This window comes from Pogoniulus pusillus, chromosome Z (genome assembly GCF_015220805.1).
Source record: "Pogoniulus pusillus isolate bPogPus1 chromosome Z, bPogPus1.pri, whole genome shotgun sequence".
Taxonomy (NCBI): domain Eukaryota; kingdom Metazoa; phylum Chordata; class Aves; order Piciformes; family Lybiidae; genus Pogoniulus; species Pogoniulus pusillus.
Genome location: NC_087309.1, coordinates 95,316,408 through 95,460,586, shown reverse-complemented (window position 1 = coordinate 95,460,586; position 144,179 = coordinate 95,316,408). Strand labels below are relative to the sequence as shown.

The following is a 144,179-nucleotide window of genomic DNA, read 5'->3' as shown; positions in this document are numbered from 1 at the left end:
ATGCATATACTCAGATTGATTCCATGTTCCAGAAACATTTCTAAACACAGTGATATTACTGACAGAATTCAGGAAATAGGCATAGACTCGGGCAGGCAAATGCTTAGAATATTCCCAGAGCATATCAATGACAATCCAGAAGACATGGTAACTTATAAACTTTAACAGCCAGCCCCACAACAGCCATGCAAAAGCGTTAATGATTAAGACTTTCAGAATATCCATTTTTTAACTTCCAAATCTTCTCTGAAAGAATTCTTTCTACCTAGCCCCACGTTGAGACGCCAAATAAATTGTTTTGGGTTCAAATGCAGGTTCCCAGAGACTCTTATAAATTTGGTAGACCCAATGACAATTTATAGAATTTATAGAGTTTATAGAGTGCCCTCCCCTCCTCCCCCTCCTTTCCCCGAAAGACAGGGAGAGAGATAAGAGGTAGGGACACCCCCAATAAATCAATCTCACTCGATTTGGAAGTTAAAAAGGAAAAGTTTAACAATAACTTAGAAAAAAGGGATTGGAGGTAGGGGAGTTTACAAAGGATAAGGAAGGGAAAACAGCAAAATACAAAACAGGGATGGATACAACCCGAGTAGTGTGATGGTGTCTCTGCCTCGTGGCTGGTATGCAGTATCAGTGTGTGTGTGTATTCGTGAACGCAGGTAGGGAGAAAAGAGGGCGAAAAGAGGAAGAGACAGGAGAACTCCTGTCTTTTATACCACAGGAAGTGGGGGGAGTGGGCTAACCATCACCTGGAGTGTGGCCCACCCCTGAGGAGGGGCCAAGACCCCTAGGGTCAGGTTCAGGGTCACTCCCCCAGGAGTGTTAACCCTATACAACTGTATCTTCAGTGTATTCACAAGTTTGTACACAGGCTAGGTAACTTCTTACTTTGTAGGTGTGTCTCAGTGCTATTTTCTTTACATGGCAGTTAATTTCTAACTTCTTGGCATTTTGTTGATCTCCTAGCTAATGCAAGAAAATTAAGTGATTACAAAAGTTAGTGAATACAACTTGCTCCTTTTGCCTTTCCTTCAGTATCTGCTAGATTAGTAAAAAAAAAAAAAAAAAAAAAAAAAAAAAAAATTAAAACAAAAAAGACAACTTGCCTGAACTATTTGAGACAAACCATGAGCAAGAGCAAACACATACAGTAAAGCAGGCTTGGATTTTTTTCAGAGCCTTTCCTTTAGCATTTAGTTTCAGTGTGTCAGATGTTAAAGAAGATTATTTAGGCAATATATACACAAGGCACACTTAAATTTTTCTCTGAATTGTTAGCTGGCTGCAAGTCCAAAAGGACTACACACACACACACACACACACACACAAAAGCCCTTTCATTCTTACTACAATCATTATTTTTCTGTTAGCTGAGTGTATGGAAAAGTCTCTTGACATGCATGCATACATGCAGTACTGATTTCCATGCAAGTAAGTGCATTATTACATTGCAGAAAGGTCTGCTGTGAAGACAACTGGTCACTGAAAGTTGTTGGGAAGATGAAGCTCACATGCTTTAAAAAACAAACAAACAAACAACAACAAAAAACCCCACACTAAACAGCACAAAAAAACCCACCAACCAAAACAAATTACTTAAAACAACCATGTAAACTTTTTTGACCGTTCAAGCCCAGTATACACTATGTTGTTCTAATCTTCAATGAAGGATCTCATAGAAATGGTGTTGCGATAACAATAAAACCTAGATTGTTTTACATGATGCTTAATCTGCATATTTCCACTGAAAGAAATTGTCGTATCACCTTGTTCTTCACTGCTCACGTTCCTTTTTGTTGGTGAGTATGTTTCAGTACAAGTGTGAAAGAATGGTGCTTTAGTTAAAGATACTGCACTATGTTAAGCAGACAGTGTTGTCATTATTTAGTAGCTATAGTGGGCTGTGGATGCAGTCCTGTTGATTTTATTAAAGAGGCTGTCAAGAGCTATAATTCACACATCATTAACCACTTCATTAAGACTACAGCAGCTCTGTGAGCCCTAACCTTGTAGCAGTTTCAGGACAATACAAGTAAATGCTCACTGGCCGAGACATACAGTCATCTCCAGTGACTTGTTCAGTGGATAGTTAAAAAATAGTATGTTTTTTTTAGGAAACGCTTTTTACAAACTATATGCATGAATGCATAAAACATGTGCACTTAGAACTGATTTAAGTTAAAAGCATTACTTTGCAATGAGGTGTGTACTCTCACATTGTCAACCAAAACCAAAAAAAAAGGCAGTAATGTATCAAAGTGTAGTCATTTAAGTATTTTCATATGGCTTAGGTTCTCTTTATTGGAATAGGAAGTAGCCTGTGTACTGAAAAGCAGGAAATAGAATTCTGACAGATATGACCAGGATCAATCAGATTTATTTAAGAATTCAGAATTAATGAAGCCTTAAATATAGAGACAACATTTTAATTTTCTTATTGTTCTTTCCAAGTCCTTCTATATTTTCATTCTGCTATACACAGGTCCTTGCTCATGCTTTCCCTTTCTCACTTTCAGAAGACAGCTCCTTTCTTCCCTCCCTCCCTACCTCTCTGGTTAGAGTTACCAACTCACAAACACACACATTGCAGGGATTTTGAGATGCACTTTGGAGAGTGATATACTTGAGTGGATTTAAAAACAAACATAAAGAGTTGCATTTCCACCAATTATACAGAACCAACTGTGGAAGCCTTCTGGGCGGGATGCATGCAGAGCCTTCACAGTACCACCCAGCTCTTCCCCTCTCCTTTCCATGACCTTTTTGTCTTCTTCCATGGCACCCCACCATGCCATGGTTACCACCATTTGTTCACCCTCCTAGCATGTAGAAACAGGAAACAGATCCAGGGGCCAGACACTGTTTTCTTTGGCTCAACCATCTCCCTCATGCTTTCTTCCTCAGCAGAACTCTTCGATATCAGGTCACTGGCCTGAATCCAGAAGACCAAGGGTTACTATCATCTATGCTCCAAGCCCAAGGGTCTGTAGCAACATTTGTGGGGCTTAGTATCTTAGAATCATAGAACCAACCAGGTTAGAAGAGACCTCCACGATCATACAGTCCAACAGAAAGGGCAGCCTAGCAACTTGAAAACAGTGCTCATTCCACCCTATAACGGACCAAAATATACTTTGCAAAATACAAGCAAAAGTTATGCTGATGGCTGTTAAAAGATGACAGTCCTTGTGTGGGGCTCAGTGCAATACTAGTACTATGATTAGGGTCAAGAAAAAAAAGCAAACCCAAAGCTACAGTTACTGTGCAATTGCAAATGGGCAGTCAAAAGAAACCAAGGGCTGCTTCAGTAGTCAAACCTTCCACAGGTTTTTCTCATGCAGTTTTTGAAGGCTGCTAAATAAAATAAATAACTTGATACAGTATTTGTTATCAGCCAAGGAGCACTATCCAAAACATAGATGATTGATGTTACCCTGAAAGTCCATTTGAATTTAGAAAACTGAAATTATTGCAGCCTCATTGACAATTTAAATAGCATTGCCATAAAGTAAATCTCTAAGTAAATGTACTGTCAGCAAACATATTGTACCTTTTTGGAGGCAGTATGTGAATATCTGTATTGGCATTTTTGTACAAAAATAAGTCAAATTTTTATTTTCAGATTATTTTTTCCTCCACTTTATTTACTTAGCAAGATGCACATAGACTTCTTCTCAGTCACAGGAGATACTTCCAAGGTTAAATCCCAGGTCTCCAGGGGCATGCATTATTCTCTGTGAGATGTTAATGTTTCTAAGAATGGTATAATTAAGAAAAAAAAAAATTTATCCACAAAGTTGTGAGCACAGTGCTGACAACTGGTTTTGGTGGGTTAGTGTGCATAATGGCCACCACTTACAACATGCTTACAATTTATTAAGATGTCTGTGCTGTAAAATTCTAGTTAGAGTTGAGATTTTTCTCTATATATTTTCAATGCTTCTTTTCTTCTTTGAGATTATTCTATTTGCTATGTCTATTTTGTGATTACTGAGAAATAACATCAGCTATAGTTTATGAGCTTTTTTTTTTTTTTTTGTGTCATCAAAATCTGTCAAATACTGCAGGGCAAAGGTGGCTTTTGTAAAAGGAGACTTAATTAGTAGATCCATATTTATTTTTCTGTAATTATCATTGCTTGGTATTTGTGCTCTCAACAGCAAAAGTACTGGTTACATGAGAAGCTGGTGGATTTTTTACAAACCGAAAGGGCAGTCACTGTGTAAACAATTAGAGGCCAAGATTTTTCACTGTGACCCTGCAATGACCTCAGCCTTGAGGTATAAACTTCTTTGAAAGAAGTAAAACATGAATGTCTTCCTGTCTGTCCAGGACAGATGGCGTAAGACATAGTAGTAAATTCAATGTGCCCAAAGCTATTCTCTGGTAATAAGACCAGCCTACACAGAACACTACATATCTGTTTCATCAAATTATCCTGCAGCTTAAAGTAAGGCAGATAAATCCAAACCTACAACTTGGGTACAGTTGTGTCTCACACTCAACAAATTAGCCAAAATTAGGCTGAGCGTTGCCCAGGCATTGTGTCAGGATGGAAGAGTGCCCAGTACCATTTCCCAGCTCTCTTTAATTTCACAACATAGAAACAGCAGTGGGTCTTCTTTTGGTGCTCCTCATTCATGTCATGTTTATTTTACATAGAATACTTACAGAAAACACAATCATCTACTTCTTAAAGGAAGATAAACATCCACCATCTGAATAAGTCAAACTATAGTCATACATTTTTCCAGTTCTACTAGCATATTCCTTTCACAGATTTATCCTTCTCCTGCAGCTTGTATTCATTGTCAAGTCTGTAAAGGATGAAAAAACAAACAAACAAAACAAAAAAAAACCCCACTCAGCTCACATAATCCTAGATGACTTGACCATGTGGAAGACTGTTTGTGTCTAGAGGCAGGATGATGAGAGGGTTGCATTATGATAAATCAATGAGCACTAAATGCTACAGAAACTTAGCAAGGATTAATTAATTAGTCCTGCAAAATTACCGTTGGACAAGTCAACAGTAAAATATTTTTCCTAAGACATCATCCAGCTTTGCAAGAACTGAAAAACTCAGCAATCTGTGATTATGCGCCACAAACAATACCCTAAAGAACTCAGCATGGGAAAATCTTTGTGGTAGACAATTGCTACTAAAAAAAAAAAAGTTGAAAATAACCAGATAAAAAAGAACAGAAATGTTCTTACAGTAGATGCACAAAAAACTAAAATGAAAATATCTCATCCATCCCATGCAGCTCCAAAAATACACTGAAAGAAGTGAAATAACATTCTCATGAACACTCTTCCTGGTGACAGAGGATCGTCATCATGTACTGCAGAAAAGCAACCATTGTCTGTGCTTAAGCCACAAAAAAATTTCCTAGGAATATTAAGATACATGGTCTAGCTTTGAGCTCTGTGGTAAAGGGTTGGATTTGATGATCTGTGAGGTCTCTTCCAACCCTGATGATACTGTGATATTGTGATACGACTACAGCTTTTTTTTTTTGAAAAACAAAAAAAAGGAGAACGAATAGAGACAGGTAAAGATATATACATAGATAGATAGCATACAGAGTAAGAAAGTAGACTCTGGATGGTGGCTAATTCTCAGATAAAATGTTAGTCTCCAGAGTTCACATCTTACCAATGTTTCAAAAATCATCTGTAGATGATAGTCTAGATGGACAGTATTTTGGGCTACAAGAATGTTTGGTTGGATTTCATAGGACAGCCCTTAATAACCTGTCTTTCTGATGAGTAATGTAAGCCTCCTTTGCCTGAACTTCATGCATCTGCTTCTCAACCTATCCACACTAGCCAGGAAGTTGGTGATTTGTTCTTTTTCTTTTAAGCTGTTGATTTTCACCTATCTTTATATTGTTTTCAAAACTTAAATCCCTCATTTTTTACCACTCTCATTCTCCTTCAGAATCTCTGTACTCAGTTCATATCTTGAAGTGTAATGGCTAAAAAACGGACAGGGTATGGGGCTGACTCCTTTGCTCCACTCAGCAGAGAGAGACCATTAGTTCATGTCTTGCAGACTATGCTGTTTCATATCTCAGCATGATGTGTTGATGCTTTCACAATAGCATGACGTTGTTGACACTGTTCACTTTGATCCTTGAAAAACCCCTACAGAGTCACTACCTAACCACAACTTGTACAGTTTATTTTCTTAGAATCACATAATGTAAGGGGTTGGAAAGGAGCTCTGGGGATCATCTAGTCATCTCTCCTGCTATAGCAGGTTTGCCTAGATCAGATTGCACAGAAACACATCCAGGAGTATTTTGAGTATCTCCAGAGAAGGACACTTCACAACTGTTCTGGGCAGCCTGTTTCAGCATTCCATTACAATTATCTTTAGGTGGAATTTATTTTTCTACAGTTTGTGCCTGTTGTCACTTGTCCTGTTGCTGGACACTACTGACAAGGGACTGGCTCCATCCTCTTAACACCTGCCCTTTAAATATTCACTAGCACTGATGAGATTCCTAAAGGTAAGAATTGTTACCTGTGCATCATGATTTGCATACTTTTTGCACTGCACCTTTCCAATTTGTGAAGCTTATTTAGCACTCCAGTGTCACTTTTTAAAGCAGTTCCAGGTCATCCCAGTTTGGTAGTAACCGTATATGTTTAAAGAATAGTATTTCTATTTTAAAAGGATAAAATCTCTACTTCATACATAAATTATTGATTAATGTGCTGAAGACTGCCTTCAATACAGCTGAACGGGAAACTCCTCTCAGTACACATTCAAAGTTTGACCAAGAAGTGTTGATAGGTATTTTTCATTTTAGCAGACACATTTGTTTTTACTTCACAAGAGTAAAGTAAACCTCTCTCATTTGCATTTGGGAGCATTGAGTAACATACAGACAAAGTCAAGATAGGCAAAATCTGCTCTTTTAATATCCTATCAGAGGAGGAAAATTGGTTGCTTTATCTTTATTTGGTCTTGCTTAGTTCACAGTTACTCAGCATCTTGTTCCAAGAAATTAAAAGAGTTTATCACTGTTTGTAGTACTGTTCTGTGAATTTGAAGATAATAACCTCTTAGCCTCAGCTAGCAGGCTGATGTAACCTTGTATTACCATTTTCTCCTCCTTGTAAAGCTGGTAAAATTACTTCCTCATTCACACACACAAAAAAAAAAAAAAAAAAAAAAAAAAAAAAAAAAAAGAAGAAGTCCATCTGCTTGTGGTGGTTAGCTATTTCAAGTCAATCATTTAAACTATAAGCAGTTTATATGCAGCAAAACTGCTCTTACAGTGTCTTTTGCATGTTTTCTGAAACATCTTCAACTTCGAGTACAAGGCTTGGGAAGAAAAACAAAATCAGCAACTGATGATAAAAGAAATAGATAAAACCTTACTTGGTACTATATAGAAGTCTCCTGGCATAAACACTTTCTTGTACAAGGTCCTTGGCCTTCTCACATTAAATCTAACATCTGACTGACAGTTCAAAGAGCTCGCCAGCAAAAAGTTAAAACACTTACCAAATTTCAAGGAGTTTCATTACGGCTTCAATTTCATTACTCATTCAAATAGTGTTATGACACTTGGCAGATGCCAATTTAAGTTAAACTATTAGCTAAGCAAGTATGAAAACCTCTCATCAAGGCCTTAGAACAATTCTACAAGTTAAACATTTCAATTGCTTACAGGGTCTTTTTGGCTGTGTGGAAACCTGAGTCCTGAAGCAGACTTGTTCCATAGAATCATAGAACACACTGGACTAGAAGACACCTCTAAAGATGATCTAGTCAAACCCACCACTGCCCCCAACATTCTCCAAACCTCCACATCTACCTCTGCTGGAAGTAAGCAGAGACATTACTAACTAGATCAGATTGCGGCAACTTCATTGAGTCTGACCTTGAACGTCTCCAAGGATGGGGCCTTCACAATTCCATATTTATCATGTATTCTAAGCTCATAACATATAGGTATGTATCAGGTATGTCATATTTGTGGCAGATAAGAGTGTTTAATCTTAGTAAAACACTACTTGAGCTCTAGATCTAAGGTAACTTGACAAAAACGACCTCACAAAATATGCAGTAATCTCTGCCACAGCTGCTTTACAAAATACCTGTCCCAAACATCAGTGTGTTAATAGGAGTCCAAATGACTGATCAACAGATTTGTTGTCACTTCTCCAAAAAACAGACATCTTCTCACTCAAACTGTGTATTAACCATTAATAGTTATGACCAACACTTGTAATCATGCAGACAGAGGTAATTCATCAGAGTGCTTGCAAAGGCTGGCATTAAAGACAGCTGCTATAGATGCATTTATACATCCCCAGCATCAAGCATTATGCACTGATGGTTTTCTAGGATCTGAGCCAAATTTCTGTCCTATTTCTGGGGCTCTACAGCATACTCCAAATTTGTGTACATAACCAGGAAGTGTGTAATACATGGAACATGCACACCAAGCAAAGCATTTCTCAGCATGGCACTGTGAAAATATGAGCCCTTATAAGCATGCAAGCCTGAACAGTGTAGTGTTCTTTTCTTGTGGGTTGATGGCCTTTATATTTAGAACCCTTGCAGTGCTTTTTCAGACTAATATTAATGAAACAGAGCAAAACATTTATACAGATAAACAGCCTATAAAGAAATTACAAAGGCAAAGGCTTTAGAAGTGTCTTTTCTACCACAGAAGTAGTGTGAGGACCACTAACTCAAAATGATAACAGTAATGGCAGTTGATAAAGTGTCTGAGTAGACAGGTGTGTATGGATTTACCAAATGAAGCGTGCATCTTAAATGTATTAGTAAATTATCATCTCACACTGATTAAGGATGTAACATTTTCTGCTAGTTTGAGGCAAATTGGAATATTTTAATGAGAAAAATTAGATTATCAGTTGCGAAAAGGAAACAATGGTGATGTCTATTTCACTCGTAGGCTTGCTGAGATGTACAAAAACAAGAACACAAAACATTGATAAGACAGAGTGAGAGAGTCAGTGTGGGTGTGTTTCTGTCGCAGGGGGTGCCCTGGGCTTCTTCTCTGTAACTAATCCTTCTGCTTTCTAACCTCCCTTGCCCATCCTTCAAACTCACTTTGAACATAAGATATACTATGGGATAAGCTAGAAAGGGTGGAAAGAAGGTGGAAGGTGGTTGGGAGCCCCTCCTGGGGACTGTGGTTTCTGGGAGGGGTGTCGTGTTTCTGTATTACTTTTAACTTGCATATTTCTGTATATAGCTGTATGTAATTGTGATATATTGTAAGTATCTGATTGTATATTGTGCCAAGCTGTAAATATAAAGCTTCATTCCTTGACTTCCAGCTGACTGAGTCTAGTCTGGGTGATTTCATAAGAGTGAGGGGCAGGTAAGTTCCAAACCATCACACATTTCTTTCCTTTAAGATGTGCATTACATCTTGCAATAGCTTCAGTATTTCACATGCAAAGTATATGTTTCTCAGTTCAACATGTTCTGTCTCTAAGTGAAAGGAAATTCTAGAAAACCCATCTCTAAAGAAAACATTCACTGGTTTTCCATCCAAAACAGCCCCTTAATTACAGACTAATCATTTTTCAAGGGCTTGCATCCATTTTGAGATGTTTCTGTTGTATTCCCTTAGCAAGCTAGAATACACTCAGCAAGTTAGACAGGCATGAGGAAACTTCAGCCCTTTGAACACTTGCCCATGAGAGACATGTAATCCCTGGCAGTAGTGCTTTATCACATTCCTCAGTCAGCTGTCAAATAGAGCAAAGGCGCAAACACACAAGCAAGTTGCGTTTAGAGTTTCTCAAAAAAACAGCCAAGTGGCAAATCTGGACATCTGTGCTAGACCACGGCTGTCCCGTTTTTTTCAGGCTAATCTGTCAAGATAACCGTTTCCCCATTCTCTTAAACAAACACAGACTTCCTTGTTTAAACACTGCAACAGTTCTAACAGAGCACAGGTTTTAATCATTCTCTACTAAGTACACTAACAGAAGACTCAGAAAAAAGCAAAACATCTTAAACATAAGCTGCTGATTTTCCTCTGGGCAAAAGGCATGTGACCCTCGGGTTTCAGATGGACTGTAAACAGTGGCCTTGTAAGAAAATTATATGGCTCAAAACCAGATGAACTATTTAATCTTATCTTAATTAAAAGAGGCTGAATTAAATTCAATTCTACTTCAAAAGAATTATTAGAATAATTGTCAAGGGTGGAGGGGGTGGTGTCAGTTTTCTTTTCCTATAGGTTGTCCTTTCCTACACACCCCCTCTCCTGCTGAGATTATGTTAATGTAGCACTAGTAAAAGCTTTTCCAAGAGCAATACAATTGTAAAATATGATCTATTTTAAACATTAGCCTATAGGTAGTCACTGCTTTTAATACCAAAGTCTGTGAAGATATGCCTCTCACAGAAAGATTACTAAATATAGACCCTAAGAAGAATCCAATGATTTTTTTTTTGCATATTGATTCATGTCTTTTTTCTCTTCAGACGTTTCCCTCTCCTTTTATTTTCTATTTGTTGTGATTTATTCCATTTGCTCTTGCAATGTTTATCTTAAAGATGTTACTGTTCTGCATGTTTTCCTCTTGTCTTTCTTTTCTATAGCTGTTTCTTCTCTTTCTGAAAGGAATATTTCTTTTCTATTCATTCTTCACTGATTTTTCACCCAGCACCCTTTACTGACTCACACATATTCTCTTTCCTTATCATATGATGATTCTCTTTCATCTGTTTCTTTTCATTGCATTCTAGTGTTTCTTTTTTGCTCTTCCCTAACACATTCATCCTTCTTTATCCTTTATCCCCAAAGTCTCTTTTTCTTGCCATTGAATCCTGCCCTTTTCCCCATTTTAGGGTTTCCCCACATACTCCTCTTCCACCTTCTCCCATCTAACATATACTGTCTACCACCCTTATTCCTCACAGGGTCCTTTTCCTGTCCTGCTCTAGAGGATACTTTTCCATTGACAGAAATGTTTCTCTCTCATCTTGCTCTTTCACCTCTTGCTTTATTTACGCTACAGAAGCAGCTGAGTCTTACCACATGTTTTGGAATCAGTCTACGCAGTGTTTGGATCTTGTCATTTTCCACACAAACAAACTTTCTAACTGCAAGCCACCTGGGTGTATTGTGGGCGTGTATTTTTTGTTAGACACCTCCTTCTCCCTTGGGATGAGGATCTTGACCAGGACAGTGAAGAAGCTTCCAATTACAAAGTTGTCTTAGTAGTTCATACAAACTGAGCACTCTGATCAACTGTGTTCATTTGCACAAACTATCATTAAAGAGAGGAAAGAGCACACAAGGTCCACAAAAGAATTTTTAGCACACTTTCTTTTTGAAGTGATACAGGAACCAAAAAGATTCATGAGCAAACAAGTACACTGATGTATTTTTCTCAACTAAACATTATCCTCCCCTCCTCGGTGACTCCATAGCTTAAGTTTATTACTGAGGCAGCTATACCCTTTTCCTCTTTTTTCCTACCCTTCTGCTTTTTGTAAGGCCATTTCATAAGTGAAGTAGAGAGAGTGAGCAGATAGGTCCAAAGAAGATATCCACCTCTGGTAAATCGTTGCTCTCCCCTGCCAGTTTACTCACCACTTTGATACTCAGGTCAAATGGCTCATACCCAACTCTCAAAGACAATGATAACTACTTTGCATTAGCTTAGTCTAGCTGCTCTCAGCAAAGGCAGTTAACAAAATATTTCCTTTCACTCCTTACATCCAGGATAGAAAGAATTAGGCATCTGGTTTTATAGCACAAATGGGATGAAACAATCCAGATGGATAGTACCATGGACAATGTGTCTGAAACACAGTGTGTTTTAACAAAATGAGATGCAGATAAACCATTGTGTTCTCTCACGCAGTCATGTATAGACACTGCTTCATCAGTAATGTATAGACAGTGGAAACACCATGTCACATACCCAGAAAATGTTTCTGTTACCAAAAAGGTGCAGTGGTATAGCTACTCTTTTTGCTCATTGCTCAGCAGTGACAATACCTGAAGCAGCATTCAGAAAGAAGTAGCCAAGGATCAGAACTGGAAAGAATCAGAAGATAAGCAAAAAAATCTTAGCAGGCATAAAGTCTCAAAGGCTTAGAAACTCAAAACAAAAGTTTGCAAAATCACCTAGAGAGTACCTCAAGGCCAGGGAAATACTCATCATAGCCACATGAGGCAGAAGTGAAAAATCAGCTATGAAACAACCGATTGGAAAGGGGAAAAAAATTACAGACTTGCAAAGATTTCTAGGAGTACTTATACTGAAGTCTTTTCTGTTACATTCTTAGAAAATCCTTGAATCTAGAACTTATTTTAAGACAGCTTTTAGAAATTTCTAAAATTGTACATGTCTGTGCTTACAAAGGTAAGTCCACCTTTAAATCTGCTATACATAGTATCATCTCAGTATTGTGAAAAATAGGTTACATCCTTCAAAATTATGAGATTTCCTTTGAATGATTTCTTTCATCTACTTAGCTGAAGTCATCCATCAAATAACACGTAATTGTTTTGTGGAGTCTTCCACTTAGTGTCAGAAACTTCCACTGAAAGCTTCTGTGTTTATGCAACATTATGGTGCCTCCCACCCGTTCTGATAAGAGGACAAACAAATTCATGGAAGGAAGATGAATTAGAGAGAACATTCTGATTTCTTTCCATATGTTCCTTTCCATTCCACCCTGCAAGGAAGGCAGCTAAGCAATTTCATAAACTATCAAACACTTGAACATCTTGCAATCACCTGGAGAAATTTACAGCTTCAGAAAAAATGGCATAGTTCCAACATGAATCCAAATACTAGTGAAGGCTGAAGTTACAGAGTTAAAGGATTTTCTTAAAAGGGGAATATTTCCCTGAAGAATTAAATGTCAGGAGTTTTTTGTGGGGGAATATCATCTCAGTCAGTGGTGAAAAATTAGGTTTTAATAGGAAAAAAGTATGATATAAGTAGTCCAGAGAAAGAAAGCATGGACTCAGCAAGAGTCCAGAATTTGAACAGAAGTATCAGAGGCACCAGAATGGAACAAAATACTAGAAAGGAGAAAATTGAGAATTAATAAATAGAGAGCTGTCAGATATAGTATATGAGTCCAGCTATACAGATTTCAGCTTTCTGTCAGGTCTGATGTAGCCTAGGACTGGCCCGCCTTGCTGTCAAGGCACACCATTAGCTCATGCTTACTTTAGTGCTCACCAGGACCCCCAGAGCCCTTCCAGTCAGACCACAGTCTGTCCTATTACTTTGAATTTGTGTTTAGTTTTGTTAAACCTCACACAGTTCTTTCTTTACAACACATTTTTTCAGCCTGTTAATGTCTTTTATAGAGTAGTCATTCCTCCCTGTATGCCACAGAATCATAGAATGCATCAGATTGGAAGTGACCCTGTGAGGTCATCTTGACCAACTTGTCTACAGTAAGCAGGGATACCTTTAACTAGATCTGGTTGCTCAAGGCCCCATCAAGTTTGACCTTGAACGTCTCCAGGGATGGGGCCTCCACCACCTTTCTGGGCAACTTGTTCTAGTATTTCATTACACTCATCATACAGAACTGTGTATGCACAGCTTCTCCCACTTTGATACCATACATGAACCTGGAGTAGATGCATTCAGTCTTATCATCTGGGTCAGGAATCAGGATACTGAGTACAAGTGGCCCCAGTGTTACCTCTGAGGATCTCTGCCTGCAAGCAGCAGATAATTTGACATTGAGTCATTGACTCAATCAGTCTTCCATACAGGCAAGAAGAGTCTCCACTCCTTACTGGACCAGGAGTGGAACACTATAACTGACAATGACAAAAAGGCTGAGGTCCTGAATGCCTTCTTCATCTCAATTTTCAACAGTAAGGAGGGAGGAGTTCAGGGCAAGTGGCCTCTTGAACTGGGGCATGGGGTCAGGGAGCGGTCTGTTGCCCTGGAAATTCATGAGGAATTAGTTCAGGACCTGCTGAGCCACCTGGACACCCACAAGTCCATGGGACTAGATGGGATCCATCCTAGGGTGCTGCAAGAGCTGGCAGATGAGCTGGCCAAGCCGCTCTCCATCATTTTCCAGCAGTCCTGGCTCACCAGAGAGGTCCCAGGAGACTGGAAAATGGCCAACGTTATCCCCATCCACAAGAAGGGTCAGATGGAGGAACCTGGGAACTACAGACCTGTCAGCCTGACCTCAGTGCCAGGGAAACTGATGGAGCAGGTTATCTTGGGGGTGATAACAGCACACCTGAGGGATGGCCAAGGGCTCGGGTCCAGCCAGCATGAGTTTAGGAAGGGCAGATCCTGCCTCTCCAACCTGATCTCCTTCTATGATCAGGTGACCTGCTTGGTGGATGTGGGGAGGCCTGTGGATGTGGTCTATCTGGACTTCAGCAAGGCCTTTGACACTGTCCCCCACAGCAAACTGCTGACTAAGCTGTCAGCCCATGGCTTGGATGGCAACACTCTGTGCTGGGTTAGGAACTGGCTGGAGGGCCGAGCCCAGGGAGTGGTGGTGAATAGTGCCACATCCAGCTGGCGGCCGGTCACTAGTGGTGTCCCTCAGGGATCAGTGCTGGGCCCCATCCTCTTTAACATCTTCATAGATGATCTGGATGAGGGCATGGAGTCAGTCATCAGCAAGATGACACTAAGCTGGGAGCAGATGTGACTGGGTTGGAGGGCAGAAGAGCTCTGCAGTGGGACCTTGACGTTCAATAGCTCCAAGTGCTGGGTGCTTTGGCCACAACAACCACATGCAGAGATACAGGCTGGTGACACAGTGGCTGGAGAGCAGCCAAACAGAAAGGGATCTGGGGGTGCTGATTGATACCTGCCTGAACATGAGCCAGCAGTGTGCCCAGGTGACCAAGAGAGCCAGTGGCATCCTGGTCTGCATCAGGAATGGTGTGGTCAGCAGGAGCAGGGAGGTCATTCTGCCCCTGTAGACCACACCTTGAGTACTGTGTTCAGTTCTGGGCCCCTCAGTTTAGGAAAGACATTGAGATGCTTGAGCATGTCCAGAGAAGGGCGACGAGGCTGGTGAGAGGCCTTGAGCACAAGCCCTACGAGGAGAGGCTGAGGGAGATGGGATTGTTTAGCCTGGAGAAGAGGAGGCTCAGGGGTGACCTTATTGCTGTCTACAACTACCTGAGGGGTGGTTGTGGCCAGGAGGAGGTTGCTCTCTTCTCTCAGGTGGCCAGCACCAGAACGAGAGGACACAGCCTCAAGCTACGCCAGGGGAAATTTAGGCTCGAGGTGAGGATAAAGTTCTTCACTGAGAGAGTCATTGGACACTGGAATGGGCTGCCCAGGGAGATGGTGGAGTCGCCGTCCCTGGAGCTGTTCAAAGCAGGATTGGATGTGGCACTTGGTGCCATGGTCTAGCCTTGAGCTCTGTGGTAAGAGGTTGGACTTGATGATCTGTGATGTCTCTTCCAACCTTGATGATACTGTGATACTGTGATCTTGTGGTTCATGTGTCTAGTCCATATCTTAATGGTTGTCCGCAGGTACACTATGGGAGTCCATGTCAAACAGCCTACTAAAATCAAGGGAAGTGATCCCCTAAGCTCTTTGTTCACCACTAAGCAAGCTGTTTCACCACAGAAGGTGACCAGATTGGTCGTGCACCATTTACATTTGTTAAATCTGTCTTGGCTTTTCCTAGTACTGTTCTTGTTCTTCACATGTTTGAATATAACAGCTTACCAGAGGACCTGTACCACAATTTTCTCAGCAGCAGTAGTAAAGCTTGTAACATTATAGATCTCTACTTGACTTGATCTGATTGTGATTTCCTGGAATTGTTTTCAGTTTAATGCCAAATATATTTCAAGGACACAAAGAACGTGCTTTCAAAGTTTGTGTATTATCACTTGAGAACATGTCATGCAAAAGGGCACAGCACAGGTAGGAACTCCTATATTTTCTAAGGTGCTCTTGAGGGGTTAGTTTGGATCTCAGACCATCTTACAGAGTAGCTCATGGAACAAATGGACAGCTACAGATAAAAAGAAGAAGAACCTTACTTAAAATATTTGTTAAGAGAAGAAATAGGGTTTGTAGGATAATACAATAATGAAGAAATAGAGATGTCACTACTATACTTCTGCCATAATATACCCCTGCCTTTACTTTTCAGTAAGGTATGCCATCTTTTACACCATACAGACAGTGCATATAGTCTCAGAAAGGCTGCATGCTTTTTCAGAAGAATATGAAAAAAACTATTCAACAGTGACATATATTCAAGACTTATGTTGGCACAATCAATATAGCTTTAGAATTAATTCTATCCAACTAAACTCCTTTAAAAAGCAATTCTCTGAGCTGTCCAACAAGACAGCAACAAAATACCAGGAATACACTTTGCTATGAAGCATACTTTTTAAAAAGGATTAGTTATTAGACGTGAAATGTGATACATGTATTTCCTCTGATCCTTTGGTTCAGTTACAGTATCACAGTATCACAGTTTCACCAAGGTTGGAAGAGACCTCACAGATCATCAAGTCCAACCCTTTACCACAGTGCCCAAGGCTAGACCATGGCACCAAGTGCCACATCCAACCTTGCCTTGAACTGCCCCAGGGACGACGACTCCACCACCTCCCCAGGAAGCCCATTCCAGTGCCCAATGACTCTCTCAGTGAAGAACTTTCTCCTCACCTCCAGCCTAAATTTCCCCTGGCGCAGCCTGAGGCTGTGTCCTCTTGTTCTGGTGCTGGCCACCTGAGAGAAGAGAGCAACCCCCCCCTGGCCACAACCACCCCTCAGGTAGTTGTAGACAGCAAAAAGGTCACCCCTGAGCCTCCTCTTCTCCAGGCTAAACAATCCCAGCTCCCTCAGCCTCTCCTCATAGGGCTTGTGCTCGAGGCCTCTCACCAGCCTCGTCGCCCTTCTCTGGACACGCTCGAGCATCTCAATGTCCTTCCTAAACTGGGGGGCCCAGAACTGAACGCAGTTCTCGAGGTGTGGTCTGACCAGTGCAGAGTACAGGGGCAGAATGACCTCCCTGCTCCTGCTGACCACACCATTCCTGATGCAGGCCAGGATGCCACTGGCTCTCTTGGCCACCTGGGCACACTGCTGGCTCATGTTCAGGCAGTTGCAGCATTGTATTTAAAAAAATATATCAAAATGGCAGAAGGACAAACAAAAAGATGTTATTTTAAATACTAGAAATTTATAAAATGCAACACACTATAACAGATATTTTCCATCTAAACAAGGTGGTAAATGAATGTATTACTTCAGCATGATTTAAATAATATTCAATAATTAATGTGCTGCTGTGCTAACGTGGCATTATAAAGACGAACTAATTCAAAGGCAATTAGTAGTATTAGATGAAAGTTTTGCTTTGGGGATTTTTATTATTTAGAAGCTATTTTTTATCATTAATTTAAAACCATTAACTTACACTTCAGTTTAGGCAGCTGTGGTTGCCTGCTACATACCAAGTCTATGTGACATATATATTCTCAAGCCAGTCAGTCCTTGCAGCTGAGAGACAGCAATGCCATGCATTCAAGCTGTCCAATGGGTGTGCAAACATTTTTAACCCTGCTACCTCCTCATTATTGTAGCTAAGATATAAAGGAAGAATGCAGCGTCCAGCTTTGTCCTGCACTTCAGTCCCACGGAGGGGCAAAGGTTAAGAATGAGGAAAATTAGGCAGACAGCCCTGTGTGGCCCAAAGAAAGACATGCTGGTATGTGGGGGCCAACTCCCCTTACACAAATGGGAGAAAGCCCTATGAATGAGATCATTTTGACTTCCTTTGCTCACATGCTAATTTGAGTTTTCTTTCTTTTAGTGAAACCAGGTCAGCCATGCAGCAAGGTTCAGCACCACACTGTGAGCCGTTTCCGAACCCCCGGTGCCGGGGCTGCGTCTGAAGGACGTGACTGGAGCAAACTTTTCCCGCACTGCAGCCGGCCTGCTCAGGGCCCTGGGGCTCGAGCACCCGCAGGCCACCCCCCTGCTCCTGGCAGGACCCCCGCAGCAGAGCCCTCGTCAGTCTGCAAGCCCAGATGAGCCAGGGGAAGTGGGCTGGATTTGAGACCACCTTTCAGGAGTTTATTAAAACTCGATTTGTGTATGCCTAGCCCTTATTGATAGCATATTAAATTTTAACAGGGTTCACCTCTCTGGCGTGTAGGAGTGGTCGTGGTCACATACTAGTCACAGTGATATCAGACAGACATTATTTCTGCTGCTGTTTGTTCAGTAGATTTTTTTAATCCTGGGATTACTTTGCCTTCAAATTCTTTTATAGTTTGCTCACTGAATTATGTTCACTCCATAGAAGTGAATCCTGTTTTTTCTTTCCCACAGTAATCATCAATTCAAGCTGAAGTGAAAGGGTCAAATTTAGAGGCAAGTAAATGGTGGTGTAAATTTCTCATTAGCAAATCATTGCTAATCTGTGAAATTCAGTGTCATTGAACTACAGTCAGCCCTGCTTTAAGTGAAAATAAATTCCATTAATTTCTGGGGGAATAGCATGTTTTCTATTCTGTATTTGATCCACTGGGCCAGATTACCACTGTGGCCTTGACATCACAGTGAATTTGGATTAATTAGAGAGGTCAGCATCTCTGACATGGCGAATGTAAGTCTGTACAATTTACCTGATGAGAGGGTAACGGAGGTGAAGTAGCAAGAAAAAAACAAAAAGGAATCCGAACTTGGCTACCGTAATGTTTCTATCAATTCCTTGAATCGTTTGTGGTGGCATCTTTTACCTTCTCAAAATGTGCACTGCATTAACAGATTTTTACACTCATGAGTGTAAAAATGACTTCATGAGCAGATGGCTGGGAGATACAGAAAAAGTGACCAAAAAGAAGCTGCCATACATATGCGAAGAAAATCCCATCGCTGCTGTCTCAAAACTTGTCCTTACCTGGCACTGCCTCAGACTGAGTGATGCAGTTGGGAGAAGGAAAGCAGCAGAAACTTTGGAGCAAAATGTTGGCTAAATATGTGGTGGAAGGCAGTAGGCTTTTGTACACATATTAAAACATTTTAAACTAAATTAGAAATAGTGGTTAATGAGAAGAATCAAACACACACTCCAAAACCTGTAAGAAGACCTTCAAGCAATTAAAGAGTCTCCCCACAGCTTTCCACCAGCACGTACTGTCTACTCTCTTTCCCAGGGGCTTTTAGTGCCTTGCATGCCAGGGAGAGTGGTTCATCTCATTTCACTGATAAAAATGGTGAAATGTAATGCTTGTGGTGTGAGAAAGGAAACCTAGCAGCAAAGGTATTTCACAAATAGCCCTTATTCAGGTGTCTACACTTCTGGAGTAGTTAATTAATTATTTTACCTATGCCTTTGAAAATACAGTATAAATCTAATTGTTTGAAAATCACTAATGTAGTTTTACACACATATATAAACATGTATACATACTTAGGCACATGTATTAAAAAAATATGTCACACATTAGAAATCAGAAAGTCAGGGAAACAAATACAATTTACTGTGAAATTAAGTTTAATTATAAGCTTTTTTAATGAGCCTTCATTAAAAGCTGGCATCAGAACCAACTTTTTCCTCTTTCCCAAAAGACAGCTTAGTGATATTCTATCATATTACAAATCCGCTGTAGGAGACTTAAATTGCTATGAAGACGATGCCTTATTTATGTTCTGCAGTAATGTTGTCAAGGACAGTCTCAGCTGATTTTAATTTTTTTAAATATTGTCCATATTTTATATTGATTTGCATTTTTAGCTCTGTTACAGCTGAAAGCCAATATGAAATATTATATGAGGCTCTTATTTTTGTCTCTGAAATACATATGAAAAAAGGTTTATGTGAAGTGTAAGCACTGTGGAAAAAAATATTGTATTTAACATTGGAAATCTTCAATGGATCAGATTTTAGTTGTTTCCTTCAGATGAAACTCTTTCCTCCTCACACATGCATGTAATTAATAGTAACAGACTTTTAAAGGAGATTTATAGGTACTTAGTGATGTGTTCTTGGCACAGGAGTATTTAAGACCTACAGCAGATAAAATGAATTTGTAAACAAGTCAAAACAGAATGATAGCACCTACCAGTGTAAAGGCCACTGAAGCGTAAGACAAACACGTGAGGAGCTGGAAGCCTTGGTACAAGAGGAAAACTACAATGTCACCACCACAGAAATGTGGGATGACTCACATGATTGGAGTGTTATAATTAATGGCTACAGATTCTTCAGGAGAGACAGGCAAGGGAGAAGGGGTGGAGGTTCCTGTATATTAGGGATGCTCTGGATGTCATGGAGGTAGAAATTAAGGATGATCAAGTCCTTATGGGTGAGAATTAAGCGGAAGGCCAAAAGAGTTGACATCCTGGTTGTAGTCTGTTATAAACCACTCAACCAGGAAGAAGAGAATGATGTATTACTCTTTACTGGAGGCTGCCTCAAGTTCACTTGCCCTTGCTCTTGTGGGTGACTTTAACCTGCCAGACATCTTCTGGGACTTTAACAATGCAGAGAAGAGTCAGTCTAGAAGGTTCCTAGAGTGTGTAGAGTACAGCTTCTTATCTCAGCTGTTACAAGAGCCTAGCAGGGATGCAACCCTGCTTCACCTGCTGCTCACAAACAGAGAGGGGCTGGTAGGGGATGTGGTGGTCGGAGGCTGCCTGAGGTCCAGTGACCATGAGATTATAGAGTGCTCAATATATGGTGAAATCAGGAGGGACAACAACAGAACCTCCACACTGGATTCCCAAAGAGCAGAATTCAGCCTAAGGAACTAACTCAGAAAGTTCCTTGGGAAACAGCCCTTAAAAACAAAGAGGTCCAGGAAGGCTGGACCTATTTCAGGAAAGAACTCCTGAAGGCACAGGAGCAGGCTGTGCTGCTGTAACAGAAGAAGAGCTGACGAGGGAGGCAGCCAGACTGGATGGGCAAGGAACTGCTGAAGGAATTAAAGATAAAAGAGTGTATCACCTTTGGAAAAAAGGGGAGGTTTCCCAAGAAGAGTTCAAGGATGTTGCTAGGTCTTGTAGGAAAAAGAGGCAAAAGCCTCTTTAGAACTTAGGCTGCTGCTGCTGTTAAGAAAATTGAAAAATGTTTCTATAAATATATTAATGTCAAAAGAAGGGGCAAAGACAACCTCTAGTCCTTATTAGACAGAGAGAGGAATATAGAGACAAAGGATGAGAAAAAGGCAGAGGTGCTTAAAACCTTCTTTGCCTCAATCTTCAATAGTGGGACAGGTTGTCTCCAGGACAACTGGCCTCCTGAGCTGGCAGATGGAGTCAAGGACCAGTATAATCCCCCTGTAATCCACGAGGAATAAGTAAGAGACCTGCTGACCCACTTGCTTACTCACAAGTTCATGAGACCTGATGAGATCCATCCTATGGTGCTGAGAGAGCTGGCAGATGAGCTGGCCAAGACACTCTCCATCTTTAATCAACAGTCCTGGCTCACTGGAGAGGTCCCTGAAGACTGGAAGCTGGACAATGTGATACCCATCCACAAGAAGGGCCATAGGGATGACTCGGGAAATTACAGACCTGTCAGCCTGACCTCACTGCCAGGCAAGGCCATGGAACAGCTCATCTTGGGTGCCATCACAAAGCACCTACAGGATGGCCAAGGGATCAGGCCTAGCCAGCATGGGTTTAGAAAGGGCAGGTCCTGCCTCACCAACCTGATCTCTTTTATGATCAGGTTACCTGCCGGGTGAATGCAGGGAAGGCTGTGGATGTAGTCTGTACCTGGACTTCAGCAAAGCCTTTCATACCATCTGCCACAACAAGCTCCTGGCCAAGCTGGCAGCTCATGGCTTAGACAGATTCACTCTGATAAGGGTCAAGAACTGGCAGAAGGGCTGGGCCCAGAGAGTGGTGGTGAATGGTGCCACATGCAGTTGGCAGCCAGTCACTCATGGTGTGCCCCAAGGGCCAGTGCTGGGCCCAGTCCTGTTCAATATCTTTATTGATGATCTGGATGAGGGGATTGAGTCCAGCGTCAGTAAGTTTTCAGATGACACCAAGCTAGGAGCAGGTGTTGATCTGTCAGAGGGCAGGAGAGCCCTGCAGAGGGACCTAAACAGGCTGGATGGGTGGGCAGAGGCTAATGAGATGAGATTGAACAGCCTCAAGCAATGCTATAGGCTGGGGACAGAGTGGCTGGGGAGCAGCCAGGAAGAAAGGGACCTGGAGGTACTGGTAGATAGTAGGATGAACATGAGCCAGCAGTGTGCTCAGGTGTCCAGCAGAGTCACATGCATCTTGGCCTGTATCGGGAACATTGTGGCCAGTAGGACAAGGGAGGTTATTCTTCCCCTGTACTCAATACTGGTCAGGCCACACCTTGAGTACTGTGTCCAGTTCTGGGCTCCTCAATTCAAGAGAGACGTTGAGCTGCTGGAACATGTTCAGAGAAGGGTGACAATGCTGGTGAAAGGCCTGGAACCCAAACCTTATGAGAAGAAGCTGAGGGAGCTAGGATTGTTTAGCCTGGAGAAGAGGAGGCTCAGGGGTGACCTAATTGCTGCCTACAACTAGACCACATTGCTGGCTAAAATCTTTAGGGAGGTTGTTGCCAGGTGGGGGTTGGTCTCTTCTCCCAGGCAACCAGCAATAGAACAAGGGGACACAGTCTCAAGTTGTGCCAGGGGAAGTACAGGCTGGATGTTAGGAGGAAGTTCTTGACAGAGAGAGTGATTGGCATTGGAACAGGGAGGTGGTAGATTTGGCGTTCCTGGAAGTGTTGAAGAAAAGCCTGGATGAGGCACTCATTGCCATGGTCTGGTTGATTGGACAGGGCTGGGTGTTAAGTTGAACTGGATGATCCTGGAGGTCTCTTCCAATCTGATTGATTCTATGATTCTAAGAATTAATTAAGAAGGCAAAATGTAGCTGAAGCTACATTCTCATCCTCCTAAGTTTTCTCCTGAAAAGTTTCCCAAGGACTGTGTCTCATCCACCTTATTCCAAGGCTGTATAAAGTTTTGAGACAATTCACAGCACTGGATTCAATTTTCAAATTGCCCACAAAATGTCTTTCACAAGATAGTTGCCAGATGCCTAACTCCCCTTGATTACAGTGTGATAGCACTTTTGAAAATACATAAGACACATATCTACATCTTTAGGTACTTAAGTATCTCTAGCATGCTGACCCTATGCCCTACAGAACTTAAAAATAACTTTGTCTAATTGAACTCCTACTTGACCCTGTGTGGTTTGTGGCCTGTTCCATCTGCGCAGGTTGACAGGGCAAATGAAAATATAGTTATCTGAAGTGAAAAATACTTACTGCAGATGGAGGAGATACCCTTGAGATACATTTCTGATCCCAAAGTTATGGGCAGGTGCAGAAATTTTAATATTAATACTGTGTTTTAAATAATAGAGAAACTGTGAGAGTATCAATTTATGGCTTAACAAAATATGAATTTTTCTGTTATATGCCACATAAAAGACCTGCAGTCTATAACTTTTCATGGTTCTCTACTGCAACAACATTATATTGGTAAATACTATTCAACAGGAAATTGATGTTTAGATTTTTTTTCCTCAACACAACAAAAGAGAAAGAAAGGAAGAAGGAAAATGACTGCATCATTGAGCTGAGCAAGCTGGAAACTTTGATGGGCAGGCAAAAGTAATTGTACATTCTGAACAAAATTGCTCTGAAAGGCAAATGACAGAGCAGGAGGCAAACTGTCATACAATAGTATTATACTTACTGCTAGCACACATGTGTCTAAGCTGTATCTGATCAGCAGATGATCTCACGTGTATATGTTACTTAAGCAATCTATTACGGGGGTTTTTTGGTTTTTTTTGGTGGGTTTTTTTTTTTTTGTTTGTTTGTTTGTTTTTTGTTTTTTTTTTTTGGCTGGTTGGTTTTGCTTTGGGTTCGGTTTTGTTTGTTTGGTTGGTTGGTTGGTTGGTTATGTTTGGTTTCCCCCCCCTCAGACAGCAGTTTTGTTACCAGAAACAAGCATTCCTATGTTTGGTATATTCAGAATTCATGTCATAGAATCATAGAAGTGTCAGGGCTGGTAGGGACTTCAAGGTTCATCTAGCTTCGATCCCCTGCCATGGGCAGGAACACCTCACACTAGGTCAGGTTGCTCACAGCCACATCCAGCCTGACCTTAACTTCCAGGGATGTGACTTCCACTACCTGCCTGGGCAACCTGTTCCAGTGTCTCACCACCCTCACGGTCTCACAGTATCATCAAGGTTGGAAGAGACATCACAGATCATCAAGTCCAACCCCTTACCACAGAGCTCAAGGCTAGACCATGGCACCAAGTGCCATGTCCAATCCTGCCTTGAACAGCTCCAGGGACGGCGACTCCACCACCTCCCCGGGCAGCCCATTCCAGTGTCCAATGACTCTCTCAGTGAAGAACTTTCTCCTCACCTCCAGCCTAAATTTCCCCTGGCGTAGCCTGAGGCTGTGTCCTCTCGTTCTGGAGCTGGCCACCTGAGAGAAGAGAGCAACCTCCCCCTGGCCACAACCACCCCTCAGGTAGTGGTAGACAGCAATAAGGTCACCCCTGAGCCTCCTCTTCTCCAGGCTAAACAATCCCAGCTCCCTCAGCCTCTCCTCGTAGGGCTTGTGCTCAAGGCCTCTCACCAGCCTTGTCGCCCTTCTCTGGACATGCTCAAGCATCTCAATGTCTTTCCTAAACTGGGGGGCCCAGAACTGAACACAGTACTCAAGGTGTGATCTTACCAGTGCAGAGTGCAGGGGTAGAATGATCTCCCTGCTCCTGTTGACCACATCATTCCTGATGCAGGCCAGGATGCCACTGGCTCTCTTAGTCACCTGGGCACACTGCTGGCTCATGTTCAGGTGGGTATCAACCAGCACCCCCAGATCCCTCTCTGTTTGGCTGCTCTCCAGCCACTCTGACCCCAGCCTGTATCTCTGCATGGGGTTGTTGTGGCCAAAGCACCCGGCACTTTGAGCTATTGAACACCATCCCATTGGACTCTGCCCATCTTCTTCCTAACATCCAACCTGAATCTACCCACTTCTAGTTTTGCTCCATTCCCCTTAGTCCTATTGCTAGCTGACATCTTATAAAGTCCCTCATCAGCTTTCCTGTAGGTGCCTTTAAGATACTGGAAGCCCACAATAAGGTCTTCTCAGAGCCTTCTCCTCTCCAGACTGAACAACTCCAACTCTCTCAGTCTGTCACCATAGGAGAGGTGCTCCAGTCCTCTGATCATCTTTATGGTCCTTCTCTGGACATGTTCCAGCATGTCCATATTGTTCTTGTAATAGAGGCTCCAGAAGTGGATGCAATACTCCAGGTGGAGTCTCACCAAAGTGGATTATACAGGAAGAATCACCACAACGTGCTGGCCACGCTTCTCTTGATGCAGTCCAGGATTTGGTTTGCATTCTGAGATGCAAATGCACACTGGCAGATCATACTGAGCTTCTCATCCACTGCAAGGTTGGCTTTGGTCCACCTCTCCAGCCTGTCAAGGGATGGATTCCTTCCCTCCAGCATGTCAGCCACACCACATGGCTTGGTGTTGTTGGTGAACTTGCTGAGGGTGCACTCGATGCCTCTGTTCATGTCACTATGTGCTCGTTTGAAGCTAGCTAGAATGTTTTGGTGAGAGGGATTAGATCACAGGCTGGGAAAGATAAACAATGGTGATATCTACTTCATTCATAGGCTTACGGAGATGTGTAAGAACAAGAGTATAAACATAGATAAGGCAGTCAGCATTTGGGCACTGCCTGGGCTCTGGGCATTTTCTCTCTAACCTCACCTTCTGTCTTTCTGATTAATCCCCTTGCTTCCTAACCCCCCTGGCTGACCCTCCATTCTTCCTTGGGGCACAAGGCAATGTCTGGGATAAGGTTGAGGGGTGGGAGAAGGTGGAAGGGCAGTTGGGAGCCCCTCCTGGGGACTCAGGTTTCTGGGAGGGCTGTTGTGTTTCTGTGTTACCTTTTAACTTGTGTATTTCTGTATGTAACTGTATATACTGTCAATATCTGCTTGTATATTGTGCTAAACTGTAAATTATAAGCTTCATTCAATTTCCAGAGCCGTCTGAGCCTAGTCTGAATGATTTCCAAAGTTGGGGGGAGGCAGGTAACACCCTAACCATCACACACCGACAAAGATGTTGAACAAGACTGGTCCCAGGACTGAACCCTGAGGGACTCCAATTGTCACTGGCCTCCACTGGGACACAGACCCACTGACAGCCACTCTTTGGGTGGGGCCATCAAGCCAGTTCTTTTTCCATCTAGTGGTCCACCCATCCAACCCACGTTTCACCATCTTGGAGATCAGGATATCATGTGGGACAGTGTTGAAGGCTTTGGTCAGGTCCAGGTAAATTATGTCAGTTTATTGACTCTTGCCTATTAATGTCATGATCGTTTCACAGAAGATTACCTGGTTTGTCAGGCACAATTTGCTCCTGGTGAAGCTATGTTGGTTGTATCAAATCACCACTTTATTATTCTTCTGCTTCAGCAGTGCCTCACCAGTGCCTCCAGGAGTTCCCTGGCTCTTTCTTCTTTCCATTTTTCAAAATGGGGGTTATGTTTCCCCTCTTCCAGTCAGTGGGGACTTCACTGGACTGCCATGACTTTTGGAATGTAATAGAGAGTGGTTTAGCAACTTCATCCACCACTGCCCTCAGTACCTGTAGGTATATCTAGTCAGGCCCCATGGACTTGGACACTTTGATGTTCATTAGACAGTCATGAACCTGATCTTCACTCACAAGTGGCAGCTCTTTCTTCCAGCCCCTGCCATTATCTTCTGTGGCTCTGGGTGTGTGGCTGAAGCCCTTGCCAGTGAGGACTGAATTGAAGAAGTCATTGAGAACCTCATCCTTATCCATGTCACTTGTCACCATTCCATCCATTTCTTTCCTGAGGGGGCCTACACCTTCCATAGTCTTTACCATTGATATACCTATAGAAATATTTGCTACTCCCCTTGATCTCCCTGACTAGATTCAATTCAAACTGAGCTTTAGCTTTTCTAGCCTGATCTCTTGCTGCTCATTTGGCTTCCTTACATACCCTCATTCTAGCTCTCCTTTCTCCCACTCCTTGTAGAGTTATCTTTGCTGGTTTTTTTCCTTTTTTTTTTCTCCTTTTTTTTCCATTGCATGTCTAAGGCACTATAAGCCTTAGGCACTGATTAGGTAGAGAGATCTTGTCCAACTGAAGGATGCATTTGTTCACATTTTCAAAGCAGATGATCAGGGGTCCCAGGCTTTGCCAAGACAGTGGGAGATGCATAGATAAATCCTTGTGCAGGTCTTTGAAATTATTCTTTCTTGATACATAATTATTCTTTCATAACTGACCTTCCCAGTTTCACATCCATCCACAGTTTCTGGGCAACAACGTAATGCACCAGCTGCTATGCTATTTATCCAGTGGCCATTAATTATCAGACTACATATGGGGGGGAGAAAAAAAAAAATTTTAAACTCAAAAGTGGGTAACTGCGTAATGTTGTGATCCTGGATCTTATCCTGCTCATTTGACCTTGGTGGTACCTCAGAGCTTCAGGATCTTGCCACTCCCCAACTGCCCTTCTTTTTTAAGAAAACAAGTCACACCCACATGAGAACTGGCCATCCAGGTGGTGTGGCTGTGCCTCCAGTCTGTCTTGCTGGAGTCGGTGGAGGCTAGGGCAGTTGGACAATTCTATGTCATGCCACAGTGCCTGTCTCCAGTACTATGGGTACATTCAGCTAGAGGACGAGTAAGGCACATGTGGCACCAGCAGCCTAAATCCCCAAAGTTAAAATTGCCAGAGTTTGTTCCCCTACCTCCTGTGGGTACAGCTCAGGATGAACAGGAGATACAGAGAAAACTCTCCTTTTGCTCTCCCAGCCATGGCAGAAACAGTCTGCAGTGCACCTGAATGGTTTCTTTGGGGTACAGTAATTATTAGCTGAGTGTTTACTGGATCACTTCAAATGCAAACAGCATGTCTTCAGCAACACTACAAGGGGCATTTGATTAGCAGCAGAAATGAGTCTGAACCAAAATCTCAGATTCAGAAAGTTTGTGTTCAGCCTTTGTGGCTCAAACTCTGCTCAAGTCAGGAGATACTCTTCCCCCAGCTATTTATTTAGTTGAAACACATAAAACTCTTGTTAGTGCAGCTAGGGTTGGATATTTCCTTTTTCGCTGTTCCAAGAGAAGCATTGTTCCACAAGAAGAAACAGCTTGTGTCTAAAAGCAAATAGCCTAGCAAAATAGCTGGTGTCAATGGGCAACAGGAGCATGCTCCCCAAAGAGAATAGCTCATTCATTTGGGTGGTTAAGTAAGAAAATACAGGTCTAACTTTAGATGCCCAAGTTTGAAAGTACTGGCCTGTGTTGCTGAACTGAGTCCTCTTATTCAATTCATATTGACCTTTCGGTACAGCAGACTGATTCAGTCTAAAACTGGATGCTTGTTTTAAACAAACAAGCAAAAAAACTCATGGTTGCAACTTTGACGGCAGTTATCTGAGCCCAGCACTGTGGTACTTTGCTTGATATTTCCTAACACTAAACGTACATGTCCATGAAAGGCAGAAAAGATCCCCAGCAGACATGCCAACCTCATTTGAACACAAGATTATTCACTTTTCCAACTAATCAATAATTGTTTTAATTAAAATTGATAGCTGCAAATAACATGACAGAGTGCTGCTGCCAGAATACTGATTGTGTATTTGGCTTGGAAAGATAGGCAGTAGTGTGGAACACTTATTTTCCAATTTGCTTTTAGCTGTGTGCAAATTGCTTTAGCTGTATCCAGCTGATTTAGACCTTGCCTGAAGGTACACTAGATTAATTGGGAGCCACACATTCATTGCTTACAGAATGGACTCTGTAATTGGTGAAATTTGTTAGTGCCAGTTATAAAATAACTATATAGTTCTGCTTTTTAGTGTCCTTTCATTACTCTTTCAGGAAAGGGGTAACCAATTAGAATCTTTCATACAATCAAGATTGCTTTTAAGTCTTTATGTAAAACCGCCAGTGTGGCTACAGTCAATATTTTATGCAAGCAAACATTAGTGTGTGTATGGTATTGATTTTTTTAAAAAGGTGAAAAGCTCTTCAGCATACACAAAGGATTTTTTTTTTGTCCTTGTCGTGCCTGAACTTTAGATAATGAAACCATTATTTTGTTACTACACAGAGCATTAAAAAATAACTCTTTATTCTTTTTTTTTATCTTAGTGAGCTTATTATTAAACAGAGAAAAAAATCACTGTTGTTTATTGGTGCCCAAAAGCATTTTAAAAAGAGTATGATGACAGCTTTTCTTAAATCTAGGGTCCTTTTTTTTTCTCCTGTGTGTATATAATAGGGTCTCGTAAAGCCTTCAGCTAAATACATATAATGATTACTTCCAAGTTACACATTCCTGTAATTATTGACAGGTGTATGAGTCAAGAGCTATAGCTTAGGCTTATTTCAGTTTCCCTTGTTCATAGCTTTATCCTAAAAATAAACAAATTATAAACTTTTCTTTACAATGAATATGATACCAGAGATGCTCTGCATAATACTTGTGGTGGAAAGAATGGAGCGAAAGATTGGAGTGATAATCACAGAGAGGGTCTATATTTGATCCGAAACACACCCCATCTTTGTGAGAGGAAAAGATGCTGTTATTCTTACTGCCATCTATAAGTTGTTGACTGCTCAGGACACACACAACAAGCCCACTCAGAGAAGATTCTTGCATAGCTCTCCTTTACAGTTCTTATGATCACACCTTGTGTATAACCTCTCCTTTCCACATTACATTTGAGCCTATTGACCAATTGCAATTAAAGTAGATAGTCTGAAGACACTCTACCATTTCACAAACATTGATAAGCAGGCAAAGAAAAGACAGGCTGTGAGTGAAAACACTCTTTTTCTAAACCAGAACAAAGCTAGTTCATTAAGTAATGGCAGTATGTCTCCAGTTTCCTCCAATACAAGTAAATACAGCTTCAGATTTTGTATGTGGGCTTGGTATCATTCCCAACTTTTGAGACATTAGATGATTCAAAATAGCTCTTAAAACTGTAAGAGATTTTTTCAGTTAAATCTTAAGTTCCTTTTTTAATAATGGCCTGCTTTAGCTAGTCATGGCATCTTATATTATCATCTGTGAGATGCTAACAGCTACTGTTCAGAGTGAAATGCAAATATGAATTATGTTGCATGAATTTGAAGTGAGATGTTCTCTGTCCCAAACTTTTTAGGCTGAAAGGATACATCAACGTGGCATATGATATAAAAAACAGAAACCCAAGGAAGGAATGTGATAAAAGAGAGAACTAACCAAGAGTTAAGACCACAGATGTATACAGAAGGTTTTTGCTGTCCAAATACAGTGGATGATATCAAACATATCTAAGAGGGTTTATTAAGTGGGCAAGTGGAGTAAAGAGGGAAAAGAAAGGAGAGCATGGTAGCAAATAGTACAGTGAGATTCTGAGGCAGAAAGATGAAGACTGCAGCTGTCAGTTACAATAAAAATTGTGACAAGACTGTTATGCCAGAAGCAAATATGAACTGGATTCCCTGCTTGACTTCTTCACTGATTCTCTGAGAATAGTTAGGGTGGACAGCTGCAGAAGAACACTGTGGTGTGCTTTGCCTATGCCATTTTTTGTGTTATCAACAATATTCTCTTGCAGGCGATGGCACTTGTCCTGCCAGCACTCGTCACTGAGAAATCGGACTAATGACTCAATGCTGATGCCCAAGCAATGAACCTTTCAGAGGCAAGGGAAGGGTGGAATGGCACAGCATCAGCTCTCCAAGTTGTCTTATGTTCCCTAAGGCCACAAGGGAATCTAAAATTACAACACTCGTGTAATGTTACTCTGAGCCCACACTTTCACCAGCTCTAGTATAATACTTGTAGCCAGTCAGTTCAGTCAGTTAGGTCCTCGTCTTATTTCAGCCTTCTGAACTAGACAAGTTATCAAAAGAACCAAAACTCTCTCTCTCTCTTCATATTCATTTTTCCCAGTGCAAGCATCACAGAGAGTAGCTCCCTGGTTTTTATGTGGGGTTTTTTTGTGTCCTGTGTGATGTGCTCCCACTGACAGACCTTTCATGTCTCTAGCTGCATTTCATGATCAGGCTAGAAATTCAGTGCAATGCATGAGCCCTGCTTCACCTTTGCAAGATGTGCAGCATAATGTTCAACATCATTGCTTTCTACAACTATACCAAAGGATCCTGTAGATAGGTGGGGGTCAGTCTGTTCAACCAAGTAGCAAGTGACAGGACAAGAGGAAATGGCACTGGGGTGGTTTGGAAGGATTTCTTCACTGAAAGGGTTATCAGGCATTGGAATGGCTTGCCAAGAGTGATAACGAAGTCCCCATCCCTGGAGGTACTTAAGAGTTTTGTAGACATAGTGCTTAGGAATATGGTTTAGTCAAGTGCTTGTCATTGTTAGGCTGCTGACTAGAGTTGATGATCTTAAAGGTCTTTTCCAGTCTAGGCAATTCTACGATTCTGTAAGTCTATGGTTCTGTGATCTGAACAAAAGATAAGAGCAAAGTCATTGATTGTCACCTCTGCTAGAAAAGCAGAGTGGTAGAGATGTCTGCTGGAGCTAACCATAAGTATAAGACCTTCCAGTGGAAAACAGAGTGCAAATATATCTGCATCATGCTGCTTCAGTCACCCCAATCTCAGTGACCATGCTCTGCAGCACTAAGGTTTTCATGTTTGTAATTTGTCTTCTGATTGTTCATCCTCTGGATGTTCACACAGCAGTGATGTGACCACAGCAGCTGCAAGTCAGTGTTCAGATACATAGGTGGATGAATACCTTTTGGTTTTGTGGAGTGGTGAACCAGAGAGTCATGCTCCCCATTGCACTGCCTTTATGGAGGTCAGCATGGCAAATGGAAGGAAAACTATAAATCTAGAAGGAAGACAATAACCTTAAATGGAGGAAGACAATAAATGGCAATGGATGGTAGCCCCTTTTACAGACTTGAAGAATATAATAAAGCTGTTACATTAATTGTAATTTTAACTGATCCTTACCCTGTATCAATCAGAGTAACTCTTTCCCACTACTTAGGACTCTCTCTCTGAAACCATAGTAAATCAAAATCACCCATTATGTGCATTTATAAGTTCTGTTTTGCTGCAGAAACATTAACGGTCAAGGCTGAAAAAAAACGACAGTATATTTCAATACAAAAGCCAACTGAGCCTTTACTATAGAAGTAATAAGGCATTTATTATTTCAGGAGCCCTGCATCCACAATATCCCCTTTTGACAGAAAACACCCCTTCCTTCCCATTTTTTATGAGGCTAATTTGTAGTATGTCACCACTGTGAGACTTCTGAATGTGTTCAAAACAAGACAATAAGAGTAAGCCACAGATGAATGATGTGTAGTAAAATCAATAAACCTTATAACTAGTCACTAAGGGAACTGATTTTATGCCTATAAAAATAAAACAATTACAGCAATATTAATGGCAGATTCATCACAGTAATATAAAAAGTCCAAGTGTGCTTGTCTGTTGGGAATCTTTAATTCATCCTTCTGTATTAAGTATTCACAAGGTAGGAGGAATGGAACTGACTTCAAGAACAAGCTTTAACTTGTAGCAACTCACCCTGTCAAAAAAAAAAAAAAAAAAAAAAAAAAAAAAAAAAAAAGGGGAAAAAAAAAAAAAAAACCACGAGTAAAACTTTAAAAACATCTTTGACAATCCATATAATTGGGATATGTAGGGAAAGACTAAAGTTAAAGCCTCAAAAACCTAACCAGTAAATTTGAATTATTTTTCGTATCATGATTAGTGAATTCCATATTACTGTGTACTGCATTACCTGTTCTGTAACAAAACAGGTAGTATAGCCACATAAAATACTTATTTGTGGTGATGCAGGTTAAGCACAGCAAAGGACTCTTTTTTTTTTTCTTCTTTCTTTTCCTGATTGACAGGTCCTCTGGTTTTAGGCATCTACTAATTTTTGAAGTGGGGAAGGGTACAATACAGATACAACAGAAAAAATCTGCCTATAATTTATAGCACACAGAGCTGCTCTGAAACAGATATTAGAGATTTAATTCCCATTAATACCATCCAAGGTGTTACTATGGGCCTTTTTCTAGTGCCTATGGAGGTCAACTGAAAGAGGTCCACTGCCATCTGGCTTGGGCTGCGCATCACCCACTGGGAAAGGACAGCACCACAAGCCCAGTGGGGAGGCATGGAATAGCTGCAGGAGCACACCAGTAACTGATCCCCAAGGAGAACCTCTGGGGACACAGACTAGTAGCTGTGTGGTAGCTGCAGCCTGTTACCTTTGCCTATGAAACTGGCCTATGTCTTTGAAAGTGGCCCATAGACACCAAGGAAGTACAAAATCAACTTGTTTTCTTTATTCTGATTGCCAAATTATTTAAGGCAGGTATAAAAATGAAAGCATTCGATATACATTTTGCATAAAATAAACTAGATTACAGCATAAAACAAGTAACCAGGCAATGGCATTAGAGTCTCTCTTCTAAAACTGGGCAATTGTAAACATTAAAAAAAAGACTGCAGGACTATTCAAGTAATAGAACAATCACAGATGTCTTCTGGTATGCAGGCTATTAGGTTATCTGCCATTCAAGATTATCAAAAAAGACATTTCATTATTCACAGATGCTCATTATCTCCATGTATATACACTATATACAACACAGTTTTTGTGGTACTAGAATCCCCATGCCTTTCAAAGGTATATTTTGCACAATACACAATTACAATGAAACAGTGAATACAGTAACATTTTACACTGATGCATCTTAATAGGAGCTACCAAATAGACGTCTACATTGTACCAAAGTGTCATCACAGTTAGCCTCTCTGAGAGCTTGTGGGAAATACCAGAAGGGTATGCAAGGTTCAGGCACACTGATACATAACATTATTTACAATTGGAGCAGAAAAAAAACAAGGGGGGGAGGGGGGGAAGAAAGAAAAAAAGGAAAAAAAAAGAAGTAAAGAAGTAGAAGAGAAAAGAAACAAAAATATTTTTGCAGTTAACGCTTTCTAAACATGAGAAATACATATCTCCTTTTACTGTGTGGTTCGCAACTTAGCAGCAGACCCTGTGTGCGAGCCTTGGTACTAATACAAAAAAAGTAAAGAATATATATATTTTTATATATATATGTATATATATATATATACGCATATATATATATAAAAACAGAAGTCTAATTACAGCAACATTTGTTACTCTGATAAAATCTGCAATTTACAAAAATGAAATGACTGGTTTTTGCCTGCCATTAAGGCATTTCAAATTAACACCATGGAACTGATGTCTGTAATAAAGCGCTTCCTCATGTGATCCAGTCACATGATAATGTAGATCCCCAAAATCATCATTCTCTGAAAAAAGAAAGAGGAATATTTTAGTATGCAGTATCCTTCCCTTTTGTGCACCTTAGACACACCATAAAATGAAATCTGGACAAGAACGGAAAATAGAAAACCATCTCCTTGTGGCTCCCCTTAGGATCAACATACCAACAATTAACCTGAGCTGGGATTTATCTTCTGGTATCCTACCATCCACCAGCCCTTTCATGACTGGTTGTTTTTTCTCACTCAAATGCTTCCAGTTAAGAGTCTTACAAGGTCACACTTTTTCAGAGTCAGCTTTCAGAATGACACTCATAGCCATGGAATACTACAGTACCGTTTAATACACTAAACTCTGAAGCTTGATGTGGCCATGATGAATGAAACCCTCATGTTAAGGACGCTTTGGGTTTTTCAGATGAGATGCAATATAATACTGAAGAGTGTCTTTCCTCTTGAAGAATAAGGATGATGGTTTTAATGGTAAATTCTACTGAAAATCTAGTACATAACTAAGAGGTAAAAGCATGGAACAGATATGTAACTTAAATGCAGTGTCACCTTTAATGGACTCCCAAGCAAACCTCTCTGAAAGCAAAGTCAGCAAACCAGGCAGACTTGCAGAACAGATAAAATTTTAAGTTTTCCTAGCAGTACATGGACTGAACATGAACTTTAAACTCTTTTGAAAAAATCTTTAATCTTAAATTGCATTTCATAATCACTTGTTTTATCTTAGTATCAAGCTTTAAAACACAGTATATATAAGACTCAGAAGACAGGCAGGTTTCATCTTAATGATTAAGTTAAAGGCCACAACTAAGAACAAAAATGTTGCCTTCAAGAGAGTTAACTACAATTTAGCTCAAGTCTCAAGTTCATCACTTTTAAAATCTGTCATATAAGGAACTGAAGACCATAAGGCTATTAAAACTATGACTTTCATTCTCTTCTTTATGTTAAGAGATACAATTTACTATTTACTGGATATTTACCTTCTTTGTGCAGGAAACATACCAGATGCAGATGCCTGTGCAGCCACCTGCTGAGTGGCAACAAGGGCAGCTGAGGTCAATCCTGAAGTAAGGAAGAAACAAAGAAATGTAGATGTACTTCTTGGTTTAAAGCAGTTTTGTGTTCAGAGAAACATTAGGAAGCATCTCTAAGGCAAAAAGACAAAAAACCTCCACCACCAGGAAATGGCAGGGTTTTAAACAGCATGTATTTCAGGTAACAGTGTTAAAACAGATTGCCCAGTACAAGAGTTAGGGCTCTTCGGCCTGAAGAAGCAAAGGCTTTGAGGAGAGGAAACCTTGTAGTAGCCTTCCAGTATCTGAAGGGGGCCTACAGGAAGACTGGAGAGGGACTATTCACAAGGTCTTGTAATGACAGGATGAGGAGTTTAAATTGGCAGAGGGGAGATTTAAACTAGATGTTACAAAAAAGTTCTTTACAGTGAGGGTGGTGAAACACTGGAACAGGCTGGAGGTGTTCAAGGCTAGGCTGGATGAGGCCTTGAGTGATCTGTTCTAGTGGGAGGTGTCCCTGCCTATGTCAGGGAGTTGGAACTAGATGATCTTTGAGGTCCCTTCCAACCTAAACCATTCCATGATTCTATGATCAATATGCCTTCATATAGTAAACTGAATTGTCCTTGCTATTTTACAAGAAAACACAGTGATCCAACTTACTATAATCCTTTCCAAGGACTGCACTGCAAGATGCAAAGTGGTTTGTATGAGTTCCTTAATAGCTCAGGAAACAACCAGAATCTAAAGTCACAGTGAATAACAGAAACTACATACTAGCTGCTCAGAATACAATGCTTTCATAAAAACAAAAGTTTTGCAGTTATTCTGAACAAGCATAACGCATCCTAAAAGGTGTATGGAATCACCGAATCAGATTAAGCAATGTTCAAACACAACAGAAATAACTGCTGAGGGACCAAGTGAACGTTATACATTAATGTCATTTAGCCACCACCTCTGACAGCATGTACTTTGGTGCGTGGAAGCAAATCTCCTTTTAATCCAGCTAGTGTCCAGGGATAGAGAAAATCAGTCAAAAATTGCTATAAATAAAACCTAAGGTGAATGAATTGTATCTTACTGTGCTGATTTTTTCCCTGAGTGCAACTATGTGCACATCATTTGCCAAAATACAGAGTCCTCTTTCAGATAGTCAAATTATAACAAGCTCAAGCCCTTGTGACTCACAATGCCTTGTTCATAAAACATGTTCAGTATAAAAAGCTTTTGTCTTTGCTACACTTCTTTCATTGCTTACACAACCCTAATTATACAAAAAGGAGGTTGTTTGGTTTGGGGGTTTATCTGCCTTTCAGCCAGTTAACGTCAACTTACAGTAGGAATCAAAACATTCTTGTGAATGGCAGCCTAACTGATACATCCTTAGTAATGATCTAACACTCAGTTTTAGGAACAAAACTTGGTCTTTCTCAGGCATGAAACTATTCATGTGCTGTTATTCCATGCTGTGAATTTTCAAATCTAAATCACTTCTGGTCTAACAAGGGGATCTCTACTGAAAATAGGTATGATTTCCACTGTCAAGGTAATGACTACATGAGGCACCCACTGCTGGAAACCTGCTCACCTTGAAATGGGTCATATTGTCCAGGTATAAGGGGATAACCCATTCCAACATGCGTGTGATGGTGCGTATGGAGATGCCGCTGGCTAAAAGGGGAATGACGGTCTCGTTCCCTTTCTGCTTCCCGTTCACACTCAGATGCTGTTTTTTCCACAGGCTGATAACACAAAGTGAAAGAAAACTGATGTAAGAATTTTTAAAGGGATGAAATCAGAACAAAACCACACTTGCCTTTATCTGGCAACAACCTCTCAAACTTGAAACTGACTTTTTATTAAGAAATCTTTCTGCTATATTATTTGTGATTCTAATCTAAAGCTGGTGTATCTGGCTAATTGAAGGGTTTTCAAGGTATACAGACTTTGAGGAAACACTTGAAGCCACTATGATAACTTCCAGTTTTAGGCTTTTTTAAGCTTGTCTGACTGGCCAATGCCAGGACAACCTAGCTGAGCTGCTGAAAGTTGATGTAAATTAATCCTCAGCCATCTTCAGTGCATTCTGTGGATCAAGTTTGCCTGATTAAAGACCTTTCTTTCTAATGATCAGTGACTTGTTCACAGGTGGAAATCTTTGGAAATGAGGGCTGGTAAACTGTTATTTGAAAGATGTTGCTTCTTGGCAAAATGTAGGGAGAAGGTACTACCAAATCCCACTGTCCAATTTTTCATTTCATTATCTGTTTCCAAACAGGAGCTTCCTGCTCAACTGCAATAAACTGTACACCAGCATGCATCTCTGAATCTACATTTCCATGTGAGTCCATTCATTTAAATTAGGAAGACTGAGCAAAGAACTGTGCCACTTCCGGTTTATGCCATGCAAACATCCTGACTATAAATTGCTTTTATTTAAAGCAGTACCATAAAGAAGAACCATGAGTTCAGAACCTGCTGCCAGATCATGTGCTTTTTAAAATTATGTTCTCTACCACTTCCTGTATGCACCACTCTTCAGTAACAACAGATGAGGCCTTACAACAGGTGACTTGCTGCGATATTGGCTGGCATGCTGCTGGAGCAAATCCAGTGCTTTGGACTCAGTGGCTGATTTCGCATTGATGCTTGGGCTGGTACTGACTTTCTCTGCCTCTTCTCTCCCTGACATCTTCCCATAAACTGGATAATGAAATCCCGGAGACAGGTAGGCCCCTGCAGGTAAACAATAAATACTACATCAAGTGACCGTTTTTACATTTTGGTTATATCAAGGTGGGAGGAGGGAATGCCAGGGGAGAGGGTAACATCAAAAATGGATCAGGTGACTATCAAACAGCATTTTGCTCTTCAATATCTTCACCTAATTTACCCTGATGAATGGAGGTTATAAAAAGGGGTTGAGCTGATCACCATTTTAGACATTTATGGGTCCCCTTTAAGTGAAAAGAATAGTAACTATAATGGTTCTGACAGTAAGTGCTTAGAATATTTTTATAGGCAATAAACTATCTGTCAGTCTAACAGCAATAGCAGACTGTCAGGGGTTGGGAAAACTGTAGCTGGGAACTGTGACAGATCATAAAAGGCACATCTTGTATTAAATCAGTTTCATCTACAGAACTTTCCCTAGTGGAAGCACAAGCCAAACAAATGTCACCCATGAAGCTACTAATATACCCTAGCTACTAATAGGAATATTAAGATGCAGGCTCAACACTTCAAAAGTGTAAATCTTAACTAGCATGCAAGGCAAAATTCAGAATACATACCAGGATAGCTGTGCATTAGGACAGGAGAGACTGCACGATAGGCTGGATGGTTGGGATCATACATCTGTGGATAAGGATAAGCATGCAAGTACTGGATATATGACTGATGCTGACTCATTGGTGAGGAAACTGCTACCCTAGCACCTCGAGAGTCCTTCCAATTTACAGGTGTCTTTTGATCATCATTTTTAATCTTGCTCTCATCCACTGATTGAGAATCAGAACGCTTGACCTCTTTAGGCTCTTCTTTAATGCTTGCTAATGAAACAGGGAGGTTAGGGAGAGAACTTTCCTTGTTAGGGGTTTTTCTAGGGTTGTCTTCTTTTAACTTTTTCTCTCGATCAAGTTCTTCTGATTTTTGTTGATCAAGGTATTTGGGCTGATAGACATAATGATGCCATGTTCGTGAATCTGGATCCTAAGATGAAGGAGAAAAAAAAATTCTGTTCTGAACTTACATGTTGAAATAAGATCATTATTGATATTTCCCATACTTCGATTAATGTATTTTTAATAGCTGTTTTAATAACATATTCCTATTACATAGAGGAGACGTTTGCTTGCTACAGAGTGCCTTGAGCTCAAAGTCAAACTAATATTCCCATGAAAGAGCAAGAGACTATTATCAAAATTTAATTCAATTGCTTCATTTTATATCCTTCTTCATGACTTTAACTAGTTTAATCATGAAATATACTTGCATCGTATCAAAGTTCTGAGACCACACTATTCATAAAACATTTTAATTAAAGCCCACAGAGATATTTACCCACTAGAGAGCAAAAAGTATCTGTGAACTACAAAATTAAAGCTGGCTAATGATATGCCAGAGCACTTAAGATTACCTGGAACAATCAACTGGAAAAACTGATCTAACTGGAAAGGTGCTAATGCTGCCTCTAATACTATACACATTCAGGAATCAGTGGAAGTCAGACATTAAGACAGACTTCTCCAGTAGAAAGTCTTATATAAGCTGGTGGGGGGATGGGAACACAATCCCTGTGAGGAGAGGCTGAGGGAGATGGGGTTGTTTAACCTGGAGAAGAGAAGGCTCAGGGCTAACCTCATTGCTGTCTACAACTACCTGAAGAGAGGCTGTAGCCAGGTGGGGGTCGGTCTCTTCTGCCAGGCAACCATCAACAGAAGAAGAGGACATAGTATCAAGTTGTGCCAGGGGAGGTATAGGCTGGATGTTAGGAGGAAGATCTTCACAGAGAGAGTGATTTGCCATTGGAATGGGCTGCCCAGGGAGGTGGTGAAGTTGCCATCCCTAGGGGTGTTCAAGAAAAGACTGGATAAGGCACTTAGTGCCATGGTCTAGTATACTGGATAGGGCTGGGTGATAGACTGGATAGAATGATCTTGGATGTCTCTTCCAACCTGGTTGATTCTATGATTCTATGATTTCAAATTTGTAAAATCACACATCAGTAAGTATTTACAAGATTAGGACAACACAGTTTAGAGAACATGTACAAAATATCATAAATACATTTTTACATACGATATTACATAGATGAGTTTATAAACATACAATAGATGAGTTTATAAACACACTATGGAATAAGGTAGGTGAGTTCTTCACAGGAGTACACCAAATCAGTACTGAACAGTAACAGGAAGACTTTTTTTTCTAATACTGCATAAGCAAGAGCTAATTGTAAACATTGTCTTCAACTCTAACACATGTATGGCACATGCAGCAGAAACGTAGGCTCACAACTACAGATGTTGGGACAGTCTGGTTCAAATACTCATTTCAACCAGCAGAAATTTTGTACTCTGGACTGTATCATCCCACTTCCTTTACAGCTGCCTGACTCCCACTCACCTGACCCCATTGTATTTTGAAAGACAGCCCATAAAGTTGAATTCTGGGGTGTTCTGTACACTACATGAAAACGTTGAGCATTGAGGGCTCCGGTTCAGAGCATAGAGGCAGTTGTACTGCAGTGAATGACATCAACGTGATATCTATGAAGGTCAATATAAAGCAACAGATGAAATCCTAGTTCCAGTGAAGTCAACAGGAAAACTAGCAGTGACTTCAATGGAAAGAAAATTTCATCCGTTGTGCAAGTCTTAGGAGCTTAAGGTTGGCTGAGAAGGGGAACCTAACTGCTTCAGAAAGGTCACCCTGGGTTAAGATAAAGAGCTGAGCTTCAAGCCAACTCTTCAAAGAAATAGGTCACCGATCTTCAGTAAAGGCCAACTTTCATTTAACCAAAAAAAAAAAAAAAAAAACAAAAAAAAAAAACAAACCACTTCAAACCATCTTTCGATTTTACCTTAAATCTTCTCACAATGAAAGCTGCTTACTTCTGTTTGAATTTTCTGATTTCTAAACTAACCAATCTGCTTAGAATTTACATCTAAAGAGCAATCTAGTTCTGTTTTATTCAGGCATGTAATTTAAAAGTCTTAAGCCTGTGTTCTATCACCATCTTGCTAGATTTTTTTTTTCCCATTTCAACAGCTAAAAGTGAATGGTCTGTTGGCTTATTCACAGACTACAGTACTATTCAGCAAGAAAAAGAGGACAGTGGACCATGTTTGGCTGCAGACGTACAAGGACATAAAAAATCTCACATGACTGAAAGTGAGACAACTTGCATTCAGAGAATAAAGACACTGTTATTCTACTTCTTGTAATCTCACCTGTTTAAATCTTGTGGTTGGATCTACTCCTGTTTGCTTCATGGAGTCCATAACAGATTTCATCTCTACAGCCTCTTTTATAAGCTGGTGGTTTTCCATTTGTTTGGCTTTGAAACTGTCAGATTGCAGCTGCTGCTGGTGATTGGAAAGGATCTGTGATTTGCTTGTCTCCTCACCTTTGTTAGAAACTGATGACCCTGTTTTAGTGTTATTTTTGCTGGTCTCTGGAGTTGAAGGGGGCTTTGAAATAGTGGCGGATGGAACAGTCTTCTGCTTGTTGTCATCTTTCCCAACCTCCTTCAAGGGAGGGTCATTCTTCCTGTCACAATCCCTCCCAGTTTGTGTCATCTTCTGTTCTGTTATTCTCTGGTCTTCATAGTATTTTTCATACTGCTGCCTGTAAGCAGGGTTAGAGGCCATTAAGGACTTTTGGTCCATATAGAGCCCATAGGCATATTGTCCATAATAAAGTGACTGAGCAAGTGCAGGGTGTCTTTGCGTTATTACTGACTGATGTTGTGGCTGCAAATTCGAGGAAGTGCTCTCACTTTTCTTGGCATCTGATGGTTCTGCCTTCTCTTTCTTCTCAGCCTCTTCCTCAGTCTCTTTTTTGATCTTCAGCCCCTGTGAGGTGCTGCTGTTCCCAGCTGCTGGAGTACTGACCTGTCCAGAGTGCAAGTAACTTGGGGAATAATAAGGATCATAGCCATGGTAATAGGGAGAATGAGACTCTTTTGCTTGAGTCGGTTGTGCTGTGGTTGAAGAATGTCCTTTTACAACACCATCCTTATTAGAAATAATATCCGATGGAGAGCTGGCCTTTGACCTCATGCCTTCTGACCTGCTGTCCGAGCCACCGTCATCAGCTGCATCAGAAATATCTGAGTAAGCAGGGCTGTTGGTTTTAGCGGCCACGTTATCTGCACCATTTTGTGTCAACACGTGCAGTGGCGCCATGGCAGATTGTCCGTTCACCAAAGTGCTGCATTCCATCCTGGAGGCACTCCCTATGGAAGGGCTGGGTGCATTGTCTGTGAATGTGTAAACCTTATCTGCTTCAGCCTTAATACTTGCCATTCTGCTCTCTTGTGACTCTGACAGTCCATTAGCTAGCACTTCATTCTTGTTGAGATGGTCCTTTAAAAAATGCCCAGATAAGTCTTTCCCAGACCCTTTTGAATCCTCCAGCTTTCCCAGTTTAGAGTCCATCTTGGGGCTTCCAGTCTCTTTGCTTTCTTTGTCCTTGAGCTTTCGCTTCTCCTTTTTCTTTTTGTCTTTGAGTGAAGTGAGAGCTGGGTTTACAGTGCTTGGCTCTCCCATAATTGTAGGCTTTGGTTGAATAGGTTTTAGTGGAGGGCTCTTTGGTGTAGCCTGAACAATAGTAGTTGTTAGAGAGGGCAGTCCCGGTATTGTCCCTGTAGTGGTGGTTGTAAAGGCTGTAGTAGGTATAGCTATTAATTGTGGAGGAGTTGGTGCTGGTGCTGGGGCAATGGGCCTCGCAGTTTTCAGTTTGGAAATGTTTTTATCTACTTTGCAATTGTTGGCTTTCTTACCTTTATCACCCAAACTCTTTTTGTCAATTAACCCTTCAGCCTCCAGTTTTGGCATTTCAGTTTGCAAACTGCCATCTGCTACTGAACAATTATCCAGTGTGGCTGCCATATTAGAAATTACTGGAAGGCTGTTTAGCTCACTGTTAAGACTCTTCTTTTTGCCAGAATTCTTGCCAGTTTTGGAACTGACAACTGCACCAGGGCCATTGCTGGTCAATTCCCTTTTTCCCTTGGGGGTCCCTGGGGTAGTGACAGAGGAAGGAGATGTTGGTGCTTTTAGTGGATCAAAGCCTGGCAAATTTGTGCTTGGATCACCGCATTCAAGTGCCACATTACTCAAGGCTTCCTCACAGTCTGAAATTTTGTCTTCACTGTCAGGCTCAAATTCCAGTTTGTTTTCTGGGTCCAAATGTGCATGAGCCTGATGGTATCGCAATCCATTAATGTGCTTGTACTTTTTGTTGCAGTTGGGGTGAGGACAATCAATCAGCACTGGAGAAGAGCAGCCTTGGTCCAAAAAAGTAGTCTCAGGTTTCCCATGTGGGGTGGTGGGAGTGCTTCTAGAATTAGTACGAACACGCTTTCCAGATTTATTGTCCTCTGAACTGGAGTTCAAATCTAGCTCTACTGCAGGCTTAGTCTTCCTCTTGTTTGTGGAGGAGGGGCTGGCTTTGACTTCGTCCATCGCACAGTTTGGAGGTGTCCTGCGCCCGCTTGAGTTAAGGCTGCCCCTCCTCCCCTTCCCATTGGCACCACCTCGATTCTTATTCTGAAGTCCTCTGGACTCTGCAAAACTCGCATCATTCCCAGGTACAGCTGCAGCTGCAGCGGACCTTGCCCGCTTGCCCCTGCCCCGTCCTCCACGCATTTCCAGGTCACTTGTTGGCGATTCACAAAATCTGTATAAACAAGAGCAGATTTCATAAGCAGGAGCTGTGAAGAGAATAAATGCCAGAACAACACCACTTCCTGTAACAGAACCTTGATACAGGTGAAAGAAAAGATACCCTTCTGCCAAAAGAGAATGTTACAGTCTCAAAGGGAAAATAATTTTTTAAATGGACAAAAATAGTAAAAACAAGAACACCTGACTGAAGCAATGGAGAGAATTTTTTTCTGAACTTACAGAAATTTATTTTTAAAGCAATTGTCCTTTAGCTGAATCCCATCTATTTCCCCTGCCCTCTCAAAAACACAAGTGAAAAACAAATCCAAAAACCACACAAACCCCCACCACTCCAAAAAAACCAAAAACAACCAACCAAACAAAAAAACACTACAGAACTTCACCTCCACATTTCAGTGTGGAACAGAGAATTACTTGTTCCACTGCTGCATGGTTTCAATTACAGACAGTTGTTTTTTATTAATCTGTACAGTCTCCTGATAGAGACTCAGGGTGAAAACACAGCAGACAAAAAGCAGACTCAGAATAATCACCTACCTAGGAGGGGCCCAGTCATGCTTTGTGCAGTCCAGCAGTGTTCCCACATAAGTCTTGTTCCTCCATGTAACATTTACTACTAGGACACCTGCCAGTGAGAAAAACAAGGTATTATCACTGTCAGAAAAATAATTAGGGTAGGTTCTTTGTTTTATTCCTTTTTTTTCCCTTCCCCACAAAGGGACAGCTCTATTCTTACTTACTTTCAAACACTGTGGTACTCTTCCTCTCTTCTGGTTTCAGTGACTCTAAGTTAAAACCCACAGAAAGATAGCAAATGACAAAGTGTGTCTCCTCACATGTGTATGTGTGCAAGAGAGTGTATGCCTCTGTGACTGTGTGTGTAATCAAGATATAGCTGACAGAAGGAAATGGGTTTTGCCATGTCCTGCTGTAAAACAGCAACACTCACCTCTTAATTTTGCTATTATTGCACATAATTGCTTTTGCTTGGCAGCCAGCCAGCATAAACTAAGCAACAGTTACAGTGTTTAAATCAGTAGGTGACTGAGAAGAATCTGCTTTGCTTTGAATAACATGATAATGACACTTCTATTTATTTGAAATTGCATAGACTAAACATGCACACACATATGTATACACATTGCAAGTTTTGTTCAGCAGATATAGATGGAAGCATGTATTATTTGCCTTACTTGTTCTTCTGCAGACAGCAAGAGACCAAACATGAAATTCCAACCATACAGTAAAGCTAAGAGGAACTGCCAGGTACATAGAAAGAATTATCTTTAAAATGAAAGTACCGTAATTTAATTGGTTTACCACTCACAACTTTTATTAAATGTAAACTCATATGTCCACCTAAAGCAGACTTCTAATTTTGTTTTTTTGTTTTTTTTTTTTTTCAAATTATCTCTGTAAAACGCATGTAGTAAGGACACCCTAAGTAGCAATAAAATATGGGAAGTGTCGATCAAATGTTTGGGTTTTTTTATCAGTTTGCCTCCAAACACTTCTTCACATAATTTATCATCATGTTTATGGACTAGCCAGCATAATGACCCCTCTAATTCATTACCTTTCGCAGGTAAACACATGGTAGTGTTCTTAAACCAGCCATCTCTTCTCACTAGAAAATACACTGAAACAAAAAATATGTTTTACCTAGCAAAGAAAGGCAGGATGCAAAATGTTTCCAATTTATGAGGCGTGAAGACACTGACTCGCAGCTGCCAGCCTTGTGACTTGTTTTTCTTCCACACTTTTCTTGTTCTAGCTGTCATGCTTCTATAATGAATATAATGATGGCATTGTGCCAGAATCTTTCCAGCCAGTCTTTTTGCTTTGTCTTACCAGTGTGATTTCTAATTTTGCACTGAAATGATCCCTCTCTGCTGCACCAAAGTAAACATGCAACCAGTCACTTATTTCCTCGGGGGCCTTTTAGCAGTAGGGAAGTATTTGAAGTGTCGTTACCAGAGGTACCAGGGAAGATGGGATTTCCTTGAAAATTCTCTGTAGCACATTTTAAAATTATTCCATGCATGGCTTAAAGTTGCCATTATGATAAAGCAACTAGAATTTTGTACACTGGGGCAAAGATGACAAAGGATGAATGACAAAAGGCTCTTCCAGGCAGGGATAGAGCCCAGCTTTGAATACCCAGAAAGATTAGGGTTAATTCGTTATGTCATATTCTTGTCACCCATGCAAACTGGGAAGCCTGGGAAAAATGAAAACCACCTCATTCTGTCCTCAGTCCCTTCAAATGAGGGACACCACAGCCACACGGTGGAGGGGGCAAGGGTATGGCTGCTGCCTGCCACCTGTTCCAGCTCCTGATTGGCCATGGCCAGCTCTGCAGCACTTGCCACCACCAGCCCATTGATGGCAGAGGGCAAGCAGGGACAAAGTGATGAGGGCAGTGTGTGGCCTCTGTGTCACCCAGATGCCTGGACAGCACCCAGCACTGATGGGTTGTCAGCTCCTGCACCTGTGGCTCAGCAGTGCTGTAGCTCATTGGTGGTACTTGTGACCTACAGTGCTGAAACCTCCCTGTGCCACTGCCTTGCCCCAGACGGCATCTGTGAGGTGGTTATTTGAGTGAAGGCAAGGGTACAGAGGAGTCTGGTGGGACATGGCTCCACCATAAATGTTCCTGGCCTGTGAAAGGAGCAGGTGCTTCCACAGCCCCTCTGCCACTGGCACCTAATAGGAGGAGCGTGTGCAGGCTTTGGGACCACATGTTCCTCCAGTGCTGAAATCACACTATGTCTTGAAGTGTCCAAACCTCTTCACCTACTGAAATGTGTGGGCAAAAAATATGAATAAGACTACACATCAGCAGAGCCACAGAGTAAATACACATCAGTGGGAACTGGGTTTGTCAATTAGCAACTCCAAGCTATGTTCCTAGCTGCCACTCATACACTAGAGAAATATTAAAAAGGTGTTTTCTCTGGTAACTCGAGGGTTTCCTTCTACCTTTAGCTTGTTGGCTGTGACTCCATAATGCTTCAAGTGAAAATCACAGGTATTTTCCATCACTAAATTCTATTATGTCACATACCCTATCTCCCTGCCGCAGCACAATTGCTCCCTCCTGTTCATTTACCAGCATTTCTTCAATCTCCTGCTAAATGTACAAAGCAAGGAGACCTTTCTGATTTCCCACGGAGTGTTACAGGAGGTTTAACTGTGTCATTAGCTTTTCCCCTGCTAGTTCACCTTTATCCTTTTGTTAAAATGCAACATTACATTTTGTGGTAGTGGTTTTGTGGTTTTATTTTGTTTTAAATCAGGGTGTGTTCCTACATAAGTCTCCATCTTTCTCAATATCTATAGTCTTGTCTATTTCTACATGCATTTCATTTATTAATAAAAGTATATAAAAGACCTAGGGGTAGTATGTTACTTATTAATACAAGCGAGGGCAAAGTAGAAGGTACGGAATAGATATAATAATAAAATCCTCTGAAATCGATACACATTTCAGTAATCCTTATAAGACATTCAAATGACCTTCCAATGTAAGAAAGTCAATACTTCAAAAGCAAACACACCCACGTTCCTCCCTTAACAGTCAGTCACGTTTAGCATCTCATTAAGTTTGTTAGTCTTAGCAAAAGCTCCAGTACTTAAGTAGGAGGAAAGATTAGTCTCCATGCTGTTAGAATAACTGTGGCAAGAAATATATTTCCTTTCCCTAATGAACAGCATATTACTCAGCCACAGGTAAGATTTCATAGAAGTAGCAGTGAAGGTAGCTCATTTAATCTTATCAGATTATGATAGAAAGGGGTCAAGAGAATATAAACAGCATGGGAGGTAGAACTGATCCCTGTGGAAACATGCAACTGGCTTATAAGACCAAAACACTGGAAAAAGAAAATGAAGATAAGAGAGGTATGTAGTCCACACTACATACTAGATGGACTATGAAGAGAAAGGACTATTTTTGCTGCACCCAGTCGCAGTATATTATGACAAATTTCTCCGATCCAAAATACTTGTCCTGGTATAGAGCTCAAGCTCAGAACAAGAGTCTCTGCTGGGACTTCTCTGCACAGTCTCAGAGGCAGTACACAGCAGTCTTCTCAGTCTGCTGGGCAGGCAGTCACATACTAAGTCACATGCTAACTCTTCTACATGTTGTTCCAGTTCCTCTTTTGAGCAGGTGTGTGCTAGGGCATAGCTTTTCACATACTTCCTCCATCTTACAAAATAACATGTCACATATAGGATCAAACTTCATTAGACTAGCATCAAGTCATAAGAAGCGCCTGTAATGTGACTTCACAGTACATTAGACTAGACATCAGACTACACAACATGTAACAATCATTTATGTAACGAGTGAAAATGCAAGGAATGATTGAGGGATCCATAGATTTCATACTGTCTTATAGCGACATGCGTTTTCACCTTGAAAAAGGCCAAGAGACTGAACTATCTAAAGTAACCATTAGTGAAGAATGGGAGAAAAAAAAAATCAGATGCTTGTAATGCAGTGTACCTTCAGACTCTAAAATTCCAATTCAAGAAACACAACAAAATATCTAATCATGTTATTGTGAAGCTGGATCAGACAGCAGTGAATATATTCAGACTACATGCAAATGTTTATTCCATCAAGTAAGAGTGTCAAGAATTTCACCACTTACCTGAGCACAGTTCACCATATTTGAATGTAGTACAGAAAAAAATATCCCAAAATGAGGGTGTAAAGTTCTTGATCTATTTTGTCTCATTATTCCATTTGCAAACTGTGTACTTATTCACAGTTACTGTATATCTGAAGTTAGCAATACCCTCCACAGCCTTCAATGTCAAATACTCAAAGTCAAAGCAGACAAGAATAAGGAAGTAAAAATCTTCAACTTTACTATTCATGCTACTCTTTATCTTTAAGAAGTAGACATAGTAAATGGTGAACGTGTTATGTACAGGAGTTATTGAAAAGTGTCTAAGACAAGAAAATGGGGTTGTGTTGCCTCAAAGTTTTACAGTTCATCTACACTACTGTATTTATTTTTAATTTTGGGCTAAAATCCAGCATTAGCCAAGGCAGGATCATAAGCAAAGCCTTAATGTACAGCAAACATGCACAAAGTATGTTACCTAGAGTCTACCACTTTCAATGAAGTCCCACCTTCAACATCAAAGGGAATTTCATTTGCTTGTTAGGAGCAAGAAAAAAAATCTGTATTTTGGTGTTTTCCTTCACACTGCATGTACCATTATGAGTTTTCTTCTTTACTCACCACATTCATAATCATAATGTTTATAGCCAAAAAAACCCCACCCCAGAACAGACAGAAAAAAGCTAGCACATGTCTAAAGGACAACAAAACCATTTTACATAAGCTGTTCTGATAGATACAGTGTAATAATCTGTACAAAGTAACTGTGAAAAATGTATACTTGGATTTTACTGTGGAATGAAAGGTCACATGCCACAAACATGACTTCTTATAAAATTCATTTTTGGAAATCAAAAGACAGAAGTTGTTTTTTTTTTTAATTAGTTCTGATGCAATTAATCTGTTGTCTTTCTTTGTCCTCCTTTCCTTCTTTTCAGTTACTGCATAATAAAGACCAGAACCAAAATTAGACATTTACTATTAACTAGGTTTATATAAAAAAAACACATCATGACAAACTGGAAATAAACTACCTAAACTGTTTCAACTTCAACAAAGAGTAACATTTTTTTCAAGTCAGCCCAATCAACACTGACGTGATGGCATTCAATAGCTCGAAGTGCAGGGTGCTGCACTTTGGCCACAACAGCCCCATGCAGAGATACAGGCTGGGGTTGGAGTGGCTGGAGAGCAGCCAAACAGAGAGGGATCAGGGGGTGCTGACACCCGCCTGAACCTGAGCCAGCAGTGTGCCCAGGTGGCCAAGAGAGCCAATGGCATCCTGGCCTGCATCAGGAATGGTGTGGTCAGCAGGAGCAGGGAGGTCATTCTGCCCCTGTACTCTGCACTGGTTAGACCTCACCTTGGGTACTGTGTTCATTTCTGGGTCCCCCAGTTTAGGAGTGACATTGAGATGCTTGAGCGTGTCCAGAGAAGGGCAACGAGGCTGGGGAGAGGCGTTGAGCACAAGCCCTACGAGGAGAGGCTGAGGGAGCTGGGATTGTTTAGCCTGGAGAAGAGGAGGCTCAGGGGTGACCTTATTGCTGTCTACCACTACCTGAGGGGTGGTTGTGGCCAGGAGGAGGTTGCTCTCTTCTCTCAGGTAGCCAGCGCCAGAACAAGAGGACACAGCCTCAGGCTGCACCAGGGGAAATTTAGGCTCGAGGTGAGGAGAAAGTTCTTCACTGAGAGAGTCACTGGATACTGGAATGGGCTGCCCGGGGAGGTGGTGGAGTCGCTGTCCCTGGGGCAGTTCAAGGCAAGGTTGGACGTGGCACTTGGTGCCATGGTCTAGCCTTGAGCTCCGTGGTAAAGGGTTGGACTTGATGATCTGTGAGGTCTCTTCCAACCTTGGTGATACTGTGATACTGTGATTTTGCTGTAAAAACATGATCATCACAAGGCACAGAATCACAGAATCACTGGGGCTGGAAGGGACTTCAAGGATCATCTAGGTTCAATACCCTGCCATGGGCAGGGGCACCTCACACTAGCTCAGGTTGCTCAGAGCCATATCCAGCCTGATCTTAAAAACTTCCACTACCTCCCTGGGCAACCAGTGTCTCACCACCCTCACAGTGAAGAACTTCTTCCTAACATCCATCCTGAATCTACCCACTTCCAGTTTTGCTCCACTCCCCCTAGTCCTATCACTATCTGACATCCTAAAAAGTCCCTCACCAGCTTTCTTGCATGCCCCTTTAAGATATTGGAAGGCCACCATAAGGTATCCTCAGAGCCTTCCCTTCTGCAGACTGCACAGTCCAAACTCTGTCAGTCTCTATAGGAGAGGTGCTCCAGTCCTCTGATCATCTTCATGGCCCTTCTCTGAACACATTCTAGCATGTCCCTATCTTCCTTGTAATAGAGGCTGCAGAACTGGATGCAGTACTCCAGGTGGGGTCTCATCAGAGCACACAGGAAGAATCGCCACTACATGCTGGGCACACTTCTCTTGATGCAGTCCAGGATACAGCTGGGACTCTGGGCTGCAAGTGCACACTGCTGGTTCATGCTGCGCTTCTTGTCCTCCAGTACCCCCAAATCCCTCTCCTCAGGGCTGCTCTCAAGCCAGTCACTGCCCAGCTTATATTGGTGCTTGGGATTGCCCCAACCCAGGTGCAGGACCTTGCACTTGGTCTTGTTGAACTTCATGAGGTTACCATGGGCCCACCTCTCCAGCCTGTCAAGGTCCCTCTGGATGGATCCCTTCCCTCCAGTGTGTCAGCCACATCACACAGTTTGGTGCTGTCAGTGAACTTGCTGAGTGTGCACTCAATGCCACTGTCCATGTCACTGACAAGGATTTGAACAAGACTGGTACCAGTACTGACCCTTGAGGGACTCCACTTGTCACTGGCTTCCACTGGTACATGGAGCCGTTGACAGCCACTCTCTGGGTGCCACGGTCAAACCAGTTTTTAGTCCATTGAGTTGTCCACTCATTGAACCCCTCAGGACCAAGACAGGGTGTCATTTATGTAGACTACCTTCACACTGCACTTCTAGCAGCTAATCACACTTGTAAGTATCTAGTCAAATATAACAACACACACTTGCATGTGCTACTTCATCTAAAGAACAAAAGACTGAAGGATGTTGCCTAAAAGAGATACTGATTCTTTTGGTTTCCTTTGTTTCTTCCATGAAGATAAGCCAAGATTTTTTATTACTTTGTATTCAAAACTATGAGTATGAATGAGATCACATGGTTAGGAACCAAATTATCACATTACTGTCTTAGATGCAGGCCCTAGGTTTTTTTGAAACACTGTCTTTAGTAAACAAACACATTCAAATTCCAGTATAGGTAGACATTACTAAATTAATCTGGAAAGCTTGACTTAATGTTTGCAGCATAGGTTGTTTTTTATTTTTTAATTCAGATCACAGCAACTGCTACAAAATTCTGTTACATTTCAAGCTGATTATTTTCTTAGACTCCAAATTTGGTGATCTGAATGGGTGAATGGGTGTTGTTCCCTCTGCTCTTAGCAGAAAAACTAAAGTATTTGCAAAGTTCAAGAGAAAGCAGATCTGCACAAAGTCTTTCTGAACGATACTTTAACTGATTTTTGAAGAATATTTAAATGATCTTCTGAAACTAAAACTCATTTGATTGCTTTTCAGTCACTAGAAGTCACTTATGCTTAAAAAGTCACAAAAACCACTTCCATTTAAATGTAAGTGGAGTCCTACTTATGAGCTTGCTCAAAATTCCCTCAAGTTAAGAATTCCACCTACTGCCTTTACTCTTCTGAGTATCATTTTAAGACAACTTTTGCTGACAGCAGCAGAAGTTCTACCAAAGCATATTATGTTTTGCTGTAATTTTTGTACGATGTACTTCTTTCAAAGCTTAATATCACAAATTCTTGTAGCAATATTCCTATGGCATTATAGCTCTTCAAAACTGAGATGCAATTCTTAATTTGGAGAAAGCATTGCTTGACATAACTTTAGAGAAAAATCAATTCCTTGTATCTTTATGACTATTGAATCAAAAAATGTGTTTGAAAACGCAATTCCATTTACCTTTTGTTCCAGCCGTGCCATGTGCAAATGTTACAGACATGCCTGGGATAGTAAAATTATGGTGTATCTGCCATCAGTGAGTACACACTCATTATGGATTAAACACATCTTATTCTGCATCTGGCACTGTGGTTTTTAAATCTCACATATGGGACTCTCAGATTCCAGTTCAGAAAGACTAGTAAAATATCTAATCCTGTTATTATGAGGCTAGATCAAACAGTAGTAAATATATTTAGACAATATGCAAATGTTTATTTTACCATTTGACATCAGTTTTCTAACAGTAACTAAATTATATGAAGTGTAAAAAGCTGCAAGATGAAAATCTACAATCTTACGATTATCTCAAGTTTTTTCATTGCCATTGCACTACAACTCATTTGCCTCACAACATCCACCGCATCATCATCAATCCTGGACCCACGTATACACCTGCAATTCATTTGGGCATAGAAAACACAGAATAATGTTTATATTAGACTTGCAGTGCAAGGGCTTATTTCTCCCTGATTGGTTCCATCAAGAAAGTAATCTAAAATTAACGGTAAACATTATATACATACAATCAGGTCTTCAGCACTGAATACTGATCTGGCTGACATACAATTATTTACTACTTTAATCATATCTCCATCTAGCATGGCACAAGAATTCAACTACATCTACAGCAGGTGCACGTGTTACAGACACCAATATCAGTAAAAGCCTGAGAATGTAATGCCTGTCAGGTGGCCTAGAAATGCAAGATTGGTGGGGGTTTTGTTTTGTTGGTGGTTTGGGATTTTTTTCTGGGTTTTAGTGGGCTTGTGTTTGTTTTTTGGTTTTTTTTCTTAACAGCCCAACTGCTGTGCTGAATGTCTGAAAAGTGACTTAACCACATCCTGTTATCAAACCATCTGGAGCACAGATCTGCAATTAGTCATCCTGGACACTGGACTTCATCTGAACAAATACCATATAGCAACAGAGCTGAGAAGGTTGGATAGCATTAAGGAAAAGAAATGTAATGAAATACTGCTGGTGAAGTCATAAACCTTTGAGATGCTTAGCTGTGGTGTTAATTTAGTACTTTATGAAAGCATAATAGGCTTAAAGGTTAAAGGACAGAGGCTAAACCTTGTTATTTTAGTTAATGTTGCCCTGCTGGTGACTAAAGCACATTGTCATTATGTTAACCACACAAATTACATCAGGTTCTCCAACAGCCAAACAAATTTAGTTCATATTCATGTGATTTTCAGCAAGTTCTGAACAATGCCAACCTAAATTTCAAATGACATAAGCTTAATTATCAAGTTATTAGTACAAAATATTTAGAGTAGCAACCATCACCGTGGCTTGAAAAAGCTGTGTTACGCCTTTAATGATACAAACACAAAACATATATTCCTGGGACTTGCACTACATACTCATATTTGCATTCAAAAAATAAGTAGCAATTACAGTGAGGGGTACTTCTTGAAGCCATGGAGTTGGGCCACCAGGGAGACAACTTTGTCATTTTACCTAATAAAAACTGTAATATATTCTCTTAATCTAGAGGTTTGTCCTAGAGCATAGAGAAGAATAAACACTGAAATAACTGAAGAAGGCCTGTTTCCCCATGAGCCCATGTGCTTAATACACAAAAGAACACACAGCCACTTCCATCACTGTCACGTCCCTGGCAGCCTTTGTTCTGAAGCCTGATGAGCTGTATTGATTTGGGAAAAATTATTGAGTTTTTTGGAAAACTAGATGCTAGCTTATTCCCCACCATCTATTTCTTTCTTATAAAGACAGTTGGTCAATATTCAGTTGAACGGTCAGCTCTGGTTTCTTTTCTTTTTATTGCCTATCTAGTAACATTATCCTTTTTCGTCTTTAGTATAAAACAAAACAGCATGTTAGGAAGACTTTTTGGTTCTTTCTATTGTAAAAAGCAAGGCAAAACAAGACTGAAGTCTAGGGAAAAGCATTACTGTTTAAATATGAGAAGTAAGATCAAAAAGGGAGAACCAAACCATTTTGTCTCCTGACAAGCATTCAGGAGTTCCTTTAATAATTATTGGCCTCATTTCTAGTCTTCACCTCAGACACCAGACTACGTAAATACTGTTTCCATCAGGAGACTGTTGAGAAACAGCTGCAGAAATAGGGAAGCCGGTATACATTTATGTGTGTTTATCTAGTAACAAAAAAAAGCAACAAAAAAACCCAACTATCACCCCCAAAAAAAAAAAAAAAAAAAAAAACCAAACAACCCAACCAACCAAAAAACCCAACAAAGCCAAATGACAGAAGAAACAAAACCAAACAACAACAAGTAAAACAAAACAAAATCCACAATACCCCTCCCCTCACCAAGAAAAACCCCAAAAACAAACAAAAAAAACCCCCCAAACTCAGAAAAACAAACCTCCAAACACACACACACCCCCAAAAAAAAAAAAAAAAAAAAAAAAAAAAGGAAAAAAATAGTTTATGTCCCAGCTTTGAACTCTGCTACTAGGGGACAATTCACTCGGAAAGTAATAAACCAAGCAAATAATGGACAAAATTCACCTACACACCTTAAGGTGTGTTTAGTGATTAGTTTCCCAGTGTTCTACATCAAGATAAAGAGCTGTCAAGTGAATGCCATGGTACAATTCTTTATCAAACAGTAGATCAGTTAACGAAACATAAAGGAATGGAAGCCAGAAGAGAGAGAATTTGTAGAAAAGAAACAGCATGAATAAAGAAACAGTTCCAAGCCCAAACCATGAAAATGCTTCCAAATCTGTAAACTGCAGATATCAGAATTGCAGTTGAGCCAGGCAGACAATTCTGCTCATCCTCAAAAGCTGCTGTGATCCATGTACCTCTCTGGGATTGAGAAGCAGAACCTCTTATAAATTATGATGCTTTATTTAAAGTCAAAGAATTTATTTGCTTTTGTGCCAGCTTTGGATCCTTTTCATCTCTAGCTACCAGGCCCAAGAGAGAGCACATTCCTGTAGCTCTGCTGGCAGCCAGCTGTGGCCTCAGTAAATCATAAAGCTGCCTAACAAGCCATTCTTCACAAAGGCCAACTGCAGTTACCAGACGTGATAACTTCTCTGTTATTCCACTCACAGGAATTTAAAATTGCAATTTAAAGCAGTCTGAAAACACTGAAATCTATGTGTATGTGTGTGTGTGTGTGTGTGTGTTTGAGAAGCATGGGATGTACATTAGATTCCTATCAGTACTGCAACTGCAAATTAGGAGTTCTGTCTCTTCTACCTATTTCCCTCCCATGCACTGAAAATGAATTAACTTCTTCCCCTGTCCTACTTTATAAAATTCTTGTATTTTAACCAGGAATAAGATCCCCAGAACAATTACAAGTGTTTCAGTAACAAGCTTCAGATACCAGTTCTATTTTGTAAATAAGTCTAATGAACTGTGACTAACATTGTTCCTCTTGAACAGAAGAAAGGTAAAAGGGCTTTTGTTAGTATTTTGCTGGGACAGAACAAAAGTGAGCTACTTTTCAACTAATCAATTTCAAAAGGTGTCAGCATTCTGCAGAGAAGTTCACCATGATTTTTGGCCCTTTATTTCAAATCGTATCTCAGGCAGATAAACTAGTGAAACATCTAGTCAACCAGTTGGCTTATTCCATCTGTTCATCAATACTTATGTTAATGCAAAGTCAAGCTACTACGAAACTGATTTCCCAGTAGCAATGAGTACATATTCTGCTAGGCTTCTCTTCTCTTACCAACAACAGGTTGGAATTTTTTCCTGTAAGTGTCCTTTGTGCAGGCTGTTCCATTTTTTTTCCATTTATTAAAAGCTTGGGTAGTTTTCTGCAACTTCTGCCGCTACCACAACTTCTCCTGGCTTTTTCCTGCATTACAGCTAATCAGCCTTTGAGCCTCATAGGTTTAGAAACAGAACTATTTAGACACTGAGGACAGAGCAGTACCACATACAATGTGAGGAAAATCTTAGAGTTCTATGAATCCTAATACAATCAGTTAAAAATATTTACATTTATTTTGGCAGTGAAATATTCCACAAAGGACTATCATAGGCATGCCCTCCCTTGTTAAAGCACAACCAACGCGATGGCATGAACATGTAATTTTGCATTAGAAGACTATTTTCCCGTGTCATTAAAAGAGAATTTTTAAAGGGGTGGGCTTTCAAACATGACTTAATTCTTTCCTTGGTCAGACAAACAATATCAAGAAAAAGCTTGCTTTACTCTGGAATCTACACACAAATTTCTGTATAAATTATTGACTGCACTTTGGCCTCATCTGAAACGCTGGCCCCTGAGGCTGATAAGCTCTGACCCCAGGTGGCACATCCAACCCCCTCGCAGGAGGCAAGAACATTATTGCTTTGCACTGACTGCAGCCCAACAGCCAATCAATCAAGCTCCCTGACAGCTTTTATGGGCTCCTCACATTAGCCCTAAGTCAAACTCCATGGCTTCTATTGTTCACATTATTCTTTTTAACTCTGCGCTGATGAAGTTAGGGCAAGTCCAAGGCTTCAATGAGAAAGAAAGGCTATTATGAGCAGCTCAGAGTTTATTGACTCTGAGCTGTACAACAATGGCCCAAAACCCTCTTCCCTGAAAATAATACATTCCTAATTGCTAATAATCCTAACCCTAACCCTAGATCAGCCCTTGGACACATACTTCTATGAAAGGAAAGTGTAACATTCAAACAGCTATACTCCTCATCCTTACATACCAAGAAAGATTCCTTAATATACTTTCATGCACACCAAGAATAACATTTCAGTCAAAGAGAACTGACATGCAAATGTTGGTATTTTCTATAATGTAACTTGTGTATTAGAAAACCAGTGATCAAAACCAGATTTATTTAAAATATCCCTTGCAGAAGCATACTAAGATAACTGAACAAACACAGATGTTCTTCTATAATCACTACGTAAAATTTCAACATCAGTATCACATTTTCCTCAGAATGGGGAAACACTTTCAGAACTAATCATGGTGTAATTATTTTCCCCTATTGTTCTCCTAAGATCTGAAGAGCATTTAACTGAGACTTCTACATGCCTGACATAGAAGAATATTGACTTGTCTTTGAAAACATTTGCCTTAATTGTTACTTTTATGTTTAAACAACTGTTTATCACTTCAGCTGGATAAATCTTACTACCACCAACAGGTATTTACAGAGTCATAATGTGCTGTCCCCAAATGCATTGAAATATTTTTTTTCTGTGTAGGAATTGCAACATGCATCACATGATGAGATTTTGCAGATGGCAAAGTCTGCCCTGTTTCTATTTCTGGGGGGATTTGCTTTGCTTTGCCTTTTTTTTTCTCTTTATTGAAGTTAAGACTAGGAAAAAAAAAGAAAGTTTTTTTAAGGACTCATTTTGATAGGGGTGGAACTTGTGATCAACTAGTAGAAACCACCTGTAGTGACTCCAGAAATCCATTTTCCTGAATATTGAAGACAAAAAAGGTTTGTTGGGGTTTCTTTCCCCTTTTTATAAAAATTAACTCAGCTGTAACTTTAGATGATCCTGCCATTATAACTTCAGCTTTTAGAAAAGCATAATCTTATTTCATACTACAGGCTAGAAATTGATAGCCATTAAATTAGTATTTATTTACTTAAACCTAAATACCAGTACTAAGACAGTGAAAAGTACTTTGAATTAAACTTTTTCATCTCCATATTTTTAGTGCACTGACTTCACAATTGGACTGAACTGGTAAGAGATTTAGAGAGGTTTCTGGGAATGTGCTGGCTGGAAGAACAGCAGCTTCCTTCTGCTAAATCCCTCGATACAGCAGCTTGTCTTTTCAACTGTCATTCAGTCCAATGTGGCTTTTCATACAAAACCAGAGGAGAACAAGTGCAGACTAAAAGCTTGTTTCAAATGAATGATTCTCCTCTGTCTTTAGCCTTCAGCTGAAAGCATACTTACACCCTCAAGAATGAGAAGAACTCATAACATGTAGTCTGTCACATAACCTTATTTTCAGAGCCTGCTGAAGTTTCACAGTTATTTAGTTGGAGATCTGCATAAAAACAGCACTAAGCACTAGCAGTGCTGGAGTACCAATACAAACAAACAAACAAAACCAGCAGGCTTTCAATTTATTTGTGTAGCTACTGCGGATCAGTCAAAGTTCTTATCCTCAAGATTTTATCCCTGTATCATTTTATTTATTTTCTTAAAGATAGTAACAGTGCAGGTAACACTAAATTTCTTGTCCTTACAGGGACATGAAACATCCTTAGAATAAATGGCAAAGTAGTGCAAGAAGGTAAGCACTCCAGCACCTTGGACTACATTTACAGTGTACAAGGATTCCTGTTTACAGCGCTGTCAATTAGCTCTCTCACAGGCACCGTGTTCAGCTTGGGCATTTTTTTTAAAGGGAAACAAATTTAACGCTGCTCTTGTCAAACCGCAAAGCTAAGAAATAGTGCTGCTATATTTATCCTAAATGCTACTTTTCATGAGTGCTGTGTAGGATGAATGATATCTAATTCAGAAAAACGACAGTGATTTTGCTGAGCTTTCCAAAATCAACACCCATTTTAGTAGAACAAAACAAGAGCCTGCTGAAGCACACTTTTTTCTCTGATGATGTATATTCACTAAGTACAGCCTATAGACTGTACGCACCTACTCACAGGCACTTCAGACAGCTAGCCTCACCTACAGATCCTTGCAATTTAACCAACAGTCATATCTAACAAATCTTTTACCAATAGCCTGACAGTAGTTATTCTTTAGACTCCAGGCCCAAAAGAGAAATTTGTCATTGCTAAAATAAATTTTACAGATGCAATAGATAAAGGCAATAAAGAGAACAGGGCTTTTATAAAACAAAATCGATAGAGTAGAAAGCTGTCCCTCTAGACTATGCGCAGGCGTGCTGGCCTTGTATGTACGGAAGGGAAATAGACAATGAGGATTAGGAACCATGAAATGACAGCCTTCTTTGCTTTTCAGGGAATGTAAATTTTATTCACAAACATAAATCTCAAAGTCACGGTTTTCAATCCGCATGCATGATCACATAAAATTGATTTCAAGGAGATCTGGAAGTATTTAACTCCTTGCTCAGAGATGCAAATTCCATCTTGTGCAATCATTATTGTAAAAGTAGAGGTAAAAATTGGGTAAGATATCAAGAGCTCTGCTTACACATTTTCATTTTTCAGATAGTCGCAGCACATTTAGATTCGATTCAAATACAGACTTGTCTGTACTGAAGCACACAAATAAAGCTGCGTATGTTCAGTATGTTTCAGGGCAGATTAAAACTCTTAATGAATAATAAAGCTTAAATGAAAGACATTCTGGAGTTTGACACAATATAACACAGCCATGTTCATGTTTCTTCCAAAATGAACAGGAAAACACAGTTCAAATGCTTCACCAAACATGGCTACAGTGCTAATGTGGATGCAGTGCTGGAAAAGTTTTTGGAAATTACTAAAAACATTTATTAACTTTGGCATATCTGCTACATCTTGGTTTTCTTATAGTCTAATATCTCTTTCTTGATAGTTCACTGCTTACCACACAACAAATCAGGTAGGAAAAAAAAAACCCAAAACTCTTAAATGAAGAAATTCCAAACCACAGACTCTTAGGCATGATGTGTCAAATTCATACATGACAGTATTAAAAATATTTCTGAAGTTGAGCCTCTTCTAACAGAAAACAGATCTAGTCTTGAACACAGATGAGCTTCCTGTGTCAGTAAACACAAACTGACTCCATTCAAAACCCATAGGTAATTGGTTAATTTATTTCTCAATAAAATTTATGAAGCAATAAAATTTTTGCAGTACAAGTTGTGTGCTTTGACTCACTTTTCCTGACACAGAGATTAATAAGGAAATTTCTTCCCTTCGTTCTCTTAACAGAGATTCACGCTGGAGACAGCACCACACACTGATCAAAACCCTCAAGAGACTAATTCTGATTTCCACTCCTCACCAGTAATTTCTGTATGAAGTTTGGCAAAGAACATTTTAATTTCCCATCTTTGACAGTGTTTGTGAACTCCATCTCCGTTACACTTGAACTGTGATTACTAATACAGTGTAACTGAAGGGGACAAAAGAAGAAAGAAATGGCATGTCTGAAATGGGATAGCTGTCACCAGATCATATTAGTATAACCTTTCATCTTTCATTTATTAATACTGAAAAAAATCAGCTAATTGAAATTTCTGCAACCCTTCAGTAAGAGCAAAAAAAGAGGGGAAGGGGAAATACATTTAATGCCCCAAAATAAATGCCAGTAACAGCAGGAGTAGAGAAGACTGATGAAGACTTTATCTGCAATATTTAGTCAGACTAAGTACAACTCTTCACTGTATACTTTATTGTCATTTACATTCTCTGACCACATGAAGAATGCTGCAATGTAGACAGGCCACAAAATCAAGACTTCTGGGAGCATTTTGTTCTTTCTCTTCAAATTCTCCTGGCCTCTTTCTTAATATAAAACAACCACTCACTCCTTACATGATCATCTTTGTCAGAACAACTTCTACTCAGGCAGCAGCTAATCCACTACAGCTAATGGTTTCTGCCAGGAAGGAAGCATGGAATAACCTATGCAACTAATGCATATCTCTTTCATGAAATACCAGAATGATGTATTAAACCCATGTATTATCTAGTTCCTTCAGTTGCAGTGTGCAAGTGTGGTTTTTGCATTTTTTTCCCAATACTCTTGGAGACCAGGAGGATTCCCACAATTATGGATATTCACCTTCCCTCCTGTAATCTTGCACACAACTGCACGGAAAGACTGCTCTCTTGCTCTTTGCACTCCACACTATTTGTGTGGTTGTTATCATCATCTAACTCACCTGCCTGCCTCAGAAAGAGGAGTCTGTATTTCAGGACACAAGATCATTCGAAGATGAACACATGAAGCCACAAAAGCAATTAGCAAATGCAATACTGTATTTTTGTCTCCATTATACTTTCTGTGCAATATTCACCGGTAGAGTAAGGTCACTCGCAGGGAGGAATGGAATACAGTCACACAGAATCAGGGCATTTCATCAGGAAAAGAAGGCAGCACTGATGGAGAAAAGGTGCCAATGGGGAAAAGGTCAGACCTCCTTATGTCTCCACCCACGGGTTCCTGTTGATGGACCACATCTCTGAGCAGTAGACAATCAAATGTAGTAACAACAGATGCCACAACAAGAAGTTTGTAACACTTCTGGAAGGTGTGAAAGGAATGACAGTTGGCTGCCTTTCTCAAATCTTTGGTAAAAGCCTCTCCTTACCCAGAATGCAGCCAGGGCTGTGACACATTTTCTGCAGTTTTACTGCATTAAGCAGTCCTACCAATCATCTTTGGCTATTTCATTCAGCTAGTTACTTAGATTACAGAGGCTGGGTTTCTTTCTCATGGACCCTCCTCTGTGACAAGACACAGAGAAAGAGTCTGGGAGATCAAGAAAAGATCACATATTTAATTGTTGAGGGTCACAACAACAGAAGGCCTTTGCCACTTTTGGGAAGTCAACAGATGCAGAACTTTTTCTATTGCTAAAAGGAAGTTTTGTCCTGGCTGAATATTTATTCTGGTAGAATAAAGAAATGTCAAAATTATTTATGAAAACTCAGACACTTTGCTTATAAAATGAAAAACATCAGTGGAGATTTGAAGACTGCAGATTTAATAGCAGGGACTGATTCTTAACAAAGATCTGAAGCTACATACATAGTCTGATCAAAAAAGACTGAATTTTTAATCAATGTCCACAGAAGACATTTGTAGAAGCCACATCTTTTCCCCTTCACTGTATTATTGCCATTGCAGATGCAGTTATCATCATACTTATGAGAACTCTCCTTTTACTTTGTGTAGTCCAAGGCACTATATACAATCAGAAACAACCTCTTTTTAGTAGGCAACCTTTTTTGTGGATAAGTAGGTAAAAAGGCTGCCTGGAGAACTGAATCATGTTATAAGGAAGATGAAAACTTGAACATAGAAAGGTTTTATCACAACATAAGGAGAAGCTTCTTTAGAGTAAGGATGACAGAGCACTGGAACAGGCTGACCAGCAGGGCTGTGCAGTCTCCTCCACAGGCTTTCAAAACCTGCCTGGGTGCATTCCTGTGTGGACTACCCTAGGTGCGCCTGCTTTTGGCAGAGGGTTTGGACTCGATGAACTCTGAAGGACTCTTCCAACCTCTAACATTCTGTGATTATGTCTGATTCTCTGAAGAAGGCTTGAAGAAACAGAAGAGATGCATGGAAGGAAAACCCACATCAGGTTTTTGTAGTCTCAGCTGACAGGATTGGTAGGCTGATAGAAACCTTTACCCTTTCATTTGAAGGTGTGCAAACTGAAGGGACATTATGAAAAATCCTCTTGGGAAAAGATTCCCCACTGCCTGAAACATTCCATCAGTTTTGCAAACAATTCATTTTTTTTTCTCTCCTCTGAAAAGGCCCCTTTTTCCATTATTAATAAAACTGCTAAGTAACTGAGAACTGTTTCTGAGAACACCAAAATTTGTATTTGGTCCATCAGAAATGCAGACTTTAGCAAAGAGTTCAGAAAGACTACGAATACTTGTTTAGACTGATAGGATCCTTAAGGTTTAAGCACACATGTGAGAAAATTCATATTTTCTGAACACTGATGAATTTAACAACTCTTTTCAGGAAATTTGTGGGATTTTTTTTTCTCTGAAAAAGAATAACAAAAACCAACAAAAAGACAAAAAGAAGAAAAAAAAGAAAAGGAAGAATGAAAATGGAAAAAATCCAACCAGAAAACTCAACCAATCATTCTGTAGACTAGTGCAAAGACATGACTCAGCATTTCATATGACAAACAACAAAAAGCAAATCTGGTAAAGTCAAATAACTGGGAGGTGAAGTGAGAGACCCTTAAACCAAAAGACTGCCAGTGAATCTTCCAGTGCCCAGCCTTTAAAGCATGTCAGCAATTATTCCTCACAAAATGGCATCAACGATCAGCACTCACTACTTCAGAAAAACTTAAAAGTTGTTCTTGTCTCTGGATGTTTTTAGGGATTAAATATATCCTCTTCTACAACACTTGGGAATTGTCAAACAGACAGCCATGGCCAGGAGGTTCTACCTGACAGAAAACTATCAGAAACATTCAGGAGTAGAAAGGTAATTTCTTCCCTCCAAAAGATTTCCTGCCTACATAGTTAACAGCCCCTTGGCAGTGAAGAAAGAGAATGCTTCCAGAAGACTTGAGTCGATTTTGGTCTTTGTTTTTGAAAGTGACAGCACCATATACATACTCTTCCACATTGCTTTGAATTTCAGATATTCACAATGATAGATACCTTACGCACATATAACGGCTGAATTCATGTCTACATGAAACTGCAGTAAACTTATTTTCCAGATTCTACCATCTCACCTGTCCTGTCTAGAGAATGTAGCAGGCACAAACAAAACATAGATTTTTAGCAGCAGAAGATCTCTTTTCTCTAAAGCCTTCTCAATGGAGATTAGTAAACCAACTACACCAAACATTTTTAGAGAAGTGAGGGGGGTTCTTTTGTTGTCCATGAGAAAACATGGTTAGATAATCAAATGAGCAATAACTGTTCTTTGACAAAACTATATGGATGACTAACTGGGAAATCCATGAGAGATCTTCAGACTTCATGAAACCTCCTAAGTGCAACTTTCAGTACTGCAGTTAGGAACCTAAGTGAATCACAAACAGAACAGTAGAGGTTGGGAGGCACCTCCAGAGATCATCGAGTCAAATTCCCCTGCCAAAGCAGGATCACCTAGGGTAGTTCACATGGAATGCACCCAGGCAGGTTTTGAAAGTCTCCAGAGAATGAGACCCCACAACCTCTCTGGACAGCCTGTTCCAGTGCTCTATCATCCTAACTGTAAAAAGGTTTCTCCTCATGTTGAGATGAAACCTTCTATGTTCAAGTATGTACTTATGCCTCTGTTTTATTACTGCACACCACCAAAAAGAGATTGGCCCCAACCACTTGACACCCACCCCTCAGATATTTATAGACACTGATGTGATCCCCTCTCAGTCTTCTCTTCTCCAGACTAAACAGCCCCAGGTGTCTCAGTCTCTCTCTGTAGTGGATATGCTCAATTTCCCCAGCCATCCTTGTGGCTCTCTGTTAGGCACTCTCCATTCAGGTTCCTGTCTCTCTTGAACTTGAGTCCAAAATTTGACACAGTATTCCAGGCGCAGTCTCACTAGGGCAAGAGTAGAGGGGGAGAAGAATTCCTCTAGACACGCTGGACACACTTTTCTTCATGCACCCCAGAACAGTTTTGTCCCTCTTGGCCATTGCTGTCCCATGGACAACGTGCTGTCCACCAGGACTCCAAGGTCTTTCTCCATGGAGCTGCTTTCCAGCAGGGCAGCCTCCAACCTGTATTGGTGCCTGTTGTTATTCCTCCCAAGATGCAGGAATGAGTGATCAATCAAGGAGAACATAGTTGGTAAAGCTTACTATTACTTTCTCTGTCACAGGAAAATTAGCTACAAAGCAACACAGAACAAGGAAACTAATAAATACTGCTACTGAGAGGTGGTAGGAAATAAGGAATAAAGAATGAGGAAGCAAGGAAGAACATGAGTAAAGTTCTGTTTCTTTGTGGCTAGTTTCCAACTGTCTTAAAAGGATGCCAGAAATAAAATATCCTTGGCCATATCTTTGAGATTAGCTTTTCCTTGTCACCAAACAAAAAATCAGCATACAACCAATACCCCTCAAAGAAACAAAAACGCTAATGCATATTACTGTTTGAAAAATATTCCATTGAATATTCAGTTGAAAAACTGAAGGAGAAGAGCAGTTTGTCTCGATTAATTTAGAAACTGAAACCAACAGCTGTCTTCACAGAAGGAAGATCAGTGTTATTTATGTGCCTCACTCAGACACAATGGTATTCTTGGATCTCAATATGCTCTACTATGCTTTTAACAATGCATTCCCTCATTCCTCATAAGACAGCTTTAAAAGATTACGTTACTGAATAGCAAAGGTTACTGAAGAAGAATCCTTCAAATTATGAGATATTTACTATCTAGGTATTGGTATAAAAAAATAAAGCTGAAGTCAAGCATAGGTAACTTTCCTGCAGAGAGTACCTGCACACTCTCCTTCAGCTGTATAAATTCAACAGTTTCTTCTTTACTAGACTGCTCATAAGAGAGCTGTTTACTGTTCCATATTTGGTTCTCATGAGCCCTTTATTAATAGCTGTCTATATATAGCTATATATTAATAGCTGGCTATATATAGCCTTGGTTTAGGCAGTGCAATTGCCTTTATACTGTGATTTCCAAATACTTCACCAATGCAGTTCAATTAATTCCAAATCTGAAAAAAATATAAAGAAGGTGACACACTGTGTTCTCATTTCCTAGGAAATTCCCATGTGAAAAGCAGAACTCCAGCAAACCAATCATGGACTATCCTGTTCTTAGAAACACTCAACTATAGACCTGAAAAGTCCTTAAGAAGTTGCCAGTCTACCCCTTCTGCTTCTGAAGTAGTATAAACATCTGTCCTGAAAAACATTTCTGCAGATTTTACCTCTAACAGAAGACTCTACGATCTGCTAAGGAACCTACACTACGGCATCACTATCCTTTCTGTTAGAAATGCTTTTCTAATGTCTCACTTAAATCTGTCTTGCCACAACTTAAGATCACTATCTTCTGTCCTATCTGCCATGGTCACAAAGAACAGACCAACCTATAATAATCAAGATCTAATTTGACTTAATATCCTCCCTAAACCAATCAACCAACCAAAAGGCCAACAAACTAACAAAAAAAAAAAAAAAAAAACAAAAAAAACAACAAAAAAAAACTAATTAAATTATTTTATTTCAGTACTGTGATAGCTTTTGTAACCTATTCCATGAGGTTATTTTCTAACCTGTGTTTACCTTTTTCAGTCAAGATTTAGGTTTAAATAGTTGAAGCAAAATGGAAACCTATTAAATCCTATGATTTGGAACATAATTCTATTTACTAGCCTTTTTCCCACCAAACCTGTATTTCCTACAAAAATGCACTGTGGCTGACCCAGACTCTCAGTCATAAACACCTTACATTACAACATCAGTTACGTATTTTTCAAGAAGCATTTCAGGGAGTGGGTATGAAGGGTACATTTGTTCATTTTGTTTTGTTGAGTTGGTTTGGTTTTTTTGGTGAAGAACCAAAGAGGAAAGATCACTGCATTGCCTTTTTTTTTTTCCACTGCTTATAATAGAAACCTCTTGTGAGGTCTTCCAAATCAACAACTCAGCAAAATATGAATGCTGAAGCCACTGAGTCAGCCTATATAAGCCTTTTATTTTTTTCAGAAGGCAGCTTTCAATGAATGCAGTTTAAATGCTTTTTACACACATGCACACACAGAGAGTACTTATATAAAGACTTTCCTCCCAACCCTTTCTCTTTGGAAACTTGGTAACCATAGTTTCTATGTCCTGCTGAGATTTGATATGTAGAGCTGTATTCTACCTGCTATTAAGCTGCTGATAGCAGTGTTTCTGCTGCAATTTATAAGAAATGTCAGTTGAAGGCAGAGAGTATTGTACATGCTCTATTTTCCCAGCTGGATACCTCTGTGAACAGAAAGCAAAAACGCGAACACACATGCACCAGAAGTTGGGGGGGAGGAGAGGGAGAAAAGAGGCTGCAGGAAAAATAGTCTGCAGGTTTAGTGTGATGTTGAGTGGTCTAAAACTAGCAGAAAATGGAACATGAGAATGGGAAGCTACCTTTAATATTATTAGAAAATAACAGAGGTTATTAATGCAGTCCTTGGTACTACATCACCTAGACAAAGACATCTCTGCTGCTTTCTCTTACACACATACACTGAATTGTTGCATTTTGAAAACAGTTACAATCGTCTGTTTCTTGTGACCTAGACCTGCAGGTTTTAATCCAGATGTTTTAATCCTGAATGCAGGTTAGCAAATTTAGCAGTAACTATACCTGAGGGTCTTTGGGGGTTTAAGTTGGGGTTTTGGGTTTTTTTTTTATTTTGTTTTGGGTTTGGTTTATTTTTTGTTTGGCTAGGGGGGGTGTTTCTTTGGGGATTTTTGTTGTTGCTGTCATTTCAGATTTTTTTCTCCAGTTGGTTTTGCATTTGGATCTTGGGGCTTTTTTCTTTGTTGGTTTGGTTTTGCCTTTTTTCAATTTATTTGTCCATATTTATCCCCTTCAGAGTTTCCCCCTTGGTTTGCGGAGTGCAAACCAAGCACCAGAAATATAATTGTGTCTCATCATGGCCTCAGCAGTTTACTTACTTCAGTGATAATGACATCATACAGCAATACCTTTTTTGGTAGAAGTGTTTGTTGGATAATGATAGCAGTTTTCATGTTTCTTCATCACACTGACAGCTGAAGGTAACAGACTTCACAAGAAGGGAATGAAATTCAATTCAGCAAGGAGCGAATAGGAATTAAATCAAGAAGTTGGTCATAGGACCATAAAATTTTTTACCCTAGAAAGTACTGAAGATTACAGTAGAAAGTATTCATAGAAGAATTGTGTTCTTCAAGCACTCCCTCTCTGGAGATCAGTTTCATGACCATGACCTTCCCTCCAAAGAGTACTGTACTGAATCCAAAGAGTTCACAGGCAAATAGTTTAGCAAATCCTGTGATTTATGTTTGCTTCAGAGTTCGCACTACACAGAAACATGCATCTGCCAGTAAGGAACTACTCCAGATGTAGAAGTCACCAGTAAAAAAGAAACAGATTTTCATACCAGCAAAATCATTCATTGTGGAACATGTTACTCAAATAGCATATGCATCTCCCCAAGTTATCAACTCTCATCACTAGTAACTAGTTTACAAATCTGTAATTAATCTTTGTTACTCCTCAAATCATCTCCTCCATTAGAAGCGCAGAACAGAAAATAATGAAAATCTCAAACTTCAAACTAGCACACCTACTAAGGTTAAAATGCTCACAGAGGATAGATACAAGTACCATTTAAACAACAATGTGAAACTATTTGAAAGAACAGACTTTTGATCTCGAAGATTCAAATGCTGAACAGTGAGAATCCAAGTTCTTTAGATTTCCAAGGGAAAATCTACAAAAAAAGAACTTTGACCCAGGCTGTCAGCCATGTGCTTAAATCCCTAGTTTTTTGTTTTTTGGTGTTTTTTTTTTTTTTTTAACTGTTAAATGTAGCTCTTTTGGTGTGTAACTAGTGGCAATGTCATCATCAATACTAAAGTTAATAAATACTTAAATAGCTCTTTATCTTTTGGCTAGGAGGGGAAGGGAGAAGGAAGAAGTGAAAGGGAGACAAACTAAGGGTGAAACAAAAGTTGCATCTTTCCCTCTGAGGCACATTAAATTTGAGATTTCCAAGTTTTGATCAACTCAAGAGTCAACAGATATTTTGCAAATTGGAATGCCTTGTTCTTTTCAAGTACAAAAAATGGGTAAGGTCAAGTGGTATTAAAAATCTTGTTTGAGTAGAATTGTAAACCTTTATGCCTTTTAAGTGGCAAAGGCAAACAATACAACTGTACTGAACTGCAGTTCAAATTTCTGTCATTTTTTAATCCTTTCTCTGGAGAGCTGTGAAGGAATGATGCTTTGAAAAGTTCTTTAGCCTTTGACAGTCTATGGAGTTTCCTGATGTCACGCTTCCTAATTGACACAACACAGGGTCTGCATGGCACATTGCTAAAACATTTGTTTTACAAGTGCACATTTCACAGGAAACCAACAATTAATTTTCCAAAGACTTTACAGGCATATATTTCCAAAAAGGGAAAAATAAAACTGTTACATATCCACACAAATCAAAATTTACAGAATTGTGGCAGCCAGCCAGCAAAACTACTGCAAGTCTGCTTTCCCATCTGCTTAGCCTGTTAGCTGGAATAAAATAAAATCAAATTGCTCCTTCTGCAACTAATTCGCAAAAGAACTCCCTAAAAAACAACCGCCATAGCACAGCTGTAATAAATGCAAAATGCCTTCAATCAAACAGTAAACTTCCTTGCACTACACAATGCACACAAAATAGCTCAGAAACAGGTACTGTTGCAAGAACCTCCCTCCATCTCCAGCACTGAAAAGGTGCTATGCCAAGCCACTACTGCTCATCACAGAACAGACCTTTTCTGAAACCAAGCTAGGCCCTCTATCAGATAAACTTGGACGAATCTTGAGGCAGTGGGTGAGACTCTCATACATTTCTTACTTGAGGCAACAACTCTTTGAGCATGTAGTTTAAGAAAAAAACATGTCAGATCCTTGTCCACCTGCAATTACAGCATCAATATAAATGAAACTAGCACTGACTTACGCAGATTTGTGATTTTGCTGGTACTGGGGAGCACACACAATCCATGGTGTTGCCTCTGCTAAACAGGAGGTAACTTACACAGATCAACTGGCTGAGAAGTTGAGGTCAATAATGCCTTCAGCTATTTGTCTGCTGGAGCTCTGACACATGATTCTCAGTTTACAGCAGTGTACCATGTCAAAATCATTACTTTTTCTTTTACTTTATAAACTAAACACCTGTAGTAAAGAGACTTGCACAGCTTGCACAATTACAGTGGTAACTGCAATTAATATACTACATGTTTCTATTTCGCAGATGAAGAAAATGACTAGAAGCACTTTCAATGGCTGCCCATAAATCAGCCCACTCTCAAGAGTTCAGCTCAAGAGTTATTGTGACTATTGTGCATCTTAAGGTTCAAAAAAGGTTATTCATGCATTCATTCCTAGCCAAGAATGTATCCCACCAATTAAATTTACCCTTAAAAGCTGACCCAAGCTTAACCATTGGATTCACTAAATTATTTAATTGCTCAATGATATGCTAGATTCCCTCTCTGAAGATTGTATTTTTAGCGAATACATTTATACCAGTGGTATGTTAATAGCACATATTCCAAAAGGGTAAGCAGCTGCTAACCACAAACATTGCCAAGTGAATAATAGGAATGCAAACAAATCTCCCTGTGCACAGTTAGGCTTTTTTAAGCATTTAAAAATTGTAGGCTTACAAAATAACTTTTGTTGAAGAAAACCACGGAAAACAGATGAAAGCAGAGCTGCTATTTACAGAGAGCCCCTAATAGCTGAGTAACATTGCCAGTGTAGGAACATTAATTCTGTCACCTCCTTTTCATATCCAACAATTTATTTTCCTTTGTGCACAAAAGGGTTTCTGCAGCTAGATGTGATCATGAAAAGAACAGCAAGTGTTCTCACATACTATAAAGTCAGAAGAGTCCTGGAGTAACTTCTCACCCATTATGAAAAGCTATCATGTGCATCTAATTCAGTCAGCATTCCAGCATTTCCCAGCTACACTAAGCCAATGCAGCTAGACTGAAGATTAAGGAGAACGGAAACAATTACATTGTGTGTTCCTGCCAAGGATGTAAAGACTCTAAATCTCCTTGAAGCTGAAAACAAATTAGCAGCTTTGCCTGCATCAAGCTGTCTGTCCAAATGGAAGTTTCTTTTCACAACAGCATTACTGACTGTGTTTCTTGAAGATAATGCTCTGGGGATACAAAAACATTTTCTCTAAGTTATTTCCTGTCACTTGCTTGTCCAGACCAACGGAACCATTTGTAACCCAATCACCACCCACTGACTTCAAGCAAAACCAAGCACAGATTTACTGCCACCCAAGTCTCCCTCCTTATTTCTATCAATTTCACATGACAGTTCATGGTCAGAATCAAGATACGAAGAAATGTTGCTTGCCTTCTGGTTCACATTTAATAAAAATGCATCATCAGATAGTAAATCTTTATTTCAGAAAGAAACTGCCTGTCAGTTCTTTTGGAAAAACCTCCACATCAGGTATCATGAAATAAATTATTAAAATGCTGTGCAGCTTCATTCCCATTGCTAATATGAAGGGGTCTGCAGAGAAGGTGTAAGCCATTCATAATCTGTTTCAAGCCTGCTGGCATCTGCAGTTTCCCTGGTCAGCAAGAAGGCATACCTCAGTACAACAGTGCGGCAGTTGAGGCCTTCAGAAATTTAAGTGCCAAAGAAAGGAAAAATCAAATAAACTGGTCTGCACAGCTTTTGGGGACAAAACCTAGGTCGAATAAGATGTGAAGGCGTGCTTTCTGGAAGTTTCTGAAAGAGATAAGACTCGAAATAAGTGCATGTGGTTCAATGAATGCTGCTGCTCTTACACACCAGATCAGTGGAAGTCAGCAGCACTGTGGAGTGCTATCAGTCTTGCACCAGCACTGAGAAGGAAGCTTCACTGCTGCCTCTTCTCTCCTCACCAACATTATTTCTAAACACTTTCCTAGATAAATCTGTTTCTAACAAACCCTGATTAGCCAATTTAATTTAAAAGAACCTACTATGTCACTGTATTTCAAAACCCAGATCTTTCATTTCCATCTTAAGTAGCCTTTCCCTCTGGAAGAAATGGGGCCCAGCTGGGGTTTGCAAAAATATGGTGGAGTTAAAAATAATGCAGAAATCATCTACTGTCAAAGAACTAAACTATACTGCCACTTCGACTCACACAGGTCTGGTGTGAAAAACACTGTTCTTAATTTTTATGAGACTTTTTATTTCCTTGTAGCCAGATGGGGAGTGGCCTCTTCTTCCAGGCAACCAGCAATAGAACAAGGGACACAGTCTCAAGTTGTGCCAGGGTAGATATAGGCTGGATATTAGGAAGAAGTTCTTCACAGAGAGAGTGATTTCCCATTGGAATGGGCTGCCCAGGGAGGTGGTGGAGGCACCGTCCCTGGGGGTCTTCAAGAAAAGACTGGATGAGGCACTAAGTGCCATGGTCTGGTTGATTGGTTAGGGCTGGGTGATAGGTTGGACTGGATGATCTTGGAGGTCTCTTCCAACCTGGCTGATTCTATGATTCTATGATTCTATGCAACAACAGAAAGAAAGGTCTTTTTAAGTGTGTTCAGACTACTGAAATGGCAACCTCTCTTTTGTAATTCAATATTTAACTGATTTTCATGAAGTCACAAATGCCAGTAGCTTCTACTGGCCTTAGCTCAGGTTACATCAGCTCTAAATAAAGGCATGTAGCTGGGAATTGTTGCAACCCATGAATGAAAATATACATAATTTATCTAAATTTCTCAGGCTTGTAACTTGTGTCATACTTCTTACTCTTAAGCTAAATGAGGTCTCCCAAGAGCCATTTATTCTTCGGGGTGAAACTAGCTTGGATGCAGACAAGCTTCTACTGGTAGTAGCGAAGCCAGTAATAGTTGAAAAAAAATTCTCAAAAAGCAGATATTTAGTCACTGCAAAACTTTCTCTGAAACCATGGAACTTACAGTCATAATTTTGAAGACCAGTAAAATTACAGAGAAAAATCTAAAAAGCAAACGTTTTTAAAAATCCATAACACACATTGGAAGTGAAGTCATGCTCTTCCTTAAGTTGACATCAGCTTATTTCTTCCCTACAGCAAACAGCTCCTTTAGTGAAATCCGAGAGTCTTCTAAACTCTGACAACTACAGGGGGTCACAGAGTCTAAGGGTTTAAAAGAGCTACAAAACTCAGCTCTATATGAATGCAAGGTTAAAAAGCACAGGTTCATTCACTGTAGGGGAAAGTAAATGGGCAGTAAAATGTAATTACTTGTTTCAGCCTACTTGAATGTAGAAGTTTTAAGTGACTAGGGAGAAGAAAAACAATCCCAAACAACCAATAAACAGATAACCAAAAAAACCCACAAAACAAACAAACCACCAAACCAAACCAAAAACAACTCTAAATTAATTGAAGACTGGTCTGGAACTGCCCTTGCTTGACACTAATTCTCCACAACACTTGCCCTCAGTGTTAGGGACCAACTAGAGAACTGCCATCTACTGACAACCAGTTTTGGCTCCGGTTTCCATTTTATTAAAGGAGACCTTTATACTATTGGCTAAGTCACTAGAGAAAATGCAAATAGATTGACCTGCCTGTTCATGCTCATATATAAACAACAACAAAAGTCAAACCAAAAGCACTTGAGTACACTAAAATATCACCTCAAGCAAAGCCCTAGCAAACTTCCCAACTTAACAAATGCTACTTGACAAGTAGCTGACAAGTATTAAAAAAAAAAAAAAAAAGTAAGGGAGAAGAAGCCGTCTATATTCTTCTTTTTTTCCTGTTGATTATTATTCTGATTAAACCTTTACAAAGGGTAGTAAATCCTACTCTTAAAATTAATTCTATGGACTTTTATTTCCAAAGCTACATCCCTTTAGAAATTCTTTGATATTTAAATTGGCAGCTACTTAATGCAAACCAATATTAACTGTGGTAAACATGTGTTTCTGCTTTAGTTGTTACTCCAAAAAAAAAAAAACAAAAAACCACAAAAAACCAAAAAACAAACAGAATTAAAGCAAAGTGCCCTAATACTGGTCTTTATGTTTTTACCCCAGGTATTTGTGGATTTTTCCCCCTTAAATCTCGTGGCATTTGGGGATATAAAATCGGTGAACCCAAATTGTGGTTGCCATTGCAATGCTAGCCTTAATAAAACTAGACCTAGTTTTTCATTCTGTAATAGGAAAGCTATTTCCCTTGAGCTTTTATTTATTTATAGTCTTTGTCTTCACCCTCAACCTCTACCTTTCCTGTCTTCCCCTTTTAGAACAAAAATATAAGCTGCAATTTTTTAGTAACCCTGAAGGCCAAGGAACACTTCACAGTTCAACATTTTTAAATTGAGGTTTTCCTTCTGCTTTTTGGACTACCTCTCACCACCAGGAGTTTCAGACTAGTATTTTTTTTTTTATTACCACATCAATAATAACTTCAAAGATTTATAAATATGTCCACGAGGTGATGAAACTGTAAGTTGCTGCTGATTATGAAAAGTTAAAAGATGGGTATTAGGCTAGCCACTGATCTTACACAGGCATATTAGACCCAATGCCAAAAGCAGCCTTTTGATGTGTAACCTGAAATGCAGAAAAAAAAAATTAAATTTATATTAATGTGTATTAGCAAATACATAGAGTCTGGCAACTGAGAGAACCTCTCATTTATCACTGTAGAAAACCAGCAACTTTAGGTGTGTAACAAAATTGTGCAGCTTGTCCTAACTAGCTAAACTACATATGAAATTATAGTGACTGCAAGAACATCTTTAAAGAAGTGGTTTGTTCCCTGAACTGCATCAGCTACAGATACCATTACAGTTGTGCTTTCATTCCACACTTCAGTGGTGTTTATTTAGTAAGAAAACACTTGCGTGCACACACACACACTTTCTTCATTAGCAGCCATCTCTCCCTCCTGCTATCTACAAATTCAAACACCACATGTTGTAACTATTTTGTACTGGAACACCTCACTTCTATGCAATCTGCTGCTATTGAGATTTTCCTTTTAAGCAATAAATGCTCAAAACTGTTGCTTTTCCTAAAGCAACTCCTTCAGTGTTCATAACCTCTCTGCTTGAACAGGCTCAGTTTCACATTTCAATAGCTCCAAGCAAATGTTCCCCATCTCAATTATCTTCCTTCCTTTTTTCTATGCACTCTCTGTGCCCCCACATGCTTGTTTGTTAAAAGAGTAGTTTTCTATGTATGTACAAGCAGCACTGGGAGTCTTCCTTTGTAGCAGTCTGGCAATACACATCTTTTTATGTAAGCACTCCCTCAAATTTGTTTAGGTTATTTCATTCCCTTCTTTAAGTTAAATCAAAAGAGTTGTTTCACCCAGTCCTCTCTCCTATCTGTAAAATGCGGTATTTGTCAGATGCCTTACGCTAAACAAGACATTTGAAAATTTTTTTTTTCCAGTTTTTACAACTGTACTGTGGCTCTGCCTAGCCACTGCATAGCTCTGCTTAGCATTATATCTCTACCTGTAAGAGTAAACACACAAGGTAAGCCCTAGACAGTTAATAAATACCCCATCTCTTTCCATTAGAGATGTGCTGCCTACATAAACGAAGATGTAGAACCACCTGTTAGAGCCTGTATTAGATGTATGTTCAAAGAGAATGCTGATATTTAAATGACAAGTTTAACATTTAATGGCCTTTTTTTGAACAGATTGCCTAACTTCTTCCAGTGGTGGTCTGCAACCCTTCAAACATCATCTGAAAGAATGATGTTGGGAAGGAATTGAAGGGATGATGAACTAGTCAGACTTCTCCACTGCATTAAGAAAGCCTGGAAATTAGTAGTGGATCTGTTTTCAACTCTTGGGGATTTTCTGTTAGGTTTTGGCTGGTTGGTTGGTCTGGTTTGTGTTTTGCTTTTTCCCCCACAGACCTTCACTAAGATGTGGTGCTTTCCATCACTTAGACACACAGCTTTAAACTCAAATTACTGTTTAAATAAATGATTAATTGAACATTTCTGGGAAAATGAGTAGTTTGTAAAAGAACTGGAGTTAAGGAGGTCAGAGTATCTCCCATCTGACATACAAGCTATGCCAGCAGGGAACACTCACAACTTATTTTCCATTTCTCTGTCATTGAGAATATTCATCCTGACATGACTTATCTACTGTTTGCTGTGAACAAAGAGCCTGAAAAGGTTTGCTTGTTGTAGTCCGTCTGACTCATGGTAACTAATTAAAGGCATATCAACTCAGCCTACATACCTGATTCATAAGAGTCAGTCCCAGAAGTTTAAAGCCTTTCTATGGGGCTTTTGTGGATATATGGGAGGGTTGACTCTAGAGCCACTATTTGCTTCAGTTATTTTAGGTGAAAGCGGTATCAAACAGACTACAAGTAACTATCTAATTGGGAAACTAAAGCTTGTGCATGACAGTGTCTTAGGAGGAACAGCTGAGGGAACTGAAGTTGTTTAGCCTGGAGAAAAGGAGGCTCAGGGAGACCTTATTGCTCACTACAACTCTGTAGCAAGGTGGGAGTCAGTCTCTTCTCCCAGGTAACAGGCAAAACCACAAACTTGTCGAGTTATAGCTACAAAATGTAACAAAATTAAATTGGTGTCATATTTACTTTGACCAAGCAGTCAGTCTAGCCCACTGTTTCCTCTAATGCTGGACAGCACTGTATATTTTACACATAGGTGCAACACTGAAGAAGCCTGTTACAGGACAATGCCAGAACTTGCAGAATCATAGAACTGTTTTAGAGAGCTGTAAGGTCATAGAGTCCAACCACCAACCTAACACCACCATGGCCATTAACCATGTACAAAAGCACCACATCTGCATATCTTTTTTAGCACCTTCAGGAACAGCGACTCCACCACCCCCCTGAAGAGCCCATTCAAATGCCTGACCACTCATTCTGTAAAGAATCTTTTCCTAACATCCAATCTAAAACTCTCCTGTCCCAGTTTCAGGCCATTTCCTGCCATTCTATCACTTGATACTAGGGAAAAGTGATGGATTCCCACATCACTATGACCTCCTCTTCTCCAGGCTAAACAATCCCAGCTCCTACAGCTGCTTCTCAGAAGACTTGTTCTCCAGACCCCTCAGCAGCTTTGTTTCCCTTCTCTGGATATGCTCCAGCAACTCACTGACTTTATTGTTGTGAGGGGTCCATAACTGAACACAGTACTCAAGCAGCAACCTTGCCAGTTTTGAGTACAGAGGCATGACCACTTCTCTCCTCCTGCTTCCTGATGCAGGCCAAGATGCTGCTGGCCTTCTTGACCACCTGGGCACATTGATGGCTGATGTTTGGCTGGCTGTCAAACAGCAAATCCTCAGCTTGATAACTTTCCAGCCACTCTTCCCCAGCCTGTAGCATTGCATGGGGTTATTGTGATGCAAATGCAGGATCCTGTATTTGGCCTTGTAAAACCTCATAAAATTGGCCTTGCCTTACCAATCCTGTCAGTTCAGATCCCTTTGCAGAGCTTTCCTACTCTCAAGCAGATCAATGCTCCCACCCAATTTAGTGTCAATCCCCTCATCGAGATCATTGAAAAAGATATAAAAAAGAGAACTGACCCCAAAACTGAGTCCTGGGGAACACCACTGACCACCAAGTGGATTTAAAACCACTCACCATAATTCTCTGGGATTAGCTATCCAGTTATTTTAACCCAGCAAACTGCCTGCCCATCCAAGCCCGAGCAGCCAGTTTCGCTAGTAGGATAATGAGGAATCTTTACTAAAGCCCAGATAAACAACATCCATAGCATTTCCCTCATCAACTGAGTAGGTCACATTGTCAAAGAAGGAAGATCAAGTTCATCAAGCAGGATCTACCCTTCATGGATCCATGCCAACTGGGCCTGATCACCTGGGTGCCCTGCACGTGCTACGTAACAGCACTCGAGATGATCTGCTCCACAACCTTCCCTGACACCAAGGTCAGACTGACAAGTCTGTATTTTCCCATATGATCCTGGCTCTTCTTGTAGATGGACACTATGTTTGCTAATTTCCAGTCAGCTGGGACCTCTCCAGTTGGCCAGGACTGTTGGTAAATGATGAAATGTGGCTTGCTGAGCAATTTTGGTAGTTCTCACAGTTCTGATGTCTTTAGGTAAGTGCATATTCTAATAAGCTCAGGCAAATGCTGAGATGATCGAAAAGGCCCTTCAGACCTAACACGCCTCATCTAAATCCCTTACAGTCCAAATATCTTAACTTGAATCTCTTCATTTTTTTTCTCAGATGATCTGTACAATCTATATAGTTTCTCAAACTAATTTAATGAAGTTAGGAAAAGCTTCCATAAACCACAAACATTTTTATGCAAGCTTATGGCTACCCACAGTGAGACATAGCCCACTTTTGCTACAGGTTTCTATATAATATGTACTAGGTGTGATGTGAGGTCTATAAAGAAGCACCTACCTCAGACTCCCTTACATGAATTGATTTACTGGGTCTGATACCACAGACAGAAGATATGTATAGGCTTTTTCTGAACAGATAGTGGCTAAAATTCATACTGGTCTGTAGATGACTCACGTGACAGTAAAAAATACATTTTAGGTGTTCTGTTAATGTAGCTAGTCAAAGAATCTATCTTCTCTACAAAACACTTCTCTGTAACATGGTGGTGTGGTTTTTTTTTAAAGAAAGAGCTGACAGAAATTAAGCTCTCAAATTAATTGGAGAAAAAAATACAGAATTATATTCGGAAAGAGAGATACAGAAAAGAAATTACAGAAGCAGATACAACATTTATGGTGACCCCCTTGAATTTTCCCCTAACCCAAGACTAAATCTATAATCTCCACAACTCCACAGTACTCCACATGGGGTCTGACAAGAGTAGAGAAAAGGGCGAGAATCACCTCCCTTGCCCTGCTGGCCATATTTTTTATGGTTGGCTGTCTGGGCTGCACACCTACATTGCCTGCTCATGTTGAGCTTTTCATCAACCCAGACCCCCAGGGCCTTTTCCTCAGGGTGACTCTCCAGCAATTTGCCACCCAGCCTTGATTTGTGCTTGGGTCAGTGCAGTCCCATGTGCAGGACTTTACACTTGGCCTTGTTGAATGTCATGAGGTTGGCCTGGGCCCACCTCTCCAGCCTGTCCAGGTCCCTCTGGATGGATCCCTTCCCTCTAGCAAGTACACTGTGCCACACAGCTTGGTGTCATCTGCAAACTTACAGAGGGTGCACTGGGCCCCCCAGTTTAAAAGGGACGTTGAGATGCTTGAGCGTGTCCAGAGAAGGGCGACGAGGCTGGGGAGACGCCTTGAGCACAAGCCCTATGAGGAGAGGCTGAGGGAGCTGGGATTGTTTAGCCTGGAGGAGGCTCAGGGGTGACCTCATTGCTGTCTACAACTACCTGAGGGGTAGTTGTGGCCAGAAGGAGGTTGCTCTCTTCTCTCAGGTGGCCAGCACCAGAACGAGAGGACACAGCCTCAGGCTGCACCAGGGGAGATTTAGGCTTGAAGTCACCGTCCCTGGGGCACTTCAAGGCAAGGTTGGACGTGGCACTTGGTGCCATGGTCTAGCCTTGAGCTCTGTGGTAAAGGGTTGGACTTGATGATCTGTGAGGTCTCTTCCAACCCTGATGATACTGTGATTCCTCTGTCTGTATCACTGACAAAGATGCTAAACAGCACTGGTCCCAGCACTGACCCCTGAGGGACACCACTTGGCACTGGTCTCCAGGTGGACATTGTGCTGCTGACCACCACTCTGTGTGTGTGACTTTCCAGCCAATTCCTTATCCAGCAGTGCTCCACCCATCAAGTCCATGTTTTTCCAGTTTTGTGACCAGGATGTCATGTGGGACAGAGTCAAATGCCTTACTCAGGTCCAGGTAGATGACATCAGTTGCCCTTCCCTTATCCACTGTTGCTGTGGCTTCAAAATAAAAAGCCACCACATTTGCCAGGCATGATTTGTCCTTGGTGAAGCTATGCTGGTTATTACCAATCACCTCTTCTTTGTTTTCCATTTGCCTTAGCAGAGCCTTCAGGAGGATCTGCTCCATGATCTTGCCAGACACAGGGGGAAGAATGACTGAACTGCTGGTCTGTAGTTCCCAGGGTCATCCTTTTTTCCCTTCTTGAAGATATGTGTTATGTTTGCTCTTTTCCAGTCAGCAGGAACTTTACCAGTCTGCCATGACCTTTCAAATATGATGAAAAGTGGTTTAACAACTTCATCTGCCAGTTCACACAGGAGCCTTGGGTGGATCTCATCAGGTCCTCTTCGGCATGTTCAGATTCTTTGGGTCCTCACAAACACAATCTTGAATTATAACGGGCAGATCTTCCTTCTCCTAGTCCTTAAATTTGCCCTCTGGGACTTGGATGTTGTGGTTAGAGCCCTTGTCTTTGAGGACCAAGACAAAGAAGTCATAGAGCAACTCAGCCTCATCCATATCCTTTGTCACTAGTTCTCCACTTCCTTTCTGCGAAAGGTGCCACATTCTCCCTAGCCAGATTCAATTCTAGCTGTGCTTTAGCTTTCCTAACCTAATGTCTGGTTGCACAGACAATTCCTTTGTGTTCGTCCCAGGTTACCTGCCCTTGTTTCCACTCTTTGTAGGCTTTTGTTCTTGCATTTGTGTCCAGGAGCTTTCTATTCATCCATGCACTTCCTGGTGTTCTTACCTGCTTTCCTCTTTTTTAATATGCATTGTTCCTGGGCCTGCAGGAGATGATCCTTAAACACTGACCAGCTTTCTTGGGCCCCACTTCCTCCCAGGGTTTCTTCCCATGGCACCCTGCCAAGCAGATTCCTGCAGAGGTTTAAATCTGTTCTTCTGAAGTCCAGAGCTGTAAGCTCGGCACGAACTCGGATAACACCTTGAACTTCATAATACTTCGAAACCCTGCTGAATTACTTGTGGACAGTGAGTAACTGATGAACTTTTATCTAAAGACTGAAAATTTCTCAAGACTCAAATGAACTCTCTTAAAATCATAGACTCTCTTTATTTTTGTCATTTTCTGTTTTAATCTGCAACCACGAACCAAGAATCTACGTGGGATAGTTATAGATAAGTTTGGGGAAGGGGATTTTTTGTATGTTAGTAATAAATCATTTAATCTTTTTTACAAATCGGCTTCGCATGTTTTTCCCCACAAATTCCCCTAAACTTCATTTCACAACAGCACCCTCCTGGATGCCTTGAGGATCTTGAGCTCTACCATTTCATGGTCACTGTAGTCAAAGCAAACCTTTAGCTTCACTCACCAGTCCCTCCTTGTTGATGAGGACTAGGTCCAGCATAGCACCTTTTCTTGTGGGTTCCTCCACCACTTGGAGGAGGATGTTATCATCAATGCACTCCAGGAACCTCTTAGGTTGCTGGTGCTCTGCTGTGCTGTCCTTCCAATGGATGTCAAGGTGGTTGAAGTATCCCATGAGGACCAGGGCATGTGAGCGTGAAGCATCTCCTATTTGTTTGTAAAGAATATCTTTATGCTTCTCTCCCATTAAAATACCCACTGTCTGCCATTGAAATACCCACTGTCTTTCAGTTCTGAACTGAATATAGCAATTAATGATATCAAACCAGATCTTTCTGTATCCAGAAGGTATCAGTGGCCTATATTACCCAGAAAGTCTGAAAGCATACCTGATTTTTTTAAGCCAACTGAACACCCACCAATCTATTGGCTCCGTTATCAGCTTCCCCCATGCCAGCCTCTGCCCTTCCTTCTCCAAGTGCTGGGAACACGGCCAATGTTCCCGCCAATAACATAAACAATGATAAGGATAACAAAAACAATCCACAGAGTATGGCAGGAGCCCTAGGAGGACAGGCAGGTACCCAAGGTCAGAGTGTTTCTAATAACACGTCAGGGTTGGCAGGCATCCCAAGAGGACAGGCAAATAATAACACTGCTAATGCTGGTAACGCTAGCCCAGTCAGTCCAAATCCTAATGACACCAGCTCAGCAAATTCGAACCCCCAGCCAGCAGACCAGAATCAAAATCCTCCTGTTAAAAGCAAGGCAGATTTGAACTCACAAGCTCCAGGTCAGACCCCTAATGATTCAAATGCTCCAGGTCAGACCCCCAGTGATTCAAACCCTCCAGGTCAGACCCCTAATGATTCAAATGCTCCAGCAGACACATCCAAGTCTGTTGCTGCTCAGGCTTTTCTGGCACTTGCTAAGGCAAAAGCTAAGACAAAGAGTGGTTCACAGGAGGATGTAAGAGAGGGGACCTCTGGTGATCAGCAGCAAGGAGAAGAGGAGGAGGAGATAGTTAGTCTGCGAGACCTTGTAGATGTGCTGAGACATCAATACTCAAGTGAGAAGAGTGCTGTGAGGTTAGCTGCCAAGAGAGAGGATGGTTCCAATGAGTTTAGGAGTGCTATGAGGAAGGTTCTGTTAGGCCCAGTACCACCAGATCAACAGGGGGAAGAGGAGGTGGAAGATGACATCCAAGGCTCCAAGGATCCACTCAGAGAGGTCAGGGAAGTTAGGAAGGAATACACAAGGGAATCAGGTGAGCCAATCTTAAGTTGGCTAGTGAGATGCCGTGGCATTGGTGCTAATGCTCTGCAGGTAGGAGACAAGTCTGCCAAGCAGCTGGGACCACTCACTAAGGAGAGTGGAGTGGACAAATACCTAGCAAATCCTCTTGGTAGGGTTACCTTGTGGACACGTCTTTTGTTGGCTGTGGCTATGAGATACCCTTCCCGAGATGATCTGCCATGGGCTGCCAAGAAGTGGAACACTATTGAGCAGGGAATTAAGCTTCTGAAGGAGTTTACTGTGAAGGAAGTGCTTTATGGAGATCATGGCACTCATGAGCCTGACGATATTCCTTTGGGAACAGGTCTCATGAAGAAGCTGATTAAACTTGCTCCTTCATCCTATGCTAACATCTTGGCCAGAAAATTTCTAGCAAGGAGTGATAATGGAAGATCTTTCACTGTTGGTGAGTTCACTGATCAGCTCAGGCAGATAGAGGATAGCTTGTCACAATCTGGCCTAGTCTCTGGCATACAAACTATGACCACAGAGATTAAAGATACCATGAAAGAACTGAAGGAGGATCTCAAAAACATTACTAATCTGGTAAAGGATACCATTCCTGCATCATCTGAATGGGTGCATGTTTCTGCCATCAGGAACAGACGCCCACCTCCTGCAAGGCAATTCCAGCCCAGGAGGAGACAAATTCCACCCAGACAGCAGCAATCACGTGCGTCACTGTGGATACTTCTGCGTGACACATACAGGGAGAATATGAACAAATGGGATGGTAAACCTACTTCAGCTCTTTCAAAGAGAGTCAGGGAACTGCAGAGTGGCAGAAACAGAGGCAATAATGTCAGGAAAGCAGCTGTCACTTCTTCAGCTCCCGAGAGCAATTGCAAATGTTCCAACAGTTGCAATTCCTCTCACAACAACACCAATCATTGTGTACACCCTACATGCCATGTTCAGCATTAGGGGTGCCCTGCCTCCAGCCAGGAGGAGGAAAGGGATAGTGGAGAGAACTGAATCTATTGGAATGTATTCATTAGGTGGCCTGGCAGTTCAAGAGTTCAGAAATACAGGGCTTTAGTTGACACAGGTGCTCAGTGTACTTTGTTGCCATCCAATTGCAAAGGGACAGAGTCCATATCTATTTTTGGAATCACTGGTGGATCTCAAGAGTTAACTAAAATACAGGCTGAGATCAGTTTAACTGGTAAAGAGTGGAAGAGACATACTATTGTAACTGGTCCTGATGCGCCTTGCATTTTGGGAATTGACTTTTTGAGACAAGGTTGTTTCAAAGATCCTAAGGGTCATAAATGGGCTTTTGGAATAGCATCTGTAGAGATTGAGGATGATAAATTGAAATTGTCTGTTAGACCTGAACTTTCCGATGAATCTGCAGTTGTGGGACATCATGACATAGAGGATCTGGAAGTGCCAATTGCAACTCAAACTGTTCATCATAGGCAGTACAGAACTAACCGTGACTCATTGTTGCCCATTCATCAGCTGATTCGTCAACTGGAGGATCAGGCTGTCACTGCGAAAGCTCATTCACCTTTCAACAGTTCCATCTGGCCTGTGCACAAAGCGAACAGTGACTGGAGACTAACAGTTGACTTTCGTGCCCTCAACAAGGTGACGCCACCCATGAGTGCAGCTGTGCCGGACATGCTGGAACTCCAGTACGAGCTGGAATCGAAGGAGGCTAAATGGTATGCAACCATAGACATTGCTAATGCTTTCTTCTCTATTCCCATAGCAAAGGAGTGCAGGCCTCAGTTTGCATTCACCTGGAGAGGAATCCAGTATCAGTTCAACCGTTTGCCTCAGGGGTGGAAACACAGCTCAACCATCTGTCACTCAGTCATCCACAATGCACTGGAGAAAGGTAAAGCTCCAGAGCACATCCAGTACATCGACGACATCATTGTGTGGGGCCAAACTGCTGAGGAAGTCTTCGAGAAAGGTAACAAAATCATTGACATTCTGTTGCAAGCAGGTTTTGCCATTAAGAGAGACAAGGTCAAAGGACCTGCCAAAGAAATTCACTTTCTGGGAGTGCGGTGGCAAGATGGTCGCCGTTACATTCCTCAGGATGTGATCAACAAAGTCTCTACATGGCAGTTCCCACCAATAAGAAGGACACACTTTCTTTTCTTGGTGTGATGGGATTTTGGAGACTACACATTCCTGGATTCAGTCAGATTGTCAAACCTCTGCATGATGTGACTCGTAAAAGAAACAATTTTGAGTGGGGACCTGAACAACAAGCAGTCTTTGATCAAATCAAACGAGAAATAGTCCATGCAGTGGGCTTGGGACCTGTGAGATCTGGTCCAGACATTAAAAACATTCTGTACACAGCTGCCAGTGACAATGGTCCAACTTGGAGTCTTTGGCAGAGAGCTCCAAATGAGACACGTAGTCATCCACATGGTTTCTGGGGTTGTTGTTACAGAGGTTCAGAGACAAATTACACTGCAACTGAGAAAGAGATTCTAGCAGCCTATGAAGGAGTGAAAGCAGCTTCTGAAATGATTGGAACTGAGTCACAATTGCTTTTAGCTCCTAGACTGCCAGTTCTAAACTGGATGTTCAAGGGCAAAGGTTCATCACCACATCATGCCACAGATGCAACCTGGTCTAAATGGATGGCTTTGATAACCCAGCGAACACAAATGGGTAATCTTGACCGACCTGGTCTGGTGGAGGTGATCACCAACTGGCCGGAAGGCACAGACTGTTCCAAACCTCCAGAGGACAAAATAACTCGTGCTGAGGAAGCTCCTCCCTATGGTGATCTCTCTGATCAGGAAAAGAACTATGCTTTGTTCACAGATGGTTCCTGTCGTCTTGTTGGGAACAAGCGAATATGGAAGTCAGCGGTTTGGAGTCCAACCAGGAGAGTTACCGAAACGAGAGATGGAGAAGGAGAATTCAGTCAGTTCGCTGAGGTAAAAGCTGTTCAACTTGCTCTTGATGTGGCTGAACGTGAAAATTGGCCTATCCTTTACCTCTACAGCGACTCGTGGATGGTAGCCAATGCTCTATGGGGTTGGCTAAAGAACTGGAAGAAGAATGGTTGGCAGAGGAAAGGAAAGCCTATTTGGTGTGCTGATCTATGGCAGGACATTGATGCACGGCTAGAGAAAATTCTAGTGAAGGTGCGGCACGTAGACGCACACACGCCTAAGAGCAGAGCCACTGAGGAACATAAACATAACCAGAAGGCAGACCAAGCTGCTAAGATTGCTCAAGTTGATACCAACTCTGAACTTGACATTGATCTTGATTGGAAACACCGAGGTGAGCTGTTCTTAGCTTGGTGGGCCCATGATTCGTCTGGACATCAAGGCAGAGATGCAACATACCGATGGGCTCGTGATAGGTCAATTGACTTGTCCATGGACGCTATCACCCAAGTCATCTATGACTGTGACATTTGCACTGCTATTAAGCAGGCTAAGCGAATCAAGCCCTTATGGTACGGTGAGAGATGGTCAAAGTACAAGTATGGTGAAGCCTGGCAGATTGACTATATCACTTTACCTCAATCTCGTTCTGGCAAGCAGTATGTGCTGATGATGGTAGAGGCCAGCACTGGATGGTTGGAAACCTATCCAGTTCCACATGCTACTGCAAGCAACACCATTCTTGGCTTGGAGAGACAGATCTTGTGGAGACATGGAACTCCAGAGACAATCGAGTCAGACAATGGTACTCATTTCAAGAACAATCTTGTGAAAAACTAGGCCAAAGTGCATGGCATTGAGTGGATCTATCACATACCCTACTATGCACCAGCTTCAGGGAAGATTGAGCGCTACAACGGTTTGCTGAAAACCACCCTCAAAGCCATGGGGGGTGGAACTCTGAAAAACTGGGACAAACATTTAGCACAAGCTACCTGGTTGGTAAATAGTAGAGGTTCAGTAAACAGAGCAGGACCTGCACAATCAGATTTGGTCCAAACAGTAGACGGTGATAAAGTTCCTGTTGTATGTGAAAAGAATCTGTTAGGGAAAACTGTTTGGGTATTTTCTCCTTCGGGCGAAGGGAAACCTGTCCGAGGTGTGGTTTCTGCTGAAGGTCCTGGTCATACCTACTGGGTAATGCAGGAGAATGGTGAAATCCAGTGTATTCCACAGAGAAATTTAACCTTAGCTGAGAGAGTTTAAATTCAAGCTGTTAGGAGTTTTCTGTTCTAGGTAACATCGGCGCCCAACACTGAGAGAATCTATGATAGAATCTACAGTACGTGAGCACGAACCCAACATCACCTGGGAGTCCCTGTTCTGGGCTTTTGAATCACCTACATCTGATTGAAGTGTGAACTGAACTTGTATATATTGTTTTAGTGTAAATATTGGTTTAGATTAGATTGGATAATTCTCCGCGATACTCTGAGCGAAGTAGACAAGGGGTGGATTGTGCTAGTTAGAAGTAAGCTGGAATGTTTTGGTAAAAGAACTAGATAACGAGCAGTGGAATGAAAAACAATGGTGTCTCCTTCTCTCACAGTCTCGCTGAGAATTCTGGGAAGAAGAAGTAAACTTTCTCCATTTTGTCTTTCACTTCTGCCTTTGCCTTAGACCTGGTCACATCTTTCTAACATCACTGCTTTCTAACCCTGCTCCCTAACCTCTTGGCCGCACCTCTCTTCTTCCTGAGAACTGGGGTAAGGTTGAGAGGGCCGGGGGAAGGTGTTCGGGTGGTTTGAAAGCCCCTCCTGGGGACTCAGGTTTCTGGGAGGGGAGTTGTGCTTTTGTATTGTTTATCCTTTGTATATTTCTGTATATAATTGTATATAACTGTATATATTGTAAATAGCTGCTTGTAAATTCTGCTAGCTGTAAATAAATTGCTTCATCTATATTCCCAGGGTCCATCTGAGTTAGCTGGGTACCTAAAAGTGTGGGGGGGGCGGGTAAGACCCCAAACCATCACAACCACTCTTCATAATCTTCAAAAAAATCACACAGAACAGGAATAGTGCCTAAGGACTGAAGGAAGGCCATTGTCACTCCAATCTTCAAAAAGAGCAAGAAGGAGAACTTGGACAACTACAGGCCACTTAGCCTCACCTCCATCCCTGGAAAAGTGGTGGACCAGCACATTCTTGGTGCAACCTCAAAGCACGTTATGGAAAAGAGGCTTATTACAAGTAGTCAAACTGGATTCACCAATAGGAAGCCTTGCTTGACCAGTCTGATAGCATATGGCACAAATAAATGGATAGATGAGGGCAGAGCAGTCGATGTCTACCTAGACTTCAGCAATACTTTCATCACTGTCTCCCATGGCATCCTCACAGCCAGCTTAAGAAGTGTGGATTATATGATCAGGCAGTGAGAACAGTTAGGAAGTGATAGAAGGACAGGGCTCAGAGGGTTGAAGTCAGTGGGGCAGACTCTAGTTGGAGGTACGTAGCTTGTGGTGTTCTCCCAGGGAACTAGAGCATGTCTCACAAAGAAGGACTGAGAGAAATGGATATTTTCAGTCTGGAAAAGAGAAGGCTGAGGAGGTAGCACATCAATGTTTATAAATACTTAAGGACTGGTGTCAGGAGGATGGGACTGTCTTCATTCAGTGGCACACAGGACAAGAGGTAGCAAGCACAAACTAGCATAAGACATTCCATATATATTAGGAGAAACTTCTTTAATTTAAGGGTGACAGAGCACTGGTAGAGGCTGCCCTGAGAGGTGGTGGAGTCTCCATCTCTGATGACATCCAGTACCTGCCTGGATGTGCTCCTGCGTGACTTTTTTTACATAAACCTGCCTTGGCAGAGGTGTTGGACTTGATGATCTCCAGAGGTCCCTTCCAACTCCTACCATACTGTGATACTATAATTATTTTTTTTAATGTCTCAGATTTTTGTATTTGTTTACTTAAATATTTCATGCAGCTTTCAACACTACAAGTTTCAATAATTCATCATGTCTTTGTTTTTGTTAAAGTAGGAAAATGTAGTTGTTAAACCACAAAGATTGCTAAGGGGACTCAGAGGCAATTAGACTACTTCTCATTCTTCTAATTGTTTTTCATAGACACATACACACACTCTTACTTACACACATGTAAAAACACATCCATAATCACAAACATTTAAAACAGCCTGTTCTTTCAGCACAGTTTTTGCAAAATTAACATCTGTATAGGGTTAACACTCCTGGGGGAGTGACCCTGAACCTGACCCTAGGGGTCTCGGCCCCTCCTCAGGGGTGGGCCACACTCCAGGTGATGGTTAGCCCACTCCCCCCACTTCCTGCGGTATAAAAGAGGAGCACTTCCTGCTCCTCGCTCTCTTTTCTCTTGCTCTTGCTCGTTCCTCCTCTACCTGCGTTCATGATCACACACACACTGATACTGCATACCAGCCACGAGGCAGAGACACCATCACACTACTCGGGTTGTATCCATCCCTGTTTTGTATTTTGCTGTTTTCCCTTCCTTATCCTTTGTAAACTCCCCTACCTCCAATTCCTTTTTTTCTAAGTTATTGTTAAACCTTTCCTTTTTAACTTCCAAATCGAGTGAGATTGATTTATTGGGGTGTCCCTACCTTTTATCTCTCTCCCTGTCTTTTGGGGAAAGGAGGGGGAGGAGGGGAGGGCACTCTATAAACTCTATAAATTCTATAAATTGTCATTGGGTCTACCAAATTTATAAGAGTCTCTGGGAACTTGCATTTGAACCCAAGACAACATCACATCATAAGGCAGAGGAGAACCCACATCAGCTGTGTGCAACACACGTTTACAAAACAACATCTATGCAAACAGGGAAACTCATAGACAACAAGTATCCGCAAGACTTTGTCATCCAAGTGTTCTCTTTTCTAACGAAAATTTCTGGAAAATTGTACTAAAAGTGATGCTAGGATAAATTTGGAATACCCTAGAGATGATTCTGTTAGATTTCTGAGATCAAACAGATTCCTATTTCTTACAAGACAACTAGTCTTAAGTTATAAAAATCAACCAGCTAACCTTGACAAGGACGTTTCAAAAATTTACAGCCCATTTCCCCATTACTTAATGCTGAACAACAGCAAATTGTACTCAAAGTGCACAAAAAGGAAGAACAGCAGTACAGCATTGCAAGAACTCCAATTCTGTGTGCAGCCAGCTTGCTTTGCACACAAAGGCTGCAAGATGACAGATGGCTGTCTCCTACACAGTTTTCAAGCAAACATCAACAACCCCGAGCAGCACTATAAGCTGGGGACAGAGTGGCTGGAGAGCAGCCAGGAAGAAAGGGACCTGGGGGTACTGGTAGATAGTAGGCTGAACATGAGGCAGCAGTGAGTTCAGATGGCCAGGAGAGCCAATGGCATCCTGGCCTGTATCAAGAACAGTGTGGCCATTAGGACAAGGGAGGTTATTCTGCCCCTGTACTCAGCACTGGTCAGGCAACACCTTGAGTACTGTGTCCAGTTCTGGCTCCTCAATTCAAGAGAGATGTTGAGGTGCTGGAATGTGTCCAGAGAAAGGTGACAAGGCTGGTGAAAGGCCTGGAACACAAACCCTATGAGGAGAGGCTGAGGGAGATGGGATTGTTTAGCCTAGAAAAGAGAAGGCTCAGGGGTGACCTCATTGCTGTCTACAACTACCTGAAGGGAAGCTGTAGCCAGGTGGGAGTCGGTCTCTTCTGCCAGGCAACCAGCAACAGAAGAAGGGGACACAGTCTCAAGTTGTGCCGAGAGAGGTATAGGCTGGATGTTAGGAAGAATTTCTTGCCAGAGAGAGTGATTTGCCATTGGAATGGGCTGCCCAGGGAGGTGATGGAGTCACTGTCCCTGGAGGTGTTCAAGAAAAGCCTGGATGAGGCACTTAGTGCTATGGTCTAGTTGATTGGCTAGGGCGGGGTGATAGGTTGGACTGGTGATCTTGGAGGTCTCTTCCAACCTGGTTGATTCTTTGATTCTATGATTCCATGATCATAACCATTCTTCTCATATCTAAAGGCAGACTCTACTACGAGATGTAGAACTAAAACCAGGACATGACCCAGAGCAACTGCATATGAGAAAATAAACAAATATACAAGCACTAAACAATTTGAAAGTTGGTTGGTGGTTTCCCTTTTACTGGGTAATTTTTATTTCCTCCAGGAAGCAAGAAACAATTACTGCAGTCTTCAAAACTTGTTTTCCCAGACAGTAATTACATGAACTAGCAAGTACCTGATTCTACATAAACCTTTGTTCCCAGTACAGAAATATACACTTAGAGCAGCTGTTTCTCAGAGTATCAGATGAACTAACCAAACAAGCAAACAAACAAACAAACAAACAAACAAACCCCCACCCCATTAAAACTACCAAGCTACCTTTTTTAAAGGACTTTAATTGTTACTGGATGACAGTTTCTGCTCAAGTTGACTTGCCCATAACTGTTTCTCATTCCACTACTACAGGGTACCCTCAATTAGTTCCTTTAATATTTTTTTCTACAGCCATCAGCACCACTTTGGAAACATTATCAAGTCATATTCAAACATGGTTATACAGATGAAAATGCCTACAACTGAGAAATGCCTACATGATAACCAGCACTCTCAGTCAATTATACAAGCAACCACCTGTGGTTAGTTACAAAGTCCTGTAATAAAATGTGACAGACTTCAGATGCCATCTTCCCTCTACACATCTTAAGCTTGAAACACTCTTGAGGAAAAAAAAAAAAGTCTGGTTTATTAAATTTGTTGATCAAGTCAGCTGAACAGATTGATGTGTAATAAATGAAAAGGGTCGTAGTAACAATGCTCTCTTTGATCTGCCACAGTTTTGTCTGAAATTCAATGTTCCTTCCCACCCAGCACCCCCTTGGAGTCATTATCTGAAAATATGACTATTAAAACCAAACATCATTCTTTTTCTGACCTTGAAGTATGAATGCAACAGAATGACTTGTTCAACATTCCTAAAAGAAAACTGTTACTACAGATACCAAATACATTCAAAACTCTAATTCAAGTACATGCCTTCTCCTCTATAAAACATGTATTATATTTAATAATGAGTTCTAGTTAAAGTATACAATTTCATCTGTCTCTACTCCCCCTACTATTCATTATAATAACTGCAATCACCACATCCTTTCTGTATTTCTATCACCACAGCTGATTCCTGAAGTGAATAAAAAGTACTCAACGGCAAATTTGGTTTATAGTTCTCACATACAGATATCTTAGAATCACCTCACAACTCATCTTACAGAGTTGTCTAAAACAGATACAAAATAATTCAAATATCTCAAAACACAAGCTGAGATCAGAAATTGTCATACCTTTGCTTCTTAGAACTGTTCTGTATTACAAAGCTATCGGATATATAAATGTGTGGTTTTGTTATGTTTTGGGAAACACTGAAGGAAGAAGATACTCAAGAAACATATGGACATCACAAAATAAATTCGTATTTCAGTTGGTCATTATGAACATCAAGATTGTTTTAGATGGCATCAGTCATAAACATTTCAGATTTCAGCTAGAGTATTCTGGATTTACACCAATAAAGGAAAGGTCTTGTTCTGGCTGACAGTCAAAATCATAATTGGTTAAAATTAGTATCTGATAATCTTCCTTCTGTTAAAGATAAATAGAAGATCCGTTTGCACCCTGTATTCTAAAATTTGGCAGAAATGGCTTCATACAAGCTGCTTTATGGATGCTTTCAATAACATGTCAGAAAACTGGAAAACAGCTATATATATATACGTATGCCCCAAACATCAAAACTTAATTAAAATGCCAAAATAATCATTAGGAATTAATTTTTCATAATACTTTGCTGATTATGAACCTTGCAAAACCAGAGTAGAATTAATGTTATTATCTTCAGTCAGCAGGGTCAGAAACAGTAGAATACAATGAACAATGACAACAGTCACGTAGGTCTCTTTGGTTAATCCTACGTGACCAGTTTGGTGAAAACATGGATAAATCGGATGGAAAACCTACCTCACTTCTCCTAAAAAGAGTGAGAGAGTTACAGAGTGAGAAGCCTAAAAGAGTAGTCACCTCAGTTTCACCACATGACTCAGATGGTTCTGGTAATGATTCAGCTAACACCACTAAACACTGGGCCAAATGCAATTGTAATGGCCAACATTAGCGGGGCCCTGCCTCTTACCAGGCGGATGCCAGGGACCAGGAAGACAACAGAATATACTGGAATGTATATGTTAAATGGCCTGGTACCTTGAAAATTCAGAAATACAGGGCTCTAGTGGACACGGATGCACAATGCACATTGATGCCTTCAAACTGTAAAGGAATGGAGTCTATTACTATTTCTGGAATTACAGGAGGCTCTCAAGAATTGACAAGGTTAGAGGCAGAGATGAGTCTGACTGGAAGTGATTGGCGAAGGCATGTCATTGTAACGGGTCCAAATGCACCTTGCATCTTGGGAATTGACTTTCTGAGAGAAGGGCATTTTAAAGATCCCAAGGGTTTTAAGTGGACCTTTGGAATAGCAACTGTAGAAGCTGTTGGAGACAAATTGAAGTTGTCTGCTAGGCCTGAGCTCTCAGATGAGTCTGCAGTTGTTGGGCAGCATAATGTAGAGGATGTGAAGTTGCCAGTTGCCACCCAAACTGTACACCACAGGCAATATAGAACAAACCGTGACTCTTTGGTGCCCATACATAATCTGATTCGTCATCTGGAGCGCCAGGACGTCATTAAAAAGACCCATTCACCTTTCAATAGTCCCATATGGCCTGTGCGAAAGGGAAATGGAGAGTGGCAACTTACAGTTGATTTCCGCGGCCTAAATGAAGTGACTCCGCCCATGAGTTCTGCTGTGCCGGACATGTTAGAACTCCAGTATGAGCTGGAATCTAAGGAGGCCAAATGGTATGCAACCATAGATGTTGCTAATGCTTTCTTTTCTATTCCAATAGCAGAAGAATGCAAGCCTCAATTTGCTTTCACTTGGAGGGGGATTCAGTATATGTTTAATCGTTTGCCCCAGGGGTGGAAGCACAGTCCAACAATCTGTCATGCAGTGATCCATGATGTACTGGAGAAAGGTGGAGCTCCAGAGCACCTGCAGTTCATTGATGACATCATTGTCTGGGGGAACACGGCACAGGAAGTTTTTGAGAAAGGTAACAAAATCATTGACATTCTGCTGAAGGCAGGTTTTGCCATAAAGCAAGACAAGGTGAAAGGACCTGCTAGAGAGATTCAGTTCTTGGGAATTCGTTGGCAAGATGGTCGCCGTCACATTCCAATGGATGTGATAAATAAGGTTTCTGCCATGGCAAATCCCACAAATAAGAAGGACACATTGTCTTTCTTAGGAACAGTTGGATTTTGGAGGCTGCACATCCCTGGGTACAGCCAAATTGTAAAACCTTTATACGATATAACTCGAAAGAGAAACAACTTTCAGTGGGGACCTGAACAACAAGCAGCCTTTGATCAGATAAAACAGGAAGTAGTTCATGCAATGGGTTTGGGGCCTGTTCAAACTGGTCCAGACATTAAGAACATTCTGTATACAGCTGCGAGTGATAATGGTCCAACCTGGTGCCTATGGCAGAGAGCCCCAGGAGAAACACGTGGCCGACCACTTGGTTTCTGGAGTAGAGGATATAGAGGGTCAGAAGTAAACTATACATCAACGGAGAAAGAGATCCTTGCTGCTTATGAAGGTGTGAAAGATGCTTCAGAAGTAATAGGAACAGACTCTCAGCTTCTTTTGGCTCCCAGATTACCAGTTTTGAACTGGATGTTTAAGGGAAAGGGGTCATCGCCACATCACGCAACCGATGCTACCTGGTCTAAGTGGATGGCTCTCATAACACAGCGAGCACGCATGGGGAGCCTTGAACGACCTGGCATAGTGGAGATGATCACCAACTGGCCAGAAGGTACAAACTGTATAAATCCTCCAGAGGAGCGAATGAGTCGGGCTGAAGAAGCTCCTCCTTACAGTGATTTGTCTGAAGAAGAAAGAAACTATGCTCTATTTACTGATGGTTCCTGTCGCCTTGTTGGAAACAAGAGAAAATGGAGAGCTGCAGTTTGGAGCCCTATATGGGCAGTGGCTGAAACAAAAGCTGGAGAAGGTGAGTCAAGCCAGTTTGCAGAGGTAAAAGCTATCCAACTTGCTCTTGACATGGCTGAACGTGAGAACTGGCCCATGCTTTACCTCTATACTGATTCATGGATGGTGGCTAATGCCTTATGGGGTTGGCTAAAGGACTGGAAAAGAAATAATTGGCAACGGAAAGGAAAGCCAATTTCGGCTGCTGACTTATGGCAGGACATTGCTACCCGTCTAGAGAAAATCCCTGTAAGAGTACGACACATAGACGCTTACATGCCCAAAAGTAAAGCTACTGAGGAACATCAGCACAACCATCAGGCAGATTTAGCTGCCAAGGTGTTTCCGACCGATGTAAATTGTGATTTGGATTTAGATTGGGAACACCGAGGTGAACTGTTCTTAGCCCAGTGGGCTCATGATTCCTCAGGACATCAAGGCAGAGATGCTACCTACCAATGGGCACGGGACAGAGCAATCAACATCTCCATGGACGCTATAACACAAGTTATACATGACTGTGATATGTGTGCTACTATTAAGCAAGCCAAGCGTCTGAAGCCCTTGTGGTATGGTGAGCGATGGGCAAAGTACAAATACGGTGAAGCATGGCAGATTGATTACATCACTCTACCTCGTTCTCGGACTGGAAAGCAATATGTGCTGACTATGGTGGAAGCAAGCACCGGATGGCTGGAAACCCATCCAGTTTCCTGTGCCACTGCACGTAACACCATTTTGGGCTTGGAAAGACAAATCCTGTGGCGACATGGCACTCCAGAAAGAATTGAATCAGATAATGGTACCCACTTTAAAAACAATCTCATAAAATCTTGGGCCAAAGAGCACGGCATTGAGTGGATCTATCACATCAAATCATATTATTTACAACAAATCAACCATCTTCAGTCTCTTAATCTACACCCCAGTTGTATTTCTGAAATATTTTAGAATCCTGCATTATCTATTATTGTAGTCATCCATACCTGCAGTGCTGCCAAATACAAGTCGTAAGGCTGTGAAAACAGGCACATTCAGAACTTTCAGTCAAACATGCCATCATTGAACTCTGAGTTATCTCAGAAAATTGTTTTAGACAAACTGAGAAAGAGTTAAGCAAGATAATTTCTATTAACTAACAGCAGTTTCTAAACCAGTAAAGTACTAAAAAACTAGTAAATGTAACGTCATCCTGACTAGAATGCACTTTTTAAAAACACTTAATTTCTGGTGCCAAACCTTTAACAAGGCAAACCTCTTAAATTCAGCGAGGGTCAGAAGTTTAGTTTATTCAAGAATAACACTATTAAAAGCTACTGCTCTTTCATGTCAAGCAGTTAATGCCCACAGATTCCCCCTCTGTTTAATAGAAGCCAGTCAAGGAAGACTGGAGCTCCTAAAGGTGGTCATCTCTGCAGGGATATTTTAAACAGAATTTATACTGTGCTTTAAAAACAATCTAAAAGGATCAATCTTCCTTATGAATCGGCTGTAGACGTACACAGAGAGAAAGATGAATGGATGAAAGTATATAAAAGCAAGTAAATCTGACTCTCTCTATTGATTTTTGAGAGTACAGTGTACAGCACTCTGGTGAGGTCTTATATATCACTGAAAAGGACCAAATGCCACTGCACATTATGTCTGGAGGACATCAGGATTTATCATGAAGCAGTGCACTGCTGTATTCTTTCATTATATCCTTTTGTAAATAATCTTGCTTTCACTGTTGAGAAAGGTAGATCACTAAAAACTAAATAATACTCAAAACAAATGTACAATCACAGGAAGACTGTTAAGCAGCCATAACTGGCAAAATTCATTATTGTTAAACTGAGAATTGCAGAGGTTTAGTGTACATATGCAGTATTTTTAGCATTAAAAAGAGAAATCTAGTATTAAATAATGAGCTTTTGAAAACCAAAATGGAAAAATCTGCATATCAGAGCATAATCTTTTTCCTACTTACTTTGTTCTAAATCATAGAAAATCAACACTTAGTATTCCCCAAAGTTCCGCAGCACTCGTACTTGGCCAAATGCCTTCAAAGGATATTAAAGAAATCACTGTGGTTTAGATGGCACTTCCTCAACAGATGGAACACTTTTCTCCAAGCAAGAATGCTTTCCTCTTAAAGCATATTTCAAATTACCAAAATACAAACAATAATCTCATCAAATCAAACTTCTGAAGCGTCTGTGGGGATTGCATTATTTTGCAATGGTAGCATTTTTTTATCATAGTGTCTGAATTCCAAAACACTAGGGTTTTATTCTATTGATATATCCACTCCCATCACATATACCCCCTCATGATGTACACTTAAAGAGCACATTAATGTAGTTCTATGTGTTGTTTATGTGCTTTTCTCAATATAGCAACAGGAAACATTTTCTATTGTTTCTGGAGTCACATGGTAGATTGTTTGGAAAATATGGTTGCTTACATAATAAAAATCCCGCCATTACTTTTTAAAAGCAAAACTCACTAGCTGAGCTATAAAGCTGTGACTGCCTTTGTACACAGTAGCAAGCTGTGGTGGAGGGGCAGTAGCCCCAAAACTGAGGCTTTTCTACGCCTCTACATGCCCAGACATGTTCTTCTGCCAGGACCCATGAGGCACCAAACAAATTGTGTAACACACACATGCCCAGCCCGTGTACCCCTGGGGTCCGGGCAGGTAATCCCCTATTGGGAGGTCCAGGCATGTCTCTATTGCCTATTGGGGCAAGGTTTGGCTTACAGCCAGCCTGATGGTCATTTTAGATGTCCCAACGAGCCATGAATCTCAGCCCCAGAGCCTTTAAAGAGGGGTGCACAGCAGCAACCACGTGTTCAGTCCCTGTTCAGTCAGATCAGACGATCCAGACTGTTTACCAGTTCAGAAGCTTAGAGCATTTTAGACTCAGCTCTGATCCACAGCAGAATCCTGCTGTCTTGACCCCGCTTGCATTGCCTAGACACAGGATCAGGCCTCACTCACTTGCAAGCATTACAGAGGCTTAGACCTCATGCATTGATCTGAAGGTGCAGCCAAGCTATCTGCAAGCCCTCTGAGAAGCAGAGCACATTCATGCCTGCACCATACATACATGGGGAGCCGAGAGACCCCCTGCCTAAAGCCTAGAGCTATCTTGATTCATCTGCAGAGTTAAATCTCCCTGCAGCATGGCATAAATACTACTTGCCAGCTATCCTGTAACTCTGGAAAGACCCAGAGCTCAGCAGACCCTCAGACAGTCTGCAAACCTGCAAACGCAGCTTGCTAGCTGCCAGACCGTGTCAGAAGCAACACAGGCAAATCCTTCTCCTGCATCGGGAAATTCCTGCCAGCTGATCATCCCTGGACACACAGCTTCCAGAAGAAGAAGCAGCACCGAGGCAGAGATCACCCCAGGAGTGAAGGTTAGAGAAAACTCAATTTAACCCAGAGACTGGGAAAAACTTTATCATCCCTTGCAAGCCATGACAGACTCCAGCTTCAAGACCCCAAATACTGGGCACACACTGAGACAGATTCCCGGGAGGGTGATTTAATGATTAATACTTAAGAACAGCACACATAAGTAAGCTTCAATTCTTTTCTAAGATAAGTTACCTCTATCTGAGGAGCACATATAGTTTCAGCCCTTGCTGGGCAAACACTAGAGCTGTTAAGAGGCATTATGTCTAAGAATCTTTCTCTCTGTCAATAATTGTTAATAATTTGATATTTCCATTTAATAATCAATCCCTGTAAACATATCCCAAAGCTATTTTCACAAATTTGCAAACGAACTTGGATTTCATAGTGGTTGGGGGTGGTGTAAATTTGTAATATTAATTTTAATAAATAATTTTTATAACAAATCAAAACCAACTCAAATTAATTTCTCACCTCCCCCTAACAGGGGAGGAACAGAGAAAATCCCTCCACAACACAAGCTCCTAGCCCCCAGCCAGACATAACACAATATCTTCCTCATTAATGTATCTCATAGAAAAACCTAATGAAAAAAACAATTTACCTTCTTCAGTTTCATGCCATACAATTCCTTCCAAGTTCACACTGGTCCCAGGCTCACAGGGTCCCAAGGCATCGGGTTCTGTTACTACTCCAACTTCGCAAGTATTTACACCCACTGAACGAGTCCGTACCAAAAGCTGCTCAACTGGTGCTGCAATATTGGATGAAGATGGGGAAAAGTAGGAAGGCAGAATCTGAGGTGTCATACTGCTGGAAATCGGCGGTGGAGGTGCAGGCACTGTAAACAGGGGATCAACCTGAAAGCAACAGACAAATTTACTATAACGGTGCTGTGACATTTTAAATTAATAAATTAATTTCAAAACCCAACCACCCAAACCAAAAACCAAGCAAACAAATTTAAAAACAAACAAACAAACCCAAAAACCAACCAACCAAAAAGAAAAAACAAAACCCCACAGTTTGCTGTGACTGCATTTGTGTATGCACAGATCTGGTGTACCGATGGCAATTTCAATCTTACGAGTTTACTTTTTTTGACATCAGAACGAATTAAGTACAAAAAGATCTATCAAGTTAAACAAGGAAAATTGCTACATTTCTGCAAGACTGCTAGTATGAAATAGTAATAAATTTTCAAAACAAGGATTTAGGCCACTTTTTTCTTGGCACTGACAGAGACTGATTTGTGGATGGAAATTAATTCTGCAAACTGGGAACTTCATTTTCTATTTAAAGAAAAACATTTATAAAGACAGTACAAAGATATATAAAAGCCTTTTTTTTTCATATGCATCACAGAGAAATTATGGACAAATTAACACACAAGTAGAACCATTCTAATATCCATAGGGCATCAAATACAACCTGTGTCATCCGTCATTTAAAATACATTGGTATCACCCACTTGAAAGTTTACAAATAGCATTTACATCTTTCTATTACAAAAACAGATGAGAACTTTTACAAGAATCTAACCAAGCCACCTGTCAGTTTCCAAAATGTGTATTTGGAAGAGTACAACTCACCAGACAATCAGTCTGTACACAGACAATTCACACAGAGACAGTATCTATATATGAACTGAAGCAGTTATCTTTCCTACATGACTTCCAATATACCCAGTAGCAGATTTTCAGTATACAGATGTGGCTTAACACATTTTAGTATTTTACTGTGGCCATAAGGTCCTTTCTCAAACAGAAGATAGCCAATGAGATGAGTGGGCCCACTCAAAATAGGTAAACCACCTAAAATTCATGTTTACTTGGTTCACTGGATCATGGGCATCACATCAAGAAATCATTTGTCAGTAGATTTTTTCAATGGCTGCTCCCTAGCTGCTTTCAAACAGATGATCAAACACCTGAAGTCTACACGGTTTTTAATTTTGGACACTGTAAGAAGACTCAACAAAAAAGACTAACAACTCACTGTACATTGCCATCTAGGTTTTATTCAAATGTATATCAATATAAATGAAAGATTATTTTGCTTTCATTTAAAGCCATGTTGGCAAACCAGGATATAAAGAGAAGAATGGACTTTCATCCTTTTATTACATATCCTTTGTATCACAACCAGCTCACTTCATCACACGGCCATTTTTCATATTGAGAAATTAAAATGGAAGTCTAAAATTAAAAAGACCTTTATAAAAAAAAAGGTAAGGATTCTTACAATTGGCTTTGTAACATTGCTTTTGCTCTGATCTTCATTCATACAAACTGAGAGCCAACACTTTTCATTATGCACGCAAGCCTTAAGTGTGCTACTTATTTAACAAAAGTGTTTTATATGATCTTTGTATGACCATCCTGGATTCTGATCTCAATTACAATAGAACTACAAATAAGAAAGGAAAGACCTCCAACCATATTCTTCCCCAAAGTCTCCCTTATCTCGGGGCAGGGAGTTCTTTTATTTAGGATGAAAATAATCTTTCAGGTTAAGATAATAGAACAGTAACAAAACAAACAAGCAAACAAATCAAAGAAAAACTTGAATAAAAAAATCATCCACTAGGAGTAAAAACCTGCTAATACCAGTGAAACTTTACTGAGTAAAGCAGAGTTGCTGTGGCATAAAAAAAACTGAATCAAGCAACAGTATCTTTATTCTTCTCTGTATGCCACCACAATTGCAGATTTAAAACATTGGCAAGAATGCTTTGCAGAGCAGACCTGAATGCCACAGCGAAGTCAAATATGAACAACACCCCGAACAGCAGCTGTTACTTTTAATATATAATAGTAAGCATAACATACACCACAACCATGTACGCCTAGCACTGGGCACACAGATTGAACACCAATCCTATGCTATACAGATTCTGTACAGCATCTGTTTGATGCCAAGTGGAGGCAAACAGTTCGATGGCACAGAGCCATGCTCCATGGCACTGGCTGCATAATGGAGCTCTGTTAATGAAACAGGGACAGTATGTACCCAGGTAACAGCCTAAAGGAGTTCTTAACATAACCTTACCTCAAGAGAGAAGAGAGCCAGGATCAGTAACTGGCAGGCAAAAGGGGCCCAGGCTTATGAAAAGCTAAACCATACCCCCTTTATAAAATGAAGAAAATTCTCATGAATGGCTTGTGTGGGATTCTACATTGTGCTTTGTAAAGCTTTGCAAAACCTCCTACTACACGTGTAGCATTATTCTTCCCATAAGACATTTGGCTAAAAACAAGATGTTTTACTGTTATCATAAAAATTAGCCAGTGTTTTAAATGAACAATAGCCTAAACTGGCAGACATGTCTCACATTTTCCAAGTATTGTAAACAATGAGGGAGAGGTAAAGAAAGCACGAATATGACAGTGTATCCTATTAAGTTCTTTGTTACAAATATTTGTACTCAATCTTGATTTATTTAGACTGCCAATAAATGTTTCATGTTTTCCACTAGGAACGTTACACAGGACTTAGCTGAAGAGTGGCTACTGCCAGTAAAAAGGGCCGTTGCTCTATGAATTAAAATACTACACCTTTGCTTCAAAATTAGGTGGACATTTACTGCCCCTGAGGATCAGGTCCATTGCACAAATATGACCATACTCACAAGAAAAAAAAATATACTGAGGCTTAAACACACTGCTCCAGCTTTCCTATTTTAAAATTGTCCCATCTTGCTTGATAATCCTAACATCAGCACAGTAAAGTGCTGGTTCTCAGCAATCATTGTGGTGACACAATTGTTTTCATGAATTCTCCAAAGGCACTGATGTAAGTTATTAAAGGCAAAGAGAGGCAGGAAGGCCCTCCATCTCCAGTGGAAAAAAGGCACATAAGACTAACATATGGTGGTGGGCAGTCCTGTCAAACTGAGGAAAGTTAATGTCAAGAACAGATGCTCTGCAGTTCCTCATTGTTATTTTTTCATTATTATTCCCAGGTGTTGGTGCATACTGAGCAGTAGCCTTGTTGTTTATCACATGAGAGATTCCAACATAAAAATTAAAATCCAGATCTCAGGAAGATTATTTACATAGATGCTTTCTTTATAAAGGTAATCAAAGGGCTCTGAAAAAGACAGAATTACTCAAGCAGTATTTTCTTCACCTAATTCCATGAGCTATTGAGAGCTGACTATTGACAAAGGCTACAAAGCTGGAGTATTATTCAGGGCAGCTTTCCACTACCAAGTGTTTGACTGCACCAGAGCTATTTCTCTTAGTAGTTGAAAGTTCACATAAAATGCAGAATGCCTGCCAAGCAAGGTCATCACTGCTCCAGAAAGTGTTCTTCTATCTGAATATGACAAAAAACACTAGTTTGGAGGCTCTGAAATATTAGTAAGTAGGAAAAAGAGGGTATGAAAACCAGATAAAATAATCGCCCTTACTAGAAACAGGCAAGACTTTCTACTAAGCAGAATTCTCCCCCTGTACCTGGGTACTTTACATACTAGAATTAAATTCTGCTCATCAGAAGCTCATCATCCTGATGCAGTGTAAGCTACTAAATCTAGGTCTAAAAATCAAATTGTGCCCTTAACAGTGGGTAATACTGAGCTCACAGAAGGAGGTATAGAGATCTGTTGACTTGCTAGGGTCAGAGAGCACCAACATCACACTATGCTATCAAGCCATATTTTATTCCCATTCCTACAAGAACACGAGAAATGGAAGTTTTTGCGGTGACAGTCTCTCATGTACTCCTGTAGCAAATGCACCTTTAAGGAGAGCAAGGTATAAGGACCACCTGTGGCTTTACTGTCATGGACTAATCTAAGAAGCAGAATTACATTAAAATTCAAAATAAATCACTTTGCACAGAGGTTTAAATGGGTAACTTTTGAGCACATTACCATGTGGAAGTATTCCCATCTACACATTTCATTCATTTCAACTTTGAAAACTTTCAGAGGATATGGATCTTAAGAGTGAAAGTTCTATCATAATCACAAAGTGCAAACTAGAAAAAACAGCTGCCTGCAACCAGGCCACATGATGTGACACATTAAATGTGCCTATCACAGGTATAATGATGAATGTGTATTTCCCTCATTAATGAAAGTATATCTTTGAAGATACCTTCAATGATGACACAGGGGCCTACTACTTTAAGAGCAAATGGGTCAAACACACTGCAATGTCACCAACAGGGTGATTTTGAAAAGGGCCAAAAGCCATTTAATTCATCTATCAATATACAGCTTGACAGCAGAAGAGGAACAAGTTAAAAGTTAAAGACTTGGGTTAAGCTCTTCCAAGACAGTGCAACTATTAAACTGAGGAAGACTTCTAGTGTATTTCCAGTGAGAAAGTCTGTACTAGGTAGGATGAATGAGGAAAGAAGATTTGAAAGCTGTTATGGGACACACCTAAAAATACAAACAAAACACCAAAATAAAGGCTACAAGTCTAAGTAACCCAGCCTTGAAAATTACGTTGACAAGTTCCTTGGAGTTATGCATTAGTACTTCCCAGATAACTGGGTCTGAAATGAAAAACAATAAACAATTAATTTAGCCCTATATGGAAACTTTGCTCTCTCCAAATAGTCTTCTCTACATTTTATGGTAAAGGGGGGATTACTTTGGTTTTATATAAAGTATGTTCATATTACCTTAATTTTCTAAAGCAAAAATGGTGTTAGATCTCATTCTAATGTCATTCACAGCATAGTATATCAGAACTTAATTCTAATAAAATCAATGAAACTATTTTGGAAGAAAACAAATACAGGAGGATGTGACATGAAAAAAAAAACCTGTGTGCTCAAGAGTGTCTTTTTTTCTAGACTTCTCATTGGTCTTTATATGTCTTCTTGATACAAACTCTGCCCCACAGAGAATTTACACATCTAAAAACTAAAGTTATTCCTTCATATTCTACCTCATAACAGAAATCATTGCTATGAAGAATATCCATTTCATCTGAAAACATTCAATTTAATCTGAATGCAATATATCACACAAGAGGCCACTCATATGCATTTTGACACTATGCTTAGAATCAAGAAGACGAAGGGCATTCAGGGGGGGGTTGCCTAAATTTCATCCCAATTTTAGACTTAAATAAAAAAAGGTTTTACAAATATTGTAATATGGATGAGAAATCTGTAATATATCTATGTTGATCTGAGCAACAAAAGTAGCATCTACTTGAAGATTCCAGGCTATTTGCTTCTCTTAAAACAAGCCTCTCCAATCACTGAGTAGCTGGAAATAAAGGAGGGTTTTTAAAAAAAAGCAAGCAAGAAGACACACTAACAGAATCAACACTTTTCCCCCCAGTAAATCAGCAAATCACTCACATCTAAAATAATTTCAACATTCTGAATAATTATTGTTATGAAAAAAAAAAAATCCACTAAAGCTCTTACTATGCAACTATCTTTTATTATCTTTTATTACAAAGGAAATGGGGAAAAAAAAAAAAAAACCTTGTATTCAGGATTTCTTCCAAGACACTCTTATCAGCTGCTGAATAAGCATACAATTCGGCAAACTCGAGTCTTCTGACACTTGCATGTTCGTTTCTTCACACAGACCTTCACATCTCCTCAGTCATTACGTGACCACATCTACAGCACCTCCACAGGCATGACGTTGATATTTTATATAACAGCATCAATATACAATAATTACCACAATGAACACTCGAAGTTTAAGCAGGGTACAATGCAGAAACAATAGTGATAAACCACAGGCATGTGTAATTTTCTTGTCCTCTCTTCTATCTTGTATTCTAGCTCTGATGCTTGAGATTTCACAAAGCCATTCACCCATTTGGCTGTGGAAGATTAGCATTTGACAGCTGCCAGAAATACCCTTCTGCCAAAGGCTGGCATCTGTGAAAAATTGGTATGTCAACTCTAATGTTTGGCAGAGTCCTGGGTGGATGCCCAGATCACCACCTGCAAATTCCTAGTAAAGACATTTCCCCTCTTTCAACATGAGAAAATTATATTCATCAAGATAATTCTGTCCACAGGTCTCTGGACACCCTCCTCCATTGAAACTCAATTTTGCCTGCACTTCCAAACTCTTCTTCAGTCAGCCTGGGTGCTTTGCTAGCTTTAACAGAGAGTACTATATGTTAATCAAAATATCTATCCTGTCTAAAGAGAATACACAGCACTGCACGCTGAGAAAGGAATTTGTCTGACCTGAGTTTACACAGAATAGCAAAAGATGATCTATAGTATCACATGATGTGCAACAACTATGGTAAAAACTAAGGCACAGCCATTGCTAGCAAGTGTTAGGTACAGCTTTATCAAGCTTTGTGACCCTTTAGAAGATTTTAATTTTAAAGTACATTATTCTTCATTTAAGGATAATAATCACCTCTGTCTCTTCCAAAATTTCTGCTACACTCAAGCTTTCAGGGTTCTGAGCCTAAAGGAAGATAAGGGTATTGCTTATGGAAATCTCAGAGCATTATTAATAAGTTGTACCTTGAAAATGCCAATGTTTTACTGCTAACAGGTGTGAGGCTGTGACCAAGAAATGAAGTTGTGCTTGCTCTACGACCTATCAAGACACCAACTAAGGAGAAAAATTCCCACTTAAACTGCATATAGAAAGGCAATGGATAATTACATTGCGCCATGACTGAATGCATGTAGCCATTACATTTCAAGTTTCTTTCTCAATGTCCAAGCATATCATGCCTAACCCTGCACCACTTCAGCAAAAGTTCTCTATTACCAAACAATGTTTTGGTTCCATTAATTATAATGTGACTGCAGCCTAGTGACAACAGGTGCCTTTTCACATATTCTGGACATAAGAGAATGAGTGCAACTTTGCGAATTTTTTTCAAGAAGCTGCATTGTATAATCCCATTGGCAAACAAAACTGAGATAAGAAATGGATTCTTTGCACCTCTTAAACTTTCTGCATGTCAGTCATCTATCACTAAGTTTTGATTACCTTTTACCATTTGCCAACTACTTTGTAAATACAAAGTTGCAATAATGGATTCCTCAATGCAGTAAATTTGTGTTGAAAAAAATCAACTAAGCTTTTAATTTCTCTTCCAAAAGCTTGCCAAGAAACTCTATAATCCTCAGGAACAGAACCGAGCTTCCTTGTTGGTCTACATGCACCAAAAACTTTTAGTCGCCTAACTAGTTTCTTATGGAGAGCATGTTTGAGCATATTCTGAATTCACCTTCATGGCCGTCTGTATCAGTTTTTAAATTTAGCTACCCCCCTTAGACTTCTTAGGCAAGACAGGGGGGTCTTTGGTTAACTTATTCCCGTATTATTGACCTAGGTCTCCTTCTGGCTTTTTAATAGGGTGTCGGATCCTGTGTCTGTTAAATTTTTCTCTGTATTTCTTAGACTAGCTTTATAGTATAAATTACAAACACTACCCAAGTATATGATATCACGTCCTATTTTTATTTAAGGAACAAGGCAGTATTACTGTTTTTAAGACTGGGACACTACACTTTCATGTTTATTTAGTATGTCACTAGAGGAAACACTTCTAAAATGCCTTTTCAATTTTCTTTTTCACTGTGATAGTTGAAAAAAAAAGCTGAGCAGTATTATTATTTAGCTATCCCTGCAACTATCTGCTATTGAATATCTGTAGATAGCAAGAAAACTAAAGTCTTTATTTCAAATGCAGTTTTAGGTATTTAGAATATCTAGGGAAAGCCAGATAATTATTTTAAGTTTGGGTTGTTTTTTTTTGTTTGGTTTTTTTTTTCAATTGGTGTATATCTTTGCGCCGGTGTAATTCAGAGTGCCTCCACTGAAGTATATAACTATGGACAGAATTTGGATTGTAATGATTGTTTTTATTAGTAAGATAAGTTAATTAAATTTTAAATAATTTTTCAAGAACTCTAAAATGTTCTGAAAATAGTACATTTCAAGTGGATGATTTTTTAAGAGGAAAAAAAGTTAAACTGGTAAATTCTGTGATGCTGTGAATACACTCCTTGTGAGGAAGAAAACAGTAATACTTATTCCCTCCAAATTGTTTTGGGGTATTTTATTTCTTTTTTTCAATTACTGAACACATTACTGATGCAAACTGTTGAATAATCCTTAACAATGCAGGGTTAGCTTACAGGATGAAGGCAAATAAGGCAACTGGAGTCAGCAAGGAATGATCTTTCTAAATCTACTAACCTACTTGGCTCAGCAATGAGGCATTCAGTTTTGGCAGAGAGGAGAAACCCAGGTCCCAGGTTTAGTGTTAATTCTCCTTCATGAGTAGCACCTTCACTATCAGCAATAAATCATCTGATTACAGGACTATCAGGACAGCCAAATCTTGTCCATTCTGGGGCTTAGAAGCCGGTCACTTTAAGATCACTGTTCTTCTGTTCCTGTCTCAAAGACAAATATTTTGCCTTAGTACCATGGGAACCTTACTAGCATACCATATACAACACCAAAGGCTGACAGAATTTTGCAGGTTCAGAGTTTTGGTAAAGGCTTTATCATTGGCTGTCTTGCTAAGAAAGAATGGTGGTGTGCAAGCACCTGGTTTCACCCAGAAAAATCCCAGACACCATTGCTGAAACACCTTGTCTTTCAGCCCGTCAATCTAACCTTTAACTCCATCCTTCCTTACACTGCATCATAAACAATTTTTATAGTGCAACAATGTGACAAACACCTGCTGCAAACAAAGCTCCCCTTCAGTTCAAATAAAGCAAAATAAATCAGCAGTCTATGTATTCCCCTTTTCAGGTATTATATTCTGAAGTTACTTGTACCTTGTATTCTCTGCTCTACCCCAACTTGTACATACCTTTTCTATTGTACCCACTACACAATGACCAACCAACTAAATTAAAATATTTTGTTCACCTAAAATAAAAAAAAAAACCTAAGCTGTCATGAAATCATTAAATTACGCTAACAGTTCTATCAAATTATACAGACATGTACACATCCTTCGAAGAAATTAAGACACAGTTTATCAAGTGTGATTTATAAGCAACGCTCATTTAGCTGGGATATAACACGGCTGTCTAATCATTAGTAGTCCAGGCAACAGCCATGTGAACACTTCAGTTTGGGCCTTGCCAAAAGCCCTCAGATCCCAGAGATTAACAGCCAATCCTCTGTTTTACAAGCTCACATCAAAAAGAATATTAATAAAAGGAGGGGCAATGTGAAAGCTTGTCAGAGTAATTCACGCACTAAAACAAAGCGTTTTTGCCTTTACTCTGCCTTGAACTGGTCCATGAAAAAAGCTGTCATTGGGTACAAAGCACAAAGCTGCCAATTTCTCAGAAAATGTTTTTCATTAACCTGCAGGAAGCTGTGAAAGGCTGGTGGTGGATAAAGGCAACAACTTTTATGTGTTCCTTTCCTGAACACATCAATCATACAAACTCAACCATTATTCAAATATTTGGAAATTAACATCCATGCACAGAAGTGTTTGATAGCTTTTCTCTCCCTCAAAACTAGAGCTACTTACTGTTATGAATAAACTAGCCAGCCTTCAAGGTATCTGTGTACCCTGTCTTGTTAATGACTTAGAAAAACTAAAATAGAAATGCTACCAGTTCATCTTCAGGTTAATTTCAGTCTTAAAATGTATGGAATAAAATCTCAAATGTATGCCTTACTTACTGACATTTATGCAGGATGGGTGGCTAGAGCCATTTATAAATGAACAGAAATAAGGCAAGAACATAGCTCCAAAAGGAGCAGTTTTTTCCTCTGTACAAATGGTAAACATGCCTGTTGATATGAGTCTCAACCAAAACCTGCCAGTGGCATTTTAAATGCAGCAATATTAAATGGTTAATCCCTAAGCTTGGTTCAGTGATTATCCAGTCAGCAATCCTTGTCTACTCAAGGGTCTAATAATAAAAAAATGTCTTACAGCATGCCTGCAAACAACCTTCTGTTTAAGTCCACCAATACTACTCAATCAGGGTATGCAGTCTGGAGGACAAAATTCCATTTGTGGGAAATTTCCAGAGCTACTTTTATGTAAATTATCTCAGGTACTGCAGCAATATTAACCGAGCAAAAATGAGGCCAAAAAGCTGCCCCAGAGCCAGCAATGTGAAAATTATCCCTTTAGACACAGCTCCAAAATACATATTCATTATCAGATGTGCCAAGTTTTTAAGTTCCCAATTTGCTGTGGTCTTCCTGACCACCATTCCTTTGTTTACACACGGAATTTTATACATACATACCCTACTAGAGGATGCAAAATTGTTACTCAACACAGCTAACAGGGTCATAATCACACATGGAAGGACACTCAGGGAGCATTTAAAGCAGTAGATTCAGATTGTAAAACTGTTGGTCTCAAACAGTTTGCTCAAGGTAACCATGGGCAATGTTAGCTTCCAGAGCTCTACATCTTCAAGGATACCTAGAATGGGCAATTTTACTAAGGGTAGAGTCTTGTATCAGTTCTTGTGCTCCTACAACCAAACATGTGACAAATCATGTCCATCAAAAACAAAAAAAAATTTCCCACAACTTATCTCACATTGTTGGTGGGATTCACCTCTGGCATGCCACTTATCCATGGTTCACAGGAAAGTGTGACAGTGATGGCTCAGTTGAATCAGTTTCTGCAGAGGTGGACACAGGCTAAGTGTATGCTTTGCACTGAAGGGGATAGACAATTCTTAACATAATCATTCTGCCAGCACAGCCATGGGGATGGCAACTGCTGGCAGAGACATTTAACATCTTGAACTCGCACTGATGCTCAACAGCTTAATACTATGTGTGCAAATCCTTTGCTTACTTAGATTTGCACTTTATTTTCCCATTGCAAAAGCAATGCCTGGAACATACCAGGTTCTTAAAAATCTATTGCTTACATGACACAATTTTAGACATATTTTATCTAACCTTAGGAAATATTTCACTGTTTCAAAAATAAAGATTGTTTCTGATATATATTTAAAAAAGGACATCTTTCTCTTGCATGTCCAGAATGAACACTATCCTATGAAAGCCATTCTGAAACTTCTCAAGTTTTTCATTTCAGTGTGTTCTCTCTTTCTGTCTTTGCATGAGGACTAGAAATTTTGCAGTTCACTTGCTTAAAAGCTAACTGGTGTCTTATCAGGCAGGTGTCTTTCGAAGCAGTAACTTTGTATCATAAGAAAGTGATTCAGCCATCGTGCAGCTGGTAAAAGAGAAGGAGAGGGAAAAAAAAAAACGGATTGAGAAAAAGTTAAAATAATTAAGAGGCCATGTTCAGATGGCTGGAACAAGAAATTTGTTTTCCAAACATTTTTCTAACATTCTTTTCAAACTGAATGAACTAATACAGACTAACACCAAATGTTAGACTTAACGCACCAAGTGACAAGTTGCCTTAAAGCATCTAGCAAATTACACTAACCACAAGTGACACTGAGTTGCCTCCCAGTATCGAGCAAAGAGAGACAATTTACCTATTTTCAGACTGTATTCAAAACAAGGTCAAGAGGTCAGGTTGGATGAAGCCTTGAGTGACCTGTTTCAGGGGGAGGTGTCCCTGCCTATGGCAGGGGGTTGAAACTAGATGATCTTTGAGGTCCCTTCCAACCTAAACCATTCTGTGAACCCATGATTCTGTAATTTCCGGCAAGCACAAAGTAGTCTGTCTGCTTCTGAAACTGTGAACTCTCATATCAGGCAATTAAAGATCTTTTAAATCATAACTGAAAATGTTTATTTAGGAGCTTAATGTCTGGATCAGGGGATGCTATTAGAAAAGTGGAGACTTAACTGACTATAATGACACTACCAATGAATGCTGGACAAAAGAGCAAGTGAAAAGAAACCCTTTCATAAAGTCAACTTATCAACTTATTTTTGGTGGTGAACCTTCACAAATGCTCCACAAGTTTGCTATGCCACAGTTTTCAAGGAGGTGTCAAAATTATGTAAACAATAGTATGGTATTCCTGTAAAGATAATGTATTTGAATACAATAACTGGATGACAGCCCTCATACAGACCTCCTGGTAACACACAGTAGCAAAATCTTTATTACAAGCAACACTGCCTACTTTATAAATACACTGTTAGAAGTTTTTTCAGCACTATGTATCAGGCTTTAGACATTTACTTGCTTTAAGATAGTGTTAATGATGTAGCTAAACACACAAATTTATAGTGCTATAATGAACCAAGCTGTAAAAATTTAACTGGCGCTTACTACACTTCCACTATCTCTCCCTTCCTTCTTACCGGACTGACTCTTATATGACTTAAACACTGTCTACAACAAAATGTAAAAAATGCACTAGTTGACAACCATTCTCAATATGTAACAGTATATTCAACGCCGACTTGCAAACAAAGTAGTTCAAAACACTATGTCAGATACTAAGATTAATGGCATACTTATTTTTCAATTTTGAGGGCGCTACTCTATCTTAAAACACAGAGAATACTACCAATGCTGAATCACATTAAAGAGATACTGCCAGGTTAAAAATGAAGCTACCTTGTTTGTATTATAACTAGCATTTTAAGTAACTGGAAAAGGAAGAAGTTAAATTTCCTTGTAATTTTTTTGTTTCTGGAATTTTGTCAGTGTTGGACACTAAACTCAACCTAATCAGTTTTCCTTGTATCTGAAATACAAAAGATGAAAAACAACTCAGTTTGTATTTCTGAAAAATTAAACATTTTTGTAAAGCCTCTTTAATGTCAACGATGTTTATGTGACAGGCCATGATAATGTAGTTTCAAAAATACATTGAGAACAAAGCTTCCTTTACCACTGGAGGATCAATATGACTAATGGCCAAGCAGAACAGATTGAATTAAAGATACCTGAAGATGCTCTGCTTGTGTGAGGATAGTGAAAGAAGAAATGATACAAACACACAAACACATTGGAAGAAGCACACACAGACACTTGAGAGAGCTGGTGGATCTTCAAATGTAAGCAAAGAACTTCATACACCTTCTTCCTCTATAGAAAAGCTAAGTGGCAGTGTTAGTGGTAAAAAGAATCAGATAAACACAAGCTTCTTTAATCTCACTAGGCATGATATAGAAAATTCTTCACTCTTACGCAGCAAAGAAGAATTTAATCTACCCTAAACTGCATTATCTTGAAGATCTACTGGAAAGTGACCACTGGCTTTCAGTACTGCATGCAATTAAAAGGAAATCAGAGGATCACAGATGTTAGGGGTTGGAAGGGACTCAAAGAGATCATCAAGTTCAACTCCCTTTGCCAGAGCAGGATCATACAACCTAGCTCAGGTCACAGAGGAACGCATCCAGACAGATCTTGAAAATCTCCAGAAAAGGAGACTCCACAACCTCTCTGGGGAGCCTGTTCCAGTGCCCTGTGACCCTTACAATAAAGTTCCCTCTTGTATTGGGGTGAAACCTTCTGTGCTGCAGCTTATATCCATTGCTCTTTGTCCTATCACAGGGAACATGTGAGAAGAGCCTGTTCCCTCTCTCCTGACACCCAGCCCCCAGATATTTATAAACATTTATTAAATCCCCTCTGAGTCTTCTCTTCTCCAGACTAAAAAGCCCCAGGTCGCTCAGCCTCTCTTCATAAGCCATGCCCTCCAGTCCCCTAATCATCCTCATAGCCCTCCATTGGAATCTCTTGAGCAGGTCCCTGTCCCTCTTAAAGTGGAGACCCCAAAACTGAACGCGGTACTCAAGATGGGGTCTCAGCAGGGCAGAGTGTTTTAATAAATCATCACATGGTTTATTAAAATTAGTGTCACAGTACTTGATTATTGAGAAATACTTGTTTACTGCTCCATAGAAAGAGCACAGTATCTGTTGTGCTGCCCCCAGACAAGTGAAAACTATTTCTTATGCCCAACTCATGTTTAAGAGTAAGGGTCACAGAGCACTGGAACAGGCTTCCCAGAGAAACTGTGGAGTATCCTTCTCTGGAGACTTTCAGGCCTGTCTGGATGTGTTCCTCTGTGACCTGAGTTAGATTATGGTCCTGCTCTGGCAGGGCAGTTTGACTCGATGATCTCTTTAGGTCCCTTCCAACTCGTGACATTCTGTGATCCTCTGAAGAGTCTGATGATTATAGAATCATAGTATCAGTCAGGGTTGGAAGGGACCACAAGGATCATCTAGTTCCAACCGCCCTGCCATGGGCACAGACACCCTACCCTAGATCAGGCTGGCCAGAACCTCATCCAGCCTGGCCTTAAACACCTCCAGGGATGGGGCCCCTCCCTGGGCAACCCATTCCAGGCTCTTGCCACTCTCAGGCTGAAAAACTTCCTCCTCACATTCAGTCTGAATGTACCCACCTCCAGCTTTGCTCCATTCTCTCTAGTCCTGTCACTACCTGATATCCTACAAAGCCCCTCCCCAGCTTTTTTGCAAGCCCCTTTCAGATACTGGAAGGCCACAAAAAGGTCACCTTGAAGCCTCCTCCTCTTCAGACTGAACAGTCCTAACTCTTTCAGTCTGTCCTCATAAGAGAGGTGCTCTCAGCCCTCTGATCATTCTCATGGCCCTAATAAAGAAGGAACAGATACAGTCAGTGGTTATGGCACCATGCAGCTAAATTTCCATTCTGTAATGAAAACAATTTGCTTTGTGGTTCTAAAACCTAGAAATATAGATATCATAGATACATTCTTTTGGTCTGAATTTAAGCTCTAAAAGCCACTTTTTCTGGAGCTATTCGGTATGGAAATATATTGCCAGTTTCCAGTAACTCTGTGAACTCATCATTTCAAATTCACTTGACTATAAAATGAGGTTTGGAGGAGTTCTTCCCCTTTCCTTCCTTGTGGATATTGTGAAGCTTACATCCAGACTGTGTATGATATTTAATTAGAACTTAAAACCCAGAACTGACGCCAGATTTTCAAAATAGCTCACATATCAAAACATTGAGCAGATGTTCAAAAGAAAAAAGCACACTGGGTGCGTGGGCTTCCCTCAGATTCTCAAAATGACAAAAGTAGGTGCTAGACCGTACAAAATTCTTATCATAATTGTAGGTGTTAACCACATGAAAGATCTGCCCTTCAGAAATGAACTCATAATGCCTCCAAACACTTTGAGATCCTCAGAAGAAGAAAGAAACAACCATATATTTTAGACCTAATTCTTCCTTCTGTTAATTTAAAAGGAATCTGGACTTTGGTCTTCCATCTGTTTGGGGTCAAGAGAGAGGCTGTTTCTTGGCATGCATTCTTCCTTAGTATCACATAGAAAACTTTCCTTCTTTTTATTAAAAAAAAAAAAAACCACAATGTATGTTTGTTCCAAGTAAAATGAAGAAAGGTGACTAAAACTGGAATAGGACAGGATGCCAAGGGATAATTCTGACAAATTAAGCTATGGTTCTTACTCCCACACACAAGACTTCAGCTTAGTCCAATACATCACAGGAGCACAAGGAAGAAGGATGTATTGGCTTTCTCTGCTACAGTCACATTTGCATGAAAAGGAGCAGTCAAACGAAAATTAAGCACTTAAACAGCTTAAAAAAGCACTGGTTCGGAATACTGTACTTCAATAAAACTTTCATTGTTATTCAATATTTAGCAAATGACATTGCCATCACATACTAGTAGAAGAACCCTGAAGAATAAATACTATCTGAAAAAGACGCTTGTACTTATGCAGTGCTAATGACCATCTAAAAAAGCGATTCTGCATGGTTACATCCTCTTTGAGATTCACAGCTGCAGCTTCACAAGAGCAACCATACATCATAATTTGCGGCCATTTTAGGCTACCCATGTGCTTTGGAGGGCAATACGAGCAGTGAGGAACTGTTAATCTGTAAAGTTACAATCAAAACCAAGTTTATCCAGCAATGATGACTGAAAAAGAGGAGGTATTTGAATTTTGTCACCAGCTTTGACTCTAACAGCATGGACACACACCGGGAAGAGATCTCCACATTTAGTTTAATTAGAGAGAAAACATAATATTAGAGTTTTATTTCTATTTCATTATAATAGTACAATAGTATAGCATACAAGCCATTCTTTTAAAGAATCAGATAACTATTTTAAGATTATAACACTAATGGTTTAATTAATGTGAGAAATTTGCTTATTAAACAATATGCTGATCCTATAAACATCATTAATTAACTGATACATAGTGACTTTTCAGAAAGTTAATAGCTTGGAAACAAACATAACTTCAACCTGTTTCACAATCTAAGCCAATATTAAGATCCATTAAATCAGTCACAGATTTTGCTGACAAAACAAAGATAGTCTTAATTTTCTAGATGCACAATATTTACAGCTTCACTCAAAGCATTTGCTCCAATTAGACAACCTTCTTCAAGCTCAGTTATGTGGAAGCAAGTATAGATCTGCACACAATACATATGCGTAGCTTATTAATACAATTAATTGGATATTTAATTATGTTACATAAAACATCTTGGAAAGTCTTTCATCATTCATGTGTTCATTTGTTTCATACACTAAATATTTCTGTCTCTTCCTACCACTATCTAAAGACCATTTCTCCAGGAAGGCCATTCAGCCTAGGCCTCCACAGTCCTGGTAACTCACACATTTGTATGCACAAATTTGGAACAGGATGCTAAGGGAAGAGAAGTGGAGCTGGAGCTGTCAAGAATTCAACCAGTGATTAACTGTAACCAGGAAGCATCGTGTTTTGCTTTCAGTCTCCAATACTGTAACAGACAATAAATACCTCTTGGGCTTCTTGGGCTTCTCTTACTGAAATGAAAGCATCCTGACATTCAAATTACTACAAGCATAAGTATCTGTGTGAAAATGATGGAGTACTGGAGGAAAAGTAACCCTTTGGTAGTTAGTTACTGTCAAAAGCATAGAAAACAGCACTTTAATATCTGGTTAGGGACACATGACAATGAAGCGACATGTGAGTCAGTGTAACAACCCTGAGTGGACAAGACAGAGACTCAGTGAAGAGACTGGCCTTCCCTCACTGAAGGTTTACACCCCCTTGCTTCCTGTTTCTTTTCAAAGAGGTGCCTTTTTTGATCACTCATCATGGGATGCCTTATAGAAAGCTAACAGAACAGCATGCCATCACTAGGGTCACATCACCACCTGGGCTCACTAAACAGCACAGACTTGCACATAAGCACGAGCTACCAAATCCCATCACCTGCACAAGGTTACCTCTTATGGTTACCTGTTATCACATAGGTTACAATCAACTATTTCACTGAGTATACAGGGTAATGAATGGACCAGTGAAAGATAAAGACTGTTTAGCACTCAGAAGTACTATAAAGACAAGGCTGTTCCTGTATTGTGCCAACTCAAAAAAAAAAAAAAAAAAAAAAAAAAAAAAAAAAAAAGAGGTGTCTTTTCCATAGTCTCATGGCAAGTGTGGAAACAGAGGCCAAATCTCTCCCCACCAAAACCCCCAAACAAAACAAAACAAAACAAACACCACCAACAAAACAACACACAACCACCCACAAACCCAGACCTTATTATGATCAGAAGACATGTCTTGATCTACCTCCTGCCTGCCAACATCCTTCCCTGAAGGGCCAGTGGGTGAATTTTCACCTTATCTAAGTGAGCTTCCTTCACATAAAGTGAGTTCCAGATCTAACCATTACACCTGAAAACCCTGTTCTCCCTATCTATTATATTCTTCCTATCTACACTTCTTAGCTACACCCACAGCACCTGGCCACTACACAGCTAGATGAGAAGTTTCAAATCCTGCTGAAGAGAAGGTCTAGATGGAGACTTTCAAGACAGGACAGCAAACAAGACAAAGGATTTCAGCAACTTGGTTTCTACAAGTACTGTCCCTACTGGTTAATGTAAGCTTTGTGAAAAACAGAAGTCCTGGCAGAGTTCTTCCAACTCATCTTGGAGACTTCTATGCATTTTTGAAGTTTCACAACTTCATTTCCTACCAATTTGGAAATACTTTTTTATCCTCCGTAACTGGTTGTTAAGTTCACAGAAAGAAGAGCAGAAACTAACAGTGTACACCAGGGAACCAGTTATGTGACTACATATACAGTCTGTCAAAAGAACAGGGCAGCCTTCAGGAATAACTGCACAACATGGCACAAAATGAAAGGGGCACTACAATGTGAGGTTAAAATGTAATGAATTGGTATCATACAAACACAAGTAAAACTAAGAATAATTATTCCTCTTCTGGAAATTAGAAGAAAGAATATGTAGTGATAGCCTTCACGAGGAACACAGGCAATGTGATATAATAAAGTAAAAATACTCTTGGTGATTCTTTTTTGTGTTTTCTTTCATTATTTTTTAAAATAAATTGTTCTGGTTAACCAGGACATTGCAAATGTCAGTCTGAAAGTCCACATAAACTCAATAAATTTAGGCTGCAGTCATGCAGCTGCAATTGAGATGTGGGTGTCAATCTCAGCTATTTATCACCTGCCTGACCTCCCCTACTCTGAAGATCACTGCCTATCCCTCCACACTGCCCCTGTAACACCACCTTTTATCTCAGCCAAACTCAGCACTGCGTCAGAAAAAAACATGCTACCATGGTCTCCTAAGCTTTTTTGTCTGTTTGAAGACAAAACAGACAATGGCTACAGAATGGTCCACTTTGTAGAAAATAAGAAGGAAAAATAAGAAAGAACTCATCAGCCATAAGTATTGATAGTATTTTGGGTGGAACCCCACATGCGAATATGGATCCAAGCTTCATTTTCAGCAACAAAACTATTCCACCAGTACCTGCACGCTAAGGCATGCTCTAGCAGGCAGCTACCAGTTTTGTCCTGGCACTGCTCCACTCACACTCATTTCACAGACAGAATTTCATACATCCAGACACAAAGACTACACCACAGCCAAAGCATTGGCTACACTTTGTAAAACAGCTGTGCAAAACCTTCTGTAAGAGAACTGTGCAAAAATGTGACCTTTACTGTCTGAAAACCAAGAAAACAAGGTTTACCACAACCCCGTTCTACTGTACAGCGAGCTCATAAAGGTATCAAAGAATTTTTGCAGTGTTCCAAGAATAGTCCACTTTGGAGGTACTAGGTTTCTCTAACTGCAGCCTGACTTAAGGTAAGAAATTACTCTTCCCTTTTCAAAGGACTTGTAATAATGCTTTGTTGTCACAACTCAAACCAATGAATGCAGTTATTCAACTCCGAAGTGGGCTACAAGTTTATTTTTAAACTAAGTTGTACTTTAAAGGGAAAGTCAATTAACAGCCAAATAACTAACATTCCTCCTTGCTTTTAGCCAGGGTCTCTCTGTGAATACTTCACAAATTTAGTAATGACTAAGATTAGCTTAATTTCCTGGAAAACCTGGGAGGCTTTCAGTTTCCAGATCAGATGACCTTCTCCAAGTCAAAGCAGTGAAAATAATAAAAGTATGAGAATGCGCAAAGGTGTGATGCTCCTCATCTGCTGGTTTTCATTCACCACAGTCAGTAAACACGGTGCTACAGAGGCAAGGTCAGAGCAAAAACATTCAAGGACTGTAGAAATGCAGGCTAAACAGGAGAGAGAAAAATGTACTCTGACTTCTGTATTTTAAACTTATTGAAGTTTTGTCTCCTGTGAGACACGGAAAAGTTATTAGCATCGATTAAACCACTCACCTGCCCTGCAATTCTGAAAGTAACATTGTATTTGTATGCCTTTTCTTTAAATAATTAAAAACGTATAAACGTAATTATAAGGAGGAGGAACTCTTATGCCACTATAAATATTATCCAGAGTTATTTTTATCTTAATGAGTTAAAAACACATCAGCAACTTCCTTTTTCTCAAATTTTACCAGCCCTTCGGCTTCCAACATAGCAGCAAACACAGCAGAACTCAGACCAAGTGTATACAGAATTTCCCAAAACCCTGAGAGAAAATACCTTCTTACAGTCTTTACTTAGAAAGCAATTTTTTTAAAAATATACTGCTAAATTGTTGTTTTTTATGTAACTAAGGAGACAGAGAAGTTCACTAAGACTCTCAAGCTTTCAGATATGGTACCACTGATAAAGAAAACCCTTACCATATTATTACATAATTCATTACACTGATCAAAAATGTAAGACTTAGTCTGGAGTAAATTTGGCTACTAATAGTTAAGACTTGCATACCCACATGCTCACAAAAAAAACCCCAAAAAACCAAAAAAACACAAACAAACAAACAAAAAAACTAATTTTATCTTAAGAACTTAAAACTGAAAGCTCACCCATTATTTCAACGCAGTAATTTCCAACCCACAGTGTGAAGATCATCCATGTATCTATCAGAAGCACCATTAATAAAACTATATACTTGGAAGTAAATGCAGAAAAATACTACATTGTGGAGGCTACACGTTTAAATTTTCTGCTGCAAATTTCCTATTACAGTCTGATTTTGTAGCTCTGACAGTCACACGATGGAAGTTTTGAAGTACAATATGAGTGAAATCACAATAATAGAACATAATGCAAAATTCTTTAGATGTAACTCAGAACAGTGCTTTTAAACATTTAAAATACATAACCAGATTCTCCCTCTAAATGCAATGGGTGGACTGTTGGGAATGTGCACTTCATCATGTACTCTCTCATCCTCTGGATAAAGAAATACAACAGAAAAAGAAAAACAAAGCAAGAATACTGTTTTTATGGTTACTACTTAGTAGTAGTAAACTATAGTTTGAGAGAGCAGCAGTTTCAACAGTGTTAGCTACTAGTAAGGCTTTTTATGTTTGTTTATACATGAGCAAAGGGTAGTATTTTATACACTCTCAGTGAATTTCATCAGGGAATACAAAAAGAAACAACATATAACCTTGCCACACCTGAAGCTCATTCAACTTTTCCTGCGCTCTTATGAAAACTATACAATATACATTAAAGAATTCTCTATTCTTGTACTAAATACCAAATATGAACTAACAAGTTTGTTTTTTCACCTGCACCTTCTGATTTTTCTTTACATACTATTTGAAGGGATATGCATCTCAATGTCCATTTTATCGTAATTTAAAGAGGATGAACCTAAAAGCGTATTTTATAGTGGATCCAGATGACCAGACACTACTTGTAAAACTCAGCAACGGTTACTCCCTCCATTATGTGAAACTAGTATGGCCACTGAAAATGAAAAATGGAATATTTATAACCATATTTCTGTAGTCTAAATATGCTATTCAGCTATTCTTCAGAAGGTTCATAACCTAATTTTCACGCAAACATCACTACATATCAACCAAGAAGGGCTTGCCTAGCAAGCTAATGTACTCAGAGATGTTCTGTACAAATGTTTTGCATTACTTTTTCTTCCCCTAATATACATTTCCTCTATTCAAACTTTGTAGACTGATTTTCATAGCAGTGATGTTGTGCAATTGTAGCAAAGAAAATTAAACTCAAAAGTTTGGAAAGGCTGTGTTTTTAAAAGAGGAGGTTCAAATGAAGAATCTTAAACAACATTTACCATAGAGGTTACTCCACTTTCTGCTGTAATGCTTTCTTGACTTTGATCTTTAAACTAGTGACTCATGAAAATGATATCTTCAAATTCACAGGCCACCAGTAAATGAGTCTTTTAAAATATGTTGTACACCAATAAAGCAGGAACCACAAACACTTCCTAATCATTTGAACTGTCAACTAATTAATTATGATAGTGAAAAAAAGACCCATTTAAAAAACTTGCTCTCAAAAAGAAGAGGGAAAAAACACAAAGAGATAAAAAAGGAGGGAAAACAGGTCCTGCGCGCAAACCAAACTGCATCTCATAGAATCATAGAATCATAGAATCAACCAGGTTGGAAGAGACCTCCAAGATCATCCAGTCCAACCTATCACCCAGCCCTATCCAGTCAACTAGACCATGGCACTGAGTGCCTCATCCAGTCTTTTCTTGAACACCTCCAGGGACGGTGCCTCCACCACCTCCCTGGGCAGCCCATTCCAATGGCAAATCACTCTCTCTGTGAAGAACTTCTTCCTAACATCCAGCCTATACCTACCCCGGCACAACTTGAGACTGTGTCCCCTTGTTCTATTGCTGGTTGCCTGGGAGAAGAGGCCAACCCCCACCTGGCTACAACCTCTCTTCAGGTAGTTGTAGACAGTAATAAGATCACCCCTGAGCCTCCTCTTCTCCAGGCTAAACAGGCCCAGCTCCCTCAACCTCTCCTCATAGGATTTGTGTTCCAGGCCCCTCACCAGCCTTGTTGCCCTTCTCTGGACACGTTCCAGCACCTCAACATCTTTCTTGAATTGAGGGGCCCAGAACTGGACACAGTACTCAAGGTGTGGCCTGACCAGTGCTGAGTACAGGGGAAGAATAACCTCCCTTGTCCTACTGGCCACACTGTTCCTGATGCAGGCCAGGATGCCATTGGCTCTCTTGGCCACCTGGGCACACTGCTGCCTCATCTTCAGCCTACTATCTATCAGTACCCCAGGTCCCTTTCCTCCTGACTGCTCTCCAGCCACTCAGTCCCCAGCCTATAGCGCTGCTTGGGGTTATTGTGGCCAAAGTGCAGAACCCTGCACTTGGCCTTGTTAAATCTCATCCCATTGGCCTCTGCCCACCCATCCAGCCTGTCCAGGTCCCTCTGCAGGGCTCTCCTACCTTCCAACAGATCAACACCTGCTCCTATCTTGGTGTCATCTGCAAGCTTACTGATGCTGGACTCAATGCCCTTGTCCAGATCATCAATAAAGATATTGAACAGGACTGGGCCCAGCACTGATCCTTGGGGAACACCACTAGTGACTGGCTGCCAACTGGATGTGGCACCATTCACCAAGACTCTCTGAGCTCTGCCATCCAGCCAGTTCTTGATCCAGCACAGAGTGAATCTGTCCAAACCATGAGCTGCCAGCTTGGCTAGGAGCTTCTTGTGGCAGACAGTGTCAAAGGCTTTGCTGAAGTCCAAGTAGACTACATCCACAGCCTTCCCCATATTCACCAGGCGGGTAACCTGATCATAAAAGGAGATCAGGTTGGTGAGGCAGGACCTGCCCTTCCTAAACCCATGCTGGCTGGGCCTGATCCCTTGGCTATCCTGTAGGTGCTTTGTGATGGCACCCAAGATGACCTGTTCCATGACCTTGCCTGGCACTGAGGTCCCATGGACTTGTGAGGACCCAAATGACGCAGCAGGTCCCTTACTGCTTCCTCATGGATTAGAGGGGGACTGTACTGATCCCTGACTCCATCCACCACTTCAGGAGTCCAGCTGTCCTGGAGACAACCTGTCCCACTAGTGAAGATTGAGGCAAAGAAGGTGTTAAACACCTCTGCCTTTTCCTCATCCTTTGTCACTATGTTCCCCTCTCTATCTAGTAAGGACTGGAGGTTGTCCTTGGCCCTTCTCTTGCCATTCATACATTTAAAGAAACACTTTTTATTTTCCTTGGCAGCCGTGGCCAGCCTGAGCTCCAAGTGGGCTTTTGCCTCTCTAATTTTTCCTCTACAAGACCTAGCAACCTCCTTGAACTTCTCCTGGGACACCTCCCCTCTTTTCCAAAGGTGATACACTCTCTTTTTAATCTTTAATTCCTTCAGCAGCTCCCTGCCCATCCAGCCTGGCTGCCTCCCTCGTTGGCTCATCTCAGGAAGAGACTTTCCCGAAAATGTATTATGTTTGCTCACATTAACAGAGGCATTTTTCCCGTACCCCATTCAGATGGGAAACAAAACAGGGCAGCTCCTCTTGCCACCAATCGGTGCCCTTTAGCTGGAAGCAGCTTCAGTTATGAGGTTCTCCTCAGCATGTAAAGTGCACCAACAACTCCCTTCTTCCACCCTTTTGTTCCTACTTAATGTGCACACTTTACTGAGCAGTCTTTGCTGCTAAACAATTAATTTTTCCTTGTCTTCTCTGTTTTAAGAGAAGGAAAAAATAGTGGGACTTAGTCACAAAATATAAAGCTCATTTCCTGTACCTTAGTACCTCATTCTTTCACCTCCTTGTCCATAGGATTTGGCTATCAAATAGGTCTTAATCTGTAAACAAATTAAACCATTCGGGGTTTTTTGGTATTTTTTTCCTCTCCCTTTGGCTGCTTGGCTGCTGTCCAATGTGGAGGCTCATAGGTTCTTTTATTATTTAGTGCTGGCTAAAAGGCAATAAGCTCACTTAGAGCTTATAAAACTATAAGCTATCTACGAAAGCATTTAATGCTTCTCAGAAACACTGTGGCTTTTGCCAGAAAAAATTAATAATGTGTGGTTGTGATTTTTTTTTAATGTATTGGCATGGTTAAACACCCTGGATGTCTTTAAGTCAGCTATTCTAAGATATGAAAATACATGCATTTCACTCTGATTTTAATTGCACTTTTTTTTCCTCAACAACTGACAATCAGAGGAATTACAATTCACCACAGTTACAAAACTGAACCTCAAAGACTTTGATGTTGTATATGAGGAAAATAAATGTCATGCTGCTGCAGGATTTCACAGTGTTTGCAAATATTGTTTCCTTACAAAACAATGTTGTGAATCACAGGAGTCTAGTAGAGTCAGCAAAACCTTTAGAGAAATAAATAACATGCTAGGTTTCTCATCTCTGCAGTTAAAAGTTACTCATGATCCTAAAGAAAAGAATATAACATCAAAGCAGTTTTCCTTTATGTCTATTTTTACATTTTTGATCTTAGTGAGGGGCTATGAAGGAAAGCAGTAAATGTGTATGTTCACCTTCATTCAGATTAACAGTCTACACCTCAATGCGGGACTGAAGAGACAATGAAATATCCTTTTAATGCATCTATAAATAAATGAATAATTGTAAATGAAAAGTTAAATGTATAGGTGTAAATATAATTTAGAAATGACAGGTACTTAGCTGTATCAACTTCGGCAGTATACTTGCAATGAAATTCTGCAAGCCTATTTAAAGTCTATTATGCCTACTAACATCAATCTGCCAAGCATCAGAGTGCTAAGCTCCACTAAAGATTTGCACCTATAAATTTAGCTACCTGTATAGTCTAATTAAATACACTGTATTTCTCTGTATAAAGAATTATAGACATAATGCAATGAGTTCAGTGGATAATAAACCAGCATGCCAGTTTTGCCTGATCATGGATTGAATTTTAGGCTTAGATTCTAGTCTCTTCAACCATGCTTTAGTCTAGATTTCAATACTTTCCACTCAAAATCTCATTTCCTGCCCAATGAATACAACAGCAAAGGCCACATTCCTACTGCAATTGCTCAGAGAAACATGAGCACTACAAGACCAATCCTAAAAACTCAGTTCATGGCAAAAGTTTCAAAGGTACACCCATGCACTCATGTAAACACATACACACACGAGCACAAAAACATACAAAGAGCTTTTAATTAGCTGTGCCTATTAAGACTCACCAAAGACCAAATGAGTCTCCATCTCACATCCTTCGCTGCCAAATAACAACTGGTGGAGTGGTAGTTAAGTATGTTTGACCTCAAAAAACAGTTAAAGGTTAAAAACCAGAACTCGCATTAGCCCTGCAGAAAACAAATGCCTCATGTCCTGAATTTCCACAGCAATCACAACTATATTTGAACCTTGTTCATTTTCACAGAATCACAGAAACATTCAGGTTGGAAAAGGCCCTCAGGATCACCAAGTCCAACCAATAACACTACTCTACGAGGTCCACTTCTACGCCATATCCCCAGGCACCACATCCAATAACTTTCAAACACATCCAGGGTTAGTGACTCAATCACCTCCCTAGGCAGACTGTTCTAATGCCTGACCACTCTTTTAATGATTATTTTCCCTAATGTCCAGCTTGAACCTACTCAGTTGCAGCTTGAGGTCATTTCCCCTTGTTCTATCATTACCTGTGAGAAGAGACCAGCATCAACCTCTCCACGAAGTCCTTTCAGGTAGCCGCAGACAGTAATGAGGTCTACCTTCAGCCTCTTCTTTTTTCAGCTGAACAGCCCCAGCTCCTTCAGTCACTCCTCGTAAGATTTATTCTCCAGGCCTTTCACCAGCTTCATTGCCCTCCTCTGCCCTTGCTTCAGCACCTCAACATCTCTCTTGTATTGAGGTGCCCCAAACGGAACACAGTACTCAAGGTGTGGCCCTCACAAGGCAGAGCACAAGGGCCAATCAGCTCCCTATTCCAGCTGGACACAGCATTTCTCATGCAAGTCAGGATGTCACTGGCTTTCTTGGCCACCTGGACACGCTGCTTGCTCACATGCAGCTGCTTGCCAGTTAGAACCCCCCGGTCCCTTTCTGCCAGAGAGCTTTCCAGACACACTTCCCCAGGCCTGTAGCACTACTTAAGGTTGTTGTGACCCAAGTGCAGGACCTGGCATGTGGCCTTGTTGAAGGTCATCCTGTTAACACTGGCCCATTGATCCAATCTATCCAAGTACCTCTGCAGAGCTTCCCTACCCTCTTGAAGATCCACACGCTCACCTAACTTGGTGGCATCTGTGAATTTACTGATGACACTGACTGATGATTTTTTTTAATTTATCCATATGCAATGTATCATCAATAATTACCAAATGGTTGAATTCAATAATGTATCATCAAATTTATCCATATGCAATGTACCATCAATAATTATCAAACCTTTTCTAAAAATTAAGCAGTGAGAGTCATTTTAAACCTGAAATAAATATTTCAATTGGAGGGCAAAATGGAAATCTAGCAAGCTGTTTGAAAATCCTTGGCAATTTTTCCTCCCTGAGTAAATCTGAAGGCTCAAAAATAAATATTTAAGAGCATTAATTTGTTTCTAGATGTGTGTGTGCAAGTAAAACAGCAGCCATAATGTGGAAATTTGAGTCACATTTTGCAACTAATTGGAAGCAGATTAGAATTCTGCCTCAGGGGAACATTGTCAAACTAGAAGCTGGAGCAAATGAAGAAAGAGGTGAAAGCATCGTGAAGAGCTGACAGATTTACAGTGCTCAAGGCAATAAACGGGTACTAGATGAAAATGAATGTGCTTCACTGTAGTGCACGCAGTTTTCAGTCATATCTCAGCAATAGCAGCACACAGCCATGAAACTATTATTTTCAGAGAGATGGTGAAGGAAAGAGTAAGAACGAACAAAACACTATTCAGGCAGTGTGCAAAACCCATAAATCATACGGTAGCTCAGGCCATTACAAGAATAATCAAATTGGTCATACTGGGCCCTGTTTTGTAACCTGGACTCGTCTCAAGTAGGGCTTACACAGATGTAACGCAATGAGCTACTTGAGTTGAGAAAAGGCTTTAAGCTATTGCTGACTGTGAGTAATCGGCAAGACATTAAGCTCTTAAGGAAAAAAAAAAAAAAAGGCAGCACAACAGATCCTGTATTTTTAAAGCCAAGAATAAACATGCAGACAGATAAATCAGAGGGTGGGTGGGGGGAAGAAGGATTCTTTTTCAGAGGATATTAAGAAAGCTGGAGTATAAAAATTTAAATAAAACATAAAGGCTAATGTACCAATGCTGTAATGGAAAAAACTGCTAATTTTCTCCTTCGACGTTTGACATCACAGGGAAAATTGTTAAAGGATCCAGACATGAAATGTAAATACAGACTATCAGACAAAACTCTCTTGTATTTATGCAATAGTAGTAGGTCTTTGTGTGTGTGTGTGCACATATATACATATCTATGTATATGGGGAGATATATACTTGTACACATACACAGTCCTCTCCTTAAATGGCAGAGTAACACTACTACGTGACACTGTACCTTACTGCTGGCTAGGTGGAGAAGAACATGAATTCAGTTTTATAGTAACATGGGACATGGAATAACTACCTTCAGCATTCTCAAATTGCGGTATTTTCCCTTTACAGTATGCCAGTGCAATTCAAGATACACTGCCTAACACTGAACTCGGGGCAAAACACAACCAGTAAAACTTATGCTGAATATGCTCAACATCATATTTTTATTAGTGCAAAGTAAGTAAACAACTCCTTGGACATTTACTAAATCAGGTTTAAAACTCCTAGCAGCAAGACAAAATTCAGATGAGTAAGAAGTAAATACAACCAAAAATAGACCTCACATTACCTTTTGTCCACAAATACACAGATCTAGTTTAATTTCCCTCTTTAAAAAAAAAAACAAAACAAAACAAAAAAAAAAAAACCCACAATTGGCAAGAACCTGAAACGTAACTACTGCTATTACTCTACTACTACAAGCCTGTAATAAAGCACAGATCTGATAGTACTATCCATACAGTGTGGCAAACCACGCAAATGAACAGTTATCCATGAAGAATAGAAACCCAAAGATCAAACTCGTCCAATTCAAATGTTATTGTTGCTTTTAACATAATCCATCCACTGAAATTAGCCAAGGAGGTGACAGGAAATCCAAAAATAATTTAGTCTGGCCCTACACACACTACGAGAAAGGAGATTACAAGTTGCTTTTCACTTTTCTTACTGAGGATAGCTATGAAAAAATATAAAAGCTATGCTTATTTAACAGGCACCTAGAGTACTACTCCTGTGACAAATATATTTCTACCGGAGCTCGGCACAGAATCACTGAAATTCATCAATAAAGATGGCATTTGAGTAGTGTGAATGTACAGTTGGGGGAGGGTGTGTGCAGACTTAACAAAACGACTGGATAAATTCAAAGGCTAATGCAAATTACTAAATGTGTGCAAAATCAAACTGTCTAGTGCACAGAGTTAAAGAGGTCAGATGTGTCTCAACATTTCCTGGGAAACTGAGCCTAAACTTGGTGCATTCTTTTATCAGAATGAAAAAAGCAAGCTCTAGCAGTCTACAAAAGTGTGACCAATTGAAGCTTATTCTTCTGTTGGTCAGTGAAGCATGAAGGGGAAGAAAAAAAAAAAGCCTGTTTCTGAGAGCAAGCTACAAACATATACTTTTATATTTCACTGCCACACAATAAAAAGAGAAGCCAACTGACTGGTAGAAACTTGACCGGCAAACAAAGACAAAGCTATTATTTCAAACTGTTATGGGAAAGCAATAAAATTGCTACCAGGTCTCCTCATGTTACTCTTCAATAAAAAGAAGGCATCAGGGAAATAAGAGGAAAATAAAACACACCAAACCCTCTAATGTTTCCTTAAGTAAAAATATATTTCAGTGGCATAATGTCATCTACTTCTTGGATAACATGACAAGACAATTCGACAACTCTAATACCAGTGTTTTGGAAACACCAAGTAACCACCATCAAGAGATTTCACTTTGCTCTTTTGACTGCAAAGACTTCAGTCACATGCCACTACTGGCATATGCTTCAAGCACACCCATGAGGGCATTTTTCTTAGACACTGTTAGGTGGAGATTCTCAGGAGACAGAAATAGACGGGTTTGTGCGCAGAAATAAGATTTAGGCTAGAAAGATTTAAGAACTGGGAGATGACGGGAGAAAAATAAGAGAACCAAATATCTGGTATTTAGGTGTTTGTTTTTTTTCTGCAGATTGATACATCAAAATGGCTCCATAAGATTTATCATAAAGGACACACAATTTATCATAGCATGTCATTAATCCAAACTTCACATTTAATTCCCAGTGGCTTTGATCTGAACAGCGTCAGTGGGTGTTACAGGGAGATGCCAGAAATGTTGATCCTTTAAGATTCAGCAGCACTTGCTGACTTTCAGGAAAAGTAGACCTGTTACAAACTTCTATCTCACCAACAGTTTTATTTTCAGTGTTGGTTTAAGAAAATGTAACATCATAGCTACCCTAGAACTGGAACATTCTCTATGTAGGGTCATTGATCCTATCTCATTGCATGCAATTTACTCTATATATTAGGTACATACACATGTACAAGTAAACAGGGGAATCAGAGGAAATAGCAGAATCATGTACATGCAAATCAAATTAAATTACCTATTCCCACTCCCTTGAATTTTCTCTCACTTTTTTTTTTTTTTTTTTTTTTTTTTTTTTTTTTTTTTTTTTCAAGTGGGGGAAATTACTAAGAACTTGCTTGGCAGTCAAGTCCACTCTGAATAGTTTTAAAAAAGCTTTTTCATTCAAATGTAAAGGCTTTGTTCCCATTGCCAAGACCACTTAGTCAAAATTAAAAGAGGACATGCAATAGAAAGTGCATACTGAAACCCTGGCTACAGCACAACCAGAAGTCCTAATCTCATCTTCATATTTTCCCAGTTAGATACTCATAATCTGCAGTAAATTCAAGAAAGTATGAATATTTTATTTAAATCTTATTATTTAAAATCTCATTTTATCCCACTCCCTAAGCCCTACTATGAAAACTTGCAATCTTCATCAAAATTATCTAATTCCAAACATATTTTAAGCAACATTTTTAAATTATAGTTTGTATTGTTATTTACTCTGGCAAAATGCTGCACAAAAGAGTTCCAGTGAGCAGAAACAATGGAGCAAATTGAAGGAAGAAAATAAAAAAATCTAAATAAACTTTTCTAAATTTTACAGAGCTATTTACTTTTTGTAGAACACTGCTTTACTGTCTTTCACCCAACATGGAGTGTTATGTATAGACCAAAATATTTAAAAAAATATTTTCTGTTACTAAGAAATAAAAATAACATACAGAAACAAACACCTTTTTTTTTTTTTTTTTTTTTTTTTTTTTTTTTTTTTTGACAAAACTATGTCCATCCCTTCAAGTGAAGTCACTGCATGCACAGATCTATACATGTGACCCTATGGACTCATGGAATGCAGTGATGTATCACCATGTATACTAGAATAGTATGTAAGTACAATATAATGATGATGCACTGCTAAACATATTATATAAAGAAGAACCTAGTTATTAGATCACCTGTACAAAGTATCTGAGCTCAGAGCAAGGCAGAACCTACAACCTGGTTATGTTCAGCAATCCCAATTATATATCATGGAACAAATCTGTAACATGTACCTGATGTGACATTAAAAAAAAAAAAAAAGGTATTAAATTTGAGAAACAGAGACCATGTAGTAGTGACACAGAGCTACCTAAGTAGCTGTGGAAATAATCTAACATTTTTTCAAGAGTGGGTGTTGGAAATACAAACTAGGTATGTTATAATCTAAAATGGATTTTAAGGTGGTGTTTCTCATAGCACTAATGTTAGTACTTCTGAGACTGACTATACTCTTGATGCTTGTAAAATGCGATTAATACCACACATATCAGTAACACGTGGAGAAACAGTTTTGTGTTTTTTTTACTCTGTTAGCCTACTTTTGCAAATGCAAATCGCACGGATAGTACAGAGCAGATAAAAGGGAACCTGCATTCAATATGCAAAGGACGTGTCTAAGTAACAGAAAGCAGGCCATAGAATCTCCCATAAACGTTCAGTATTGCAGAGGCTAAGGACTACAGCTTTTCAAAACCGGATCACTCATTCCTTATGGGAGAAAAAAAACAGGCAAAAAGCGTTTTACCATGCAAGAAAAACTGCACGTTTCAGATTTATGATTTACACTGTTGTCGATAAAATAGCTTTCCAATTATCAAGGCTCTGGTAAGAGAAGATGGAATGCATTATGTGTTAATGATCACAACCAGGGGTCCAAGCTTTACTCTTTTGTCAGAGCTACAGCAGATCCTCCCCGCAGCTTCACCATTAACATGTCTGTTTCCTGTCAGACCACTCAGAGATAATGTCATTTATCTCTGGGCGGCACAAGACCAGTCATTAGCTTCAGTAAAAGACCTCAAACAAAGGCCGGATGGCGTTTTATCCAGGGCCGGTAGGCTGCAGCCAAGAATTTCATCGCGTAACAGTTCAGAACTTAAGTTATCTTTAAAAGAGTAATTTTCCCCCATCAACAATTCTAAAACACTTCTCTGAAGAGCTGAAAAGTCTCTGCACGGAAAATTTTAGTCGATTTTTTTTATCACATGCAATTAGGTGACTGATAAGAGCTTGCGAAAGTTATCCTTTGAGAGGCCCCTTTTTTTTTTTCCTGCCTTATACATCGTATGGAAAAATTGTCAGAATAATTCAGGTTCTGCCTAAATAGTAAGACCTTTGAAGAACTGACCTTTATTGTGTTTGCCTGTAGGAGGTGATTCACTATTATAAATTCTTCAATGACAGAGCTTCTGGAAATCTCTTTAAATGAAAGTCGAACTGGTTAACTGTATGTAAGAACACATGTTTTCACAGTCTCTCCTGTATTATTGCATTTCAGAAAGCTTCTATAACGTGCCAGGTGAACTTTTTTTTTCTTTTTTCTTTTTTTTTTTTTTTTTTAAATAATGATGATAATAATTTTTTTTAAAAGGTCAAAAAATATGACCAAATCTCAGCTATTCAATTCCTGGTTTTATGCTGAAAACTAGGAACAGATGGTACACTTTCCATGTTACTTGAATCTGGTTATTGAACACCTCTATAGTTACAGGAGATTTTGCTTAGCACTTTTAACATACATTTCATTTATTGGACTATAAAATGGTACTTTGGAAAAACAAGTCTTTATATAGCTGTAATTAAAACAGTCTTGCAAGAAAGCACTTTAACATGGAGAACATGGTTAACCTCATGACATCTGGACAATCAGGCCTTTCCTTTTTACTGAGTATTTATTAAGTTATTAAAACTGTAAAATTACCAGTGCCCAAAGTGAAATATTTTTCCAGTAGCTCCGACTGAGGCTATCAGCCTCCCTGCTTTATTTAGAAAGTGTCCTAGATCAGCCGCCATTGTGCTACACTAACTCCTGCTTTGCACAGGAATTCAATAGCAGGTCTGGCCATACATATTGGCAGAGGTCAGCAGGTTCACACGGAACGGCTTTCCTCGGTCAAAGGGCAACACCTCTTCACCCAGCTCAAAAAGCGCTGTCACACTACTAGACAGCACTACAGAACTTTAAGAACCTTGAGCTGTGCTTATTGTTAGACACCCATAGTTATCAACGTTTTCAACAGCTAAATCCCTTATGTAGCTTTCAAAACAGTTTGCTGTCAAACAACAATAGACTTTGTTCTTTAATTACAGCAAGTGACCTCCCTGCCCTTTTATTTCACAGTGAATAAACTACACACAAGGCCCGCAAGAAAAGGTACATGAAAAGCATATCTCCATAACATCATTAATCAAAGCATGTACTTAAATGATTTACATAAATAGGTAAAAGCGCAGTTTCCTGATGAAGTGTGTGACACCCTCCAGCCCATCACTTTAAAAAAGTACAGATAAAAAAACAACATGGTAATTTGCTGAGGACAATTTTCAGATGTGAAATGCAGTCTAAATAACAAGCTAAAAGCAAATACAAGAGAAAAATTCAATCCACAAGTATCCCTAGATTGATTAATTTAAAAACTGCAACCAGACACCTCTGATTATAGCTTTGTGTCTTCTGTACTGCTTTTCACATGACAAATACAGTCGTCCCATATCTCTAATTGTGCCTGTTTGTATCCCAAGGTGTCCATTGCCGACGCAAAAGCAAACTCCTGTAGCTACTCTGTTTTCAATGTAACAGCTGTTAAAAAAAAAAAAAAAAAAAAAAAAAAAAAAAAAAAAAAAGCCCTTAGCTAAAATAGATTAGATTAAGAGTTCACACTGACAAACAGTCAGTAACCGTGCTAAAAATGGAATGTTTGAGAAATGGAAAATGGAGACAGGTTTTGACACCAAAAAATCTTAGGAGTGGTTAGCCTACCTGTCAAAGCTATTTATTCAGACATGTCAGTGGTGGTTTAACCACAAAATGGGCTGCACGAATATAGCTCAAACATCTTGGAATTACAGCATACTTTGACTTTGCCCACATACTAGGGGAGTGGCAACTTTTACAACATACTTGTGGTTTCTGCATAAAAGAGCCTGCAGAACACAGTCATTGATTTAATTAGACTTCATAAGATTCAATTTATCATGTTTTACATGGCTTTCTGCAGCAAGGAAACAGAATAAACAGACCAAAAATAGACCTTGAAGCATATTCTGAAAGCTAAACAGTGCCTACAACTCCTGGGAATCTGCTCCGAGCTTTTCACAAACCGTAAACAAATGCAGTATTATATCCCACATCATATACAAACACTGTAGATTTTGAAATCAGCAGGCATGAATTCATTTATATCTAAAATGAAACATCCATGTCTTCCACAACATTAAGTGACTTTAAAATTAACTATTTTTCCACAGACATAAGATGCTGTTATGCAAGTACAGTATATATTTTCTAGTGTATAAGCAGCCAAACCAAGAACACTTAAGGAATCTAAATCCCATTAAAGCAAAACAAAACAAATAAACAAACAAAAAACACACACAATCTTTATAATTAGTATTAAACAGATGAGGAAAAAAAGCAACAAACAAAACACAAAGTTTCACAAATGCTGACATAGTCTGGGTTTTAATGTTGCAACCATTCTCATCAACGAGCTTTATTATTATTGTATGTCTAAACCAGGACACTCTTTAGGAAGAGAAACAGTAAGGGATGTTATTTAAGACAGCAAGCAAGCACACCATTGTGCCAGACAATGGCCAACACTGCATGACTCTAATGTGCGAAGCCTCTATTAAAGTCGGTGTGTGCCAACAGCAGTGGTTGATGGTGGAAACGCAAGCTCCAAACCTACTCCTGGAGCAACTGTAACACAAAGTGTGGCACCCACTCTGAACCGTTCCGCACATGTTTTTTTTTCCGAATCTGCATGCCATCTAATTCACATTGCACGTAAGATTACTCGCATGTATATGGATTCTTCATATAATTTCCTGTGTGACTAAAGAGTGAAAAGCACACAAAACCCGGGAGAAACCACACCACCCTCTAATCTCTGTTGCCATGACAGCAGCATTTGAGATAGTGAAATGTTCAGATTGCCAGCTAAACAAAATTGTTGAATGTGAACATTTGGCTGAGAGATTAAAAGGCTAAGGGGGTTGCAAAAGGGCAGTACCTCCCACATTCCAGGCAGCCACTGAATCCAATCAAATGGCTCTGACTCTTTAACCATACCCATTGTGAAGACCGGATTAGAGCAATTTATCTAGATAGTTAAAACAGATTAGAGAACTGCAATTTGAAGCCTATTGGCAACAGAAGTAAATGCCTACTGTACTCAGTTAATAAAGAGACCATAAGATTTTAGTACACCTTTCCAAACAGAATTTTCATAAATCAAAATGCAAATATATACATACAAATTTCAGCAATCTGGTTTTCTCATCTGCATTTAGAAAAGGTCACAAAGCTCATTCAAATTCGTCCTACATATGATGACTTAAAAGCAGTAATATGCACACGATATAAAAATTACATTTGTTCCTTGGCTTGCACAGAGGCCCTTGAAATTACATTCCAGTTTAAACAAATGCCTACTTTCACAAACACTCAAATCTAACCCCCCATGAGACTTAAATGTTACAAAAACTCTAACATGACCAAAATGCAAAAAAAGCCAGTAGTAGGTAAAAAAAAAAAAAAGACACAACTATCCTCTGACATCTCCAGCCCTCCCATATGCTTCCAGACAATTCAGTTAACACAAACCCAAGTGTTCCTATTGCAAAAGATTTACTCAGGGAAGTTGTAAAAGCAGGTAATTTAAGACAAACAGCTGACAATAAAGTCACAATCTAACACCCTGAGATTGTTAATTTGAAAAGTGTTGGTTTGCTTTATTTTTCAGGCAGGCCACATTATCTTTCTTTAATAACTTGTAGAATTCATTGAACCCATAATGCTGGGTCAAGCCGCTGCCCCAGGTTCCCTAGTAGGCATCTTCTGCCCTATAGACAGATCAATTCCTGTCGATACCAGAACCTCCTTGAACCAGTAGGTAACAAAAGCCAAGCTCTCCCTCCGCTGTTCCCTAAGAATAACGTCGTGGACATCTATTCTTACAGAAAGCATCCTTAACATGGTAGAAAGCAATAAAACCTCACACCCCTGTCTGATTTCTTTCACACATTTCAATGGCTCAACAAATGAGTAGCTTGCATCCAAGAGTTAGCAAGGCTCAGATAGAAAAGCTCGCCCAAAAAGGAGACGAACTGCTCGCCCGTGTTCCAAATGATGCTCTGTACACACGCATCTCAGCAAAGGTGCATTCCCCTCCTCCTAGCCTCCTCCTTCCAAAAGGAGGAGAGGCACCGCCTGTCTGCTGGTTCCTTCCTCATCATCCTCCACACCACCTTCTGGGGCCTCAACGCTGCAGTATCACCGAAACCCCCAATATTATCAACATCCTGCGTCTCCACAAAGTGCAACAGCAGAGCCCATGTTTCTGCCGAAGCCTCCTGTTTTCCCCTCCCCAAGCACAATTTTAACTCCATCGAGTCAGAGAAGGGAGAGTGGTCTCTTTAGGCTTGGGAGAAGAATGGCCGTGAATGCTTGCCAGTACTGCGGAAATGTGTCAGCACATATAAGACCTACTCCTCCTGCAGCCTGAGCTACACACCCTTCAACATGCAAACACATGCCATCCCATCGATACCAACACTGCTTCTCTCTGCTGAAATGGGGAACAGCTTGGTCAGAGTCATCACAGTGTTTCCCCTTCTGAGTGAGAGCAATTAAAAAGAACAGACAAAATCAGAAATTTCTCCAGGTCTGAGTACAGGGAAGAGAAACCATAAAGAGCAGCACACTTCAACATTGTGTCTTCTGCCTAGGAAAGAGGTCATGAGGTTGTTTCGTGTTTTGTGGGATTTTTTTAAAGGGAAAGCACAGATGCAGGTCACAAATACACAGCAGAGAGAAAGACACAGGAGCCAAAAACACAGTTGTGGGACATTTATTAGAGACACAGGAGACACAGAAGAGTTGGAGAGGAGCTTTGTCCTACCTTTTCTGTTTTCAATTTCTTGATTCGCCTGTGGCTCTCCTCCTCCTCTTCCTTCTTTACCAAAATAGAGTTCCCTATTAACCCTGAATCAGGGTTACCTTTGCTCACCTCCCCCACAGCAGATGAGTTACACTGGAAGGGGCTGCTGCTCCCACCACCACCTCCCTTGGCCCCAAAGCCATAGAGGTGTCCAGGAGAAGATTGGCTGCTGCCACCACCACTGCCATTAGGGTGGCCTTGCTGCAGGTCATGTTGCTTGTCTTTCCTTGACTTTCCCACATCCTTATCCCTCTTGGAGCCTCTGCTTCCTGGGGCTTTACCTGGTTTCTCCTCTTTGTTTTTCCCACAAGAGGCAATGGTGGTGTTGTTGCTGGTGTTATTATTGTCGTTTGGGTTACTGCTCACACTCTGACCCAGTGCTGAATTCATGCCAGTTGCCTCTCCAGGGCGCCCTTGGATTTCCTGCCTCTTGCCAGCACTGCTGATCTCAGGAATCCCATACAAGGCAGCAGAAGGCAGAGATTTATTAGCATCCTTAGAAGTTTTACTCCTTTTCACTTTTGATTTGCTAGTCTCTTTGTGAGAGGAATTCCCCTGGGGAGCAGAGGGCTGAACAGAAGCAAATTTTAGGCCATCAGCTAAGGCTGAGGTAGCATTAGCCCCACTGGAAGCCAGACCCCCACAATCCTTGGAGCTGGTGTTGCTGTTGCTGGTGGTGTTAGTAGAATTACTCATCTCAAATTTCTGTCTGTCCTTTTCCAAATCTGCATCCAAATCGATTATTAAATTCCCAACACCGATTTCCCAGTCATCGCCACTGTCATAAGTGTCAACCGCGTTTGGATCCACACCTTTTCCTGCTGTGGAAGTGTTCAATGACATCCTGAAAACGAGATCTCTAGAGTAAAAATCTGATGAACTTTCCTTTTGAGATGTGGGGACATTCGTTTATCTCCGCTGGGCTCTCTTAAGTTCAGCTCTTCTTGTCTTCTTCCCCTAGGTGTGTCTACGTTCACAATCTGCAGTCTACATCCACCTTGTCCTGTGAAAAGCCAAAAAGTCGAATGTTTCTTGTTTAAGTGTGAACAAAATATCACTAACAAAAAAGGGGTGAGGTGAGGGGTGTGAAATTATTCAGTGTTTTATTAAGTTGGTCAAAACAGAGGTAACAGCTGTGATGCCTTTACAGCGAGCATCTTTTATCTAGTTGTACACTAGTATGAACAATCTCTCTCATTAGAAGTCAGGTTCAAAAAGACAAAAAAACCCCAAACAAACAAAAAAATTAACCACACGATTTAAATTCACAACACTTAAGAAATACAGACTTAGAAGTGGTGCCTAGCTGTTGGAGCACATGTTGTAATCTAACCCCTTGGACCACCATCTAGGCACGAAAGGGAGAAAAGACACAGATCACTCTTCACTGCATTTCATGGATTTTGCGGCTTTAAACCAGACCACTGAAGTTTTGTGACTCTGTGTCATATTATCATTTTACTCCCCCTTCCACCTTAATACTGGGGCTGAGGGGTGGCAGGGGAAGAAGGAATGTTAAGTGGAAAGTGGGAAATCTCATTTTCTCTTTCCATAATGCAGCTTCTGTTAAAAACAAGCAACATACAAATACAAATGCTTACTGGAAAATACTAAACTCCATGCGTTTAAAAAAAAATTTTTAAAAACCAAACAATTTTTTTCTTAAAAAAGGCAAAAAAATCCAAGGTAACAGTGTTGAAACCAGTTCTAATGTACTCCTAGGTCACACAATTGTTAGGTCTGTTAAATATACTATTACTGACTGTACAGGAAACTGATTAAGACATACACTTTAAGTGATCTGCACCAAGGTGGCCTCAGTGACCGCAAATGAGTGTGTGTTTGACAAAGCTCAGATAAAACGATTTTTAAAGGGATTTCTCCCCTTTACAGTCGTTTGTCGAAATATTTATACACATATATGTATAAAGCTTACCTTTAATCCTTTATCATTTTTAATTAAACCAGCAAATCAAAATGCTGTTCCCACTCGTCTCAGCAACAACTCTGTGCCTCATTTTACTTAAAGAGCAAGTGAACAAGAAGTAGAAGGCAAGTATCATCTCAGCCAGTATAAATCGGTCAATAACATATCTCCCTCTACTTTGGCACACGGATCAGAAGTCCTTTTTTTTTTTTTTTTTTTTTTTTAGTTTTTTCCTTCTTTCTTAAAGAAAAAAAAATCGTAACAAAAAATGCTGAGCCTCACAACTTTACCAGCTGGCAGGTAATATTTCATATTCAGAACTGAAGCATCAAGGACCAGAGTTTTGTTTGTTTGCTTTTCCTGAATAAGCACCGAGAGGTAATAACCATCAGCGTGATTAAAAACAAAACAAAAAATGTTCCCCCAACTTCATACTCCGTCTTCAGCCTCGAACCTGGAAGCCATCCTGATCAGTAAGTAATGATCCCATGAAACAAACCTACAGGCGCCCGGGTGTTACAAGACAGAATGTGCTAACATCGGGATAAATTAGTGAAAGGGAGGAAGGAAAAAAAGAAGAAGAAAGGACTGAAAATCTGGGCTGGATTCCGCCCGTTAGTTGGGAAGTGGCATTTTTTTTCGCCCGTCCTGACAGATCTGATTTCTTGAAGTAACTTGAGGGAAAACGTCGAGGGGGGTGGGTATAGGGGGTGGGGGACGGGGGGGAGAATCACTGATCTGATAAACCGATTATCAAAACATTTTGTGGGAGTGGAAGAAGGACAGCGTGCTCCCGAAGTAAATTTTCCCAGGGATAGGATTTCGCGGAGGGGGGTGCCTATGCCCGTCCACCCCGCCTCAAATCAGCGCTTTTTATAAAACGGTAATAAATAAGAGTATAGACACAGACCAAAGTTTCAAATTGCTGTCTCGGGGAAAAAAATAAAATTAAAACCTGGGAGCCTGGGCTAATCAGTCATGCGGTAAGTAATTCAGTAATTAGAGTCCGAGGAGATAAAGCAAACGACCTTTTTTTCAGGACAGATCTCTCCCACCTTATTGTCTCGGCAAAATCTCGTAGTCTACTTCTATCCCCCTTCCACCTCTCGCCCTCCCGTCTCTGCCTTTCCCCACCCCCCAAGTCAGACAGTCTCAGCGCTTTAGTTTAGTATTTTTAATTAGCCGGCGATGGGAAGCTAAAAGCCATAATGAATTGCCGGTGGCGCGGGGGGAGGGGCGCGGCGCTCGCGCCAGCAACCGCCAACCCCCGAGGCGCGGCGGTTCCGTTACAGTTCAGGCCGCTCGCGTCACGTGAGGCTGGCAGGCTCCATTGGTTGTCGTGAGAACAAAAATGGGTGACAAGCATATCCAGCGAATGCGGCTCGGGTCTTTAATACACAGGGGGCGGGCAGGGGCGAAGGGCGGCGAGGGGCGGGAGGGGGGGGGGGGGGGAAGGAACAACACACCACGACGGACAGACAAACAGACAGGCAGGCAGAGCTCGTCAGGTCCCTCGCCTCGGCTTCTCACTGCCACCCTCACGGCTCCCTCCCCCCTCAACGAAGTCGGGGATGCCACGACGAAGTGAGTTGGTCACGAGAAACACTTTACAGCATCTCCCCCGTCACCTCCCGGCAGTCCGCGGGTGATGTTACCGGCGTGTTTGCCCCCCTCCTCTCGCCTCGGGACAGCAAGCAGCGGCCGACTGCGAGACTGAGGGGCGAAATAGCCAAGGCACCGACGACCAACGGGCGATCGCACCCCACCCTTCAGTTCCAGCCTCGCGTTTCTGGCGTCTCCGTGTGACAGAAATGCCTCCCGTGCCGCCGGGATCTGTCTGTACCCCATCACTTCAAACGAGCTCCTTGCTCTCTAGGCCGAGGGGGAGAAGGGGTGGGGGGAAGTATGCAGGCTTGTCTGTAATTGTGTCACTCTTATTTCTCCCCCTTGGTTAATTAAAACCCCAAAAAGGCACTATGCTTAACGCCCCCCAAGTGCACCGTCAAGTATGATTGGTGTGACTGCAGTGCTTTTACCCTCCTATTTCCCTCCATTCTACTTGTGGGATTCTTGCCTTTTTTCCCAAAAAAACCCTAGTTAATAGTCCCAGAACTCTTTAAACACCCCCTTTGCTGAGAAAAAAAAAAAATCCCCTCTAAGTGCTATAGACACACCACGCACCGTACTTACGGATCTGTATTGGCTGAGGTGACCCTTTTCCTTCTAACTGCATTGAGTGTGTTTTTGTTGCAGCCGCTTTTTATTTAGGAAAAAAATCTAATGTCTTCAACAGATTTATTGTGTTTGGAAGAAGAAAGCACCAGATACCATGAACCTTCCTTTCTTTCTAGAAACAAAATTAAAGGAAAAATAAAAACGGGGCAAGAGAAAAAAAAGCAGCATCTGCGCCCGTCCCCTCACAGTCTAACACACAGAGAGCGGGGACAAGGGCGCTGCCCCCACGGCGGCCGCGATCAGCGGCGACGGCCGAGACAGGGAGCGGGAGCCCAGCTCCGGCGCGGTACCTGAGAGGGACTTTTCTTTGTTCACAGTGCCCTTTCCCTTATGGCCAATCAGAAGCCAGCTTTTATGAAACTGGGCTCACTGATTGGTCCGTCACTGCTCCTGCCTGCCGGCGAGGGTGAAAGACAGCAACAGGCACACACACACACACATTGATACACATAGGCATTAATCGCTCGCCACACGCGCGCGCGCACACACACACACACTCACATACGCTAATTCACAGTCCCTAGTTCTGCAGCCCTCAGTCGACGCCTAGTGCTACAGTTGGCAGCCTCCTGCTGCAGACAGATACAAATCATGTTTCCCATTTCAATTATCCTTTATAACATTTAGGGCTTAGGGGAAAAAAAGGGAGAGAGAGGGGAAGGGGAAGAAAAAAATAGAAACCCAAGGTGGAGAGTATTTTTGCCAAGACTCACACGTTGGGAGGAAGACTTCCTCATTTCATTTTAATTTAATTTCGGGGCGGTTTTCGAAGCGATGATGAATGATTTTTCTGTGCTGGTTTCAAAGAAGCGATTTAGAATCTCATAATTTTTAAATGCCCCCTCATTCAAAATTGTAACAGCTTGACGCCAGCGAGAGAGGGCTGCGGATACACATGTGCGATTATTTGTGTGCTTAGTGAAGGAGAAAAGCCAACAGTGTCTGGATGAAGGGACTGAAGAGAGGTTCAGAGCAGGGTAGCACCCCCACCTCTGCTCGAGGGGTGTACTGCGGCGCTGCCGCTTTTTTGCACCAGTCATTTGCATTCATCGCCTCCTTACGTATTTTATTTATTCCATGTTAATTTTTACAATGTGGCTTAAGTTAGGCAGGTCGGATTTATTTTTTTTTCCTCCTCATTTTCAGAAGGAGGGGGAGCAGAAAATAACCCTTTTGTTTCCAGGCTGCTGATTTACTGCTGCACGCACTGAAGTGTGAATGCCAGCAACCGTATAACTACCACGTGAACATCCTTTCACAGGAATTAGTAACACAAATCTTCCCAATCGGGCTTTCTGTAGCTCGAATATATCCCCCTTAATCATTCCTTTTGTTTAGGTTGGGAGCTATTATGCTACACCACTGCGTTAAATTGCGTTTAACCCTTCGCAGACGTTGGCAGTGCTAGGGTGGAGGCGGTTGCGGCCGCCTGCAGGCACGGATGGGTGGGACGAGGGAGGACTGCCCCTCGCCGGCACCCGCGGGCACCGCCAGGCCGGGAAGTAGGACCCTTCCACTCTTTATCCCGGTTTACTTCTTCTACCCCCCCTCCTCCCCCGCCCCCCCCCCCCCCGCCCCTCCTTTTTTTTTTTTTTCCCCTTTTCTCTTGATCTCACTGGGAATTATCTCTCTGTGAAAATCGATAGGGGGTGTTTTTCTTGCCAAGCACACGCGTTGCCCAAGTCAAGGTTTCCGGCAGAAGTCAAAGCGTAGCATTTACGATGTCCTGCACACCCGTGACAGGGTGACAAAATACCTTTTTGGACTTCATCCAGCTGAGCAAATTAGGAGCGTTAGCGTCTCCGCGTCACACGCTTCCCGTCACTACTTAGGTGATTTGCGGAGAGATGGTGGAGGAATAAAACCTTATAAACCTGCTTCCCGAGGGAGTATCGGGGATGGCAGGGGGATGGGGAAGAGAGGCAGCAGGAAGGGGGGTCTGTGGCAGTGGCATCTGGCCTTGGCCACCAGGTCACCGTGACCAGGGCTCTTGGGAGGACAGGCTGCTGTGCTGCTGGTCCCCAGCGCTCTCGCTTCACATTGCCCCTCCTGCCTCGCGCCAAGGGCAGTGGGGTCACCAGCACACATTCTCTCGAGAAGCCTTGAATCTGCCCTAAGAAAACTCACTCTCGGTGTAAAAAAAGCTTACTATTTAGGGGCTGATAAGGGTTTATTAGCAGGGGTACGCTCATTGCCAAGGAGGTCCTTAATCACATCAAATGATTAAGTTAAAGGATAAAAAAGAGGTGGGGGGAAAGGGCACGTCATGTGTGTAGTGCAAACAAGAAATGCTGCAGTGCTGAACGCGTCCCTGCCCTCATGCCCGGTTGTTCTAACAACGCTGGGGTGATCGCAAAGAGCCAGGGGCCGCTTGCCTACCGCTGTGGCATTTGAGATGTCTGCAGACAGACGGACGCTGCCGGAGGTACCCGGTATGGCCATTTGCGCCTGGGCTTTTGCTTGCAATTCATAAGTAAATGCGAATAATATTACACGGGAACTTTTGGGTCATTTCACTCCGCGGTTAACGAAAATTTTAAGATCTTAAACATCGAGGATTTGTGGGGTTTGTTTTTGTTTTTGTTTTTGTTGGTTTTTTTTTTCCCCCCCCCAGGCTTCGTAGCAGATCACTGTTCCTGTTTCTTTACGGTATTTTTCAGATTTATGTAATGGCCTTGTTTTTCAGTATCGACCCCTATTTAGACACGTTTCACTTTGGGCTGCTTCTCGTCTGTAAAATTACAGTTATTTTCGCATTATTGCACACTGAGTAGAAGACCATTTGTATTTAGCACTGGGTGGGGGAAGGGCCATTATGGTAAGTGATCTGCTACGGTCAGCACATAATTTCAGCCGAAAGAAAATTGCTTCTGAATGGATGGTCTGTTAACTAGCCAAGGAGCAGTCACTAGGAGAGATTGCAAAAATGCCGCTGCTTTATCTGTGTTACACCATCATTTTAATTTCTGAAAGCAACGATCAATGGAAGAATCGTTTCTCCAGCCACAGCTGCCCGTCGACGGGTAACATTCTCACAAACCTCCTTAGAGCACAAAATATCTAAGGGGACCTCTCCATTCAGCTCTCCTTCCTGACTTTTGTATATGGCTATACAGAAAAGTAGTCTGTCCAACATACTGTATGATTACTGAAGCAGAGGTTATCTGTTTCTGTGCCAGAAATTACAGCAAGACCACTCACAAGCCTGTGGGTGAGTCTGCAGCACTCGATTCTCATGGGCGACTGCAAAAAGACCACTTAAATCGCATTGTCTTGAAGGTTGGAAATGTCCCTATTTCAAAGAGACCTGTGCCTGCTGTGTGGTTTAATGGCCTTTTCACCTTAATTTCTGTCTGCTTGGCAAATTAAATTATAACTTTGCATTCGTGTGCAGAACAGACAGAAGGCAAATAAATTAGTGTTTAAAATAGGAAATCCGGGTTTAATTAATGCAGCTGCAGAAAGCGAATAATCCCAAAGAGATCGCTATCTACTCTCCCCGAACCTCCCCTTGTTTTTGATCTTGCCAGACATATATATCGTATGCGCTTAGGAAAATCAGCGGGAAAGGTCTATTTTTAGCGAGAGGAAGATTGGTCTCTGTTCTTACAGTCCTGGACATTTTACAAACGTAAGAACAGTTCTCTTTCCTTCTCCTGGAGCGGACTGACGGCAAGACTTACCGACCTCGCCCTCCGACCCGCCTTCCTCCCCCTCCCTCGCTCCCTTTCCCCTGCCCCACTCCCCTTCCCACCTCCCCCCCTCCCCTCCCCCACCCCGCACCCGGACAGCTGCGCTCTCCCGGCTCTCCGTTCAGCCCGGCCCTTCCCCCCATCTGCCTGGCCGCCTAGTTCCTCCCCCTTGCCCTGTTTCCCCGGCCCTCCCTGCGCCCGCCAGGCAGTCCTGCTCCTCCGGCCTGTGCTTCCTTGGCTGCCGGCGCCCCGGGCACGGAGCAACAGCCAATCACTGCTCCAGAAATCGCTTTCCTGGTTTTTCATTGGCTGAGGCTGGGTGGGGGTGTACGACCGCCGGCGGCGCCACGCCCGGATGTGTAGCGGGCGAGGGCACCCTCTGTGCCGTGTGCCCTCAGACCCAGGGGCATCTGCAGCCGGGGTTAGGGTACTGTGAGAGGAGAAAACATATAGCAAATATTTATTCATTGACAGCTTCGAGAATCGCCTTTTCTTGATCCTTGCAGATGCCCCAGTCCCTCTGATAAGGCAATCTTTAAGAATTGAATTTATTGATGCCTGCAAATGTCATGTAGCCCCTTTGTCCTTGGCAGCTGAGCTTTGATTACCTTCCTCCAGACTACCTCTTTCAACTGTACCATTTATTTATGCGCTTCGTGTTGCAGGAACAGCTACATGTATGTGCAGACAGTATTAGACACATCTACAAATATGAGGGCATA

At 40.6% G+C, this 144,179-nt stretch overlaps 1 protein-coding gene across 4 annotated transcripts; it reads right to left on the bottom strand.

Moving 5' to 3' along the window:
• Nucleotides 1–34,330: 34,330 nt before the first annotated feature.
• On the bottom strand, nucleotides 34,331–138,625 carry ZNF608 (zinc finger protein 608). Of its 4 annotated transcripts, none has more exons than XM_064176594.1 (10): nucleotides 138,586–138,625; nucleotides 135,565–136,606; nucleotides 98,460–98,715; nucleotides 44,370–44,457; nucleotides 41,373–43,824; nucleotides 38,712–39,129; nucleotides 37,982–38,154; nucleotides 37,007–37,160; nucleotides 35,383–35,464; nucleotides 34,331–34,414 (listed from the first exon to the last, which is right to left on the bottom strand). In XM_064176594.1, the coding sequence occupies exons 2-10, from the start codon at nucleotides 136,444–136,446 to the stop codon at nucleotides 34,408–34,410; spliced, it is 4,512 nt and encodes a 1,503-aa protein (XP_064032664.1). In that variant the 5' UTR covers nucleotides 136,447–136,606; nucleotides 138,586–138,625; the 3' UTR covers nucleotides 34,331–34,407. The 4 variants fall into 4 exon arrangements, with proteins under 4 accessions (XP_064032664.1, XP_064032663.1, XP_064032666.1 ...); XM_064176593.1 differs by lacking the exon at nucleotides 138,586–138,625 and adding an exon at nucleotides 137,540–138,251; XM_064176596.1 differs by lacking the exons at nucleotides 135,565–136,606; nucleotides 138,586–138,625 and adding an exon at nucleotides 135,218–135,267.
• Between the last annotated feature and the right edge of the window lie 5,554 nt (nucleotides 138,626–144,179).

Coding starts and splice junctions, on each gene's coding strand:
- ZNF608 (XM_064176594.1), bottom strand. CDS start 136,446: ATGTCATTGAACACTTCCACAGCAGGAAAAGGTGTGGATCCAAACGCG. Junction 39,130..41,372: donor CAACCACAAGATTTAAACAG/GTGAGATTACAA, acceptor CCTTCATCTTAG/GATCCAGATTCACGAACATG. Junction 38,155..38,711: donor CCTAATGCACAGCTATCCTG/GTATGTATTCTG, acceptor GTTTACCTGCAG/GGGCCTACCTGTCTCCGGGA.